The 144,179-nt window shown below is 38.5% G+C and overlaps 1 protein-coding gene and 1 long non-coding RNA gene across 4 annotated transcripts; one reads left to right on the top strand and one right to left on the bottom strand.

Annotated features, from left to right (window-relative positions):
- The first annotated feature begins 50,734 nt into the window (after positions 1–50,734).
- LOC116570294 lies at positions 50,735–64,110 on the top strand. Of its 2 annotated transcripts, XR_004277376.1 has the most exons (4): positions 50,735–50,850; positions 53,522–53,652; positions 63,424–63,587; positions 63,667–64,110. It is a non-coding gene; the product is annotated as an uncharacterized LOC116570294 (long non-coding RNA). The 2 variants fall into 2 exon arrangements; XR_004277377.1 differs by lacking the exon at positions 53,522–53,652.
- A 19,036-nt stretch (positions 64,111–83,146) lies between these two features.
- ZDHHC21 (zinc finger DHHC-type palmitoyltransferase 21) lies at positions 83,147–143,695 on the bottom strand. 2 transcript variants are annotated; one of them, XM_032307118.1, is made up of 9 exons: positions 143,378–143,695; positions 135,684–135,816; positions 129,621–129,819; positions 128,241–128,339; positions 120,770–120,881; positions 117,617–117,755; positions 95,876–95,992; positions 85,479–85,522; positions 83,147–84,930 (listed from the first exon to the last, which is right to left on the bottom strand). In XM_032307118.1, the coding sequence occupies exons 3-9, from the start codon at positions 129,772–129,774 to the stop codon at positions 84,798–84,800; spliced, it is 798 nt and encodes a 265-aa protein (XP_032163009.1). In that variant the 5' UTR covers positions 129,775–129,819; positions 135,684–135,816; positions 143,378–143,695; the 3' UTR covers positions 83,147–84,797. The 2 variants fall into 2 exon arrangements, with proteins under 2 accessions (XP_032163009.1, XP_032163010.1); XM_032307119.1 differs by lacking the exon at positions 143,378–143,695 and adding an exon at positions 138,406–138,428.
- Positions 143,696–144,179: the final 484 nt, after the last annotated feature.

Here is a 144,179-nt window from a genome sequence, read left to right as displayed (position 1 = left end):
CAAGACTCTCACTGATCAACACTCCTTGGAGCCATTACTGCATCTGGTACACTCTTAGATGGGTCCTTTGAGGATCTATTGCACACGTTACAAAATTTCTAATGACGGACTTATAGTGAGCTTTTAGAGCACAGCTCATTTGTAAGCTGTGTGTATGTGTGTTGGGGGTACCTGTATAAAAAGCAGGACTGACTTTATTTATAAATTTATAAATTGGCATATTTATTCTTATTTAATATATTATTATTATTATTTTAAATAATTTTTATTATAATTATAAGTTGTGTGCCCAAAGCACTGATGGGCTAAGAAGCGGAAACTTAAGGCAAGTTCAGTCTCATTCAACAAGACTTCTAGAATGATCCCCTTCCGTACAAGGATAATGGTGGTTGGAAGAAGAAGCTGGGAGAGGAAATACAAGGCTAAGTAAGATTCGATCTGTTTCCCAGAAAAACACCATTGAGTTCAGTAAAAAAATAGAAAAAGTGGCATTAGTAGTATGCAGAATAAATTGAACAGGAGCTCAAAATCCAGGAGATAGCACTTCGTTAGAATAAATGATAAAGTGAAGTCTTACTGGAACTCTATTGAGCTAATTGCTCAGTTAACCCTAAAGTCACTGACTTGACTACTGAGAATCATTTCCCCAACATGCAGTATCTGTTTGGTTTTTTTGAGAGGGGAGTTTTGTAACCTCATCTTTTGTTTTCCCTTATTTATAAACCTTACTAAGGTAAAACATTTTATTGTAAACCACTGTGACTACATTTTACTTACAGTTAACAGTCAATGTTAACATGGGGTCCTGCTATATACCAGGCAAAGTGCTTTGTGTATATTACCTCATTTAATCTTTGCAACAATGCTATAAAGCAGATACTGCTTCCATCCCCATATATAACAGTTGATGGAAGTGAGGCACAGAGAGATTAAGTCATTTGCCTAAGTTTATCCAGCTGGTCAACAATGTATTTGAGATTTGAACCACGGTAGTTCGGTCTTAGAAGCCTGACTCAACTATGATGTTATTCTGACTCTCAGCATCATCTGAGACACCCTTGAAAAGCTATTTTTATAGTCTACATTCTCTTCCATTTTAATTTAACTTACTTCAGTTCTCTGCCTTACTGATATTAAAAAATGCACATTGGTAAGAATGTGAAGTTTCCATATTCTAAAGAATTATAATCTTCCACTTTCTTCCATCCACACAATACTTATATAATGTGTAGTAGATATCCATAGTCCTAGGATTTCTTTCTACTAAAAATTCTGCAGCTGGGAAGCCTCTTTAGGAAAACACTTATTCTGCCCATGTGCTTTGATGTTTACCAAAAGGCCATTTATTTATGTTTTCAGTATCAACTGAACAGTAAAATCTGTACACAACATTTCTCCCCTCAAACTCTTCAGTTGCATTCTATTTCCTTACGTGCAAACTAAAGAGGTCTCCTAATAATTGCTATTTCTCTGATGAAGATAAGAAATCAACACATGTTATGAACACAGACTCAGCCCAGTAGCCGGTTCCTACTTTGCTACCTGTTCTTCTGCCAAGGTCTGACTGGACTGACTTTGTCATCCTTAGAGTAGCTCTGAGGAGAAACACCCCAGTGGACGGTTCAACAATGGGGCTACAGACCAGGACCACAGTCCCCCAAATAATCACATTCTTCCAAAACTATGAAAGTCCTTTAAAAGTTGGGGCTCCAAAAAGCAAATAATCTAGTCAAGAAATGAGCAGAAGACATGAACAGGTATTTCTCCAAAGAAGACATACAAAGAGACACATGAAACTGTGCCACTGTGCCAACAGACACATGAAAAAGTGCTCCATATCTCTTGGAATCAGGGAAATACAAATCAAAGCCACAGTGAGATACCACCTCACACCAGTCAGAATGGTTAAAATTAACTATCAGGAAACAACAGATATTGGCGAGGATGTGGAGAAAGGGAAACTCTCTTACACTGCAGGTGGGAATGCAAGTTGTTGCAGCCACTTTGGAAAACAGTGTGGGGAGGTTCCTCAAAAAATTAAAAATAGATCTACCTTATGACCTGGCAATTGCACTACTGGGTATTTACCCCAAAGATACAAATGTAGTGATCCAAAGGGGCACCTGCACCCCAATGTTCATAGCAGCAATGTCCACAAGAGCCAAACTATGGAAAGAGCCCAGATGTACACTGACAGATGAATGGATAAAGAAGATATGGTATATATACACAATGGAATATTATTCAGCCATCGGAAAGGAAGAATACTTACTGTTTATATCAGTGTGGATGGAACCAGAGGGTTTTATGCTGAGTGAAATAAGTCAAGCAGAGAAAGACAATTATCAAATGATTCCACTCATATATATAATATAAGAAACAGGGCAGAGGACCATAGGAGAAGGGAAGGAAAACTGAATGGGAAGTCATCAGATAGTGAGACAAACCATGAAAGACTCTTAACTATAGGAAACAAACTGAGGGTTGCTAAAAGGGAGGTTGGGGGATGGCGTAACTGGGTGATGGGCATGGGATGTGATGAGCACTGGGTGTTACATGAAACTAATAAATTACTGAACCCTACATCTGACACTAATGATGTACCATAAGTTGGCTAATTGAATTTAAATTTAAAAAATAATAATTTTAGGGGTGCTTGTATGGCTCAGTTCTTAAGCATCTGCCTTTGGCTCAGGTTGTGATCCCAGGGTCCTGGGATCCAGCCCCATGTCAGGCTCCTTGCTCAGTGGAGGCCAGCTTCTCCCTCTTCCACTCCCCCTGCTTGTATTTCCTCCCTCACTGTGTGTCTCTCTGTTAAATAAATAAATAAAATCTTTAAAAGAATAAAAATAAAAAATAATTTTTAAAATGTGGGGGCTCAAATAATAAAAGGCCTTTAAACACAAGAATCCAAAGCACTTCTGTGTAGATAATGAATTTGAGCTCACTGAAAACTTAACACATTTCAGTATTTTTCAAACGATGTATCATGATGCACTAGTGGATTAAGATACCAATTTAAATAAATAACACTTTTATTTAAAAAGGCAAAATAGAATGAAATAAAAACTTTTAATAGTACATTTCAGGCATGAAGGGTGAAGACTGTTCTATGAATATTCAACTTTCATTCTATATATTTATAAACGTGTGTATGCTAGGTTCTGATGGAAGGCCCCCCAAAAGTTGGAAGCCACTGCATTCATCTGCTTCTAACAATAGCTCAAAGCAGGCGGCAGGGCTCACAGGTCAAATGGCTTGCTTATGCTTGCAGACCAGTTTAGGGACATCCGTCTAGCTTTTTCAATTCTCAGTGTAACTGTCATTCCACGGTTCTCATTGATTCAGGACAAGAAAATGAAGCAAAACAGAAGAAAGCAATAACAGCCTGTTAAGACAGCAGTGGATCCTGCTGCTGAAGTTAGCAGAAACAAAGGACATAGCGAACATGACAAAGAAGGGTTCAGTGGTCCCCCTCCCCCCCTTTTGAAACTCTTGAAAGTAGATTCCAGAAAGGTATCCAAGAACTTCCAGCTATAAGATAAATAAGTTCTAGGCATCTAATGTACAGTATGGTGACTAGTCAGCAATACTATATTGTATACTTGAAATTTGTTAAGACAATGGATCTTAAATGTCCTCACCACACACACACACACACACAGAGGCAACTATGTGAGGTGATAGGGTGTTGACTAACCTTACGGTAATCATTTCACAGTATACACATATGTCAAATCATCACGTTGTACTCCTTAACCTTATATAATGGTGTCAAATATATCCCAATACAGCTGGAAAATAATAAATAAATAGTACCCAAGAACTATTTTTTAGTATATCACAAAGCCTCTTAGAAATGGTAGGTTTACCCAGAATAAGTTCTCTAACTGAAATGTCAAGTTTTTTGGTTTGGGCTAGAATTGCTTCAACTTCTCACATTGCTGAGAAGTGCTTGGATGTCTCTGGTTAATTGCAGTGGAGAGAAAAGTGCCAATGACCAGACTTTTAATCATGGCTCTGTCTGTTGTGAGCTATGTAAATGTGGACAGACCATTTAAACCCTTGACCCGCCATTTTTTCTGCTGTAAAATGGGACTTACATCTACTTTTCAGGGTTGTTGCAAGAATTAAATAAGATAGTATATATGAAGTACTTAATGGGGCACCTGGCATACAGGATGACAATTGTGGCTGAAAATGCAGTACCTCCAAGTCTGGTTAATGGAGTTTTTCAAAGTATAGGATAGGAATGGAAACATAAACAAAGAAGTACTTTTTTGAGACAACTGACAGAATGGGAGAAGATATTTGCAAACGACATATCAGATAAAGGGCTGGTATCCAAAATCTATAAAGAGCTTATCAAACTCAACACCCAAAGAACAAATAATCCAATCAAGAAATGGGCAGAGGACATGAACAGACATTTCTGCAAAGAAGACATCCAGATGGCCAACAGACACATGAAAAGAGGCTCCACATTGCTTGGCCTCAGGGAAATACAAATCAAAACCACAATGAGATACCACCTCACAGCAGTCAGAATGGCTAAAATTAACAAGTCAGGAAATGACAGATGCTGGTGAGGATGCGGAGAAAGGCGAACCCTCCTACACTGTTGGTGGGAATGCAAGCTGGTGCAACCACTCTGGAAAACAGCATGGAGGTTCCTCAAAAAGTTGAAAATAGAGCTACGCTATGACCCAGCAATTGCACTACTGGGTATTTACCCTAAAGATACAAACGTAGTGCTCGAAATGGGTACATGCACCCGAATGTTTATAGTAGCAATGTCCACAATAGCCAAACTATGGAAAGAACCTAGATGTCCATTGACAGATGAATGGATAAAGAAGATGTGGTATATATACACAGTGGAATACTATGCAGCCATCAAAAGAAATGAGATCTTGCCATTTGTGATGACGTAGATGGAACTAGAGGGTATTATGCTTAGCGAAATAAGTCAATCAGAGAAAGACAACTATCATATGATCTCCCTGACATGAGGAAGTAGAGATGCAACGTGGAGGGTTTGGGAGGTAGGAAAAGAATAAATGAAACAAGATGGGATTGGGAGGGAGACAAACCATAAGAGACTCTTAATCTCACAAAACAAACTGAGGGTTGCTGCGGGGAGGGGTGTCAGGAGAGGGGGGTGGGGTTATGGACACTGAGGAGGGTATGTACTATGATGAGTGCTGTGAAATGTGTAAACCTGGCGATTCACAGACCTGTACCCCTGGGGATAAAAATACATTATATGTTTATTAAAAAATTAAAAAAAAAAAGAAGTACTTTTTTGGCCAATGCTGGAAACTGCTACCTTCGCAATCACTTAGCCTCTAAATGCTGCCTATTTGCTGGAAGACTGGAACGTTATTTTCTTATTCCTTACCTGGGGAGGTGGCCAAAAGCATCTGAAAGCTCAATAACTATTTGTTCTACCCACTAATAACCCTATGGCCAAGAGTTTTGAGAATATTAACTAATATATCGGCAACATTTCCTTCCCCATGCTATTGTTTAGAATTCTCTCTTCAAGCTTAAGAAAAAGTTAATCTGGCACAAGTGAACGTTTTCAAAACCCCTGACAGGAACAGCACAAGTGAAAGAGGTAAAATGAAGGGAAGTATGTGAAACTGAGAAATGTGGTTGGACTGCAGGTTCTGAACTGATTGATTGATTTGTTAATTAATTTACGATGGTGCAACAATAATTACAAGCTACTGTTTGTCAGCCAAATCACTTGTGATGAAGTCAAAGGTTCACATCTGTGTGCATGTCCCAAGGATCAATGCATCAAATTAGCTCTGTTGGCTTTTTTCCCACTAAAAGCTAACACGTGTCATCAATATTCCAGCGTTTGTGTGTGTAAACTAATTGATTGAACATTCGTGCTACATAAACATGCGGTTTGTGTTATATAGGGTACCATTTATAAACATCTTCAGTGCCAAAAAAATGAAAAGCCTCACACAAGATAATTAATATCTTACTGGACAAATAAAATGGCAATTTCGTGTTATTCCTTCAACTTATGGATAAAAGCGCATTGCTGTTTCTTCTGAAGTCTTGAGCATTATCGCACTGCATAGTATCTTACAATTCTGCCTTAGAGCAACCCCAAGGAACTTTACAGAGAGTGAAAGAATTTTGCATGAGGCTGCTCATGTCTATCAATAAGAGAAAATTACCATATTATTATTATTATAATTATTATTGTCCTCCGCAATGCATGCTATGACACGTATGCTATTTTCAGTCTCCTAATCTCCCACCAATATCCACCCAAAGTTCAAGTTTGAGGAATGTAAATTTATCCCCCCGCCCCCGCATAACGTCCTGTAGATTAGCTGTCAGCATCAGCATTAACCTGGAAACTCTGTAAGAACAGCTGAAGTCTCCTGGAAGGCAAAGGGAAGACTGTCCATCCTGTAGTCGCAGACCTTCTCCGGCTCTTCAGCCAGAGGCTCTGCTCCCGAAGCAACAAGGAACGGCGATGCTAGTTGTAGCAGGGGATAGGGGTCAGGAGCAAAAGTGACAGTCCACAGTCGATTTTTCCTCTGCATCGCTCTATCATCATTTCACACTAAAATCTCTGCAAAGCAGCATGGAAGGGGGGAAGTAAACAAAACCAGTTGCAGTGTCACTAGTGTCTACCAGATGTGGAAGTGCCCTTATACGGAAGGGCAACGTCTAGCTGAGAGGGCTCCTGTATCTGCCAAGGACCTCGAGAACACTCCAGATTCATTCTATAACAGCACCAAAGAAAATAGGTCATGAGAGTAAGGACGGGTGACCTTCCAGACTCTGGAAGATTGGGCTGCGGAGCATTCAGCCCAGACATTGGGTAGCAGGGTCTTATTTCTCATCCCCACATTGACTTAAATGGCTGAAACAAGCTCTGGTCCAAAGAGGAGGTATTTTTCACTTTCTTGCTCTTTCCAAAGAGATCATTTAAAAGCAGTTACTTCTTAACACTGCTGGGGACCTTCTTTCTCTCTTTCCCAAAGACGTGTGTCCCTCCATATTGTACCCATTCCATTTTAGGTTTCTGTGAGTCTTGGCATGCTCAGGAGCCTTCACCCAAATGCTGTTAAAATGCCAGGCCCCGACCAAGGCCTTTCCCAACATTGCAATCTAGGGAAGACATGTGGAAAAATCAATGAAATCTTCGAGTGGAAAAAATAATCAGTCCTCTGAAATGAAACTGATTTCATCAAAAATAAGAAAATAGACAACAAGCTCACTTATTTCAAGATCACCTTGCTTTGGTCAATTGTCCCCCCAGTACATTATCCTTTTTCAAATTCTCTAACTTATTAGATGCCGGCAAGGTCTTAGTCACAATAATAGAGGCAGAGTTGAGAAAGCAGGAGGGATCCTTGCTGGCAAAGATGGGTTATTCATCTGCTGCTTAACACTTGGTAATGACCATGAGCCTGTCTGCTTGAAGGGAAATTTGAATTTGCTGCTTTTGCTTTGGGGCTTTCTTCCCTACCTAGCCCTCTGCCTTAAAACTTTGATGCTAATTTCATCATAATTCCTCCACACTTCTAGCACGTTTAAGTCTTATCTTGGAAAGGGCAGGTGGTAATTCATAATGGGGACCACGGATTGGGAGCCCATCATCATTGATCAATGTGCAGCCTGGGTATCCACTGAGATCACTGTCTCCATTAGTAAAATGGAAAAGCTATAGTCTTGATACAACTTGACAATTATTTATTAAGGGCCTTTTATGTGCAAAATACTGGCTAGAGCTGGTAAATAGGACCTGGTCCCCATCCTCTTGGGACTTATAATTTTGGCGGAACAACTAAATAACATAAGACAAATCTTATATTCCTTTTTTTTTTAAATTTTTTTTTTAATCTTATATTCCTAATTGCAAGTGTCATATAATAAACTAGTTTCATTTGTATTAGAACATTCATACACCTACATACAGTATAAAAAGTTATCAAAGATGCTAAGGTGTTGCAATTCAAACAGTTCCTGATGATATGGTTACCTCTAACAATCCCCAAAATTAGAAAGAAAAAATCCCCTTAATAGCATAATATGCTGCCCCTATATTATGTGATAAACTAAATCTTACCTATTATAATACATACTAAGTGCAGGTTAAAATACTAACCTCATTAAAGAATTGTTACAACAAGTCTTGTGGTACAAGAGAAAGAGCAAATTTACATCAATAAAAAAAAATGAAAGGGAGGGAGAATACCTGGGTGGCTCAGTCTGTTAAGCATCTGCCTTCAGGTCAAGTCATAATCCCAGAGTCCTGGGATCGAGTCCTGCATCGGGCTCCCTGCTCACCGGGAGTCTGCTTCTCTGCCCCTCCCCTGGCTTGTGCTCTCTCTCTCTCTTCCCTTCTCTCTTTCAAAAAAAAAAAAAAAATTTAAAATTTTAAAAATTAAAAAATAAGGGACCAATTTGCAAGATGGTACAGACGGCATTTGGGAAACATTGCTTATGTCATGCCTTCCAATTATATGTACAAAAGGGGGTGACTGCTAGCACTGCTATTGTCTAGAATGTTGGAAAACTAGTGGTGCATTGTTATGTGAAGGATTAATCCCTCTGAGTTTAGCAATAGAATTTGCAAAGAGCATCCTCCAACGTCTTAGACAGCCAGCATTTTCCATGTTGCCTGGTGGAAATTTAGCATTATCTCATGCTCCAGAACACTGGCAAAATTCTGGAAAGCTTTACTTCACCTACCCATGTTTAACACTGCTAGATAATAATACATGTACCTTCAACTGGTTTTGCGTTTTACAGATTTCAAGTCGTTTATTATGTTTGATCTCACTGAAGCCTCACAACAGCCCCATGAGGTAAACAGATATTATCAAAACCTGAAAATGGAAATGCTTTGCTTGCCAATTTATTTCCAAAAAATTTCCCCCAGATGGCTTATGCCTATAGCGAATCTAATTGTCTTGAGGAAAGATGAATGGAATCACATTTCCAAAGAATTCAGCCACCTCCAATCCTAGAGCTGTACAATCTCGGATGCAGCTTGGGAGTGAGCGAAGCAGCTCACTGAACACAGAGAGAGCAGAGTCTCCCAGAGAGGTCAGGCTCGAAGCTGGGAAGGGGGGCCAGGCAGGTGCAGAGCGGGCAGTGGCAAAACGCTTGGCCATGGCCGCAAATCATGAGTCATAGCCCAGGTCATTGGATGACAGACCTGATGGCGGGGTTGTGGAAGAGAGGCAGGCACACCTCAGATGTGGTGGCTTTTGGTGTTCTTCTGCCCCTTCCCCCCTTATTAGAGAACATACTTCAGCATATGGCTGATCCTCAGAGTCCAATGGCCTCATCTATAGAGCGAGGCTGGTAATGTCAATTGCATGGTCCCATGCTGAAGACTGATTGATGTATGTTACCTCCCAAGAACGCAGCAAACACCTGGCAAAGAGAAGGCCCTCCATAATCACTGATTTTTTTTTTTTTACCCTTAAAATCACAGCATTTAATGTTGAAAATTAAGCTAATGTGGAACATTAGCTATCGAATCTTGCTAAGTCCAAGGAGGCTCTGCTTTAAGAAATCTGCTACAGGGCACCTGGGGGTCTTAGTCAGTTAAGCATCTGCCTTCAGCTCAGGTCATGATCCTGGGGTCCTGAGATCGAGTCGTGTGTTGGGCTCCCTGCTCAGTGGGGAGTCTGCTTCTCCTTCTCTCTCTGCCAAATAAATAAATAAAGCCCTAAAGAAAGGGAAAGAAATCTGCTAAAATTTGCCTTTTTTTTTTTTTGAGATTTTAATTATTTAAGAGAGAGAGAGAGCACCAGAACAGGGGCAGAAGCAGACTCCCCACTGAGCAGGAAGCTGGCGCAGGACTTAATCCCAGAACCCTGAGATCATGACCTGAGCCAAAGGCAGAGGCTTAACTGACCGAGCCACCCAGGTGCCCAAGAAATCTGCTACAATTTGAAACAGAAAATACTGAATTTTTCAGATTCATTTAATGTACACAGTTCCCACAAATAAAGTTTGCATGAATTTAGAAAGTTGACATGATTATGAAAGCCCCATAGAAAATGTTACAATTGCATTCACTTAATAGGCCCTCCGTGTTTTTTGAGCACCTACTAAGTGCTCGGGCCCAAGACTGTAGAATAGTCATGGCTTATATAGGCCCCCGTGGGTACGTGTCATAAACTTGGTATTTACTCTGCACGCACCAGGTGCCTCACTGGCTCCATCCCATTCATCCTCACGACAGGTTGGAATGACTAGTAATGAGTATGATTATCTGCACTTTACAGCTGGCTCTACCAGCCGTGAGAGGAGCAGATTCATTTGCCAGAGGTCACCAAATCTACATTTCCCAGGATTCAGCCCTGTGCTCATAAACATATCCATTATATTATAACCCCAGAAAATGAACATAGTAGTGGGAAGTTAAAAAATAATTGCTTTCTGAATAAAGTCATTTTTTCAGAGAAGTACTGGGGTAAATTTATTTTAGAACAGTGAGAAATAAAAATTATTATTAAAGCTGCCCATGACATGATAGGCTAAGTCTGTCCCTTTTACAAAGCATGCAAAGCATAAGTTAAAAAAATAATTATCCTAACAAACACTGATTGATAACTTTCTATTTTCCTGACTCTTTGCTTAAGCATTTAAAATGCAGTAAGATTTAAAATGTTTCCCAACCAAGTAATAACCAGACTTAAAACTAGTGCAATATAGAGTACAGCCATATATATCCCTTACCTGATCTTCTGGTGAAAACACTTTCTCCCCTGAAGGTGCATTACTTTATTTTGCACATTGCTTACAACAAAGGAATGTAATTCTTTTTTGCTGGCCTCGCACATTTTCACCAGTACATTTTCCTACATCCAACTTCACCTTCTCAGCCCCTCAGAATATATATTAGAAATAATACAAATGATAGTATAGAAAATGTCAAAAAATAACAATCTTGGGGAATTTTAAAATGCTCAAAGGTAGTGATTGACATCATTCCGCTCTGTTCCAGAAATACGCTGTAGCTTCAATGACATTGTGAGCATCGGATATCTCTCTTTGTTGACTAGTCTCTACACTGGAAAATCAACACCAGCTTTCCCACAGATAGAAGAGATAATACTCCTTGAGAACATGACCCTTTGCTTCCAAAAAAGAACTGGGAAAAGAGGATGGACAGGCACTTGTGTTTTCTTACTCTCTGATTAAATTAATAGCCATCTAATGACTATTTATTAGGATAGGATCCAAAGGATATTTCCCGTATCCAAAGTTTATATGTTGCATTTGTTAGTCAAGCACACAAGTGAAAATAAATCATGGAAAATAAAATAAAAAGCACTCCCTGATAAGAAAGTATCTTGGAAGAATATTAATATATTGAACCACATCAGTCATATGGTTCATTTTTATTTAAATATGCTAGAATGATATTACAAATGAAAACGCATCACTGAAAAATATAGGTATAGAAGATGCATAATGAAAAAATGCAATCTATCTATGACAAAATTTGAAATATTAAAAACGTGGTAACATCATTTACAGATATCAAAATCATTTTTTTCACTCAGACATCATCATCATCATAGTTGTTTTTTCAGTCAGAAACTGATATGTAATAAATTATTAGTTTTTACCAATGCTACTAATTGCACAGAAATTGGCTTTGGTAATGGCAATGTTAACATTTACTCACAAGATTGAGAAACAGTGTTAACTACCATTGACAATGAGTCATGAATGAAAAGAGGTATTAACCACCTTTGACACTCAGTGACAAATCTGCAAATGTAATAGCTACGCATTCCCCAACATTATAGAGAAAATAGAAATCATTTAGAAACCTTCGTTAATGTGATGAGTATTCCCCCATCTATAACACTGGGAAATGGGTTTGATTCCAGAACAAAGATAGCATTGGTTGTCCCTATACTAAGACCACTGCCTGGCCATGGCAAGTTCTTAACAAAGATTTGTTGAGTGAGGCATAAATTTTATAGCTTCTAATTCTGGAAATATATTTAATGGATAGACATAATATCTTCAGGCAACTAGTTGATGCGGTTATTATCTGTATGGTGTCTATCAGTTTCAATTACATTTCCACATTCAATTATACCTCTAAAGGAAATAAAACAAAATTTGAAATTAAGTAAGAATTGAATTTTGATTTTCAGATATATCTTCTGATGCTTGGTAGATTACCACAGGCGTCTAAATGTGGTCATTAGGCTACACAGGGGTTTTCTCAAATATATTTTTAGCATACTAATTGGGCTGTTTAGGAACTCTTTTGTTTGTAGTAAAGTAAAATAAAATACAGACTTTTAAGATACCCCGTGTTAGCATTTGTAAGAAGATTAATTTTCAGATTTTCGGTTAAAAATAATTCATTGTAAACCTAAGTACACCTCAACTTCTCAAAGACTTTTAAAGAAACATTTGCCGTGAAAACAATCCCTTCCATTTTGTCTTATCTGTAGTGACATTTGTTGTCAAATTATTTAATTCAACTTTGTATTGAAAACAGAATTTTATCTTTAAAACAAACAAGAGATGCATTTTCACCTTATTGATATTGTCTAAAAACAAATGATGACATATGTAGAAGTACCATATTTTAATACACCAGCTTCTCAAAAAATAAATTTCCTTTCAAGAACAATAAAAAGTACATTACAACTGAGTAGATTGATTAGTGTTCAAGCAAGAGTCTGCTTTGTGTCTTTGACACTACGAGATCTAGTTTAATTTCTATGTTTATCTGCCTGTTTAACTTGATTAATATTTGTAAGACTGAGGATTTCAAATCTCATAGACCAGCATTTCATTTTTCAGATAAATTTCCTGGTTTAATATTTAAATAATCGCCCGTCACTATTAGGGCAAACTTATGAGTGTTCTGGCCTGGTTCTGATGGGATCAAAGGATTAGACTTAGAAAATTTAGGGGAAAAAAATAATGTCTGGTGACTACCCATCATCCTGAAGTTCCAAATAGCTAACGAAGAAGTTCTAAGTCTTACAGAGAGCTTCAAATAAATAGGGCAAAATAGAATGGAAAGTCCCAAAATTGCTTTTGTTGGTTATAACATTTTTCAGTGGTTCAAAAGGAAACCTATAGCCTCATCAATAACCATTAATGAAATAGTGCTATTTACCAGACGCAGCTTTCATATATTCCAAGTGGTATTTTTAAATATTGTAAAAGGTCATCAACAGAACTCTAAATATAGCCAACCGTGAGTTAAACTGCTCACATGATTTTTCTCCATGAAGGAGTTACATGCAAAATAATCTAAAGAAGTAAAACCTCTAAGATGCACCATTTAAAAAACTGTACGTATGTAGATGATATTTAACATACACACACACACACACAATGAGTTTACTCTTTTTGTGCTTGTTTATTTTTAGCTGTCTCAATAAAATGTTTTTCCTCTCCTCTGTTTTACTAAAACATGCCTATCTAGGAAGGAAAACAGATGTAGAATTGGACAACTATGTCTTGTTTGGGTTTTTTCCCTGTCAAGTAGAATTTATGATCATTGTCACACAACAAGAGAATCTAAGTGAAACAGACAATAAGTCAGGAAGCAATTGCCAGAGACTTTACACTGCAGCTTTCGCATTCAGGATTTGGTTACCTAAAACTTCATTCGATTAAGCCAAATAAGGATACAATATCCTTTCTTACACAGAAACCCCAGAATAATTGTAAAAATAAAAGGAACAGTGTCATAGTAAGAGCAGCATCACAGAAAACAAAACAAAACAAAAAAACCAATTTATAAGAACCTTAAAACACCTTTCAAAAATATTCCTGAAATCAAAAACAACAGAATAGTGGTAAGCGGACACAACACTTTTCTTCTCTTTTCCAGTATATTACTGACGGGATACAAGAATCACTTTGATTAAACTTTCCACAAAACCTCTGTCATTCCAAGTTTTCAAGGACACATGAAATATTAATCTCTTAGACATTTTTCCCAAATTAACCAAGTGTATGAAAATTGAGTTTTCCTTAAGAAGAAACATACATACCTCTCATGTAAACCTAATGAAGATTATATATGAAAATCATTTATGCAAAATTTTTTTACTTAATATTTTGCCTCTGAACCTGTGCTTACATATATTCTGCATTTTCTCAGGCAATACAGGAAGATCATCTTTCAAAATGAATAATTATCCTACACAAAACTTTAACAACAGTATTTACAACATGCTTCTCTTGGGACTCTATGGTCTTTCTGTACAGAACTTGATGAAATTTAACGGTGAAATATTTACAGGGATTATCTCTTTTTACCCACATCGATCCAGTTTTTAAGTCAAAAAAATCAGAGTAAATTTTTTTGCTTTTTTCCCAACAGAAACACTGTTTCATTTTAAATACTGATGTTTAAAACTTACTTCTAGGAACATCATAAAATGATCATTAAGGGTCAGAGTAACTATTAAAATACCACTTCCAAGTCTTGGTGCAGTCGCATCAAGCAAATAAATCTTTTATGTAAACATTTCTGCCATATCTTTCTCCAAGTATCTGCCAGTATTTTAAGACTTCATTTCACCCATGTACCCACACTGTGCTGAAGTCTAATAAGAGATGTAATCATAAACAAAAATCTGCCACTGTAGAGTTTTTAATCACTTATAAAATATACTCCAACTTGGAAGAAAGTAGTTGAGAGCCAGAGAGAAGGGAAGGGAGGCAGGCTTTTCTGTCTCTCCTTGAGGAACTGGACTCTTTTTTTTTTTTTTCTGAAACAGAGCCCTCAAAGCAGCAACAAGTAGCAACAGAAAAGTTTTCCTGCAGGCTCCCACACCTCACATTACTGAGAACGCGCACCAGAAGAACTGCAGGGTAGAGTGAAGCCTCTTTGCGCATTAGGCGCTTAGGAAGAGCCTAGAAGCAACAGCATAACTTCCACCTTTCAGGAAATTCACACATTAATCAGAAATCCTCTTGCCTAGCAGAGCCAGAAGCCAGGACTAATGAGAAGGCGCTCCCTCCTGTCTGGGCACTGGGGACGGGCTGACCACCGGGGCTGGCCATACCCCTCCCCACCCCGAATAAAGTGCCCATTGTCTCACACTGTACTAATTGTGAGAAAACAGCCCTTGTCCTAAGCATAATAATTATCAAAGAGAGCAAGCAAAAGCAGTCAAGACTTAAATGAAAGGGGCAGAGAAGAAAGAAAGAAAAGCAAAGCAGAGCAAAGAAAAGGAAGGAAGAAAAATAAATAAATGCTCAGCTGAATTAACCCAAGAATGAATTTAATATTCATACTAAGAGGCTTGTCTGCAAAAGGTTTGCCCATTCATGTCACGACTATTGCCTACAAGAGACCATTGTCCCCACAACAGAAATCAGTAGATTGAAAATTTTCACATAGCACTTTTTGATGGGAAAGGTTTTCTCTCCCAAAACTATGGCCCTCTAATCCCAGCACTCTGATGAAAGAAAGTCACAACTTCTCAGATTCTCTTGATATTATTTTGCAAGTTGAATCATAGAACTCATCAGTGTCCTGAATTTTTATGGCTTTTTTTTTTTCCTCTTCCCCAAATTTGCAGCTGGACAAATATGGGGATAAAAAAAAAACAAACAAAACAAAAAAAAAAACCAGCAACAACAAACCCACACACATTTGCCCGAGCAAAGAAAAATAATGAACTGAATATGCATATCCTTATTAACTAAATTTAATTACGCTGAGTGGCATAGTAATCAGTGGTTGCTCCCGTTACAGTATTCATTGAAAGGGAGGTGGATTCCAAATTAAGGCAAAGCGTGGGGGACAGTCGCATACTGATGAGGGAACTGCACACAACATGATACAATACACTATCTAAATCATTATTCAGAGAAGCCGAAGAAAGAAGTACATTACTCTGTTTTAAGACTAATGCAAGAACAATTAGCCAAGAAGGCTCCAGTCCCCCACTGACTGCCCCACCTCCGTACATTTCACACCAGCCAGCCTGGGGCTGACTGTACCATTTACATTTTTCTTTTCTTTTCTTCTTTTTTAAGTGAACAAAACTCACACTGCCCTTTTAAAAAAGAAAAAAGAAAAAAAAAAAAAGGCCTACGTCCCTGGCCACAATAGCAGGGAAATCCTATCTAGCACACTGGTGTGCGAAGGCACCCCAGGCTCCCACAACTTGAGCTTGAACTTTCCGCAGGCAGGGAACTTTATAACACGTGCATGGAACAATAAAGGAGGAGCTCAAAAGAAAGGAGGGGGGAGGTTTGGGGGAGGGAGGTGGGAGAAAAAGAAAATGTGAACATGCCAAACTTACCATCCACCAGGTCCTGGCTGACATGTCATAACATAGCTGCCATTTTATGGAGCTGTCCGATGCTTTCCCAGCCATTATGCTGTCAGCAATCTTCATCAGATGCCGCTCAATTGCAGATAAGACACCTAATCAAGGACACATCGGCGGTGGCTTTCTGGACTACATGTAGGCCAATCCTTATCACACTGCATCATGGGAAAAGCTTCTTTATTAGCAGGAGGAACTGCAACCTCACAGATAGAAAGACAAGGATCAGTTCTTTTGCCTTTTTTTTTTTTTTTTTTTTTGGTCTAAAGGGATTGGTGAAAGTAGCTAGCGTTCTTTGTGTATCATGTGTACAAGAGTTAAGTATCTTGCAAGTGGGCGGCTAACTGCTTTGCTGGGCTATGCAGACTAAAGTTTATTTGCATTCTTCTCTGTTGTATATTGTTTGACATGGTCCATGGTCCTTGCTGAGCAGATGAAGGGAGGGGAAGGGGGGGTGGGAGGGAGTGAGGAACGAGGGAGCTGTAATTGCTCAGAATTAATATCTCCCCCAACAAAGACATAACAGTTTCATTGACACGGTCGGAACATGGTTCAGATGTCACTGCACACGGGTGTGCGGGTGTGTGTGTGTGCGCGCGCACACACACACACACACAGAATGGAACACACAGGTAGCAGCTGCAGCTGGATTGAGCCGAGGTTGCCAAAGGCTACAAACTCCACTCCCATGCTGGACATATGGAAGCAGTTTAACTCTTTGAAATCACTGCTCAAGAAGAGCTCTGCCGTCTGCAAGGATGAATCAGCCTCGGGAACAGCTTCTCCATCAGGAGACGGCAGGCCCGGTGGGTGCTCACTCCCTGCCAAAGATGGCCTAGATGTGTTGTGGCCTTCGAGGAAGGAAGACCTGACAACAACAAGGAGGGATGGGCAGCATTGGCCCGTCATCCCGACCCGAGACTGAATTCCTCAGAGCCCCTCTCCGCCCTGCACTTGGAAGGGAATGTGTGTTCTCCTCGGCACCGATCCTTTTTTGCTTCATTCTCAGCTCTCCACCAGTTCTTGCCATCAGCACATGCAGAACACAGGAACTCCCGTTTACTAATGCAACACACGCTCTGACGGGCCTTTCGTCTTTTCTAGAGAGTAAAGATCTGAGTCCTGCCACTACAATTAGAAATCCAGGCTAGGACGAGCAGACGGATTCCTGCCCTTTCTTTTGCTGAAATACAAAAAGGCAAGGGCAGCCTCTACCCATGGCTATACCGACTCACCAGACCCCAGGGCACCCCCTCCAGGCCCTGCGACCCCTCTCAGGGCATTTGTCCTTTTTCCTGGGTGTGTGCCGCTAGGATTCTCCCAGAATGACTTAGGCTTAGAATTTACATTGGCTGCAGACAATTTAAAAGGACAAACTCCTATTCGATTCAGCCAAAGTGAAGGGAAAAAAAATTACTGTATTACCAGGCATTTCTTTTTCTCTGCGGGCAGTGTGTGTGAGGCTGCAAAGGCAACTCGCTTCAGCCTGTGAACTCCAAAGATGAAAAGCAACTGCTGGGAGGAGCTTGGTCCTGCGGGTATTTTTATATTCACTGGGGAGGCATGTGAGCCTCTGTCTCAGACAGGACGGGAGCTTAGGGTAGCCTGACTCTGGGCCGGCAGGGTAATAACCTGGCCTGGGAAGCTGGTTTCTCCTTAGGTTTGTTTGGTTTATTCTCCTGCGAGTTGGGGGGTGGGGACTGGATGCCCCACCCTGGCCTCTTCCTTTGAAGCACCCCCAGGATCCCAATGCTTCCTCTCTCCTCTTTCTCCACCCCATTCTCCAATTCTTATTTGTACTTTTTTTTTTTTTTTGAGCAACTATCAGATAATAAGTCCATTAATGGTAATCATAGTTTCCTGCTTGGATTTGCTCAGGTAACAGCAGCACAGATGAGTGCCTACTGTGTGCGGGGCAGCCCACTGCAGACATTGGGGCTGCAGAGATAGTCTGTCTCGTTCCTGTCCCAAATGCCTTCACCCAAAGCTGTGACAGGCATAAGGAAATCGGGTTTCTGTGCTGGGGTGGGAGGAAGGGATGGGCCAGCTGCCCTCTGGAGTCCAGGACCTTGTATGCATTTCCAGAACACTCTTCTGGGGTATTCTGGAGGTTTCCTCCCTCTCCCCTACAGTCAGTATCTGCCGCACCCCACCTCTCTCAGTGGCTCTAGGTGGAAGGAGGCCCCCCAACTACTTTTCTCCACTGCTGCCTTCTAGGAGCTCTTTCGGGGCGTAGTCCGACTTGGGGCCCATTTGAGACCACTGCTCAGCCCACCAACACTTTGCTGCCTGCCTCGGAATCCTTTTAAAACTCCCGGCCCACTGCACGACTAATACACAGGTGTATATGCCGAGGGTGTCCGTCGTCACTGTCACTGTGGGGACACCTCCTCTGATTAGTGGGAACTGATGAAAGAGGGCGAGGGAAGCAAGCGGAAGGAGAAGCCTGTGGGAGAGAGGCTGCAGCGCTTGTACACAAACTATGAACTGTGGGGAACAAAGAGACCGGCATAGAACCGACAAATCCGTGCGCTTCACTTGCCTGGCTGGGGAGCCCAGAGGGCTTGGGACTACCAGTCCCAGGCGGAGCCGGAAAGGAAACGGGTGCCGGATTCCTCCGAAGTGCGGAAGTTTCACGACGCATTCACGACGCATGCCCAGGGGCCGGCCTGTCCCCACTTGGGGTCCTGGGGAACGTCTTTCATTGCGAGTGAAAACTTCTGGGCAAGCAGACCTAGTTTGTAAATGGAAGAGATCAGGCAAACCGGGCTCACCAGCGGGAGCCAGTGCGACTGGATTCATGAGTGGAGTGAATCTCACCTGATACAGGTCTAAGGGCCAACTCGACGTTAAATAATATGCATTAAACTCCAAAAGCACTAATGACTCAGGAGGAAACTTTGCGGGGAGTTTGGTTAAGTGTTACATCCCACCTGACTCACGGTCCTTAAGTACCTCTAATCTCAAAGGTCCACCCCCCAGTCCCTCCTCCCCCCAATTCCTCTCTCTATAGCTGCTGCCCTTGCCCGGTGTTCTCTCCCACCCCCTAGCTGTTCCCACCCACCCCCAAAAGTTCCACGCCTCACCCTGAGAAATGAAACCTTGTCACAGCCAGCTTTTTATTAGCCCAAAGTAACCATGGATCCTCGCTCAGTTATGTTCTCCAAGTTCTTTGATTTCTCCCTTTGGCAAAACAAAACAAAACAAAACAAAAACAAAAACCAAAAACAAAAAACAAAAAAACTAGGGGTAAGCCTAGAGCTAAGCGAAAGGAGGCTGATATTTGCTGACAGGCTACCGTGTGCCCCTGGCTGCTTTCAAGGATTCACAGTCCTGCTCTCATTGACAAGCAGCACGGATGTGCTCAACGGCTGTAACTCAGAAGCCCATGTGTGGCCAGGGTTCAAATCACAGTGTTGTTGCTTACTGTTGTTACTAGAGGCAGGTAAGTTAACCTCTGAGCCTCAGCGTTCTCACCTGGAAAATGGAATTAGTGCTAATAAAGTACCTTATAATTGACATGAGGATTCCAGCAGTTACTTTAAGTAAAGTGCTTAACACAGTTCCTGATGGATAAGAGCTACGTATGTAGTTACTGCCATCATGCTTTATTTACAGATAAGGAAATTGAGGCCCATAAATTGACCCAAATCATATAGCTAATAATTAAGGGGGAATGAGAGCAGGGAAGGAAGAAATAACTAAAAAGAGAGAGAGAGAGAGAGAGAGAGAGAGAGATAAAGTAAAACATGAAAAAGAGAGCTGTAAAGATAACCAGAGAAAACAGAGTGAGAAATAGGTAAAGAGATAAGGAGAGGCAGAAAGAAAGGAAAGGACAGAATGAGAAAGCAAACATGAAGCCCCTTCTGATCTCCAGAGCCCTTGGTCAGGGCCCCCAAGCCCAGTCTGCCCACACTGACCCTCCCGGGGGCTCTCCCCAGCTTTCCATCCACCTGCCCCCCACCCCCACAACTCTGGACGTGGGGTTGTTCCACCTCCTGTTGGGATCCATGGATGGAAGTAATCCCTCTTCATAGAAACCTACAAGTTTAGATGTGATTTGGAGGATCACTTTGTGAAACTATTTTATTGTGATTTATTCAATGTTTAGCTTTTTGGCTCTGGTGTTCAATTCTACTGAACGCTGTGCTGAGCGAGTGAGTCCTGTGCTCAAGAAACCATAACAGACTGTAGTGGAGAGAAGAGCCCCACTGTGGGGTGTTACTCCCCAGTCCTTGTCTGCCACTTGTTAGCTGTATGGTCTGGAACTAGTTACTAAATTTGGTGAACGTCAGTTTTTTTTTTACCCAAAAGAGGGATTGAAAATAACCTCCCTCAACACAAAGATGAAATAAGACTGCATAAAGCTCCATCCTAAGCTGTGGTTATTATTAAAATCAGTGTAGGGCACCTGGGTGGCTCAGTCAGCTAAGCGTCAGCCTTCTCCTCGGGTCATGATCCCAGGGTTCTGGTATTGAGCCCCGCATCAGGCTCCCTGCTCAGTGGGGAACCTGCTTCTCCCTCTCCATCTTCAGCTCCCCCTGTTTGTACACTCCCCCCCCCCTTAAATGAGTAAATAAAATAAAATCAGGGTAAATTTCAGTATTGGTGTTACCTGTTCCCCCTCCATCTTTAACTTTAGGGAACTAAGGCTCCTTTCAAGGCACACAGGTGCTCAGTGAAAGCACTAGAATTCAGCCTTTGCTCTCTCCCCTCTTCATCTAGTGCTTCTTTCCTTCCTGCCACCAGCAAGAGAATGAGGATTCACGTCAGGGTTGGGGTTTTGTTTGTTTGTTGTCTTGTTCGGTTTGGCTAATGTGTTGGTGACTCCCCAGAGGATGAATGGGGCTCTGGGGAGAAAGCTTTGGAGAAACTGAGGAAGACTTTAGTTTCCTAAACCATGCCTTCTAGGAGAGAGGAGGTGACACGGACCAGGCTTGCTCATCTCCCACACGCCGAGGCCGGCCCACAAATACAGAGATCTTTGTCAAACAGATGACTGAAGTCAGGCAGTAGGGCAGAGAGTTGATAGGGAAAACAGAAGAACAGGCCTTGGGTGTATGGGCTGATGGACAGAGGACCCCCGGGGACGCCTGGTGGATCCGAAATGGAAAGCAAATGGGAGAATGCCAAGTCCACTAATATTCAGAAGAGAATATTAGCCTTAAGAACCTGTCTGCGATAGCCACGCATGCTATCCAATTATTTAGGTCATGGAAGTTCAGGTACCTAGTCACTGGACCCCTCTGCAAGCAAGAGGGCAACAGGGAGGAAAATAGGCAGCATGCAAAGTGGGACGGGGCAAAGAAGTATTAAAAGTATTAAATCAGACTGACTCTCCTCCCAAGTGAAGCCGTCCCAGCTTTCTACCATCCCTGAGAGTTCAGGGAGAGACCTGTGGCCATTTTAGGAGCCACACGCACTCATCCTCAGGCGCTGTCAGCAGACACCGCAATCCCTGTGCGCTCAGAGCCCCCTGACCTGAGCTCGGCAGAGAAGAGATGGGGCTGACGGTCCCACATGTGCACCATGAGGATTTCCTGCCTCTGGGGCCATATCTCCACTACCCGAGACCATCCAAACGGCCAGCCACCCTCCTCAGTGCTCTACCTTCACTGTCTCCCCTCAGTGATACTATCTGAAGTGGGTCTGGAGCCACTTGGTACAGAAGGAAGCCCATGCCGTGGGGGTGTGGGGGGTAGTGCGCGAACACTCGGAAAGACCTAGCTCCCCACCCCCTGCAGCAATGGCTTCTGGTTGCCTTCCACTGCAGCCCTTGTGTCCCCAACTCAACTGATCAACTGATCTCACCCATCCTGAATGGCTCCCAAAGGAACTCCCCAGCTCTGTCCAGTATGCTCAACAAAAGGCCTTTTTTTTTTTTTTTTTTTTTTTTTTGAGACAATTAGCCAACCTCCCAAACAAGGAGATTGAGCGCTTTGGAGAATGGAAACAACTGGTTATGAAAGTTGGAGTCATACCAGTAATGATTCACCTGCAGCTTTTCCCAAAGACAGGTATTTATTTCCAGAGAAGATGATTGAAACCAGGAACAGAGGCTGAGCTTCCCTTACAATATGACTTTTTTAAAATTAACTTTTCTCCAGCAAATTTCTCAAGAATGCCACGTTTTCTGAACATAAGTGTTTGAAATATTTTCTCTTTCATGTAGCTCTTTCCAAGAATGTGTGGCAGCTCTGGCCCCAGAAATGGGAAGTTTCTTGACTTAGATTCTGGGTAAAGAAAAGGGGGTTGCTGGATAGCATGATCCCATTTCTGACCAACAACTCAGCTGTGTCTGGATATTCATTTATGCATAGAAAACATGTTAGAATGATACAGACTTGATTATCAATGGGGAAGAACTTGTATTTAATAAGCTTTCAGACTCTCAGAAATTTTGTAATGCTCAGACATTGCATTCTACAAACAAACAAACATTTATAAACAAGAAGTAAGGTGAAGAATACATGGGAACCTCCCTTTACTGTTTATTTATTTATTTATTTGCAACTTCCTGTGAATATACGATTATTTCAAATGAAAAATTGAAAAGAAAAGTTAATAATTACATTCCCATCTAAATGTTTGAGCTTTTGAACAACTGAGGCCAGGGAATGATTTCTATGGAAGACTGCCTGGAAGCAGAAGCATTCCTGGCCCATGGGATCATAACAGTAGGCTCTCTTTGTGCTTTCAGAAAAGGCAGAGAATAAGATTTTAAAAAAGAAGAAGATGAAGAAAAGTGGCGGTAAAGGCAAGGTAACAATATATTGCCGTGTTGCCCCTTTCTAACAAGGCAAGCCTTGCCAAAAGATATGGGAGTTTCACAACTAAGCCTCCTAGGAAGGCTCAGGCTGGTGCAAGTTCCATGTATGAATAACACAGATAAACATGAAACCCCAAAACCTTGATGGGAAGTGGTGATAGGTAGCCTGGAGTTCCTTTTAGTGTAAAAGTTCTTGGAAAGAAACAAAGACACGTGCAGATTTCTTAAACACTGTGTCAAAGTCTCCTACTGTGGGGCTCCTTCAGGATAAGTTATCTCTCTGAGGCAGCCATTAAGAGACAAATCTCCCTGTACCCTAATACCTTCCCCCTCCACTCCCCTGCCTTATTTTTTGTCGCACATACATTGTTAAGACGAATAAAACTGAGGGGTGCCTGGGTGGCTCAGTTGGTTAAGGGTCTGCCTTTGGCTCAGGTCATGATCCCAGGGCCATGGGAACAAGCCCCAAGTTGGGCTTCCTGCTCAGCAGGCAGTCTGCTTCTCATTCTTCCTCCCTCTCTGCCCCTCCTCCCCTAATCATGTTCTCCCTCTCTATCTCAAATAAAATAAAATCTTTTAAAAAAAATGAATAAAAGTGATACTGACAAACTCAAGGAGATAACAAAGGGGAAAAGGAGGTCCCCAAAGGCAGTCTGGGGGTGAGTGGTGTGTACTTGGATTAAGGAAAAGAGGGAAGGGGAGGAGGGTGGCCAGAGTTTCATGGTTTCCCCTGCTTTTGCCAGGCCTCATTCCTCCAGCAAATATTTATTTCTCACCTGTCACGTGCCAGGCCCCATACAAGGTGCTGGTGAGCAAAAATACACACTTTTTTAATGCTGGAGTTGCTTATAGTAGGAATAGGGGATGACATTAATCACATATTCACACAGATAAATACAAAACTACATCTACGATGGATGCTCTAAAGAAGAATTACTGGGACACGTGGGTGGCTCAGTCAGTTAAGCATCTGCCTTCAGCTCAGGTCATGATCCCAGAGTCCAGAGATCGAGGCCCACATTGGGCTCCTTGCTCAGCTGGGAGCCTGCTTCTCCCTCAGCCTGCCGTTCCCCCTGCTGGTACATTCTCTCTCTCTCCGACAAATAATAAATAAAATCTTTAAAAATAATAATAATAAAGAAGAATTACTATGGCCATGTATAACTGGGAAGATAGTTGGTTTGCAAGAGTCAGGGAAGTTGGGAAAGGCTTCACAGAAGTGAGCAAAAAGAGCTGGGCAGTCTCCCTCACTGTAACATTCAAGGCAAGGATAATTCTTTTCATTTTACAAAACTGCAAGTTAGGAACCAACCATTTTGTCCCAGAGTAAGTGTTGGTGTCTAGAGACAAAATCAGGTCTATCATACTTTAAAACCAATAGCTGTTCCTATAGGTCACCTTGTTTTTGTCTCAGAAGCTGGTATTACATGTCAGGTTCTGGTCTTCCTTAGAACCAGCCAACAACCAATCCCTCTCCGGGACTGGAAGAAGAAGGGATGAAAGGACCCTCAATTCACCATGCTTTTCATTTTCTTAAAACAGTTCTAGCTTGAGAAAAAGAAGATTAGGGCAGAAAAGTTCTGCTGAGGGCCCTCCCAAACTCCTCCTTCTATAATGCACTTCGGAGGACTATAACCTGTAAAGGTAGGGCTCCTGCTACCATTTATTTATATTAATAAAAGTCTCATTGAGGTATAATTCACATATGGTACAAACCTAAGTGATGAGTTTTTTCAACTGTTTGACCTGTATAATCCCCATTCCTTTTAAGATATAGAATATTTTCAATGCCCTGAAAACCTCCCCATTGCTTTCTCCAAGGTACACCTACTTTCCCTTACGCCACACAACCACTATTCTGATTTCTATCACCATTTACTTGGGCCCTTTCTAGACATTCATATGCATAGAATCACATAACATTTATTCTTTGTTCCTTCTTTTTCACTCCACATAATGTTTTTGAGATATATCCACATTACTATTATTTTGATTGTTGAATCACATCCTATTCTATGAATATATGACAATTTGTTTAACCATTCTCCCGTTGATGGATATTTCGGTTACTCCCAGGTATTGACTGATACGAGAAAACTATGAGCATTCATGGACAAACATTTCTGTGGGCATGTTTTTATCTCTTTTGGGTAAATAAACAATGGAATTGTTTGGTCATAGATAGATGTATAATTAACTGAATAATAAACGTCCATACAGTTTTCCAGGGTTTACCATTTAATACTCCTCCAAGTAATATACAAAATTTCCAGTTGTTCCATGTTCTTGCCAACTCTTGGTGTTGTCAGATTTTTAAACTTTAGCCTTTTGGGTGAATATGTAAAGGTGTCTCAGTTGGCATAATACGCATGACTAATGACTAATGATTTTGAGCCCTTTCTCATGTGCCATTTGTATGTCCACCTTTGTGAAGTGTCTATTAAAGTCTAATGTTGATTTTTAAGTTAATTTCTCTTTTCATTATTGAGAGGTAGAAGTCCTTTGTAAATTCTGGATACAAGTTTTTTGTTAGATACCTGTACTGTGAGTATTTCTCTTAGTCTGTAGCTTCTTTATTCATTTTGATAATAATGTTTTTAATTTTGATAAAGTCCAAAATATCAGTTTTTCTCCTCACAGATATTACTTTCTATTTCCTATCTAAAAAAAACCTTTGTTGACCCAAGGGCCACACTGGTATTCTTCTGCTTTCTTCTAGAGGCATTATAATATGAATTTTTATGTTTAGATGTATAGTTTTAGATGTATAATCCATCTCAAATTAATTTTTTTTTTTATGGTGTGAGGTAAGGATCAGTGGTTTTTGGTTTTGGTTTTCATATTGATATCCTATTGTTTCAAAAACATTTGTTGAAAAGACTCTCCATTCTCCATTGCATTGTTTTTGTACCTTTGGTAAAAATTATTTGGCCTAATTCGTGTGGATCAATGTCTGGACCCTCTATTTGTCTATTTGTCTGTTCCATTGCTAGATTTGTCTGTTCTTTTACAAAATGCCGCACTGTCCTGACCATTATCACTTTTAAGAAGTACAAGTCAATTTTGGTTTTCTTTTTCAAGAGTATTTTAGCCATTGTATGTTCTTTGTATTTCTATATAAACTTTATAATTGGCTTGTCAGTTTCTGCTTTGGTTTGCATTGGGATTGCAATGAAATCAAACTGCAATTCATTCTACAGGTTACTTTGGGCAGAATTTTTAGTCCTCCTATCCATGAATATGTAATACATTTCCATTTATTTAGATTTTCCTTAATTTTTCTCAGCAGTGTTTTACATTTTTGCATATCTTTCTTTAAATTTTTCTTGAGGTATCTTATACTTTTTGATGCTGTTGTAGAAGAAATTTTGTATTTTTTTTCTAATTATTTATTGCGACTGTAGAAATACTATTGATTTTTTTAAAAGAATTTATTTATTTGACAGAGAGAGATCACAAGTAGGCAGAGAGGCAGGCAGAGAGAGAGAGAGAGGAGAAAGCAGGCTCCCCTCTGAGCAGAGAGCCTGATGCGGGACTCCATCGCAGGACCTTGAGATCTGACCTGAGCTGAAGACAGAGGCTTAACCCCCTGAGCCACCCAGGCGCCCCAGTACTATTGATTTTTATTATTTGCTTCCAGTTTCCAGCAACCTTGCTAAATTTGCTGAAAAGTTATCGTGATTGTTGAGGGTTTTTTTTTTGTTTGTTTCTGGTGTCTGGGGAGGGGTGGTTACTTTATTCACTAGTATTTTCTTTGTACACAATCATGACATCTGTGAAGAAGGGTTCTCCCTCTTCCTTTCTAAACTATCTACTTTTTCTTTTGTTACTTCAGTGGACTCCATGTATAATGTTAAATGATAGTGGTGAGAAAATATGTGCTTGCCTTGTTCCCATTCTAAAATGGAAAGGCTTCCATTTTGTTATTAAGCAGGATGTTAGTTCTGCTTAATAGTGACTTAATAAGCAGTTAGTTCTGCTTAATAGTCATAGTGACCTAGATTGAAGAAATTCTTTTCTATTCTTAGTTTACCAAGAGCTTTTTTAAAAAATCATGAATGTGAGTTGTATTTTGTCACACTTTTTCTACATCTATTGAGGTGATCATAGAATTCTTCTCCTTTAATTTCCCAATGTTGTGAATTAATAATTAATTTGGGAAGGTTGAACCGAATTACATTCTTGTGATCAACCTGGATTGGTGAGATATTCCTTTCATGCATTGCTAAGTTTGATTTGCTGATATTTTGTTAAGAACTTTTGTGTCCATATTCTTAAGGGATATTTTCTGTAGTTTTCTTGGGATTCCACCTTGTCTGTTTTAGGTATCAGTGTAATACTAGACTCATTAAGTGAGCTGAGATGTGTTCTTTTCCTCCCTATCCTTTAAAATACATTGTGTGATGATGGCATTATTCCTTCCTTAAATGTTTGATAGAACTCACCAGTGAAGCCATCTGACCCTGGAGTTTTCTTTCTGGGAAAGTTTTAAATTATGAATTCAATGTCTTTAGTAGCTATAGGCTATTCAGATATTGTATCTTATTGTGTCAGTTTTGATAAAATATGTTCTAAAGAGAAGTATCCATCTTATCTAAATTGTCAAATTGTAATAAACTATTTATATTATCCTCTTATTATTGTTTTAATGTCAGTGAGATCTGACATGATAACTCTTCTTTCGGTCCTGAAAATGGTAACTCCATTTCTTTTTTCCATTGATCAATATAACCAAGGCTTTCTTTTTTAAATCAATTTTATTAATCTTTTCAAAGAACCAATCTGAGTTTGTTGGTTTCCTTTATTACTCATATATTTTCTATTTCATTTATGCCCACTCTTATTTTAGAATTTCCTTTTTAAAAATTAATTTTGGGTTTAATTTTCTCTTCTACTCTTCATCACTTAAGGTTGACCACAGACCATCTACTTTATACGTTTTTTATTGTTTTCTGCAGTTACTCAAACCTACAAATTTCCCTCAAAACAGTGTTGTAGGGACGCCTGGGTGGCTCAGTGGGTTAAGCCTCTGCCTTCGGCTCAGGTCATGATCCCAGGGTCCTGAGATCAAGCCCCGCATCGGGCTCTCTGCTCCGCAGGGAGCCTGCTACCCCCTCCCCCTCTGCCTGCCTCTCTGCCTACTTGTGATCTCAATCTCTGTCAAATAAATAAATAAAATCTTAAAAAAAAAAGTGTTGTAGCTGCATCCAGCAAAATTTGTATATCGTCTTTTATTATCACTTATATCAAAATATTTTCTAATCTCTTATAATATTTTTAAATTCATACATTATGTACTAGTACATTTTAACTTTACAAATGCTTGGATATTTTCTAGATAACTTACTTTTGTTGATTTTTAATTTAGTACAGTGTGGTCAGAGAACACTCTGCATATAATTTCATTCCTTTAAGTTTATTGAGACTTGTTTTGTGGCCTACACTAGTATACTATTATTCCTTGCTTTTAGGTAGGAGTCTTTAAAAATCGTCACTCTGGGAGCACCTGGGTGGCTCAGTCAGTTAAGCATCTGACTCTTGGTCTCAGCTCATTCTCAGATTCATTCGCATGTTAATGTTTGAGGAGCGCTGACTTAACCTATCTAAAATGTACATAGCAAGACACCCTGAGACTATCAGATGACTACTGTGGTCTGATTTGTACTTAACATTAAAATAGCAGGACCCTCCTGACTTTAGGTCTTTTATCACCTTCCCATCTGCAGATTTCCCCTTTTGGTATTGTGGTCTTGACATCACAACATTGACACCAATTCAAAGGCTAAAGAATCCTTGGTGACTTTTTCCAAAATAAACCAAGAAGGCATGTTATCTTCTTCTGTGGAAATCCATGCTCTACTCAATGACAGGCATCACACCAGGCAGCTTATTACTTGAATGCTGGACATCTAGACAAGACAGACATCTTCACTTCAGTGCTAAAATCTATATGCCAAAGTCTGAATTTAAATTTAGAAGGTGATCATGCAAAGTTTAAAAACACACCTTGTCATTTCAAGCTCACCAGCTCTTGGGGATGTAAGAATGTAGGCTGATTATGTCCCAGTGCATGGGTTGGCATCACAACTCACTCAGCAAGTGGCTGTCTAGACTCTGCGTGAACAGATCCCTTGCCTTCCAAGCCAGCCTCCTCTCTTCTCCCATAGAACTGATGGTGCTCTATCCATTTTTATCCCTGTGGTCACTTCCACTCTTCCCTGTTCTTCCCCTTTGCTTGTATAGAAACGTAGTCTTTCCTCATACAACTGTTATTTGGATATTTGTACTTTGTTTTTGTAATATCTCCCAGTTTTCTCTTTTTCAGGGTAACTACATCTGTATAGCTCTGAGAGAAAAAAACGGAGAAAGTAGAATGCTAACACTCTTCAAATCCTTTTAAATCCTAACACCATACTTCATAAAAATGTGAACAATACAAGAGGTCCCTTATAAAACAACCATTCTGTGACTCTGAGCATCCAGTCTGCATTTCCAATAGGCAGGTCATTTTGGCGTTATTTTAAAATTTCACAAACTACAGGTCCATAATGCCACAAGCTCAGAGAACTAGCACAAAGGAGCAGAAATGCAATGGGTCTGGAGCTATGCCATTATGGTAGCCCCTACCCACACTTCAGCTGGAGTCAGGCAGACCTTGGCTTTCACTCCAATTCCACCACTTGGAAATGTTGCTTAGCTTCTCTGAGTATTGGTTTTCTCTTCCATTAAATGGGAATGATAATGGAACTCAATAATAGAACTCATCTTACATTACCTATTCTTGTGATGGACTCATATGATAATGTGTATAGAGGGTTTAGGACAGTGAATATATATTTCTTATCCAAAGCTGAGAGATCAAGTAACAGGGTTATGAGAAACACAAGGTTGGGACAGAGCATGTACCAAACCAGTGATCATCAGTATCTGGGGAGGTCATTTGGGTTGCCAGTGTCCAGCTCAGCATGGCTGGAGACCATCACCTTACATATTGAAAGATCAAGAAAGTTAAAAAAAAAAAAAAGCCCTAAAGTAATAGAGTGGAAATGCTGGAGCTTGGAGCAAAGCTGAAAATGACAAAATAGGACAATCAGTAGTGGAGTTGTGAGCCAGTGGGGCCACTATGAAAGTGGGAATGGAAGGATTGCAAGCAACTTATGTGAGCTGGAGGCCACACAGGCAAGGGGCGGAGCCCAGGGGCCAGTTTCTATTTTGAATATATAAAAACACATCTGATGGGCTCCTGCTGCCAGTGGGCCAGAGGCTAAGTGTTTTTCTCTCTCTCACTGAAGATTCTAATTTCTACTCTCATCATTCCAGGTCCCTTTGCTCAGGATAAAATGTATATGAACCAATACAGTCTTCTCCTTATCCCAACACAGTTTCCCTTGACCGACTGAGCAGGAATGAGCCCACATGTACAGAAACATGCATTATAGCAGGGCAGACCATATAGGAAAAGGAATTGGACACAGAATCAGAAGAACCTGATTGGACACAGAATCAGAAGAACCTTGAGAAGAACCTCAAGTCTAACTCTGACTCAGCTTTGTCAATCATATATATCATTTAACCTTTCTGAACCACAAAGCCCTCACCTGTGATGCTATTCCATGCCTGCTCATTGCATAGAGTATCGAGAGTTCCAGATAAGGATGCTGCTGAGTGTTGTACAAATATTAACTTCCTGGGAGGATGGTATCTGAATGAGGTCGGTGCGGCTTATCTCTGCCACGGAGGTCAGGGTGTTACCAGCTGTGGTTCAGCTCTCAGTATTCCAATGTGACTTAGGAGAGCCAATAGTCCTCCTTTCTACCCCTATCCTTACATCATCAAGAAATTCAACTCAACCACACTCCCTTCTGCTTCCTCCCAAGAGACTGACGCTCTGGACAGTTGCAAGGGTCTCTTATCAAAGAACTTCACACTCTGATCAGAGAACTCCACACAAATGGGCCAAAAGACATCCAATTTTTGATGCATTTGATGATGTAGTTGATGATTAATGCATTTTACTGTAATTTCTGCAAAGGGAGCAGCAAAATCCTTTTCTCTCCCTTTCTTTACTGTCCCCCCAGCCAAATCCGTTTGTAAGGCCCATCTGGACCCCTAGACTCTAGACAGAACCCCTCCTCCATGAACTGTTAAGGTCTGCGTTTTGGCACTGCTGCCTTTCCTCATGTCATCTTTCTTCCTCCTCCTCTAATTCTTCCACTTGATCCATCTCCGATCAAATTCACAGAGAAAAAATAGCAACCTCCTGTCCCACCAGAGAAATATCATTTTCTCAAGTACAGAGGGAACGTGGCCTTTGGTTTGTTGTCACACAGAGGGGTACAACCCGGGCCTTAAAGATGCCAGAAGAAGGCTGGCTTCTCTGTGGTGTCGGCCTCCTGGGTACCATTGTGTAATGGAAGGAGCTAGGACTGACAGTTTGAAGACTGTGCTTCTGCTCCTATGACTTCTCCTCATGGCTGTGTGAACTGGGATAATTGACTCTCCATAGGCCTGAGTCTAATGCTCGTCTACACAGTGAGGGTGGTGAGTAGTAACGATGATGCTGAGAACTATCATTTAATGAGAACGTACTATGTACCAGGAATTCTGCTAAGCTTCTTACATGTTTTCCTCACTAGTATTATTTATCACATTTCTACTGCCAAGGAAACGAAAGGTGAGTGCAGATGAGTGAACCTGCCCAAGGTCGTGGAGTGAGCTTCTCTGCAGAAATTTACATCCAGGTCTGTCTGCTCCAACACCTGGCTTGGAAACCTCTGTGTCTACAATTGTTACTCCTTCTCTGAAGACTTCTTTCATCGTCTTCGGCCAAAGTTGACCAAAGAATTGTCACGCTGCAATACAGATGTGTTTGTTGACCCATGTCTTAGGAAGAAGCATCTAGAGAACCTAGAACAGTTGTGGTTTTTTTTTTTTTTAAGTCTTTATTTAATTGAGAGAGAAAGAGAGGGAACAGACGTGAGCTGGAGGGAAAGGAAGAGAGAATACGAAGCAGATTCTTCTCTGAACACAGAGCCTGATGTGGGGATCAATCTTACGACTGTGAGATCATGACCTGAGCTGAAACCAAGAGTTGAACGCTTAACAGCTGAGTCACCCAGGTGCCCCTAGAACAGTTTTTGTTACATAACAGGTAATAAAGATCTGATGGGTAAGTAATTGGTTTCTTTATATCATACATGAAAGCATTAATTTGATTTAGTAAACTGGCACACCATTCTCTCTTTGCGTTTAAGTACTTCCAGCCCCCTGGAGTGGTTAACTCAGCCTCCAACCTTCTCTCCTGTGGAGAGGGGCTGGGACAGAGCAATAAGTGGAGTTCACCAGAGCTTCAAGACAATTTCCACGTGGCTAGCAAGAGAAAGCTTAGTTCAACTCTAGTATTTTCGTATCACTGCTATCTGATCCTTCAGTATATTGGGACTTAAAAGTGACAAACTATATTAAAAGAGCCAGCCAGGAAAATGCAGAGCCCAGTAAGATAGGAATTTCCAAGAAATGAGTTGTGCACAGATTTTAGAGGGCACATTTAAGAGAAATGTGCTTTAGTCTGATTTTTTTATAGCTTGAGGACTTTATTTCCATACTTACCTACTTACCGCATGGTATTAAAGAACTCAAAGTAGATAAATCTTTGGTTACTCCGCGTAAGTGGTTCAACTATAATTATGGATTAGCACACACCCCCCGTTCATAGTGGCTGCAGAATTATTTTCCTGTGCAACCACTCACATTGCTAATATACGAAACACTCTTTCTCCCCCCACCCCAAACCCCCCAGGCACAATGAATGCCTACCAGGACAGGCTTACCTTCCACTAAGCAGATTTCACAGCTCGAAGCCTCAGATCATTTGTAATCATTAGGGAAAACATGAGACTGAACCAATTAAAAAAATAAAAACTATCCTGAAGCTCACAAAACCACGTAATTACTCCGCATCACTTAGCATTTTGATTGAGTTTTTGGAAAACTGGATACAAAGGCTCAGAAACTTCCCTAAAAGGCCTTATAGACATGGTGGCTTTACCGATGTAAACTCACTTTAAAATATATATATATGGGGGCACCTGGGTGTCTCAGTGGGTTAAGCCTCTGCCTTCGGCTCAGGTCATGATCCCAGGGTCCTGGGATCGAGCTTCCCTCCTCTCTGCCTACCTCTCTGCCTATTTGTGATCTCTGTCTGTCAAATAATTAAAAAAAAAAAAAAATATATATATATATATATATATATATATATATATATGTATGTTTCGGGACACCTGGGTGGCTCAGTTGGTTAAGCATGAGACTCCTGATTTCAGCTCAGATCATGATCTCAGGGTCCTAGGATTGAGCCCCACATCGGGCTCTGTGTTCGGTGGGGAGTCTGCTTGAGATTCTCTGCCCCTCTCTGCTCCTCCCGCCATTTGCACTCACTGTCTCTCTCTCTCTCTCAAATAAGTAAATAAATATTTTTTAATAATAAAAATTTTAAAAATGTATTTCCTTGACAGTAGACACAATGGAGGGTGGACAAAGAGAGGCAGGTGGGTAGAAATGTAGACAAATATTATTGTTATTCCTCTGGTCCAAGCCCTTTAAGCATTACTTTTTTATTCTCTGGTGTTGTAAATGTTTAATAGAAAATTTATCATTTTACTTGTAGAAATGCAAGCAGTGCTGCCACACCATTTCTTTCCGAGTGTCTGTTTGTGGAGGCTTAAAGTCCGTAGACCACTGGTTGTGATCAGATGACGGGGTTTAACACTACATTTTCCTCTGCCCTAAGAGAGATGACTTAGCTGTTTGGGCACTCAATATTTCCATTAGTGGAAAGAGGTTGTCACCTACCTCAAGACTAGTCAGAATTTCAAAAGAATTCTGGAAAGAATATTCAGCTCCCCAGTAAAAGCCATAATATACATACTTAGCAGGTATCTGGAAGAGTGAGCAAGGCAGTGAGTTCTCGCTGTGTTCTTTTTTGACACTGAACCTGAAAGCCTTCCCCCCACTACCCCGCCACTGACACTGCAACTTTCACCTTCAGTACCAGCGCCCTCCTTGTGCACTTGGTAGCGCTCATTCTGTCCCCCAGGTTCTCACATTACTTTGCTTACTGAGAAGACAAAAGTGTGTCTGTAGCCAAGTGCTCTCGGGTTTCATCCACGAGCACAGATCCTGCATGGGAACCCGAGTAGACAGAGAAAGGCGCTGTAACAGAAGCAAAGAATAAAATTATAATGAATGTTTCATGGAGGCCACTGGCAGGAAAGCAGGAAAGGGGTGAGACAGGAAGGGGAGCCCAAGAGTGGGGACCTGTGGGGCGGTTCGTGAAGCTGTGTTGAGGAGAAAGGGTCAGAGCCCAGAGTTGGGACCAAGGCATATACACAGACAGTGGTTTTTCAAAAAGTTGGCTAATTCAACTATTACCTATAGAAATCAGACTGCATTCAGTACCTCTTCCATAACTGTCCCCCAGACCCTCATTAGTATTTCTTTTCATCTAAGCAGACAAACGAAACAATACAGATATGCAAAGAATTGATTTTAAAAATCAGAAATAACCACTGTTAGCATTAGAGGATAATCAGCCATGTGTGTGTGTTGTCTTTTTTTACAAGATTATCATATTCCACATGCTGTTTTATAATTTTCTTTTTTCACTTGATACATCAAGAATAGCTTCCCATGTCATTTACTATACAACCACATCATTCTTTTTTTTTTTTTTAGATTTTATTTATTTATTTGACAGACAGAGATCACAAGTAGGCAGAGAAGCAGGCAGAGAGAGAGGAGGAAGCAGGCTCCCTGCTGAGCAGAGAGCCCAATGCGGGGCTCGATCCCAGAACCCTCGGATCATGACCTGAGCCGAAGGCAGAGGCTTAACCCACTGGGCCACTCAGGCACCCCCAACCACATCATTCTTAATGGCAGTCTCATATTTCATTGTAGGAGTCAATGAGCTTTCATTTAACTCGTCTCTTGTCGGACAAACAAGTAGATTGTTTTTTAGCAATGACAAAGAATGCCTTATCAACTGATTTCCACTATGTAACAAGCCACCCCAAAACATCACAACTTTAACAACCTTTTTTTTTTCTTTTTTTTAAGAGTGAGTGGGGTGAGGGCAGAGAGAGATTGCAGCAGGGAGGAGCAGATAAAGAGAGAGAGTCTTAAGCAGGCTCCATGCCCAGTGTGGAGCCCAGCATGGGGATCGATTTCATGACCCCTGAGATCATGACTTGAGGCGAAATCAAGAGTCAGATGCTTAACAAACTGAGACACTCAGGTGCCCCCAAAACCCTTTGTCTTAAGCTCACAATGCTTTGAGGAACCTGGGAGAACCGGAACAGCTGAAATGGAGGGCCACTCTCCACACGGTCTCTCATCCTCTAGTGGGCTGGTCTCAGCATCTCCATACAGTGCCCTCAATGTCTCAGAGTGCGGACCCCGAAGTGTGCAAGTGCTTTTCAAGCCTCTGCTTCTGACACATTCACTAAAATCCTGCCGGCTATTCCAAGTCACACATCCAACCCAGATTCAAGGGATGTAGAAATAACGTCCTTGGCTTGGTGGGAGAAGACGCGAAGCCACGTGACAGGTGATGCACATATAAGGATGGAGGAGTTTTTGCCATTTTACCCTCTTCTGCAAATGCTCACGACATATCCTTTTAATGCCTTCTGTGCACACATACCTGATTACTGATATGGGATAAATTTCTAGAGGGGAACCCTTTCAGTAAAGCAACATTTCAAGCTGTGGACTCCTACTGCCACAACTGCGGTGTTTCTCATCAACTAGACTTTTAATAAGAGCTTTGTATCATGGTATTCTATTGCACATTAAACATGAATTAAATAATGGAATGAATGAATGGACTAATAAAACTAAATAACTAAGTCAACAAAAAGATGAGTCTATCAACAGCCTGATAATACTGAAATTACCATTCTTATTCTAAAGCCCTTCCACTCCACTCTTACAAAAAAATGTTTCCCAAATTTTCTTTCAGTACCTTATTCTTACTAACTTGTTTGAGAGAGAGAGAGAGAGAGCGCACATGAGCAGGCTCCACAGTGAGTAGAGAGAGCCCAACACAGGGCTCAATCCCTAGACTCTGGGATCATGACCTGAACCGAAGGCAGAGGCTTACCCAACTGAGCCACCCAGGTGCCCCCATACTAACTTGTTTGAATTGTTGGGCTCTCAGGAACTTATTTTGCATGACAAACAAGGTAGTATTTTTTTTTTCCAAAGGGCTAGCCAATGTCCAATCTCATATAATAATATTAATATTAATATAATAAATAGAACCATTCCTTCCAACAGTTTGGACTATATTTTTATTAGAAACGTATGCATGCATTTGGCTTTATTATTGAATTTTATTTTGTTCCATTCTTCTGTCTGTCTATTCCAATCATACCAACCTTCCAAAATTAGTTTTTTTTTTTTTTAAAGATTTTATTTATTTATTTGAGAGAGAGACAGTGAGAGAGAGCATGAGCGAGGAGAAGGTCAGAGAGTGAAGCAGACTCCCCATGGAGCTGGGAGCCCGATGTGGGACTCGATCCCGGGACTCCGGGATCATGACCTGAGCCGAAGGCAGCCGTCCAACCAACTGAGCCACCCAGGCGTCCCCAAAATTAGTTTTTAGAGTACATTTTAATATCCAGAGGTCCCAATCCATTTTTACTACTTTTTTTTTCCTTTTCTCTTTATAAAGACCTTCTGGAGTATTCTGACATAGATTTCTTTGATATGCAATTTGGAATCAATTTGTCTTTCACAAAAGAAGTACATTAGATTTATAGAAATTTTTAAAAAGATTTTATTTATTTATTTATTTATTTATTTGAGAGAGAGAGAGAGAATGAGCAGGGAGGAGGGGCAGGGAAGGAACAAGCAGACTCCCCACTGAGTGGAGAGCCCATTTCAGGGCTCAATCCAGGAACCCTGGGATCAGATCATGATCCGAGCCGAAGGCAGCTGCTTAACCAGCCAAGCCACCCAGGTGACCCGGATTTATATATTTTTAATACAGTCAGCAGTTTTACACTTATATCTTCCTACTTAGAACTAGTCACATCTCTCCAATTGTTCAAACTAATTTTACATTCTTTGTAAAATTTTAAGCTTCCCTTTACTTAGATTCCAAGTTCCAAGTTAATTTCCTTTTAAGCATTTTATTTTTTAAGAATATTATCAATATATAGGAGAGAAACAGACTTCTCTGTGTTTGAATAGTAAGTACATTATTTCTCATTTGTGGTAAAAAAAAAAAATAACACAAAATTCACGGTCTTAATCATTTTTGAGTATACAATTCAGTGACATTAAGGGCATTCTCATGTCTATGCTACCATCATCACTATCCATCCACAACAGTCTCTTGTGTTGTAAAACTGTACCCATTAAACAGCAACTCTCCATTGCCCTTTCCCCTCCCCTTTCTTCTTTCTCTCAGTGAAGCAAAGGACTCTGGGTACCTCGTGTAAGTGGAATCATACAGGATCTGTTCTTTTGTAACTAGCTAATATTTAGTGTCTTAGTGGAACACAGGAACCTTGGAAATAAATTCTACAGATAAAATTAACACTGTTTTTTACTTTTTAAAATATATTTTAAAGTGTTCCTTGTTTCAGAAATCAAAGTCATGGGTACCTGGGTGGCTCAGTCGGTCCTGGGGATCTAGTCTTACTTCAGGCTCCCTGCTCAGCAGTGTGTGCTTCTCCCTCTCCCTTACCCCTTCCCCCTGCTCTTGTGCGCTCTCTTCCTTGCTCTTGTTCCCTCAAATGACTAAATAAAATCTTTAAAAAAAAAAAAAATCAAAGTCAAGTCGGTTATACATAACAAAAATAACCACTCTATTATACCTCTCCTAGTTAAATTTTTATGTATATATCATTCCAACTTCAATTATTTTATAGTTTATTTACATCTGATAGACCTTTTCACATTTGTGTACAATACATAGTTGCTCCTAATGTAATATTTTTGAACTGGAAAGTAAATTAGTGATAATCTTGTCTAACCCTCTTTTTCTTTTCTAGATGATAATACCGACTCCCAAAGAAGGCAGGACAAACATGATGAAGAAGAAGGGGAAGCCCAAAGAATGAGCCCAGCCCTAACAAATATTTCAAGGATATGGAAGGAGGTAGAGAGTATGAAATTCAGAATCACCATCAGCCTTTTTTTTTTTTCCCATCTTTTTGAGAAATCATGGAGAATAGTAGAGGTTCTAGAACGCTGGGCAAAACACATGCCCTCCCCTGGCATTTTTTTTTTTTGTAAGGGAAAAGAAAGGTAACTAAGGGTGACTCTGTGGTAAGTTTGAGGCTGATAACATTCATCTTCTTGTGAGGACTGAGAAAAAGTTGTGAAAACTTGGAGCCATCACATGTTCACAAAAAACGTCATGTTGACTAAATCCAGTTACTGGGTTTTTTTTCTTTTTTTTTTTTAGAGGGAGGAAGGGGCAGAGGGAGAGAAAATATTAAGCAGGTTCCATGCCCAGAGCCCGACGTGGGACTCAATCTCACAACCCTGAGATCATGACCTGAGATGAAATCAAGAGTAAGACACTTACCCGAGCCATGCAGGCACCCTAAAATCCAGTGACTTTTATTTGTTAATATTAATTATTCTCAAGTTCAATGGAAAAAATGTAATAAACACTGAACTCAATATAATTTATTAATAATGCATAATAATATAATTGTCTTCTCAAATTCTTTTAGAATGTATGCATATATTTCACATGGCTATAATCAGCATATATATACAATTTTATTTCCTGCTCCTTCAACTCAGTATCATTTTTACAACACATTTTCACTTATCTACATGCATCAGGTATCTTATGCTGGGGTCAGGGCTACTCAGAAGGCTGATCTACTGAACTGGCAGAAGAGGGGGTAATAGAAGTCATATTAATTACATAAGTAAATTCAAGCAAAATCACCAGTCCCCTGGGCCCAGCGGAGAAAGAATCTGAGCAGGGAGAAAAAGCCAGGTGAGCAGAATAATGCTTGACATCTCACTTGACCTAAGAAGTGAGGTCCGGAGAACACAGTGGGAACTTAGTGTAGTAGAGTTTAAGTCAAAATGGGCAGGAACTGCATTTGGCTTGCTTCTGGTTTCCTAGGTGTGACAACTGATGGATAATGACAAAAAATGCATGCAGTTGAGAAAACAGTGTCAACAGTAGAGCCCCACCAGGTGGAGGTCTGAGGAGGAGTCTGGAATGGCTGTGCCAATTGTCTGCCCCAGGCACTAAGATCCTAAGCTACCAGATCAGGGTCTGGTTCCCAGCAGGCTCGTGGTAAATATCTGTTCCATGAACAACTAACAGGGTCACTAGCCCCATAGGTGAGGAGGTGGCCCAAACCATCATTTGTCTTGATTTCGATAAACAGTAGATGATTCTGTGATTCTGTCCTGCGGATAAGGTCATTGGCCAGGGTGGGGGTAATAGTTATTACACGTATTTTTGCTTGATGAACCAAATATACCCCAACTGTGGATTAATAGTTCAAGGAATATGTTATAGGACTCCATCCTTGGTTTTATCTGGTTTAATAATTTCAATAACAATTTGAACTTGTATTTCTTCAATGTAATTCCTTTAAAAAAAATTGACAGACCCTCAAGGTTGAACTTAAATTATTTTTATTATAACATTACTTAAATATAGACACAAACAAGACTAAATATTGCACATGGCTTTTATATCACTATAAGGCAAACCCCATGAAAATCAAATTAACATTATTAATGGGACACAAAATCACTGGTCTACCAATAGTCTATGTCACATGGTCCTGACAGCAATGGACATGTGCTTAGAGTGTGGACTGGCAATACCAGGAAGGGTCTTGTGATATGTGTGTAGTCATTACTCCACAGCCTGATCCAGTGTTGTTGACCTTAGCTCAGCACACGCACATCATTTACACATCCAGTTGCCTGGTTTTCTTTTCTCAGTAGCCTAGATCATTTGTTTCCAGCACTATGTTAAACACTAATGCAAACACAGGCATTGAAACACCATGTCGGTCTCAAGAAAACTAGTATTTTTTAACCAATCATAATGCTCATGGAAAGGGAAACAGAACTCACTCATTCAACCAATAATGACAGAGCTCTCACTAGACCCTGGGTGGCTGCTAGATGCTAGGGATGAACTAGAGAGAGCATGTTCCTGACTGCGGAAGAACTGAAGAATTACTCCTCAGATTTATAATGACACTGGACTGGGCAGAGAAGCAACATGTGAAAACAGGGCCTGGATTATAAAAAAAGAAAATAAAAACAAAAAAGCAAACAACAACAACCAAAAACATATATACATTTTTCCCATTATAATATTTTGAAATTCCCAAATCACCACTTGCCTATTGTTAAAAAGAAATTGCAAGTGATACAGAAGTCCATAAACTAATAACTGAAAGCTACCCCTCACCCAATACCCTGTAGTCCCACTCCCTGCTGGTCATAACCATATTAGTTTGAACCTTCCAGAAATTTCCATGTTTTGAAAAACTAATTCTGGAAAACTTCATTCTGTGAGCACAGTATTTTACCCCAGGTCTTTTTCTCTACTTGGTGGCATTTTCTAAAGCGTGTCCTTTTGACGTAGGAGAATCCTAGATTGAAGTTCAAAGGGATCCTAGAGACTGGACTGGGAAAAATCCTTCAATTTTGCAGAATCGCAACTTTGTTTTAAGTTTTAGGAAAAGGATTAACGATGCACTATGCAAAATGCCTGGCACGTAGTAGGCACTCACAAAATAGTAATTCCGAGTCTTCCATTAAAATCATGGTTGTTCTTGAACTGATACTGGCTTTTCCAGGTGTGGTATACGATGTCTTGACTATGAAGTGACGGCAGTTCTTTTTTCAACAATCTTGGAAAAAAAAAAAACCGAACCACGTTTTTTAATGTGGCTGCTCTTGGGCGATTATAGCTTTTCATATCTTTGGAACACCACTGCTCAGTCACCCTTCCATTTAATATAATAGCCCCCTTGTCTTCATACAGGACATGTCAGAAGGGAGGTGGAGGTTTGGTCATTTGAATGGAGACAGGGTGTTAGCGTCAGGACCATATTTCTTTCCAAGTCTAAAATCTAATTTCCTCAGAACTGTGTTTAACAGTCGTGCATTTACGGCTTGAGTTCCTGGCGGCCCATCCACTCGCCTATACAACATCACTTAGGTAATGCTTGGAAAGTACTTTGAAGGAAATGGGCCCAGAAGTGCTAAGTGGAATTACATGATATGAGTCGACAGTGGGGAGCCACGTGAATAGATAAAATCTCCTGTCTGCTCTACATTTCATTTTCTCCAGTAAATTTTATGGAACCCTCATGCGTTACACTGGAAAGAAAGCAGGAAGTCACATTTTTATGAGTAATATGTATGTTGAACATTGAAAAATAACAAAGTCGTGGAGTGGAATATTTGCACTCAGTTGGGTATAATAAAAATAGTCAGTTAGAAATTAAGGGTTAGCCACTTTCCATTTTACAGTATTTTAAATAAATAACAAAAAAATGAAGATAGGATAAAGCAAAATATGGAAGGAAGAGTTCTGGAAAATTTCTTATCCAGGAAAAGTGGCTCTGGAGAATTTGAGAGAGAGAATTTACATCAGAATATTTACCTGTTCAACATTTGTATATTCATTCGATGAGCTTTTACTAAATGCCATCAGAAAGCCAAGCACTGTGTTAAATACTGGTATAGAGAGCTTGAGGACAAGCTATGTTGGGGGCAAGGTAAATTGCATCCTTGTAAAACATGGAGAAAGAATTCCCTGCAAAAGCCATGGAAGGTGTCCCTCAAGGAGGTGATATTTAAACTATCCTAAGAGTGAATAGGTGTTTGCTAGGGAAAAATGGGGAGAGAGGGGCTTCGTGGCAATGGAACAATGTTAACAAAGCACACAGATGTGAAAGACATGGGGGGTAAGGGAATGACAAGGTTTAATAACCAGGAACACATCATGCTAAGTCTAAAGGTGAGACCAAGCAAAAAGCTAGCTCTGATTTTGCAGAACATTGTAGGTATTGCTAAAAACATGTGTTCTTTCTTTCTTTTTCATAGAGAGAACATATGTTGTCATATTTGTGGAAATTATGTGTTCTATTCAATGAAATTCAGCAAATATACCCAGGGCAATCCTGAGGACATCAAGATGAACATAAAAAGATCCCAGTAGTCCAAATCTCACAGTGTAGTTGGCACACTGTTCTTCCACATACCTTTGGTATTCACTTCAAATATTTGTCACTCCATTGGTTGGTACCACCCCACCCCCACCCCCCGCCATACATACATACATACATACTATAAGATGGAGAGCAGTGAGGCACAGATGCAGGAGTAGGGCTGTAGTGTCAGACTTGGGCTCAACTCCCAAGTCCCACAAATACTAGTTGCTTGACTTTGGGCAGCATCCACTCCTCTGTCAAATGGGAGTCCTAACCATTCAAACTCATAGGGATGCTGTGTGTACTAAGTGAGAAAATGCAGGCACAGCACCTGGCAAACTGTAAACACTGGAGAAATGTAGGCTGTTCCAATAGACACTTTATATGTGCATCTGTGTTCCTGTGAAGAGCTATGTGACTCCTCTGAGAATCATCTGTAGCTCCATTGGGAAGAAACCACCACTGCTGATTGTTCCTGTTCTGTGACTGCTCTCTTTCCTTTGCAAGATGAAACAGAGATCATTTGGAGATGTTTGGTCACCATCTTCTGTAGAAACACTGTCATCATCACTAACATTGTTACCATCCCATCATATATTGGTGGAGGAGGCTGCATGTAAGTAAACCAGAGAGCAAACCTCAACACAAACAGCCCAAGGGGACATGCAATACTGTGACATAGGAAATAAACTGATGATTTTTTTAAAACTAAAGTAAATGGGGATTACATTTGCTGAAAAGTGTTTTCTCTCCCTTCCAAATGCCAGAGTGATGTATATATTTTATTTCTCAGTGTTTTCCCCTAACCCCATTTCTATTCCCCCAAATTGAAAAATCAGATAAGGAGACAGAGGGGCTCCGGAAGATTAAGTCCAAAAATATAAATAAATAGATTATTGACGTGTGTGACTATATTGAGAATATTTTTAACTTCTAACAATGAGCTTAGGTGTGATCACTGATTGGTATATAGAAAAGTAAACAATTTAAAAAGCATGGCAATTACTAACTCCAGGGAAAATAGAAAGTTGTTCAAAAAGTAAACGTAGGGATGCCTGTGTGGCTCAGTTGGTTGGGCGGCTGCCTTCTGCTCAGGTCATGATCCCAGGGTCCTGGGATTGAGTCCCACATCCGGCTCCTTGCTCCGCGGGGAGCCTGCTTCTCTCTCTGCCTCTGCCTGCTCGTGTGTGAGCTCTCTCTCACTCTCTCTCTCTCTGACAAATAAATAAAATCTTAAAAAAAAAAAAAGTAAATGTAGTTACAATATATAACATATCTCAGCTGTGAGAAATAGTCACATAGTTATGTTAATGTAAAGTCTATATATGTATCTATCAAGAGTATGATATAACTGTAGTGGGAGGATGTGGAAGGGAAAGTGTGTATGTGTGAGTTGGGGAGGCAGGAGAGGGCAGAAATAAATGTAAGAATATTAAATCTGGAAAATCAAAACAGACAATCATGTTATTTAGAAATATGGAGGCCACTCAAAAGAAACAGAAGAAGATCTGAAAATGGCTGCTCTGGGAAGAAGTACAGGCAGAGGTTACAGTTTTTCACAATAAATCTTGTAAAGCAGGACTTTTTCACTATCAAAACTATGCACATATATAAATTTAATATAAATAAACATTAAATATATTTAAAGGTAGGAAGACAATGTTGTTCAGTTTGAAGTTTTTGAATCAAGGGCTGCAAAGTGGGATGAATTTTAGTTGAGCCCATTGTGCAGGGTTTCAGAAAGCAAGAAAAAGGTGCAAGTTTTTAAGCAAAGGAGTAGCAGGTTCAAGTCATATTCTGGAAAAACTAATTATAAATATATAATAAGATTTACATATTATATAGGTTATACATATTATGATTAAATATATATTAACTATATAATTAAATTATGTACATTTTTATTTATACACACACATAATAAAAGGTAACCCCATAAGGAGTAGGAAAAGTTTAAAAACAGGGAGGCCGATTTGCAAGCTCTTGCAATAGTCCTAACAAGCAATGAAGACTTTCAGAACCAAACAAGAGAACATGGGCATTGAGAGAAAATGGATGTACGAGGCAGACCTCTCTTGCCTCTATGGGAAATGAAGAGGGCGAAGTGAAGACTGGGGATGGTTGTACCATTAACTAAAATGGATCTTCGAAAGGAGAGGCAAGTCTCTAGAGGGAAGGCCAGGCAGGGAAAAAAAAAAAAAAAATGGTGCATCTGTTTCTGTACACATCTGAAATGTCAAAGGGACATCTAGAGGAAGAACTTGTAAATGCCAATCAGGAGGTCAGGATGGAGAAAGAAACAGAAGATAGAGATTTGGGAGTTCCTGGTTTATATGGGGTAAGCAGAGAAGAAAATGCCTCAAGAAAAGCCAACTGGAGCCCCTCTCTGGGGATTATTAAACAGGAACTACACTGGTTGTTTCTCAATGTTGAAAACAGAAACTCCCGGGGGATATCCTGAGCCATGTTTCCCACTTGGTGGAGAAATATAGTCTGAGTGATTGAAGCCATGTAGACAAAAAGCTGAGATAAGCAACAGAGACATAAGGAGTCCTACAGAACAACCCTGGGAATCCTCAAGTTCTAGACCTCCAGGCACCCAAGCTGCCTGTCCCTGAAGCCTGGTTGCTCAGCCCTTTTGGCTTTCCCTTCAGTTCTCTGAGCCACCCCGGGGTCCTTCAGTCAACCCTCTGTTTGCTTAAATTCAGGTGGCTTTGTCATTTTCTACCAAAAACCAAAGTTCTAATAGAGAGTGGTAACTTGAAGGAAAGACAGGCTGGAGAGATGATTGACAGATGATAGATCGAGCACAGAGAGGTGGATGGAGGACAGGTAGACAGAGAGGTAGACGATAGATTCATTCAGGGCAGCAAGCATTGTTTGAAAGCATAGGGGGTGAATTGGGAAATAGGAAGACTAAGCATATAAGGAGAGAGGACACCCGATGGACCTTCCAGAGAAAGTAGGATGGAGAGAGACTGTGAGCCCAGGTGGAGAGAGTAGTCCCTCTGAGACAGAAACCAAGGACAGGAACAGTTTAATTTGGTAGGGAATGAGCTTGAAGAACCCCAACCCTCTGCTGCATTATTCCTCCTCTTGTGAAGTAGGGGGCGAGGTCATTTCTGAAAAGTGAGTGAAGGTTTTAAGGTAAGGGTATGTGAGGAGAGTTAAAAAGCTTCAAGCCACTGCCAAGGCCTATAAGACTAGGAGTTGCTGAGGAACAAAAATCTCAGTCTTATTTTCCTCTTTAATGCTTATGTGACCCCACATATTGAAAGTCCTCATCTGTGGGATTCTTTGTGAGCTGTGATGGGCACCGTCTATTCACTTGCAGCAACGTGAAGGACACCTACATAGTCAATTGTCAATTCTCTAAAGCTGGGGTTGGCAACGTTGTTCTGTAAAGAACCAGAGAGTAAATATTTTAGACTTTGTGAGCCATATGGTCCCTGTGGTGGTAGCTCAGAAAACAGCCACAGACAAAATGCAAATGAAGGGGCGAGTTCCAATAAAGCTTCATTTCCAAAACCAGGCTACTGGCACAACTTGATTAAAAAATGGGCAAGGGACTTGAATAGAAACTACTACCAAAAAAAAAAAAAAAAAAGATATACAAATGGCCAATAAGCACATGAATATTCAGTATCACTAATCATTAGGGAAATGAAAACCAAGACCACAATGAGATACCACCTCACTCTCAACAGGACGGCTTCCATCAAAAATACAGAAAATATGTTGTTGGCAAAAATGTGGAGAAACCGTAGCCTCACCATTAGTGCGGTTGTAAAAGGTATAGCCGGTTGGAAAACAGTATGGCAGTTCCTCAGAAAATTACACATAGAATTAACATATGATCTGGCAATCCCACTTCTGGGACTATACCTGAAAGAACAGAACACAGAGTCTTAAAGAAATACTTGAACACCCATATTCAGAGCATGTTACAACATGGTTGCACCTTTGAGGACATTATGCTAAGTGAAATAGGCTAGTCACAAAAAGACAAATGCTGTATGATTCCACTTATATTAGGTACCCAGAGTAAGGGCGCCTGGGTGGCTCGGTGGGTTAAGCCTCTGCCTTCGGCTCAGGTCATGATCTCAGGGTCCTGGGATGGAGCCTCGTATCGGGCTCCCTGCTCTTCGGGAAGCGTGCTTCATCTCCCTCTCTCTCTGCCTGCCTCTTTGCCTCCTTGTGATCTCTCTCTCTGTGTCAAATAAATACACAAAACCTTTAAAAGAGAAAGAAAGAAAGTAGCATGGTGGTTGCCAGGAACCAGGGGGAGGGAAATGGGGAGTTGTTCAGGAGGCAGAGAGCGTCAGTTCTACAAGATAAAAGGGTTTCTGGAGACAGGTTGCACAACACTGAGAAGGTACTTAACATTGCTGAACTGTACACTTAGAAATGGGCAAGATGGGGGTGCTGGGTGGCTCAGTCAATTAAGCATCCAACTCGATTTCAGCTCAGGTAGTGATCTCAGGGTTGTGAGACCGAGCCCACATTGGGCTCCCTGCTGGGTGTGGAACCTGTTTATGATTCTCTCTCTCTCTTTCTTATTCTCTCTCTCTCCTCTCTCTCTCACTCTATCACTCTTTCTCAAAAGAAAAGAAAACAAAGAAATGGATGAGATGGTAGATTTTATGTTGAGTATATTTAGCCACAATCTTATTAAAAACCAAACAGATAAATGGCCACACTTATCCATCAGGCCATGGGTTGCCAGCCCCTGATCTAGAGATTCTGAGGGCAATGACGATTACAGAGTGCAAATAAAAGTTTCCCCTTCGGTGCTGGTTGGTGCTATAAGGGTAGAGCCTCTCCTGGGCCTCTCGGCCTCTCTCCTACTTAGTCCTACGGGTGACAAGACACAGCCGCTCAGTCCATTGTCACAGAATGGAACCGCAGTTTCTCTGTGGCCAAGTCCTAGAGAGGGCTGAGTCTGGAGTCAATCAAATGGAAAGGGGGAGAAGAAAAGGAGTAAAAAACACGATTTCCTCCAAAGGAAAAGTGGTTTCAATAACACCAAGGCTCTCTCCCAAAAGTAAAAGTTCCAGGTGCCTACATTAAAAGTATCCTGTGTCCAGAGATCCTGTACGAGGCCTCTGAATGGCCCAGCGGGGTCCATGCTCTCCACAGGGCTGCCTTGTCCTCAGTGTTGTTGTTTTGTGAGGTGTACCTAGGACAATGTCAGACGATTGTTGGAGGCGGTTTCCAGCTGGCCTGCTGTGCAACAGATGCAGGGTTTCTGGATTTAAAATAAGAAAACAAGTTACCGATGGTGATGACCCGAGAGCCCATATTCTCCGCCTCTTCTAGGGAGCAGGTTCCGGGCAGGGGATTTGGTGGCAGCACTTTCTAGTGCACAGACCTTGGCAACTCTCATCCTCAAGGATGGCATTTATGTCTCTCGCCTTACGCCCCAGCTTCCTGATTTTTCCTTGAATTACACAACTGCACAGTGTTATCAAAACCTGTTTCTTTAAAGGACACTGCCGCCCTGAGGTTGGGAAAAGATTTTAGTAAGAAATAAAGGATAACAGAGGGTCCCCAAATGATCACGAGGCATCAGAAATGGATTTCTGGAGCTTTCAGAACCGATTCCTGGCTCCTAGCTAGTTCTCCTCTCAGAAAGCCAAACCCGGGGCAGGGAGCTGGGGAGCTCTCAGACCCTCTGCCAAAGTCGAAACCTGCTCGTATTTTGCAAGGTTAAATGGCGAAAGTGAAGGTTTGATTGTTGGTTCTGTAAAAATGGGAAAGGAAGAAAAGAGACAAAAATGTGGCTTTTCAGGGTAAGGCTTTTATCCAAAGCAGGTACATTGCAGAGCTCCAAGCCGAGAGACAAAGGGAGCCTTGTGCCGCTCCCTCCGCCGGGCAATGTGGTACTTCCACGGGGGTAAGAGGAGGCAGGGAAATGGTTTCTGTGTGCTGTGGAAAAGAAAGAGCAATTCATGAGGGCTGCAAATGGGGGCTTGCTTTGGGGGGCACCTGCTGGCCAGGCTCAGGGAGTGGTCATGTTTCACCATAAGGAAAGGAGGCCTGCTGGGGGCTGGACCCCGAGGGGGGCCGCGGGCTCCCTGCGGCTGATCAACGGGCAGCAGGCGGGATGGTGCAGCTTCCCTCCAGAGCATCATCAGAGCAGGAGTCCAGGACTCCTCCCAACAGAGAGGGACAGGTGGTGAGAGCCCCTCTCTGCGGCCTTACGAGTCTGTTCTCTGAGGCAGACCCAGTGGAGCACACTGTCCAACACGGCGGCCAGCAGCCCAAGGTGCCCACTGAGGACTGGAAAAGTGACCAGTCCGAGGTCTGCTGGGAAAAGTTAAAAGATACCCCCTATTTCACAGAAAAGAATGTAAAATGTCTCAATAAGCTTTATATTGACTGCATACGGAAAGGATAACATTTTGGATATACTGGTTTAAATAAAACGTATCATTGATTTTACCTGCCTCTTTTCCTCTTTTTACTTTTTTTAAATATGCGACTACTGGAAAATTTTAAGTCATACATGTGGCTCGCATTTTATTTCCCTTGGACCATGCTGCCTTGGAGAACACATTCAGAGGAACAGCGCCATCCTGAGCTAATTTTCTTTTGGTATTGGATAAAGGAGAAACTAAGATGGAAGAGAAAATCCAGTGAAGAATGCATTTATGGTCCTAAAGGCTGAACTCCTAACTTGAGGTGACTCATTCACATGGCACAGATCCATCCTACTACTGCCCTTGGCCCCAAACCCCTCATGCCTGGGTCACAGTATGTTCCCAGCACCCAGCCTGGCACAGAGAGACCCCTGTGTTTGTCTGAGAAAGGTGTATTGCTGGATCCCTTCATTTTGCTGGGATTTTAGTTATGGTGTAATGGGCCTTGGTGAAAAGTGCAAAGCCCGATTTCGAAGCCAATTTCACCACCACTAGTCACGTGACTTGGGATGGGTGACTTAGAGCAGCGAGACCTGATTTTTTTTTCTGTCAAACAAAAATGCTAACCAATGTCCTTGTAGGGTGAGGCTCAGATGAGAAAAATGAACTCCAAAGCTCCTGCTGGCATTTGGAGTAGGAACGATGAATGTTATTCAATGTGAGATTCTTTTGAGTCAGAAACAAAGGGTCTCAATGTTCCCCTCTGAAGTCAAGAAATGGTACCCGGGACTGATCAGAGGGGAAGGGAACCCGACACCAACCCCAACGCCATCAGTCAGTCCGGAACCCTGAATGGTTACTCAGAGTCTACTCTCCTCGCCAGCTACTGCAGACTGAAATCGTGATCACAAATGTTTTCACGGTGTCAGCGCTGAAAGAGCTCTAGGGACAATTTGTGCTGCACCTTTCTATAGAATAAGGAACCAGAGAAGCAGGGAGGTAAGAATCGTCTTGGATCACTCAGCCCAGTCCCTGCCCAGAGCCATGTAGAACTCAGTTTTCCCAACATGGGGAAGCACTCATGCGGTTCAACACGTGAACCCTGAGACCCATGGACCCTACCACCACTGAGCTTGTGATAGGATGAGAGACACGGAATCTGGACGCTATCCCAAGATGAATGTAAAAGACCACGAAAGGGACCATCCTATCCTAAACAAGGCTGGCTCGTCCTCAGAGTGCTCACAAAGATCTATCCAAAGATTCGTGAGTGAGACGGAACCTCAACTCATGGGCCAAACAATGAAGAAACGGAGTTGTTTAGTTTAAAGTATGAAAAAAAGCCAAGTTTATGGCTACAACATTGTATTTCAAAGAAATGAATTAACAAGTTATGTGTTTTAGCTCTGCTGGCTGAGTACACGGTGAGTGGCTGTAAGCCCTTGAGTGCACATCGAATTATTGAATAAATCGCCTTAGTATCCCAACAAAAAGAGTTCAATTAACACTATCGACTCCCACTAGTTTTTAAATCCTAAACAGGATGTGGAACCTATCTGCAAATTGTTCAGCTTTGCTAATCATTGTACCCTAGAGGAGCTGACTCCTGGTGCAGAGGGGAATCTAGAAATAAGGGAGCATATAGGACCAAATGAGGTCAGACTGTAGGGGCACCCAGGATGACAAAGGGTGTCTCTTCTCCCTGAACTCCCAGGAGGCCTGCCTCTTGCAAACCCCACCCGCTGTCCTAAGGCTGGGAACAACTCTGGTTTTGCCATCTGCCTTACAGCTTTTGTCTGATGTCCTGAGATCATTTATTTTATTTTATTTTTTTCTGGGATGGGAGCGGAGTACACAATACGGATGTCGTTTATGGAGAGTCTTCCTTCTCCTCTCCCCTCCCCCAGCCGTACATGCAAAATGTGATTCGAGAATAAATGACAGGAAGGCTTAGACCAAGGCTTGTTACTCGATTTGAGAGCTAGAACCACTGGTATCCATGGTAAACGGTTACCCAGGAGACACCCTAGTTTGGGAGACGTGGGCCTGTGGGAAGAGCATTCCAGATGGGAAACAAGTGATGTCAAGGGGCAGGAGATTGAGGTCTTTTTAATACATGGATTCACAGAGCCTAAGACAACAGCTGATGGAACAAGGTATGACATGGCGTGAGCCACCAGTCCCTGAAAACTGGAAACCAGTCAAAGAACACTAGAAATCTGTCATTGTCTATCAGAGAATCCAAAGGGCTGTGGAACCAGTGATTTGAAGGGCCTGAGAATGCTGAATGGGTTCCCCTTTTAAGACTAAGGGATAAAGGGGCGCTTGGGTGGCTCTGTGGGTTAAGCCTCTGCCTTTGGCTCAGGTCGTGATCCCAGTGTTCCAGGATCGAGCCCCACATCGGGCTCTCTGCTCCGTGGGGAGCCCGCTTCCTCTTCTCTCTCTGCCTGCCTCTCTGCCTACTTGTGATCTCTGCCTGTCAAATAACTAAATAAAATCTTTAAAAAAAAAAAAAAAAAAGACTAAGGGATAAAGACAGCCCCGGTAGAATGACCGTTTTCTTGAAAAATAGAGTTCTTGGGGAGCTCTGAACTGGATGGCTGCTGAGGGGGTGAGACAGGGAGCTGTAAACAGCCGCCTGAGGCAATGCAAGTTGAGTGGGCTGGAGGGAGGGCGCACAGACGGAGAGCCCCCACCCCATGGGTGGAAGGAACGTACACAGCTTGGTGGAGAAGCATCTAAAGCCACAGCAAAGCCCACTGAAGGGAGGGAAGCTCACGCATTTTGAGCCTGGAGGACATCCTGACGATCACATGGTACAGTGGTGTGTGAGTTGTCTGCTGGCCTGGCTGCCTCCGAATCACCAGGGAACTGAATACAATTAGAGTTTTTTTCCACCTTACAAGATTGGGGACAAAATGACTATTTTTTAAAAAAGATTTTATTTATTTATTTGACACAGAGAGAGATCTCAAGTAGGCAGAGAGGCAGGCAGAGACGGGGGTGGGAAGCAGGCTCCCCGCTGAGCAGAGAGCCTGGTGCGGGGCTCGATCCCAGGACCCGAGATCATGACCTGAGCCGAAGGCAGAGGCTTAACCCACTGAGCCACCCAGGCACCCCACAAAATGTCTATTTTTGACAAGCTCCTGGGGGGCTTACTTTGCAAAGAAGCTTGACAACCACTTCTGTGGTCTTCCTTCTAGTGTCTTTAATTAGATGGTGGGGTTAAGGTGAAGTGACTGGCCCAAGGATGCAGAGCTAGTTAGTAGCACAGGAAGAACTAGAATCTGATCCTGTAATTCTAACCAGTAGTTTCTCCTTGGCCTCATGATGCCTCTTCAAATTTCTGCTTGGGCATATCAGTTAGCTCTAGTTGAGTCACAAACCAACCCAAAACATCATCACTGAAAACAACCGTATCTCCCTCAGAATTCTGAACAACTAAGTTGTTGGACCCTTAGACATGTCTCAGTAGGGTGCTCTTTCTGGTCTCAGCTGGGCTCCCTTGTCCATGCACTTTGTTGGAAGTCAGTTGGGCGGCTGCTTTGGGGGCTGGCTGGGGTGAAGTGAGGTGGGTGACATGACTCTCATCCTCCTACAGTATAACTGAATTCGTCCTCAGAGCACCTGGGCACATTCCAGGATGGTGAGTGGAAGACAGAAGGTCCCTTTTGGCCTAGGGTGAACTATACATCATCACTGCTGCCACATTCTGTTGACCAAAGTCTCCATAAGGCCTACCCAGATTCTGGGGTTGGGGCCTAGACTTTCCCCTTTAATGGAAGAAGCTGCAAGGTCACATTGCAAGGACTGTGCATTGAGGGAGAAAAATAATTTGGGCCATTTTTGCAACCAGTCTACCATAGGGACCTCGTTTACCTGCCTTGAGCACCGCCATCCAGTTCACCCTACGCTCCAGCCAACTGGGATCCCCATTTCCCAAATAGGATGCCATACCCTTTCAGAATCCATGTTTCTGGCCTTGCTTTCCTTGACCTAAAAGGCCTTTTTCATTCCCCTGTGTCTTCACCCCTAAATCGTCCTTTAAAGTGTAACTTTTGTCTCCAAGTTAAAAGGGACCAATTGAAGATGCAATCTTCCTACTCCCTCATGATAACTTAGTAAAAGGATATAAAAAGGATTTTTTTAATATGGGGCGCCTGGGTGGCTCAGTCGACTAAGTGTCTGACTCTTGATTTTAGCTCAGGTCATGACCTCGGGATCATGAGATTGAGCCCCATATAGGGCTCCATGCTCAGTGGGGAGTCTGCTTGAGATTCTCTCTCTCCCTCTCCCTCTACCCCCACTAAAATAACTAAATCTTTTTTTTTTTTTAAGATTTTATTTATTTGACAGACAGAGATCACAAGTAGGCAGAGAGGCAGGTAGAAAGAGAGAGAGGAGGAAGCAGGCTCTCCGCGGAGCAGACAGCCCGATGCGGGGCTCGATCCCAGGACCCTGGGACCATGACCTGAGCTGACAGCAGAGGCTTTAACCCACTGAGCCACCCAGGCGCCCCACTAAATCTTTTTATAAAAAGAATTTTTAAAATAAAGATGCATAAACGTGGACATAAAGATGTCCACAAGGACAAAGAATAGAGACATTGACAGGTGATACCACCCTGAACGCGCCCGATCTCGTCTGATCTCGGAAGCTAAGCAGGGTCGGGCCTGGTTAGTACTTGGATGGGAGACAGGTGATAAAGTATTTCAACAAAACTCTGGAATGTAGAAAGCAAATATGCAGTGCCCAACTTAGTAGACCAGAAATGGTTGAGTGTCTGCAGGGTGGGGGAGCCAAGCAACACAATGTATCTCATTGCAGAACCCAGAGGACGCAGGAAACAGGGGGTTGGATGTCATGGAAGGCAGGGTGGAAGAGGCTAAAAACAGTATTCATCAAATGTACAAGAAGTTGCTGACCCCTGGATCTACTTACCCTCCCCACACAGCCAGGTAAATACTCTCTCCAGCCAGAAGGCCTGAGCTTAAATTCTAGAGAGGCTGAGCCTAAGGAACTCTGGGGTTAGAAAGACCAAGCAGATTATGACCAGGGTGCCAAGGGTTAAGGGAAAGTCTACACACTAGAAGGTGAGACTCCCAAGCTAGAAGGAGGGACTCCCCACAGCTTGCCCAACTTGGCTTTGAGAAAGCTGGCAACCAGATTTATGCATCCCATGCAAGAGACTGGAGGACGGCTCTTTAGGGAAATCAGCCAACGCAAAAGAGACATCATAAAAATACTGACATTTGTGAGCTGCCCAGAAGATGACAAGATACCTGCCTGATTTCCCCAAAGGGAAGCCTCCAGCCACAGCCCTGCCCGTCCATACAGATTGTTCCAGGCAACTTTATACAGGAACCATCTGCCATGGCCCAGAGACCTCTGAACAAAGTCTCTACTATGACAGACAGCAACAAAACTGGCATCCAACCAATGAGATGGGAGGCGGACCGTGGAGGTCACGTGATAAGAAAGCCAATTCCATGTTTCCATAGACCTAAGTCAGCACACAGCACTTACCTTGGACAAAATTAAGAAATATCATCATCAGTGTATTATTTAGAAATATATTGATAGCAGAACTAAAACTGAAGAGTGCTAGAAATCATTGTCTCTTAGGAGTGGGACTCAGGGCTCGTCTGATTTCATGAAAAACTTTGTAAAACTACCAGACATATATTTTTGTTTTGTTTTATAGAATCTTTCTTTCTTTTTTTTTAAATTAAATTTATTTATTTTTTAAATAAACATATAACGTATTTTTATCCCCAGGGGTACAGGTCTGTGAATCGCCAGGTTTACACATTTCACAGCACTCATCATAGCACATACCCTCCCCAATGTCCATATCCTCACCCCTCTCTCCCGTCACCCCTCCTCCCAGCAACCCTCAGTCTGTTTTTTGAGAATGAGTCTTTTATGGTTTATCTCCCTCCCAATCCCATCTTCCTTCATTTTTTCTTTTCCTACTCCCAAACCCCCACATTGCATCTCCACTTCTTCATACCAGGGAGATCATATGATAGTTGTACCAGACATATTTTTAAAAGATTTTTATTTATTTATTCACAAGAGACAGAGAAAGGCAGAGGGAGAAGCAGGCTCCCTGTTGAGCATGGAGCCTAATATGGGACTTGATCCCGGGACCACCCTGGGTTCATGACCCGAGCTGAAGGCAGACCCTTAACTGACTGAGCCATCCAGGCACCCTACTAGACATATATATATATATATATATATATATATATATATATATATATATATATATATATATATATTTGTAGCGAGAGGGAGAGAGGTCATACACGGTGAGGAGGGGCAGAGAGAGAGAGAGAGAGAGAGAGAGAGAGTCTTAAGCAGAATTTGTACTGAGCACAGAGTCCAACAGGGGCCTCGATCTGATGACTCTGAGATCACTACCTGAGCTAAAGCCAAGAGTCAGAAGCTCAACAGATTGCGCCCCCCAGGCGCCCCACAACTACTAGACATATTAAACTGTATGCATGCACTGTGTTGTTAGAATAAAAACTTACTATTTTTTAAGTAAACAAAACCCACTTAAACGTCCTCTCTTCTTTACAACTTCCCTCTCGCAAGCAAGTCATGGCTCTGCTTTACATAGTTTCACACGATTGTGTTTATAGGACTAGTTTATTGAAATATTCATGGATAAACACAGTGATGAGAACACATTCATGCCTTTAACCACATTTAACAGTATCCTGTTTAATGAAAAGTTTACTTTAGGTTTAGGGTTTAGGTTTTAGGTTTCTCTTAGGCACTGAGAGGATGGTCCCACGCGTGAGGGGTGGGGAGTGGACAGGAAATGACAGCCAACTCAGAAGGCAAACTTTTCTTCTTTTACTTACCATTTTATTTATTTTTTCAATTTTTCAATTTTTACCAATTTATAATTAGCCTCCTTCCTAAAAACGATGTAGCTTGACCTGTAAAAACATACCCAGTTGTAAAAGAATTAAGTGTAGAAATCAGGACAAATGGAAGCCCGCATTTGAGAAGTCACCAACACATTATTTAGCACGTGAGAGAAGCAAGGGGGGGTTGGGAGAGAAAGGAAGGAAGGAAGGGAATCTAAACAGCGAAACAACACTTCTTTCAGCCTTCTCTTTTCTTCCAGTTGTCATTCTTAGGCATACCCATTTAAATGTCATTTAACCATAGCACAATAAAAATTTATTTTTCTATCACTTATTCTGTGATATTTTAAGCCACAAATTATTTTATCTGATGAGAGTAGTAAGCTGGTGAATTGTGATCTTCGTAATTATTTGTAGGGGGGTTATACTTTCATCCTGTCAATACGCCATTATTTAAAGCTCATTCTCGTTATTGGATATGTTGGTTTTCCAATCAATGCTACGATGGTATCACGTACATATAGTGTGTATTTTTCATTTTGAAAAATGGTTTCCTACAGATAGGCAATCTATTTGCCATAGACGGTCACACAGGCACAAACTACAGGGTCTAGAACTGCCCAGTGGCTTCTAACTCCCTCAAATGTTCAGGCTGTTCAGAGCAGTCCAACGGGGTGCTGGTCAGAAGCATCAGTAGAGATCAGAATTTTTTTCTCATTTAACTTTATTAACCTTTAAAAACATTTTAACCTTAAAATTCCTATTTTTATCTAATGTCAGTTCTGGGTTCTCATACCCTCTATTCATTTATCTATCGTATCCTTGGTGTTTTTCTCATTAATGTATGTAAGTGATTTTTTTTTTTTTAAGATTTTATTTATTTATTTGACAGAGAGAGAGATCACAAATAGGCAGAGAGACAGACAGAGAGAGAGATGAGGAGAAGCAGGCTCCCTGCTGAGCAGAGAGCCCAATGCGGGACTCGATCCCAGGCCCCTGGGATCATGACCTGAGCCGAAGGCAGAGGCTTAACCCACTGAGCCACCCAGGCGCCCCTGTAAGTGATTTATATAACATAGATAGCATGTTTATTTTATAGAACATAGATACTAGTCCTTTGTCAATGTAGTTATAAATATTTTTCCCATTGGCTTTCGGTTTCACTTTTGGCTTTGAAATTTTTAGTATAATTCAAAGTTTTCATTTTTAAAAACTGACTGACAGGTGATGGGTAGTGATGAGGGCATGTGTGGGGACGAGCACTGGGTGTTGTACGTAACTAATGAATCACTGAACGCTCCATCAGAAACTTATGATGTACTATATAGCGGCTAACTGAACATAATAAAAAAACAAATAACTGAAAAAATGAAAAAAGAAAAAAACAGAGTTGAATCTGTAGATTTTCCCTCATGATTTCTTTGGCGCATCCATTCATTGCATTGAGCCCCTGGAGAGTTCAACACAAGCATCATTCACTTTGTTTATAACTGAGTTTAATGGCAGTTGTATTCACTTTATCATTCAAATAAACAGCCTTCTGAAACTAGGAAAGCCAGTTTATCAGACCACACCCAGAAGCTTCTCTGAAGCCAATTCCAAAGTTCTGAGTTAGACATTACTCTAATTGAGGCTATGACAAAATTTCATAATGAGCATGGGTGATGCTGGGGCAATGAAAAAGTGACATGTTACAAAGTTTTTGTTTTTGTTTTTGTTTTTTTTTAAGTTCATTTACCTTTTAAAAAAAATTCCATTCCCTTTCCAGGTCTTAGGTTCAGGAAATTAAAATGTGAGACTGACCCCTGAGTCCTTTAACTCTGGAATTGGAATTGAACAAATTCTAATGCATCAGTTCCATTTCTACATAAAATCCTACTTGCTTTGTAAGCTCTGGAATGTTGAGTAAGAATTCAAAATGTTCTCGGACCAAAGCCAAGAAGAAGGAAAATGGAGCAGTTCCCCCATCACGCCTTCCCCCTCTCTCTTTTTGTCCCTTGGTCCCAAGAAAAGTCGTCATTCCAGGTTTGGAAGGCGATGAGGAGAATGCACAGCCTGAAGGAGAAAATCATATCTGAGAGAAAGAAAGAGACCCAGAGACAGGGCTGGAGGGAGTTTGCAAGCAGAGCCCCCACAGGCCAGGGGTAAGGAAGAGTCACTTGGGTCCACTTGAGAGGCCCAGAGAATTTGCCCAGTGCTTCCATGTCACCAGCCCCCAACCCCGCCCTGTGATCCAGTAGCCTTGTGGTCCTGTCCTTGCTTAGGCTGTGCTCCCCACCGCCCAGGCCCCTCCCAGCTGGTGGCTGATGCCTACTTAGACCCGAAGCCACTCGAAGTGTGGTCTAGGGATCTGTGCCAGGCTCTGAACTGTTTCATTGTTTTAACCAGTGCAGTGAGGGAAGGCTGGAAATTAAGAGTAAGCATTTAGAAACTTTTATAGTAAATATGCTAGAGTAATTATCTATCAGTGTACTCTAATAACAAAATGCTGCTTGTACTTTTTAATTTTACTGGTCTAGTCATCCATTTTTATTGTATTTGCCTAGCAAATTGGAAATTAAAAAGAGAAAAAGAAATGAGCCCTTTTCTATGGATAGTTTGAGAAGCTGCCGTAAGACGCTTCTCTGATACCCTCTTCCCCAGGAACCCTCAGCATTTCCTCCTAGATGGGGTGCATGCTTTTCCTCCAGACTTTCAAACACAAAAGCAAATCTCTACTCTTGGGCACTTGTTTTAATTACCTGTTTATATGTCTGTTACCTCCAATCGGCCATGAGCTTCTTGAGGGCAAGTACTGTGTCTTAGCTATCTTCGCATGTCCAGCATCTGGACATATAACGCATGGCCCATAGGAGACACTCAATAAATATTTGCTGAATATTACTGAATGGTCCTGCTTGGAAGGGTACAGCCTATATGTGGCTCAGTGACACCCACGGAGCTAAGCTTCCATTATTAATCAAATCCGCTTCTGATGGGCAATCTTTCTTTAAAATATGCTTCATCACTAGATATGGTTACCAGCAAACAACCATCTTGCTCTCCTGGGAGCCAGTCTGACAAGTTTCTTCAGCAGAAAATTTCAAGTTCCTTCCTTGCCTTTCATTTTGTGTTGCTTCCACAGCCTCACCCTCTGAGGTAATTTAATTTCCCTGATTACCGATTTCCGGGGAACATCTCACTTTTGCCTCCCTGTTCTGCCCACATAAGAAAATGGTGTCTGTTTCCTAGTGGCTATATTCCCTAGTGGGGAATAGATCGTATGGTGGAGGCAGAGTCTGTGGCATATAGTAGGCTTTGAATGACTCTTTTCTCTGAAGGGATGGCAAACACCGGGTGTGGGTTCTTTAACTTCTTCCCCACCCTCTGAGGCAGCCATTGCTAAATAATCATGGCGCTTTTCTACTCCCCCAAAAGTGAAAGAACCGTCACATTGTTAAAGGAGAGGCAAGTAGGTCTTCTGGACGGTGATGTGGTCTCTTTGTTTTTAGGGAATTAAAAGAAATGCAAACAGCATACAGCCAGATTAAGGTCTAACCGACTAGTGTTTCTTTCTCAAGAGAGCTGAGTTGGTAAATACCAATCTCCTGGTAGCTTTACTTGACAAGGTAGGACATCTTTATGTTAGTCCCTTCGATGGAGCAAGGGCATAGTTGCTTCAGATGTAAAATTACACAAAGAAAATGCAAAACTGCATTGTAGTAAAATTATGTAATAAATATGCATAGCAAAAAAGACTGCTGGACATACATCAAAATAAAGATTGTGGTCTTAGAATACAGACCCCCCTTTCTTTTGGGGGGTCTTCTATAATGCAGTTTTATTAAAAATAACACTAAAATTAATGAAGTGACAGTTTCAATTCTAAAATTTTCTAAATAGAAGGAACATTTAAGAATAGGGCAAATGGGTTCTCATGACTTGTAAGGGTCTGAAGGAGAGGGGAAGTAAGCAATGAGTTTTTATTGGTTTCCTGCTTCTTAGTTATGTACAGAAAGAGAGACAAACCCATCTAAAGGCAGCCATGTGCCAAAATTATTTTTAAAACAAGACTTCCATTTCCCCCAAGAAGAGTAGGTCTTGGTACCTTAATTAGAAAACTGGGAATGATTCATTAGTTGTACTATTTCAGCTTGTGTGTGTGTACGTGCGTCTGTCTGTCTGTCCTTCGAGGTTAGAGGTAAGCATGGACAATCTGGAATCATAGTCTCTTCTCTGTGTAACCTGGTTTTATTTCAGAGTGTAATAGTTATTACATCCATACAGCTTATGAACTGGAAGTCTGTGTATCCACTTCAAATACTCCAATATTGACTGTTTTTAAAAGGGCCCATTTTAATCTGACCATCGCTGTAACATGCAGAGAAGAACTTGCAAAAAAACAATAAGGGAAAACAAAAGAATGTTGTCCTTTTGTTGTAATCTGCTGGGAGACATGAGATGCATGCTTTGAAATGGAGCATTTACTAAGAGAACGCTGCATTCCGTGTCTCTCTGAGGAAGCTGACTTGTTTATCTACAAGATAAGGAACATGTGTAGCCAGGTGCATTACTAGTTGTTTTCAGAAACTCAGTGTCTGGGTTTGGAAATGATTTGAAAAAATTTTTTTTTCTCCCGGAGGCTGTAGTTTTCTCTCTAATTATTAGTGGAATGTTGTGTAAAAGCCAAAGTTGTGATCTCTTCTTAAGTTGCAAGTTCATTTCCACGCTGTGATACCAGATTTTTTTTTTTTACCCATCCTCTTTAGAATAACTGCCTTGGAAGTGTCTCTCATGTTGGTTCCCAACACTTAAAAATTTGTCTACAAATACCCTAAAAATGTGGATTCATATATAAAAAGTCATTACCCACCACCCCTCCTTGACTTGTGTGCATTATACCACGTGACATTCTAAAATAGGAGTGAGTGGAACTTGTCTCTTGACTTTCGTGGGTAAACTTCTTGGGGGAGTTAGCGGCCATGCATTCTGCCTGATGCAGAACACTCAGTTCTTAACCCCTCCTAACTCACCACACTCTGGAATCAAACTTGCTCTTAGGATCTTTTCTCTGATTTCAGCTTCCTTGATTGTCCCATTTCCCTACTGTTAGTCATTTCTTCTTTTCTAGACACCTTCTTTGATTTCCATGTCTTGGTACTTTCTTGGTTCTCCCTCTGCCTTTCTGCTTACTTCCTTACTTCCTTTAAGAGCTGCTCAGCACCCGTCTGCCTTCTAAATGTAGGAATTTCCAAAGGTTATGCCTTGATTCTCCTTTTGTGCCTGCTCCCTCCATGACCTAACCTGCGATCACCTTCAACTAAGTATTAGGTTTCATCACTTTCCACACAAGTTGGATGTATTTCAACTTTAATAACCTGCCTGGACTTCAAAGTTGCCCTATTTCCAACTGAGATCATTTTCTCCCCCCCCCCCCCCACAATTAGCTCTTCTTTCTTAATTCCCTGTTTTCAAGTATGGCAACACAATTCTTTTATGGACCTAGACGCCAACATGGATCTGTATTTGCTGCCTTCCTCTCTGTGGCCCCAGCATTTGGATGGTCAAGAGGTTCTGCCAACTCTCCATGGTGATGTTTTCTTGAATTCTCCCTTCCCACACTTCTGGTACTGGGTCAGATCCTCCTTCTATACTAAGAACTATTATAATGGCCTCTTCCTGGTCTCAGTATTCTCCAACACAACACTCTTCCCATTGTGCTTTGATCATGACACATTCCATGCTCCAGAACATTCAATGGCTCCCCATTCTCCAACAATGTAAGAGCACACCCTTCTTGCATTCAAGCACACATAGCTTTCTAACCCAGTCTTCCAGCAGCCTTTACATGTACCCCATCCTGGGCTGAATTTACACCAGCATATCTGTTGTTTCCTGGATGTTCCATGTTTCATAATTTTACGCATTTTCTTGCTTTCATCTCAGATATCCTTCCTGGTTATTTCTGTTCTAGAAATCTTATTCATCTTATTAGACTCCATCCACTTCCTTCACAAGCCTCTCCTTACCCCACCAGACTACATACCTGTCATTATCCTATTTCCTTTTGTATTCTCCCTCATAGTATAGTTGTTTGTATACCGTTTAGTCCTCTTTACTAATCAGAAACATGTCATCAGAAGAGAGAGGCTTGATTCTCAGTCTAGCTGTTATATACCTCTTTTGAGCCTTGCTATCCTCATTCATAAAATGCATATGAGAGAGTGTAACAATGATTAAGACCTTGGGCTTCGGAGGCAGGCTGACCTGAATGGTAAGTTCCCACTATATACTGTCCATCATTATGATTGCTATAAATTCCCTCATGGGGTTGTTGCAACAATCCTGTGAGGTAAGACAAAAGCACCCCTTAGCATCAAGTGCCCCAAACACAGGACATTCTCAGCTCTGTGAAAGTAACAAGGAATACATGAGAGCTGGCAGCTCCAGGATCTAAGTCCCTGTGAACAATGGAGGTGGGCGTGTCATTATAAACAATAACTTGCTGTAGAAATAAGGTATGACCCACCTTCATCTTTGAACCTTCTGGGGTGGTTTGGCAAAGGAGTAAATGGTAGAGCCTTGGATTTTCTCAAATCCTAAGACAATGAATTCTGTGAAGTCTCCGTTTCCTTAGCTATAAAATATGGCTAACTGTAGCAACCACAGATAGCAGATAAGGCGATTATAAAGTTCTTAGTACAGTTTTTGGCATAAAGCAGCTGCTTCATAAATGTCAGATTCCTTTCTCCTATTTCCTCCTTTTCACAAAAGTGCCTCACACCCAGTATAAACTTACCAAATATTTGTTGAAGTTAACTGAACTTAAAAATACTGAGTATGTGGGGTACCTGGGTGGCTTGCTCAGTCGGTGAGGCATCTGACTTAGGCTCAGGTCATGATCTTGGGGGCCTGGGATCAAGCCCCATGTGGAGTTCCATGCTCAGCAGGGAGTCAGCATCTCCCTTAGCCTCCGCCCCTCCCCCCCACTCATGCTCGCTCACTCTGTGTTCTCAAATAAATAAATAAAAATCTTTAAAACTTACCAAAAAAAATACCGAGTATGTGCCCAGAATATGTGTATCTTTCACAGGGGATTAGTACCTTATCTGGCTAACAGACTGACTCCTGAAGCAGCCAGAAGTAAATCCCTTCAGAGATTTAAAATATATAATTAACTCTTTATTAAAACTGGATTCTCCGAAAAAGTTTTCAAGAGAGACAAAAATTATAGCAAGAACTAAAAGGAAAATCTGGCACCGCAAAGTAGCCCTACAGCGCCGTGGCTCTCTCTGTGCTCAGATACTGTAATGGTTAGGCAGCTGTAGAACAAAGCAATTTCCTGTTTTCCTACTAGACTCAAACAAAACAAGCCTCAAAGCAAATATACCGCCATTTTTTTCCCTTCTAAATAAGTTCACGCATACAACAACTTATTGAGGGACTGTATTCTAAGGGTTTTGCCTGTGCTAATTTATCTGATCCTCAAGCCACCACATGTGGTGAGTACAATTATCATTCCCATGTCAGAGATTATGAAAATAAGGCACAGAAAGGGTAGCTGTGCAACATCACACAGCTAACCAGTGCCAGAGCTAGGATTAAGGATCTTGGCTCTAGAGAATTTACTTGTAACTGTACATACAAATGATGTATTTAGTGCCCCAGTTGAGAAAGCACTAAGGTAAGGATTCTCAACCCTAGCTATATATCTGAGTCACCTAGGAAGTGATACATGGAAGCAGATGCTCGGGTCCAGATCAAGACAGACTTAATCAAACTCTCCAAGTGAGGTCCAGCTGTATGTAGTTTGGGAGGCATCTCTGGGAACAGAGATGGAGCTAAGGCTTGGCACGCTGACTCCAGGGCAAGAAGAGTCTGTGGCTACAAGGCATCATGGAAGAAGGCTCTGGAGAGGCTCATTTCCTACCATGCACCTCACCCAAGACCAGCACTACATCTGAAACCCACACCCATGACCGCACACCCGTGTCCTCGAAGGTGCTACTGTTGAAGCTTCTACAGCCTGGGTAAGAGCCTGAATCACTGCACACAGAATGAAAGGCCATGCCTAGCATTCTAACTGCACCCACGTATGCATCCCATTAGAGCTGATGGCAGCCATAATGCGATGCCAGATCCCTGGGACACTGGCTAACTGCAGATGCAGTGAGATGGGCTGCTGGGGAGAGCTGCTGCCATGTGAGCCTTCTTTTCCTTGACTGTCTTTTCAGCTTGTGAGTTGCAATGCGAGTGTCTTTTTGGTGGTTGGGTTTATTTATTTCAGGGGGTGGGGAGTGGGATGGGAAAGGGTACTCATTTCTGTATCACTGCCTCTGGCGTAAGAGGCAAAGTTGAGGTTAACTGCCAACAGCTTCCCCTTTCTCTTCTTTTTGTTCACTCAATCTGTCTGGACCAATGCACAAGGAAAAAAGACAGACAGAATGGCCCTCCAAAGTTGCACTCTGTTTTAAAGCTGATAAAGGATGTGTTTCCCACAGCTTAGGAGAAAAATATATTATCAAGTGCCTAAGCAATTAAACAAATGGTATTTGCAAACATCTGCTGTCCAGAACCGTTGCCTGTGTTCAAACAAAGCCTCACACTGTCTTTGGCAAACCAGGGTGAGAAAAGCTGGGTGCCATTTGCTAAATGAACTCTTCCAGATTACAGTTCTGTGGCCTGAGGGAATTAATTCAAATCCACATGGGGAAATTCATTCCCAAAGAGGTAGTTATTCCCTAAGAGAATCAAAGAAACGAGGACCTAGAGTAAAGTTGGCAGTAAGTCAATGAGTGTTTATTACCCTCTACTAAACCATATTTATTATTTATGTCTAAATCACAGAATCCTAAAGTTAAAAAGACTCTAAAGGGAGAATGAGACTTTGGTTGAAAAGGACTTCTAACAGCACAACTGCTTCCCAGTCACTGGTACCTAGGAAGATACAACCCAAGAAGGAAACTTGCAAGGGCATCACTGACACTGACGGCCAAATGCCCAATCTGGGGGACAATAGCACTCGTGGTTAGGAAATGCAGACTCTAGATCTTAATTATGGCCCCACCATTTAATAGTTGAGTGAGATTCATGTTCTCATCTGTGAAGATGAGATCATGGGCCACTTTCATAGGCTTGTTCTAAGGATTAGAGAAGTTAATGCCCATAAAGCTCTCAACAACCATATGTGGCACCAAGTAAGTATCCCATAATTGCTAGCTACGAGTAGCAGAGTTTCGTGACTATTATTGCTGTCATTGTAAAACAGAATTTTCCCCATTGTCCTGAAATTGTAATGAAAGAAGACAATCATGGCCTAAAATGTCCTAGGTCTACTGAGGTGTTTGTTTCTGTCTTCCCCACCTCAGACCCTAGTCCCCCAGTTGATATAAAGGCAGAACTGGCAGGGAAGTGTGGACTTCAGGTGAATATTCAGAGAAAGAGGCTACACCCGCTGCCCTCCCTTCCCTCTGGAGGAGGGTAACTGACATCTGTTCTCCTTGAAACTAAGGAAGGGAAATCCTAAAAGAAATTCTAGCTAAGTTTGGGGACTTCCAAAACCCCCTGTTTTTCATTAACCAAGAGATTAATAATTTTTCCTCTAAAGGTTGGCAAGGCACCAGGCAAGCTGAGCATCTGTGTTCTGTGGGCTCTAAGAAGTGAGTGGGAAAAGATGGTGCAGTTGGGCCTTGAAAGGATCAAAGTGGTCAGCAAGTAATTTAACTGCCCCTCACGGCAAAGTCTGACATTCTTAAAGACAGGCAACAATATCTACCACTCAAAAGTGTCAAATTCAGAAGGTCCAGTATCTCACCAAACATTACTAGACACGTGCAAAGGAAGAGCATGTAACTCATAATGAGGAGAAAGACAGTCAATAAAAACAGATGCAAAAATGTCAGAAATGATGGAATTAACAGACAAGTCTAAACACAGACTGTTTAAAACACAGCTGTTACAATCATGTTTAAATATTTAAAGGAAAACATGTACCTCATAAAAAGATAAACGGAGGATACAAAGATCTAAATACAAATTCTAGAAATAAAAAATAAATCTAAAATGGGAAATTCACTATAGGGAATTAATAGTAGCTTAGAGACTACAGAAGAAAAGTGCAGGAACTTGAGACATCCGAATTGAAACTTTCTGAACAGAAGGACAGATAGAACACTCAAATGAACAAACAAAGAGCCTCAATAACCTGAGAAACAAAACCCAGTGGTATAGCATCTATTTAAAAGTGATGCAGTAGAAAAATATTCAAAAATATAATAGCCAAAGTTTTAAAGTATTTATGAAAAGAAGAAATTCATAAATTTAAGGTGTTCCATAAACCCACAGAGGATAGCCACAAAGAAAACCACACCAACCACACATCATAATTAAAATGCTGAACACCACAGATAAAAGGACCTTTAAACAAGACAGAGCAAGAGAAAAAAAAATGGTACATTGAGTACAGGGGGAAAAATAAAGAACTGTAACACGTCTCACCAGAAAATATGCGTGTCAGAAAACGATGGAATACAGGAAGCCAAAAGTGGGGTAAGAAACCCCTCTACTTTAGAATTCTACAGTCAACAAAAATGTCCTTCAAAAATGAAGGTGAAATAAAACTTTTCCAGACAAACAAAAGTTGAATGAATTCATTACCAGCAGGCCTGAATCACAAGAAATGTAAAAGGAAATTCTCAGACAGAAGGAAAAAGATATACATAAAACCAAGATCTAAAAAAAGGATTGAAAAGCACCAGAAATGGTAAGCAGATGGGCAAATTTTAAAAATATTTTTCCTACTTTTAAATTTCTTTAAAAGATAATTGCCTGGTGAGCAAAAAGTAATAACAGTGTTATTATGAGCTTTGTAACACATGTACCAGTAAATATATGACATCAACATTCAAAAGGAAAGAGGGAAATGGAAACAAAATGTTGTATGATTTTTGCATAATACATGAAATGGAATAATAATATCTGAAAATAGACTGGAAAGTTTAAAAGCCATATTGTAGTTTTGAGAGAAACCACTGAAAGATTAAAAGAGGTACAGTTAATAAACCAATAGTGGAAATAAAATGGAGTATTAAAGAAACACTAAATTAACCCAAAAAAGGCAGGAAAACAGAAAAAGAATAGATAGGACAAATAATTTTTTAGAAATAGCTAGATGTGGGGCACCTGGGTGGCTCAGTGGGTTAAGCCTCTGCCTTTGGCTCAGGTCATGATCTCAGGGTCATGGGATCCAGCCCCGCATCAGGCTCTCTGCTCAGCAGGGAGCCTGCTTCCCACCCCCCCAACTTAGCCTTCTGCTCTGCCTACTTGTGATCTCTGTCAAATAAATAAACAAAATCTTTAAAAAAACAAACAACTAGATGTTAGATTTCAACACTAACAGCATGATAATTATGATAAGTATAAATGGTCTAAATCAACAGTTCTAAATCCATGGCTTATGGCCCTTTAGCAGAAATCAAGGCAGAACATCACACTGTATTAGTAATCATTGTATCATTCATCCTCATTAAATCTGCAGGGAAAAAAAAGTCAGTTCCACTTAAGAAAACCTTCATGAAGCAGTAAAAATCACTGATATTATTAAATCATGACCCTTCAATACACCTCTTTTATAAACATCCCTCTTTTTCTCTGGTACCATTTCTTGGTATAAAATCTCTTTTGTCCACTATCATTACAGCTATTCTAGCTCTCTATGATTACTGGTTGCATGGTCTATCTTTTATAATCCTTTATTTTCAGTCTACTTATGTCTTTTATCTCTTGCAGACAGTGTATAGTTGGATCTTGCTTTTTTTATCCAGTCTGACCATCTGTACATTTTGATTGGAGTTTTTATTCTATTTACATTTAAGTGATTATTGATGTAATTGGATTTATATATACCATTTTACTACTTGTTTTCTATATCTTATATCTTCTTTCCCTTCTATTCCTCTCCTACTGCCTTCTTCTGTCTTAAATATAATTTTTAGTGCATCATTTTAATTCCTCTACTGATTTTAAATTATATTTTATTGGATTATTTTCTTAGTGGTTACTTCAGTGATTAGAATCCCCACTGTAACTCACTACTATCTACTATAAATTAACACTAACCTAATTCCAGCAAGATACAGAAACTTTGTTCCAATATAAGTCCATTTCCTCTCTTCCTTTGTGCTACTGTGTATATGTATAAATCCATATCCATACATATATAAAATCTATATATATTACATATAAAATGTATGTTATAAGCCAAAGAGTATGATATACAACCAGAAAGCTCTAGCAATTATAAATCTATACCCATCTGACAACAGAGTTGAAAAATATATGAAACAAAAACTTAAAAAATTAAAAGAACAAATATACAATTCAACAACATTTAGAGACTGAAATACTCTAATCTCTATAAATAAGAAAAGAACCAGAGAGAAAGCCACTACAGATATAGAAGACCTGAAAAAAACATATTAACCAACTTGCCATAACTGACAGTTATAGAACACTACCTCAAACCAGCAGAAGGATCCACATTCTTTTCAAACACACTTGTAACGTTCTTCAAGAGACCTTACAGGCTAGGACAAAAATATATCTCAACAAATTAGAATAACTGAGAAACTTTTTATTCAGTGATAGTGGAATTAAAGTAGAAACCTACAGTAGAAATAAATTTGAGAAATTTCTGAACTCTTGCATAGAGAAAATTGGTAAAAAAGTACATCACTTGAAAACATAACAATATTGAGTAACCTTAAAGTAGACTAACAAAACAAAAAAGGAAGACACATAAGCAAAATTAGGAATGAAAAAGGGAATATCACTATTGACACTACAAAAATTAAAATGCTTCTAAGAGAATACTATGAACAAGTCTGTGCCAACAAATCAAACAACTGGGGTGGAGTAGACAAATTCCTAGAAAGACATAAATTCCCCAAACTAAGAAGAAATGGAAGAACCTGAATAGACCTACAAGGTAACAAACTTGAATGAGTTAATTAATTAAAAATCTTCCATCAAAGAAAAGCCCAGGCCCATTTATCCTCACTGGTGAAATTTATCAAATATATGTTTTTTAAAATTTCATTTATTTATTTGAGAGAGAGAGAACATGAGGCAAGGGAAGGGAGGGAGAGGGTGCAGCAGACCCCACTAAGCATGGGTCTCTATCCCACGACCCCAAGATCATCATCTGAGCTGACGGTAGACACTTAACCAATTGAGCCAGCCAGGTGTTCCTTGTCAAATATTTAAGGAACTATTACCAATCCTTTATAACTGGTTCAGGAAGTGGAATAGATAACACATTGAGGATTATTCATACAAAAGAATAACACTCAGCAACAACAGCAAAAAACAAACGGATATAACATAAAAACAAACTGATATACAACATAAAAACATTATGCTGGGCAGAAGCTCGTTTTTTAAAAAAGAGGATATACCGTGTATGTATAATTCCATTTATGTGAAGTTCTAGAAAACAAAAATGTGAGAAGTTTTTGTTTCAGATGGGTGGGGGTATTCCTTACATGAAGTTTACAACTAGAAAAATATTGGTAATGCTTTTGAAGTTTTTAACAGTAATTAATTAGAAGAATTAAATGCATATAATATATCCCCAAGGACATCAGTGACCTTAAAAATTAGATATGAAAAAATAAGGTATGCAAAAAAAATTTTTGTTGGTGACAAATTTTAAACTTAGTCTTCCACTACACATTTATTACAAAAATAAAAGGTTATAGAAGTATATAAAATATTTTGAAGTTTACAAAAATTAAAGTTAATTGGAGTTTATATTCATAAACTCTAATTAGCAGCATAAAAAGGCCATACAAAAGAGCAACATTATCAAAGTTTTTTTGAAAAATAAAAAGAAATAAATAACCTTCATTTAAGAAAGGCTTTTTAAAACCCAGAGGTCTTAAGGTCTTTATATGATTATTTCAAGATCATTTACTTCTTCCCTAAGACAATGATTGTGGCAAAATTTGTTTTCCGCAGACGTCCTCAACAGTATCACCCAACTGACATGCTTTTCCTGTGAAATGTAACTTTGATACTCTTCCTAATAGCTAGAGGCTACATTCTCTTTCACTGATTCTGAGCAGGTTTTATGACCCCTGAGGCTAGGTCACAAGAAGTAATATAGCTTCTGCCTGTTTCTGTTGGGTCACTCTCTTGTGAAACCCATCTACCAGGCTGTGAGGAAGCTCAATGAAACATCTGGAAAGGTCCATGGAGGTATTCTTGATGACTGCCTCAGCTAAGCTCCAGTTGATAGCCAGTATCTACCATCGGACACAAGAGTAAATGAGGCTTTAGCTAATTACAGTCTCCAGTGATAGACTCCTTTGGAGTGTTAAAGTCTTTCTAACTGAAGCCCAGACACCACAAAACAGAGAAAAATTGCTGTGTCCTTTGTGAATCCTTGACCCACAGAATCTGTGACCACAAAGAAATGACTGGTTCTTTTATGTCACTAAGTTTGGGGTTATCAGCTACACAGCAATAGTTATAGGAAAAATCACTATAAAGAAAAACGAGACTGAACTGAAATCTAGAAACACACTGAATAAATTTTCAAAAATTCAGAAAATATAGAGAATAACTAACATTCAACAAGGAGAAGTGAACAATCCACTCAGACGTCATAAGCAAGGAAAGTAGAGGAGAGAGAAAAAAAATGAACACACACCTCTAGATTGATACAAACTTTAAAGATTAATACTATCGAGTGAGGTTGTGTATAAATTAAAGAATTTTGGAAGGTAATTTGATATTTCCTATCAAAATTAAAAATAAGCACATTGTTTGTCAATTTCACTTCTAGAAATCAACCTAGAGAAATAATAGTAAAGGGGCATGAAGATGTTGTACACATGTTTACTGTAGCATTGTTACCAATAGCAAACAATAAAAATAAAAAAGGAATCTATTTGATGTTCATTATAGAGGCATAGTTAAATAAATTAGGGGCAACTGCTATGGTGAAATCTATAGAAAAGTTTAAAAAAATGCAATTGACTATTGTGTCTTGGTATGGATGATCACAAGATCTATTATTAAGTTAGAAATTCAAATCATGCAAGTTAATAGACTCTCCCTTGAAAACCAAACCAACCATGCAGATGATAAATATATGTATATATTTCTGTGAAGGAAGGTCTAAGGAAGGATCGACACCGAAGTATTATCAGTAGCCACCTTTGGGAGGAGAGTGAGAGTGGGGATTTTTCACATTTTGTCCCCTGAAAGACAGGGATTACTGTGAGGTTTATGTGAATTTTAGAAATTGATCAAACAATAAAATATTGTTCATGTTTCCACACATAAAAGTATAAAAACATGAATAGAATAATAGATTACAGATGTGTAATAGTGTTTACCTCCAGTAAGGAGAAAGGAGATTCTACAAGGACTGAAATACCAGGATATGGGGTTGACTGGATGCCCTCTTAGATCTTCCTTACCACAGTGATTGTCCAAATTATTGAAATTATTTTTCAAAAATTAAAAAATGCACATGGAAAAGGAATGGCAAAAATTAGAGCACTTTGGATTGGTATTTCCCCCATTTGTGGGTACTTTTCCATATTGAGAATATTTGAAATGCTTTCAAAGAATCAAGAACTCTCTAAATCAGAAATCAAGTTATACGAAGTATAGACCACCCCCCAAAATTTGGTATCTGTTACTTCTAGTTGCTATTAAAATATGCTCAAAGGAATGAGGCTATCTGGCCTACAGTTACAAAGCTTATACCATCTATAGAACAAATTTCATTAACGTGAGTCATTACTTACTCAGCAAGGATTAGTCATCCATAGTTTTGATGTGGAACTATAAAAGCTCCACATCATATCAGATGCTTAGTCAGTTTTTGCTATGGATCATAAGAAGAGGGAACCCTTTCAGTAATAAAAATAGTAAATTTCAAGGTCTCCTGGGTGGCTCTGACTCCTGGTTTCGGCTCAGGTCACAATCGCAGGGTCATGAGATTGACCCGTGTCGGGCTCCACACTCGGTGCAGAGTCTGTTTGAGATTCTTTCCCTCCCCCTTCCTCTCTGCTCCTCTGCCTGCTTGTGCTCTCTCTCTCTCTCTCAAATAAACAAATAAAATCTTTTTTAAAATAGTAAATTTCAGTATTGAGGATAGATATAACTCAGACCATGCCACAATTGTGTGTGCATATGTATCGTAGCATCTGAATGTTTGGATTTGTATATTCCAAGTTCTCTATTTCCTGAATTATTCTGGCATTTTTTGCATGCAAAAGACATGGCTATTTGGGCATTTGATCTAAGCAGAGGCATTTTTTCGTCTGGAGAAGAGAGCTAATTTGAAAACTACTAAGCAACCAGAGTACATGTAAAGAATATGCTGCAACTGATACAAATATTTTTTAAGTTAGCTTAGATGTATTTTTTTTTCCTTCAAACACATCCTTTATCCTTCTTCAGTCCTGTTTGCTCAGCTGGATGTCCACGGGGTCCAATTTTCCCTCCAATTGCCCTTGCACGCTAATATAATTGCCGCTCATATGGGTAATCGGTCAGCCTAGAGCAGCATTTCTATGGATTAGTTCATCTACAGTATCTGGCAGCTTCTCAGATGCTTTTGCAATATTATACTGTCATGCATTTTGAGTTTTTGTCTTTTTAAAACGGGACTAAATAGATGTAAATCTTTAAGGATGCTATATTTTAGGTGTTTCAAGAGCAGGGATATACCAATGCAAATTCTGTTTAAGCAGCCCCTGTTCCTTTTCACTTATCAAATATAAAGTGAACTTGGTCTCAAACGCATAATGCTCTGCTCTTTCTTCCTCCCTTGCTATCTTCCCTAAACAAAGCCAAATTAAGTAGATTCAGATAAACTTTGCTTAGAAAGGAGAATAAGGGAGCTTCACTTAAAGTTGCCCTTGATGGATCAGTAAAAATGATTCATTTTATTAAATCTTGGAGTACATTTCTAATATTCCATTTGACAAGATGGGAAGTACACATAAAGCATTTAACCTGCATTTCAAAGTATGATTGTTACTCTTAAGGAAAAGTGCCAGTGCACCTGTTTGAATTGCAAGCTGAACTAGCCATGTTTTGCATGGAATGCTATTTTTTAATTTTAAAAGAGCAGCTATGCTTTTTCAGATGCAGGTATTTCACAAACTTTTTTCTTTTTTTTTCCAAAACTAAGTGAAGTGATCCCATCATTTCAAGGGAAACTACTACAAATAATAAAAGTCAAGTTTTCAGATAAAATATCAGAATTTTGCAAAATGGAATGTATGAGTTTAAAGCTTTCCAATATTTACTTTTCTAACAAGGCCAGTGGTATCATTAAGTTTTGTAAATTTTAATTTAGTTTTATAGGATGAAACGTGTCAACACTTGTAAGATCTGCATGATTCCAGTATTTTCCAAATGATCAATGAATGTGGTCACAAAATCATGTAGAAGTTAAGAGAACTTTCCAAAGGGCAAAGAGAGACCAGTGGATTTTAATGTGACAAAATATGAAAAGTTTCTTGGGCAGAGTCTGGAAGATGGTGGTGAAGTAGAACTCCAGGTGTGCTTCAACCCATGAATACAACTAGATCACTATCAAATGATTCTAAATATCCCAGAAAATCAACATGAAGACTGACAGAAGAAACTCCACAACCAAAGATAGAGAAGAGCCCACATTGAAGATGGTAGGAAATGCACAGACTCGGTTTGGGAAACAGATCATGGCCACCAGGGTGGGGAGGGAGCTACACTTGCAGAGAAGGGCAAAGGACAGACGGACACACAGGGGAGCACAAAGAGAAAATGAGTCCATCTAGCAATTCCTTTAGAAAGCGAGAAGGGCTGAATTTTGCTGAGTTCTTGGGGCTTAAAACCTGGAGTTTTGAAGGTCAAGCAGCTTGGCTCGGATAGAGCCAATGAGCATGGGGGCAGTTCTTGGACAGAAGGCAGGGCAAACAGCCCGCAGACACACAGCGTGGCAAGAGCCATCTGAAGAGTGTCTTGGGCACACACTGGGAAGGTGATTTTTTAATCTTTGAGTGCATCCCAGAGAGGCAGCCTTCACAGAGAGACTAGGAACAAAGGAGCTGGCAGGGGCCTCTTCCTTCTCCTGCTCCTCAGCATAAGCACAGAAACACCTGGGGGAATCAGTTTAGCGCGGACACTCGTTATGCAACTTGTTTACACCAAGCACAGATCCCACCCCCTGGCTCTGGAAGAATCGCCCTTCCCAGTCACACTTGCCTCAGTCCCAGCATGGCAGGCCCCCTCCCACAGAAGACCAGCCCAAACCCCCATTGACACCCCATCTCCTGGACCCTACACCCATGCCTCCCGAGCTTTGCAGAGCCTCGGGTCCAGCAGCGGCGAGTGACAACAGTTCTCATTTCATAAGCAGACCAAAGCACACCTAGTAAAACGTGCCATGTTCAGGCCAGGGACCAAACACTGCCCTGTATAACAGGGAAAAAGAGCTCCTGCAGAATTCGGGCATGAAGGATAAAACAGCCAGCAGACATCAAAACGCAAAAAGACTCAGATAAATAAAAAGACAAACGAGCAGGGAAGTAACAAACAGCACAGAAGTACAAGCAACTATAAGAGAATATTATGAAAAAATTACACGCTAAAAATCGGGCAACCTAGAAGAAATGGATAAATTCCTAGAACATAGAAACTACCAAAACTGAAACAGGAAGAAATGGAAAATTTGGACATGCTGACAGCCAGCAAATACATTGATTCCGTAATCAAAAAACTCCCAAGAAAGTCCAAGACCCGATGGCTTCACAGGCAGATTCTACCAAACATTTAAAGAAGAATTAATACCAATTCTTCTTAAACTATTCCCAGAAATAGAAAAGGAAGGAAAACTTTCAAATTCATTCTATGAAGCCAGCATTACCTTGATTGCAAAACCTAAAGATACCATTAAAAAAGAGTACAGGCCAATATCTCTGATGGACATAGATATAAAAATTCCTCTACAAGATACTAGCAAACTGAATTTAACAACACATTTTTAAAAATCATTCATCATGATCAAGTAGGATTTATTCCTGGGTTGCAAAGGTGATTCAATATATATAAATCAATCAATGTGATACATCATATCAATAAAAGAAAGGATAAGAACTATATGATCATTTCAAAAGATGCAGAAAAAGTGTCTGACAAAGTACAACATCCATTTACAATTAAAAAAAATACCCTCAACAAAGTAGGTTTAGAGAAAAATATCTCAACATAATAAAGGTCCTATATGAAAAACCCACCACCACCATCATCCTTAATTGGGAAAAAACTGAGAGCTTTTCACCTAAGGTCAGGAACAAGACGAGGAAGTCTACTCTCACCACTTCTATTCAACATAGCCCTGGAAGTCCCAGCCACAGCAATCAGACAACAAAAAGAAATAAAAAGCATCCAAATCATTAAGGAAGAAGTGAAACTTTCAGTATTTGCGGATGACATGATACTACATATAGAAAACCCGAAGGACTCCACCAAAAACCTGCTAGAACTGTTAAAGGAATTCAGTAAGGTCACAGGATACAAAATCAATGTACAAAATCTGTTGCATTGCTATGCACCAATAATGAAGCAGCAGAAAGAGAAATTAAGAAAACAATCCAATTATAACTGCACCAGAAATATTAAGATGTGTAGGGACAAATCTAAGCAAAGAGGTGAAAGACCTGTACTCTGAAAACTATAAAACACTGATGAAAGAAACTGAAGATGACACAAAGAAATGGAAAGACATTCCATGCTCACGGATTGACAGAACAAATATTGTTAAAGTATCTGTATCACCCAATCCACACATTCATATACAATCCCTATCAAACTACCAATACCATTTTTCATAGAACTAGACCAAACAATCCTAAAATTGTACAGAACCACAAAAGACCCTGAAGAGCCAAAGCCATCTTGAAAATGAAAGACAAAGCTGGAGGCACCACAACTCTATAGACTTCCAGTTATATTACAAAGCTTTAGTAATCAAAACAGCATGAGAGAGACACATAAATCAAAAGAACAGAATAGAAAACTCAGAAATAAACCCATAATTATATGGTCAATAAATCTTTGACAAATTAGGAAAGAATATTCTATGGGAAAAAGATAGTCTTTTAACAAATGGCGTTGGGAAAAGTGGACAGCGACATGCAAAAGAATGAAACCAGACCCCTTTCCTACACCACATGCAAAAATAAATTCAAAATGGATTAAAGACCTAAAATGAGCCCTGAAACCATTAAAACCCTAGGAAAGAACACAGGCAGTAACTTCTCTGACCTTGGCCACAGCAACATTTTTCTAGATAGGTCTCCTGAGTAAGGGAACACAAGCAAAAAAAAATCATCAGGACTACATCAAAATAAAAAGCTTCCTGCACAGCAAAGGAAACAATCAACAAAACTAAAAGGCAACCTATGGGATGGGAGAAGATGTATGCAAATGACATATCTGATAAAGGGTTAGTATCCAAAATATATAAAGAACTTATAAAACTCAACACTCAAGAAACAAGTAATCCAGTTAAGAAATGGGCATTGGACATGAACAGACATTTCTCCAAAGAAGACATCCAGATGGCCAACAGACACAAGAAAAAGATGCTCGTCATCACTTATCATCAGAGAAATGCAAATCAAAACTACTTCACACCTGTCAGAAGGGCTAAACTCAACAACACAAGAAACAACAGATGTGGCAAGGATGTGGAGAAAAAGGAACTCTCTTGCACTGCAGGTGGGAATGCAAGCTGGTGTAGGAACTGTGGAAAACAGTATTGAGTTTCCTAAAAGTTAAAAAAAACAGAACTGGAGACAAAGGCTTTAAGTAATCCAATACCCTTAGCTCTAAAATGCCTAAATGTATACTTATACTTTCTGCATTTTATGCAGAATTATTCCTCGAGGGAAAAAAAAAATTCTATAAAATGGTGTCCACTGGCACAATAAATGGAAAATAAATTGGGTGACTGAATCTAGCCACCCAATCTAGGTCATCTCTAAGACAAAAATGTCTGACTGCAAATACTGTGTGTGTCAATTTCAATCCTGGTATGTATACCTAGTTCTTGATGTGTAATGAATTTTGAGATTATGGTAGAACAATATCCCCAAAAGGCTACTAATTAAGAATAACCACTCAAATTGCATAAAAGTAAAAGAAGTGGCCTATCACACACTCTTGGTGCTAGAATCTAGAATTTGGGTTGATTTTAATAAATAAAGAGGTGGGGGAGAAAAACAGTCCTATGTTTTTAAAAAATATTTATTTAAAAATAAGATTTCTAAAAATACAGTACATAATACATTTCAAGAGAAGTAAAAATTCCACAATTTAAATTAAAAACAATCTGCAAAGGAAAACAGAAATATTACATGAATAAAAACAAAATCACTAAAACATATTTTTTTAAAAAGACATTGTTCTTATGGTAGATACACGGTTTTTCATTTTAAGAACCAGTGTAGAATTTTCATTTAAACAAGTTTATCTCAGATACATGGCTCCTGCTAGTCATCTTCCTCCCTCTTTTCAATCTAGGCCCGTGTCTCTCAACCATTATTTTCCTTTTTACCATGAGCATTAGAAATGTTACTGAAGATTTTCTTTAAACGCTCTTGAGGGACCAGAAAAGGTAAAACAGACAATGCAGCAGAACAGCCCTCAGATCTAAACATATGCACTGAATGAAAAAAAAAAAACCTGACATATTTAAAACTGGGATCTTTATATGGCACTTGGAACACAGCACTATTAAAAGCCTTATATCTTAGGGATAGAACATTAGACACAATTAGAGGTTGACACAAGTCCCCAGATATCACAGATTTTGCCCATTCATTAAACTTGCCAGTCAGATTTTTTAAAAGCCTATTCTGGGGACACACAGCCCATATAAGCATGGTCAACTGTGTTCAAGCCTCCCAAAGCCCCTGCCTCCCAACCCATCCCACCATGTTAGACTTGCAACTCACTTGTCTGAGTATTTCTAATTGTGCAGGAAATTCTCCCTATCATATCATCTCAGCTGTTTCATTCTACCTATGCTGAAGTAGAACTTCTTTTCATATTCATCTCTGGAGGACAACAGATAGTGGTGAACTACCCACTACCACTAACTTGAACACATAACTACACTCAGCCACACTAATTTAAATAATACATAAACAAGCCAAAAAACTCAGAATCAATATTGTAGCAACAGAATCTAGAATTGTACATTGTTGACAATTAGAGACATACTGTTGCTTCTTTCCATTTTGCTTACATATTTTCCCTTTATATCTAGTGGCATGTCCATATATATTTCTATATTTAATTCAAATGATCCTAAGTAATTTCATTTAATGAATTTTTTTTTCCATTCAGAAATCACTGCAAAACCATATATTGTATCTACATTCAAGGAGAGATTGATTTTCAGTTGATTGAAAATAATGCAAAACATTCTCAAATGTGATTGTCTACTTTTCCAATACATGAACAAGTTACCTTCTTGCCAGAAATTTTAACCATTACAGTTGCAGTTTCAAAGACACTAAAGTAGTGTCTTGAAAATTTGTGGAAAAAAAAAAAAGGAACCAGACTAGTGTACATAGCAGTATAGCATTGGGACAATTACAAGTATTTCGTATTTTCTGCCCCCCCCCCTTTTTTTTGTAAAATGAACCACCAAGCAGAATTAGCTTTTAAAATAATTTTACTCTAACTTTTTATGTAAAGTGACTAACAACAACCAGACTTCTTTTGTGTGCGTGTTTTGTGAAGTTCAATTTTCTATTAGTAGTTTTGCTTAAATGAACGTACATTTGCATTTCTTCTTGGGAAAGTGTGTGCGTGTATGTGTGTGTGTGTGCGTGTATATGCATATATATTTTTTAAGGTCTTCTTTAATTTTATCTTTATTTGCAAAAAAGACAAATGGCAACATCATTCTTCAGTGCCACCAAGGGTTACACACCCCCCGACCCTCAAACATACACAGATGCAGGATTCTTCACTAATAATCAGAGAGGGCCCTTAAGTTTTCATTTTAGGATTTTGTTTCAGCCTTCATTAAAAGGGCTCAGTGAGCTATGTGGCTCATTTATAGAAATCAAAGGAGAGTTCTTATTATATTTCACTTACTTCTGCAGAAAGAAAAACAAAATAAAAAAATCTTGTGAAAAGTGTTCAATTATCTTTTGGAACCTCAACCTATTAAACTACCTCTTAAAGCAGCCAATCTATATTAAAATATAGAGGAACTCTATTTTAATACAGCATGAAAAACCATACCAATATGCCTAACTATATATATATATATATAAAAAATCCAAATGGGAGACATTTAAAACCAATTAAACGGAGGCAGCAGTGTGCAAAAACGAAGATGTGTTCATCAAAATTGTTCTTAGGAACACTGTTCACAAGGATGAGAGAAGAAAAGTCTTAGGCAACCAAGAATTAAAAAAAAAAAAAAAATTAACTCTTTGGTACAGGAATTAAAAATGTCACTCACTCAACGCTAAAGCGAGTAGCACCAGGATGTTTCAGTTGCTGAGGTTGTAAAACACTAACTTCAGGCACCGATAGGTTAAAGTATCACCCGACGCACACTGGCAAGAGCGCAGAGCTCCAACATGCAGACAAGCTTCCCCTTTAGTTACCAGACTACACGAATAAACCCCACACTTTGTCCAACAGGCAGGCAAAACCACAAAATTAAACACATCTTTTGTTGTTGCTGTTTTGTCCACATCTCTGTTTATATATAAAGCGATCAATACCAAAAAAGCTCCAAGTGGTGATCAGTTGTGGTCAGTACCACATTACCTGACAGGTATTTATGATGATACTGATGGGTTAGGTGACCTCCTGGGGGATCAAGAACTCCAAAAAAGCCCACATTTTAAAGTGAAAATCATCCTTTATAAACAAATCGCTGATTTTATTGACTAGAAAACTCAGTATGCTTTCTCTGCAATAGGAAGCTTGTAAAAAAGGACCTGGACTTTTCAAACTTTCAGCAACCTGTCCATTTTCCCTCCGCACATTATTTGTAACACTTCAGGTGAGCATATGCTACAGAAGTACGAAATTTAAAATAGAAAATCATTTCTCAAAGGCATCTGGCCAACTGATGAGAATCAGCAATAGAAATAAAATGGCTCTAACCAAATGCTTACACGCAGTAGCCACTCTCACAGTAAAATGATATCAACAAGAAAGAAGGCTTAGATGAATCACATGACTGCAGCCCGGGGGCTTCCCTGATGTCACAGAAACAGCACCCCGTCAGCCCTGTGGCTGAGATGCTGCTTACCCACGTCCTGTCCAGCCTTCTCTCCATCGCTGTAAACTCCCCTATTCTCTCTATCCAATTTTGGCTACTCGCTACTCATTTGTACCTGCCCTCTACAGTGGACAATGGGAAAAGCGCATATAATATTAAAATATAAATAAAATGATAATGAAAAATACTGGCAATATCAACTGAAGAACTGTAAATACCACTGTTACTTCTGTTTCAAATTAGCACGAGCAGAACTAGACAAAAATTTTGTTGTTAAAAATTGCACAATGAAAATGAAAGGAGACATCAGAGAAAACACTCTCCTGAAATTAAACTATCATCATCCCAAAGGCAGCAGAAATGCTAAATACTGGCTGATTTATAAAATAACAACATGGGTTCAGACTACTTCAAGCAAGTTGCTTCGATTACTTTCTCACATTTCTACTGTAGAATATTCTAGAATTCAACTGAGGACGGCTAAATTCAGAACATAATGAAATTTTTGATTTATAGATAAACAGAGGATGATTCTTAGAGTAGAAGGTAACAAATGCAGACATTAAATAATACATTCATTGAACTGTTAATTATATGGTTAATAACATTAGCAAGTAGAATATACTAAATGTACACGACTAACTACATCTTCCAATACTTAAATTTTTTAAAGCAAGAGTAGGTCAGGTAAAAAAATCTAATACTTGTCTCTATTAGTAAATTGTTTGATGTTTATATGTATAAGCTTCCCCAAATAAATTCAAGTATATCTACATATATTAGAGGTGATTTCAAAATTTTATTTACTGAAGCAGCAATAGTTTAGTAAACTTGAGCTAGATAATCTATAAATACATGAAGCACAAGGGACTAGTTAGAGACTAGAAAAAAGCCCAGGGAGAGACTAGCTGCTCTGTTAACATTACTGCCATTGTAAACTAGGGCTGGATACATTGATTTTAGAGCAACACATGTGAGAACACTGAAACTGCCCTCTGATCTAACACATAGAAAACTGTGTGGCCATAATCTAAACTACTTCACATTTCCTAGTTGGAAGTGTTATTCTAACCTAAGTCTTCACGATTAGCGTTCAGAAATAATATATCCTTTTGGGTGAAATACACCTTCAAGTAATTACTTTTATGGAAGTGACCTGAAAAAGCCTGGTGATGAATGGTTTTAATTAGCCAGCATCCTTAGAGAAAAATACCTCTAAGCATCAGCAAAAATTCACTGATGTTCAGTCTGACAGAAGTTTTAACTTAGTTGTTATACTGAATGTTAGGTATGTGAATGTTCTCTAATTCCATTACTATTAAAAGTAAACTATGCCTTCTTCTGTTAAAAGAGATTAATACATCAACTAAAATGTTAAATACAGCTATCTCTTATGTTAATCACAAATATTTTTAATACAACTCTTAAGCAAAATAGTATTTTTCTTGTAATGCAGTACCTTCACATATTTTAAAAACTCTTTAGGTCTTGGTTATAAAGTACCAAAAGCTCTTTAACCGAATACCTACAGTTTGGGGGACTCTGAACTCAGTCAATTTTTCCCCATAATCTAGGGCCCATAAACATGTTTGTTTACAGAAGAGAACAACAACAAATATAATTGTTCAAGAGGTGTAACCTAGAGCATCTAGCTAAAAATCTTTCATTTCCAGACCCCCGCCACAAACATGATTGATATAAAGCATCCTTTAACACATATTTTGCCTAAAATGAAATGCAATGTTTTTAAGGAAATACTACTTCTAACAAACAGATCACATCAGTAATCCCACTGCTTGTAACTATTTACTAACTCAGCATCATTTCTTATTTTCATGGTTATCCAAAATACCTAACACAATGACTACTAAAGTTACAGCTGTAACTCTGGATAGGAGAGCTAAAAAAAAAAAAAAAAAAAAAAAAAAATGTATAGAAAGAATTATTAATCTCTTGTTTTTTTAATGCAGTAGAATCAGGTAAAAAAAAAAGTCATTCCAAAATTGAGATTAAAAAATAATTAAACATATTTTTTTTAATACCCATCAAAACACATTAGGTACTTGCTTGCTGATGTAACTACAGTAAATTTCTGTGTTTTGTAATAAATTGGGCATTTTAAGTAACGGTTTTCCTAATTCTAAGGGCTTAATTTGCCAAGGTAAGGTTTAAAATAAAATTCATGAAATGGTTTACATTTGTTTATCCTGATCTAATAGAAATTTCTAATTGAGAGTAAAAAAATATAAGAATATACATAAATGAAGCCAAGTACTTATCACACTTATACGAACTAGACGTCGTCATTATAAAGTGGAACACACTGATTTTCATAAACCCATACATTTTTGTACATACACTGCCCCTAAATTCTGGCATGTTCAGGATTAGGCTGTACAGTTAATTGTGGCACTGTGGATCTCTAGAGCCAGTATAATTACACTGATTAGCCAAAAGAGGGCGCAGACAGAACACAACTAGACTTCTTGCACTCCCTAGCAAACTGCCAGTTGGTTTTTTTCAAGTCCTGGCACAAGAATTATAAACCCAGTTAGGTGTGCTAACTTGGGAATACTGAAAGTTACAGCATAAGTATATATAGCTATGCTTTAATATAGATTCTTATATAAATAGATTGATATATAGCATTTCTGCCATTCAAACAAAATAAATATATGCCTTGCCTAGTGTATCAATTTATATCCCCGTAACTTAGAGGACTCAAGTAGTGGGATCAGGAGCAGGGAGGGTAAAGAGAAAGGAGGGAAGGAAGTGTACCTAGAAGTGGTGTATCTAAGAAAACAAAAACCACCTTTGGAGTGAGAAACGGACCACCTCCAGCTCTTCTTGCCGAGGCAGAGGTTGGGACTGAGGACCTCCCAGGTGTGTACCTACTGCTACTATATGATGTATAAATATGTCCAAAAAGCTCCCTGGGGGGGATCTACAGTAGGCTTTGCTTTTTCTCAAGGTTCTCATCTGACAGGAATGTATACAGCATAAGGCATTTGACTGAGACCTATTTATATATCTACACGTTACTTCCCTATAACGGTTCTGTCACCAGACCAAAATTTGGTCAACACATTAGCTTGCATGAAACTCAAACCCAGTTGCCTGACATGAACATACTAATTTTGTGGTTCATTAGGCTCTATAAATATACTTCTCATATTAAATTTACTATGCATCTTATCAGCACCAATAAATATTTTCATCTGCCAATTCTACATTTTTAAATAATAAAGCACTGCAGTCAGAACATAAAAGACATGGTATTTATATCTCTGAGAACAGCTTATTTGATTATTTCAGAAGATATTTACAATTCCTGGAAGAACTAACTACAGTATAGTTAATTGGCTGACAACGGAAATCTTCGGTTTCATGATTTCTCAGGTGTGACTCCTTACTCTCAAAACTAACTAAAAGGAAAATATTGATATGCTCCAAGAACAGCAGACCCCTTCAATCTTCTCTTCAAAGACTGTGAGGACATACATTTTCTAAAAAGATATATGGATTTTGCAGTATTCTAATGGAAAAAAATGTAAAGGCTGAATTTTTTTCAAAGTCTGCTAAATGTCTTTTCACACAGATCTTCTCTGCTTTCCAAGAGACCATCACCATTAGCCATTTAAATTTGTATAAGCTAATGGTAAATATAGATCTTTATGTTTTCTAAGGTCATTTCTTAACATTAGCTACTAACAAATGGTCTTTCAATCCAAATTTATAGTTGGCCGATTAAAATTTCATTTTGATTTGGCTGATTATAGGTACACAAAGGTTACTTACTAATCTTTACTAGCAACTTCCTACAAATAAAATTTTATTATTTAGTTGGTCAATATCTATTACATATAAACCTTCAATGTGTAATTTTAGATGTACTAGTAGGTAAATAAAAGTAAAAAGTGTATATATATATATATATATGTTTTTTAAAAGCACAATATTCTTCTTTACACTGTACATTATATATTATCTAGTACACTAGCATTTTAAAAACATATTCATTCTAATATAACTGTACGAGAAAAGGTACCTGTGGAATTATTGCAAATTCTCTACCCTTTTTGCTCATCAAAATCTTAGCGTAAAATAGAATTCATGCCCATGTGGTCAAAAATTCTGACTTGGAGCAATTATTTTAACAACAACCAATAATTATATCAGTGCAGGGAAAAGAAGTGAGAAAGTTAATATGGAAAAAAAATTCATCTTTCCTTTAAAATAAGGTAGGTAGTTGGTATTTTATTTTAGTGGCGTTTTTATTTTGTTTTTGGTGAAGAGAAAAACAGAAAACATTAGAGAGCTACTTCTAAGAAAACACTGCCCTTTTTCTGTTGGTTTTTTTTTGGTTTTTCATTGCTGTTCAATCTATGCTGCATTAAAAAAAAAATCCTGCAGCACATATAAAAGGCAGTATTGCTATTTAAATTATGATGTATTTGAAAAAGAAAACTTACATATAATATAAGGTGTATCAACTTTTGTAAACCCAAAGAATGAAATTCAGATTTGGTTAGTACTGCTTAAGAGTGAAAAATTTAAATAAACATCTGAAATTTCCCATAAATTAAAATCTGTAACATTGTCAGTACTAAAAAAAATTATGTACAATTATTTCATCTCAATCACTGCCTTTGGGGTCTAATCACAAAAGCATTTAAAGAAATCCCTGTGGAAAGCTAATTTGAAAGTAAACATGCTTTAAAACTTAAATATAGATCTCGTATTAGTCCCACAACAGGATCAAGATCACTATTAAAATAAAGCCTGGGGCACATTATGATGCCTAAGATTGGTGGGTGGATTTTAATTGACTTGAAGACTGTCATAGTTCTATTATCAGAAAACCTGTAACGCATTTCCAGCGTGGAGGACCCATCTGTGCCCACCATCCATCTGTTTAGACGTGATTGGCAAAGTGGTAGGGAACTCGCAGTGGTTGCCTCTGCCTGAAAGGAATAAACCACAGGATCTTCCAACGAGTGCCAAAAACTTCTGAGAAGGTCTGCTGCCATGGCTTTCGGGGCCTCGATCTACAGAAGACAGCATTATTAGTGAAAGACAGCACTCCCATGGTGTACTTCAGTCAGCTAAAACAATACAGGTTGGCTGGGGATCCATTACTGGACTCTGATGAATTGTGTCCCAGCATCACAAATACAGCTTTCCTTTCATTATGGCATGCAGCTGAGTTTTAACTCTGGAGAGCAGATATTGTATCTGTGTCGTCAATCAACCTAGGGCAACTTTTGAAGCAGAGGAGAATCTCGGGATTAACAGAATGTGTGTCAACAACACAGTAGCAAATCTCTTTTGATGTAGTTTCTGGGACAAATAATTTAACTTACTTTACTTAGACAAGGAACAAGAAGGATCAGTACTTATTTTGTTTTAAAACTAGCATGGCTTGAAGACCCCTACTGGAAGACTGGATTATGCCCGTCTAGCTCAGGCCTTAGACAGGGCCCCGAGAAAAAGCCAGCATTATGCTATCTTGCCACTACACACACACGTTTTTCAAATGTGGCCAGCTGTTTCCGTTTTTAAAGAAGAACACTACGGACTTCCCGTTTATACTTACATTTCTTCACAACAGTTAGACATCTTTTCAATAGATGTTGTATCCTATCAAAAATCAAAGAAAAATTATACTCAGATGGAACAAAGTTATCAAGGCTTTATTCTACATCTACTTTATGAGGCTTTTCATCGTATTTAGAGAATATTCTAAAGATTTAAACAGTTTACATATGGGTACTAAGAATTTTAAATTAACTGCATACATTGCTGAAATCCCCTTGACAAAAACAGAATGAACATTACATCGTGCCAAAAAAAAAAAAAATTATTCAATTACAAAACCTCACAAAAATTGTAGGAGTCTCACTTTATTAAACTATAACCTTTTATTACAGTTGCTTTCTTTGATAATTCTTCTAAAAGTCTGGGATTTATTTTTTAATTCAACTATCAGTGAACATGCATGAGAAAATAAATACGAAAATGATGAATTCAAGGCACTCATGAACAGAAAACTGCAAACAGCCCAAGAAGGCTACTGGTTCTAGACTTCTATAAACAAACACAATCCAACAAGGCAATCTACGTATTTGCCATATTACAGCACCTATCACTCTGAAAAGGAAATTGGAACTATTTCTTTAACAGAAAAAGCAGTATCTTCATAATACAATTTCTTCTTATGTGTTTTCTATAAAGCTCTAACACAAATAGGTAAGTGAAACAATTCAACAAAGAGAAGAAAGTTTCTAGATATGCTGGTTTCATTTACAATAAGAGAAAAATCCATCGCTAGGCTGAGAAACTGTGCTGGTAAGTAATAGCCAGATAACCAAAACACAAATGACACAATCTTATTTTAGACACTTATTTACATTTTAAAGAGACTTCAAAGTACTACAAAAGAAAATATGTTCTTTCTAATATATGAAAAACAGTCAGAGAAGTTTTCCTCCTCTTATCCTCTACTTCAAGAGCTCGCTCACATATGACAGGTGGACCGCGCTGTCACCAAACATGCAAGCGTCGTGGGTGGCCATGGCCAATCCCAAGAACTTCTCTGGCTGTGGACCTCTCTTCCAATGATACTAACAAAAAACATTTGACTTTAAAAATCTCTTTATAGCATTTACATCAACAGCTCACAATATTAAGTTCTCAATGTATGAACAGTTGAATAACTATAGTTAGCCCACATATGAGAAAATAAATCTATTTTTTTAGACGACAAAGTCACCAATAGCAGTGTTTCATTTCCCTCTTCCCTGGGAATTTGTGACAAGATTGTAGATTAGCCACATATTCCATATTCATTAGTTTTCCTATCATGCTTTGAAATTCATGGTATCCAATGACAAGTCTATTTATAATTAACTTTCCTCAGTTCTGTTGCATAATTTCCTCAAAATAACATTTTACTTTGTGACAACACAGTCTGCAAATACATAAGAACGTTGATTATGGGCTTAGTGGAAAGCGGGCCCTCTGCTTCCACATCTGCACGGAAAGTGAATGAAGTAATTTGAACAGGTTCTTAGCACTGATGGGCGACACGTTGCCCCAGAACAATCTAGGCAGCTTGTGCAACCAGGCAAAGGAAAAGACAGGACAGAGGTCTGTAAGTGTTCTTAGGACAGGTAAGTAAATGGCCTCAAATCACAGTTGTGGATAATACTTATAAACTGTTTGGGGATAAGGAAGGCGACTACAGAGTCAGACTACTACACCTAGTATTATAGTAAATTTTTACTATGTGTAAGTTTACAATTTGATTAAAACTCTGAGGTACTTATATGTGGCTTAAATAAAAGAATCAACTTCAAAGACTTTGGATTTAGATTTCATGTGGGAAAAGCTTTTATTTCCAAGTGCTTTTGACATCTTTCCGGAATCTGGTTCAAGAAATAAGTAGAATAGTACCTGTTAAGTCATCATAAACAGATGGTTATTCTATCAAAGAATGTGATGTTTACCATGACTTTGTGAACAGGATTTTCGAGGCTAGCCAAAAACAGGCTTGCTTTTTTTTTTTTTTTCCCCTCTAGAAATAGCAAATGCTTCTCTCTCTGGAACTCAGCTATCAAGAATACTGTTATAAGAAAAGAAAATGCAATTTGTATTCGAATAGCCAAACATGGCATAAACATGTCCCTTGCACTTATAGAATGTGCTCAGAACAACACAAGTCAACACGCTATCACATTCATAAACACAATAGGATCTGTAAACCAGAGGAGGAGAGAGGGTTACTAATGGCAGAACACTGACAACCACAAGTTAATGCCAAAAGTGCCAAATGAGGTTAAATATACTGTGTGTGTGTGTGTGTGTGTGTGTGTGTGTGTGTATGTGTTGCAAAGCAGAGAAATGTGGACTATTTTAGAAAAAACAAACTACAATTAATTAAAATGGATTTTGGTGCAGTAATTTCATTCAGCATAAGAGTCAATACCTTTAGTGACCATCAGGAAAGGACCAATAAGATACTTGCCATCTTTGAGGAGTATAAACATAATTTATAAATACTTAGTTATACATAAAACTCAACTATCCAGAAAAAATGCATTTGTCAAAGAATAAGAAACAAGTTTTTATAGTATGTTGTCTACAATCAGGATATCTTACCTCCAGAAAAATATTTACACCATGATGATGGGTTTAATGACTCAAATATCTAAGACTTCTATCAATCTGCATAACTAAGAGATACATGAAAATCTTTTCCTATTTTGTTTTGGGAGAGAGCAAGCGAGCAAGCACATGCAAGTGGGGGGGGGGCAGAAGAAGAGGGAGTGGACTGTAAGCAGGCTCCACACCCATGGCAGAGCCAAATGCAGAGCTTGGCCTCAGAGCCCTGAGATCATAACCTGAGCGGTTCAAGAGTTGGACACTTAACCAACTGAGCCACCCAGGCAGCCCTGCTTTCTTATTTTAAAAATAAGTTTATTTTCTAAAAAAGAATAAAGTGGAAACAGCAAGACCTATATGGGCCTTTCCTAGTTTATCAACCAATACTTTATCTTCTCCTGGGGCTGATCTTACCCTAAGAAATGATCTTTCAGGTTCAGTCTAAGAAGGTAAGTTAAAGAGAGACTATTTTCTGTTAATCATAGCTCACTCTCCTCCTTTGAAGTCAGAACTCACTGTAGTCCTCATTTGAAATAATCTGTTCTTTAAGCACTAATCTCCAAAAGAGAACGAGCTATATCTTTTATCAGAGATCTGGAGTTCACACGAACATTTAATCACTCATGGAACCAAAGTGAGAAGGCCGTAGATCTTACATATATAGTCACTGAAAATCTCTTTCCAAAATAATCACTGTCTTTCTCTTCATCAAGTCACTTCCCAGCTGTATAAAACCTTACTAAAAGTCTGTATCTCAATTTTCAAATAATCATTCCTTACTCATAGATTTTTGTAGGCATTAAATGAGTTAATATATGTTAGAACCCTTAATAATGCCTCAGTAAATGGCAGTCTTACTTTTTCCTGATATTGCCTACTATACTTTTCATTGATATTGCTTCCTACTATATATACCCCTCTTTTGAGGGCTTAGAGATAACAGTATCTCAATTATATCAGAATATAACTTCTACAAGGTGGATTTTATAACGAAAGATAGAAATGCAGAGACTACAGGAGACTACACAGATAAAATCCAATATTCACAAGGGGCATATACTCGAGTTGAAAAAATAAGTACTGGGTATATAAACCAAGATCATATACTCATTTATCCACCTATCAAAAATTTACTAAGGATCTATTGCTATTACTAAGGACACAGTCCTTAGCATCAAGGAGCTTACAGTCTAGTGAAAGCAGTCAAGTACACAAGATAACTGTACGGAAATACACAGAGAATGCCAGAGAGAATGGTTACATATAATAACATATTGTACAAGTAAGCCTTAAGCTAAATATTTGAAACGGCTGGAAAGCATGTTCCCAATCAACACTCCAGGTCAACTACTCTTATATTTTTTATACAAACTTATACTTTCAATAAGATTTTTGGTTACCAGTACTGGTAAGATGGTCTAATGTGCTTCTCTGGCTGAGACTTAGGGAGTAACTAATGTATTGACAAAATGTGACAGAGAAGCTTACGAATCATTGTGGGAAAGATTCATAAATTAACTATAAATACAGGATTTAGTGTTTTTGCCAATCCTACAGTAATGTTTTAAAGTCAGATCAAAAATTCATGTAGATTCAGAACATGAGAAAATAAAATGGATGTTTGCGTAAAAATGTTAAGTAAAATGAAAACTCATAAATGTTTAGCTTCTTTACCGAAAAAAGCATCCATTTAATCACTCGGGCAATTAGTAATGCTTTGAGAAAATTAAAATGCAGTATTCTTAAGGAAGAACTTCTCACAATAGATTTAAATAGTTTGTAATTACTTGTAATTTTATCAGAAATACAAGGAGGTTATGACCCTGGCCAGAGAGATGACATAACATAAATTTATTTTTCACAAACGAACACGTTTATGCTGAAGAGCAATCCAATCCCACACAAAATAATTTTGATGCTAGCAGGCATTTTTTAAAAGAATGCTGTTTTATTACCATGCGACCTAACTTAGTATGTATTTAAACTAATTCTTTGGAAAGGGAGATCCTAGGTTCTATAAAGTTCTCTACATATTTCAAAGTTCAAAGAAATATCCGTGTATAATATTAAAAGCATGTAAGAAATGGCACTTAAATCTTAATGATTTTTCTAGATTTTTAAAAGCCACTAGAAATATTATATTTCATCCAATATTACAACTAGGAGTACTCTATTAGAAATACATTTTGTTTTTCTTAAACAAAACATATAATTCAGAAAAGAAAACGCCATACAGAGCGTCCTTTATAAAAATGTTAAGTGAGCTGGGCTCAGCATAATTAGCAATGATTTCCATATTTGCAATGCTGATTTGGAGTTGAGTAAACCACACATAATTTGTACAGAGGCTATACTGAAAGATGCTAATTCACACTGATTCGGTGGGATACTTGGCAAAATTTAATTATAAGGATTAATAATCTCAGGACTACATTTCTGGGTACATAGTAAAAGGCAGGTAAGCCCACTAATTGTCAGACTAATGAGAATGCTATTTAATAGACAATCTCATTTAAACTAATTGAACACATTTTGAACAGAAGATACTTTTCATTGCCTAAGATAACCAGGTGAAAATTAAGTCACCCTGCCTTTGTGATTCTTTTTGTATTTATTTAAGTAATCATGAGTCAGTATGTTGGGGGGGAGGGGAGACATTTCTCTCTTTTTAATTTGAAAAGCTTTACTTTAAGCCATCTTTATGATTCAAGTAGAGTTCAACAATAGTACCTGTGAGAGCAAAGGCAAAAGTTCTTTTTTTGAGAATTTAAAACACAAAACCACAGCTAAATATGCCGCACCCTACCCTCAACCTCACCACAACTGAGAAAAGCTCTCTATGCTCCAGAGACGCCATCAAAAGCTTAAGCTATTATATCAACTCCACGGTGCCCAGAAAACAAAAATGCTTGTATACAAAACTGAGATAAACTGTCAGAGCAGTGTTATGGTACACAATGGCTCCCTGTCAGAACCCCACCAGAAGGCACTGGACCAGCTGTTACAGCGCTTCCTGACGAACTCTCCCCAAGTCCAGGGACTGCAAACATGACGAATACCATCACCCAGCACTATCAGTATCAGTGCGCATCAGATCGGACATCATTCTTGGCTGTGTGTGGACTACTGCTCAATAAGAGAGTATGACAACATCAATTACGTGAATAACAACATCACTATCCATTTCATTTGGAAACAGAAAAAGGCTAAACAGGCAAAGTAAGGAGTAATTAGAATAATCTGTTCCCTAAATAGAGAATGCGTCAAAGCAGATTGCTTTGAAAACATTTTAACTTCAATACTGAGTTTAGTAAAAAGGCACAAACATATATTTAAGCCTACGTCTAAAATGAAACTAAAAATAATCAAAGGTAATCCTTTAAATCTGGGTTGAAGATTAGCCTATTCCACAGAAGCATCTGGTTGTGTTGCAATCTTTAAACCTTGGAAACGAGATTCGAAATCCACTGGTTTTAAACTTAACTTCTAGTTACTTTATCTGGGTCACAGATAATCTGCTCTTGCTAACTCTCAAACGAATCAGATAATCATTACTGTGAATATCCTGTTACCTTCTACTATCAATAAGAGGGCAGAATCTTCCCTCTTGCGTGGAGAGAAATAACTTATTTATTCTAAGAACAAATAATGAGGAAAAATTACTGAAAACGGATGTGCTGCTTCCTCAAAGCCTCAATTTAAACCTAAAAAAGCTTTCGTTTTGCCTGTTTGTTGTCTAATAGGACTATATTCAACTTACGTAATGACATAGTTTATATAATGAAATAATACTCCTACTGGTGTTTTCCCAAAATGCCTCCTGGTCTTTGGAAGCAGGAATAGGGGAGGAGGAAAACTCCAGTGGAAGGACTAAATTTACTGTGATTGCTTTTCCTCTCTGTCTTTCTTATGCTACCTAACATATTCATCACTTCTTCTACATTGTGAGAGATGCATGGATTCAAATTATGACAGAAACATGTCCAGGTGTGAAATTTCCTGTGGACAGTCTTAATTTTTGTCATAAAATGAAAACAGCAAGCATACTGTATTTAAAAAAAAAAAAAGTAAGCACAGTCTCTATATTTTTAACTTTAATTAAATATTAAATTTTATTTTATTTAACTGCTAGTAATTCATTAGATTTAAAATTAATACTGAGGTTTAAAACCTTAAATAATTAAGCTTTAAAGAGCCTTAAGTCAATGTGAGGAGGAGTGCATGCTGGAAACCTTAAAAGAATTTTTCTTAATCCAAAAAGAGGGATGCTAGAAGGTCACTATGAAAACCCAGGTAAATGGAATTGAAGTTAACTACAATTGTTCAAAATACCTGGATTCAAGAGGAAGTAGGGTGAGTAGAGACTGGGCTAAAAATGTCTACTTTAACACTGCATTCTTTTTTGAATGTTTCACAAATGTATAATTTCTACAGACATCAGAACTGTCTAGTACAGAGTATTCTGAGAGGGTACTATATGTATACAGAAAGAAATGAAACTTTTGAAGAAAGCATTATATAACAAATGTGGTTTCTACTTAGTTTTAGAAATACCAAAACATCAGAACCAACCTCCTCATCTTAAGATAATGAAATACTGTTCAGTATTATAGCAAAAGAAAAAAATAAGGCAATTTGAAAAATACTAACACTTCGGTAATATGGAATAGAGTCAGAACAGAATCCAATATTACACATCCTTCCAAACCAAGAAATTTAATAAATAACTTTAGTTATTCATAAGATAGTCAGTGAAAGAAATCTGAGAATTATCATTCTGGGGTATACTGGGTATATATATATATATCTAATATACCCCATATATATATAGATAGATCTAATCTGAGAATTAGAAAGAATTTAAGATAGCGAAAGAAATCTGAGAATTATCATTCTGGGGTATATAAATAGATACCAATGATTTTGGTAAATCCAAAAGTGAAAATTCGTAAAATCTGGTAATTCTGACATAACTTACAGACAGATTATAAAGTAATTGTGAATTAGTGTAAAAGTAGAGAAAAGATTTTAGGCAAAGACCTACTCTCCTCTTCACCACTGTTCTTAATATCATGTTATCATCATTAGAGAAGTCACGAGATACTAGAAAATATTTCAAGCTGAGTAACAATAAAAATAATTTGAACAAACATTATGCAATCATGAACAGCCAATAAGAACATGAAGGAAAAAAATAGAAATAAGCATTAAGCTCTATTAATTATCTGCATGGTGAACAATTTGATGCCTGCAATTTATTTTGATACATATCAAAACATATAACAGATCGACAGACAGTCCGACATGAGATAAAACAAATATTCTAATGTTAACTGTGGTTGGGTATTCACTATAAAATTCTTTATAATTTCCTGTGTGTTTAGTGTTTTTCCTATAAAACCTAGGGAGGAAAGGTTATGATGAGTACCGTAGAAAGTACGCAAACACAGGTTTGTACAAGAGATACGTTTCCCTGACTGCACTCTTCCAGTTTTATCCCAAGGCTAGTTACCACTACCTGCAGCTAGCTCCCCGCCCCCAGGCAAACACTAACCTCCTTTCTGTTTCTACAGACTTGCCTATTCTGGACGTTTCATATAAATGGAACCCCACAAATACAGGGCCTTTTGTGACTTGTTCAAGGTTCTTCCGTGTTCCCAGCATGTACCAGTACTTCACTTCTTTCTATGGCAGAATAAGATCCACTGTACGGATATCCCACACTCTGTATATCCGTTTGTCAGCTAACAGATACCTGGACTGTTCTCAGTTTGGGGCTATTATGTATGAATAATGTTGCTATAAATATTCATGTACAAATGTTTGCACGGACATATGTTTCATTTCTCTTGGGTATCCACCTAGGAGAGGCACTGCTGAATGAAATGATAATTCCATGTGTAACTTTTTAAAGAACTGCCAGACTGTTATCTATCTGAGCTGTTTTCTGTCCGCACGAGCAGTGTGTGAGGGTTCTGATTCTCTAAGTCTGGACCAATCTTTGTTATTACCTTTTTTTTTTTTTTAATTACAGTTATCCCCGTGTGTGTGAAGTGGCACCTCATCCTGGTTTTGATTTTCATTGCCCTGATAACCAGTGATGTTGAGCATCTTTTCATGTATTTGTTGTCCATTGGTATAACCTCTTTGAACAAATATGCATTCAGATCCTCTGGCCATGTTTTATTTAGGCTGGTTTTTAGTATTGCGTTATAGGAGTTCTCTATCCTAGATTTTAAAAAGCTCCTTATCAGACATAGGATTTACAAATATTCTTTCCCATTACATGAGCTGTCTTTTCACTTTTTGATTGTGTACTTTGAAGCACAAAAGTTTATAGTTTTATTTATCCATTTTTTTCTTGGTTGTAATTTTCTTGTCGTATCTAAGACACTATATCCTACTCCAAATTTTACTCCTATGTTTTCTTCCAAGAGTTCTATAATTTAGATCCTACATTTAGGTCCACGATCCAATTTTAGTTAATTTATGTATATGGTGTGAGGTAAGGGCCCAACTTTACTCTTTTGCATGTGCATATCTCGTTATCCCAGCAGCATTTATTATTATTTTTTTAAAGATTTTATTTATTTATTTGACAGAGAGAAATCACAAGTAGACGGAGAGGCAGGCAGAGAGAGAGAGAGGGAACAGGCTCCCTGCTGAGCAGAGAGCCCGATGCGGGACTCGATCCCAGGACCCTGAGATCATGACCTGAGCCGAAGGCAGTGACTTAACCCACTGAGCCACCCAGGCGCCCCCCAGCAGCATTTATTGAAAAGACTTTTCTTTTCCCTTGTCAACAGTTTTGGCTCTCCTGTTGAAAATCAATTGACTATTTTTACAATACATCTCTGGACTTTCAATTCTAGGTCATTTATCTATATATGTATCCTTGTGTCAGTAGCATACTTTCTTGATTACTGTTACTTCACAGTAAGTTTTAATAACCTTTTTTTCTTACTATACATTGTTTTCACTGAACATATTCTGGTAAACACTTATGTTTACATACACAATACATATGCTATACAGAATATAACAGTGGGGATCTTTTTTTAACATACATGCTTATTTATACACGTCAACAAATAGTTTCTATAAAACAAATGTGTAGAGGTTGACAAAAATGACTGAGTTTTAAGGTCTGATACACACTGACAATTCACCTTTCAAAAAGATTATGCCAATTTATCCCCATCAACTATGTAGGAGAAAACCTTAACCTACATCTTCTACAATGCAGCATATTACCAAACTTGCACATCCTGACTCAATGTAATTTTTTTCACTTTTTGAATCTCTCTGTTGTGATAAATCCTACTTTGCTAATAAATGCATGCAAAATAAATAAATAAATAAATAACAATAAGACCCAATTACTAATAAAATGTTTCTACCAGCAACTCCATTTTTCGGAATTTATCTTAAATAGTCTTAAATAGTTTCAAGAGGAAAAAGAGATGTTCAAAGTAGTCTTATTCGTAATATAGAAAAAAAAGATTACAAACTAGATGCTGATCAACAGGAAAACTATTAATTAAAATATGGTATAGTCACTAAACAGTATATCCAACTATTAAAAACTATAAACATGAGTCTGTAGCCATATAGAATATGCAAATTTTTAAAAGCAGGAAACAAAAGAGTATATATACTCTGTACATTGATTATCACTACTTTAAAATTACACAGGCACATGGGAATAAAAATATATAAATGACTATGTGGTAATTTTCTCCTTTAATATCTGAACTTTTGTCACTTAGGATTAGGTTCATAATTAGGAAATGTGTTCATAAATACAGTACATTAAAAAAATATACTTACTGTGATGATGCCAATTAGTTGAGTATAAAAAAGTCCTGTTATCCCAACTAACATAGTAATGCCCATAAAGGCAGCTAGTCTCATTATGGCCAATTCATGTCTAAAAACAAAGAGGTCCTATAAGAAGAAGAAAAAAGAAAGACTTAAAAACAAATTGAAAAGTTATTTATAATTTCAGTAACACTCAAGAATTAACCCATAACACTGTTCCTTATATCTTAAAAAATATTCTCCCCCTTTTGAGTTTACTCCACTTAACCACTATATAAATATTTGAAAATTTCAAAAATAATTGCTTTTAATTTATAGTAGCATACCAAAAAATGGGATTTTTACTGCTCTCGTGTCAAAAAACCTCAATCTTACAGTTGCAAATTAGCCACACTTACGTACTGTTTGTAGCAAAAACCAAAAGAAAATAAAAACCTCCAAAAAACACAAACAAAACATACAGTGTGCAATCTTTGGTTACACAAAAGGAAATTTTATTATTATACTTCTAAAGAATGAATGCACAAGCCTGATTCACAGTATTGAAGTTCAGGTGACCAAGATAGCCGAGATTATGTCACTTAGTCAAAAAGAGGGGCAAATATTAATGATGGGATCTTGTGGACAAGTTCTCTTTAAGCCTACTTCATCCATCCATCCATCCACTCGACTACCACTGCCAAGCGCGGCGCTAAGTAACAGAAAAAAGTAAAAACGAGAAAGATATGGTCCATGCCCTGAAAAAGTTGCAGCTTATTTAGAGAGAGAAGCCAACTTCATGAAACTCCAAAACAGTGTGATCTATGCTCTAACAGGGATGCATGCAGAAGACTGTGGAAACACCAAGCAGTGCCTAGACAGGAAGGAGAAATGTAAATGCTGTGAGCGAACGCTGATTTCCTGGCTCGCGGCATAAAAATGAGTGTCTCAAAAGTGAACCCAAGAAAGTGGTGGAAAGACAGGAAAACAAGAAGCACTTCATTTTCTCTGTAACCAAGCAGACAGACCAGAGCAGTGAGATGGAGCTCTGGAAATCTCCTGCTCCTAAGTTGTGTAGTAATACTTCCACAATGGACAGAAGCAACAGATGAACGGAAGGACCCCCCACAAAACATAAACATCCACCTGTCTTTTCAACACTGAATCAGGTTCAGGCTTAAGGGTATCCTGGTAGCAACATCAAAAATAGGGAGGTCACCGAACATAAGGAGCTTGCTTGAAACAAAAAAAACTGATGCTTTTCGGTGTAGCACAATGACCACCCACCAGACTCAAGCAGAAATCGGAGTCTATACCCAAACCACTCAGTTCATACAGCAGTCAGAAATCAGGCAGTCATTTCAAATGCCCAGTGAGAAGAGCCTGACACAGAGTCCTTACAAATCATGGACCATGAAAAGATGGAGCTATGCACGATACAAGAAATTACGTGCAGGAAGTTCTGCTCTACCGCTGTTTGAAAACACAAATTTGTTCCAACGTGGTCAGTACATGAAACGACAACTTGAGCACAGCGAGAATTCTGTGTTGCTTGTGTGTGACTTCATCCACGAGAAACCCTAAATGAACATGGAAGACTGCACCCAGCTAAACGAAGGCCTGCGGGAATACACAAAACGCATGCAGACTCCCGAACACCTAGTGACCACCGCAACTGACCGTCTCCCGCACTCACCCACATCTGCTATTGCAACTTTTCCTCAGGTTTCAGATGACCCTCCTTCCATCACTTACTGCAACCCATCTGATGCCCGCTGCCACACCAACACAGCAGGTCTCTCTTCTAAGGTGAAGTGTCAAGTTCAGTATCGTATTTGTGTATTTCTTAACTATTTAACAGGTGTGAAACCATGCTGCTGATTTTATTAGGTTCTGACCCTTCTGAGTGTCACTGACAAAGTTTCTGAGTGTTGTGCCTCCCTCTTCCCATAAGCTCTGTGGTTTTCACTGCATAATTTTGCATAGTAGGGTGAATTTCAGAAATGCACATATGGTGTTACAGTAGAGCTTGGTGTAATAAAAATACCATATATGACCAAATAAAAAGCATCTTCTCTTCTCCCAGTGAAAAGCTTTTAAACAAATTTTGCCAGCTAGAATTTATAAATGTTGGGGATGATGAGATTAAAAGATCTAACGCTAATATTACATTTATTCACAGGTTGCACATTTGGATTTAAGAGTATTCGTGTAAAACAGTAAAATACTTGGAGAAATTTCTTTTTATCACTCTTAACATTTTCAAAACACAACTGCATTCCAAGATTGCACACACATAATTAACATGTTCAGTACTAAATCCAAATCTTGGTCATTTAGCAAAGTTCTTCAGAGCATAACATCTTCACTTTATTTTAGATTTTTTTTTTTTTTAATGTAGCACTTTTGGGATCTAAAAATTCGCTTGGAAAACTTTATCCAAATCACAAGAACCCGTGTGCTATTCGAGATGTTTCCTACATATTCAGTGTTATGACTGAATGTATCTTCCCCTAAATCCTTATGTTGAAGTCCTAATTCCTAGTACCTCAGAATGTGACCGTCTTTGGAGACAGGGCCTTTAAGGAGGAGAATAAGTTAAAACAAGTTCTTTAGAGTGGCACTAATCCAATCTGACTGGTGTCCCTATAAGAGGAAACCAAGAAACACGGACACCAGGATGCTCACGCACAGAGGAAAGACCATGTGAGGACACAGCGATAAGGTGGCCCAGATGCAAGCCAAGGACAGAGGCATCTTAAGAAACCCAACCTGCTGACTGCAGGCTCTTCCATATCCAGCCCAGAACTACGAGAAACGGAGTTTCTGTTGTGTAAGCCTTCCAGTCTGCAGCATTTTGTTATGGCAGCCTTAGCAAACGGATATTCTAACTGTATTCCTTTATCATTTTCATTTTCCCCATTTTTCGTTAAGCGATGTGCTTATATCCAGGAAATGCATAAGATGTAAGTTGAGTTTCGAGAAAAGTCACACCATCCTCTCAAGAATGAGAACATGTGACAGCACACAGAGCTTTCATCTGTGCATTCCCTACCCATCACATTCTCTCCCTCATCCCTACCCTGAAGGTAAAGGTTACTGACTCACTGTTCCTGCCATTTGGATACAACCAAGTTTTAGTTGTATGTTGCAGATGCTTTCACTGTCTTTATGGCATATTTTGATAACGCCAAGGGTTTCAATTTAATGTAGACCAATGTATCAATCTTTTCCTTCAGTGCTTTTCATTTCTTGTTTAAGAAGCCTTTCCAATCCTGAGGTACTAATGGTACTCTCCTACATTATTACCCAAAGCCTTTAAAAGCTCTGTAGCTTTGCCTTTCACATTTAGGTCACTAATCCATCTGGAACTGCTGTTTATTCTTTTTCTGCACAGTGTAATACAGGGGTCTGAATTTACTTTTATTATATGGATATCCATCTGTATTTTCAGAAAAAATTTCTTTAGTCTTTCAAGTTACACACACAATCAGAAACACACACACTCGCTCTCTCTCTCTCCCCCTCTCTCTGTCTCTCTCTCTCTCTTAAGCTTCATATTTTTCCCACAGAGGTCTTGTACTTTTTTGGCCATATTTAATTCAGGAACTTCCTGTTTCTATTATAAATGGTTTTGCTATTAATTTTATTGTCTAAATAGTTGTCTGCATACATATGATTTTTTTCTAATCTGTTAATGTGATAAAAATACTGATTTTCTAATGTAAAAACTGCCTTTCATGTCTAAGATAAACACAACTGGATAAGGCTGGTTATGTATATATCCAGATTCAGTTTGCTAATATTTTATGTAGAGGCTGTTTATCTATGTTCATAATCAGACTAGCCTATAATTTTTTCTTTCTTCATTATCTTTGATAAGTTATGTATTTAACATATGCTAAACACCTAAAACAAGTTGGGGAGAGTTCCCTCTTTTTCTTTTCTTTCTAAAAGAGTTTTTATAAGACTAGAATTATTGTTTCCTTTCATATTTGACAGAGGTAGAACTCACTGATAAATCTGTGAATATTTCTTGCACAAGTTTTAACCACTCACTCATGGTTACAGAACTCCTCCTGTTTCCAATTTCCTCCTGAAGCAATTTTCTTCTTAGAGCTATGCTATGCTTACGATCAGGAAGCTCAGTACTGTTAAAGATGTCAACTCTCCAAACTGATGTATAAAATTAATACAAGTCCAATAAAAATCCCCACTGGCAGAGCATATAATCTACTAATGGTAGACTATATGGGGTTTGGTTTTTTTTAATTTAATAAAAGGTTGTTTTTTTTTTTAAACTCTAGGTTACTTTTCTTTGTACAAATTGCTAAGTAAGCTGTATCTAAATTTCATGGGAACAAACAAAACACAACAAATACCATACCACTCCTATATAAAAAGAAAATGGTGGGAGGGTTTGGTTTATTGCATGCATTCTCAATATAAGTAATATGGCCCCCAAAGGAGGGAGAAAACTGGTGCTTCCAGGGGAAAAAAAAATCACCTACTTCAATAGTTTTGTGGCCATACACAAATCAATCCTACCTGACAAAATCTTATTCCTTAGTATTTAATTTCATAGAGGGAAGAGGAGAAAAGGCCTAAAAAGGCTCCTGAGGGAGCAAAAATAATGAAAAAGAGGAGTCTCCACTGGATAAGAAGATTTGCTATAAAACTATGGTTATGACAGCATGCTGCAACCACAAGAACAGACAAATAGACCAACGAACTAGAAAGAACCAGAAACAGATACACACATAGACGGCTGCGTTTCTGACAAAGATGGCACTGCAGAGTGGAAAGAATTATCTTTTTTAATAAATGGTGCTAAATCAATTGGCTATCCATCTGAGAAGGAAAATGAAACCCGACTCATACCTCATGGGAAACACAAAAATCAATTCCAGGTGGAAATGTAAAAAGAATATAATACTTGGAAGACAACGTAAGAGAATTATATTGATGATTTGGGGATAGAAAAAGCCTTCTTAAATTGAACCCAAAAAGCACGAACTGAAAAAGAAAAGACTGATAAGTTGAAGTACATGAAAATTAAAAACTCCTGTTCATCAAAAAATACCATCAACAGAGAAAGGGTAAGCTAGAGAGCAGACAATACTTATTACACATACTCAAAACAGAGCTCAAATCTAAAATGCTCTACAGTTAGATAAAAACAAAAAACAAAAAAAGTCAAATAGCTGCTCCCCCCACACCACTACCATAGGCAAAATACTTACACAGGTACACTGCATGAAATAGGCTATTCATATGTTCAGTAAGCATATGAAAGGGGGGCTCAACACCATTAGTCATTGGAGAAACACAAATGAGAACACAATCAAGTACTGCTCATCTCCAGCAAAATGGTTAACTTTAAGAAGACCTGAACCAGGGATGCCTGGGTAGCTCAGTTGGCTAAGCATCTGCCTCCAGCTCGGGTCATGATCCCAGAGTCCCGGGATGGAGCCCCACATCAGGCTCTCTGCTCAGCAGGGAGCCTGCTTCTCTCCTTTCTTCCGGCTCATGCTCTATCTGTCTCTCTCAAATAAATAGAATATTAAAAAAAAAAAGAAGAAGACCTGGACAAGTATTAGTGGGGCTGTGAAGCACTCTGAACTTATATTCTCTATTAGTGGAGGTTTAAATTCATTGGACCATTTTGGAAAACTGGGTAACAGTGTCTAAAGGAACACAGATATATCCTTTGAACACTATCCACTTCTAGCTGTAAGTCCAAGGGAAATACCTGCACACATACAGGAGAGACAAGGCTACTTCCTGGCCATTATCCGTAAGAGCCCCAAACTGGAAACAAGGCAAGTGTCCATCAACAGAATGGATAAATAAATAGTCTTAAGTTAAATGAAATACAGTTGACCCCTGAACATCAGTCTGACCTGCACCAGTCTACTTATATCCAGATTTTTTCCTATATTATATGTATATTTTCTTTTCCTTACACTTTTACTAATAACATTTTCTTTTCTCTAGCTTACTTCATTGTAAGCATACAGTATATGATACCGATATAAAATATGTGTTAACCGACTGTTTATCTTATTGTTAAGACTGCCAATCGACAGTAAGATTATTAGCAGTGAAGTTTTGGGGGAGTCAAAGTTATACATGAATTTTCAACCGCACAGGGGTTGGGTCCCCTAACCCCTGTGCTGTTCAAGAGTCAACTGCACCCATGAATAAATTTACAGTAATACAGCAATGAAAAGGAACTATCTAATAACAAAAAGAATAAATCTTATAAGGACTCCTCAAGGAGAATTTGTGATAATTCACTGAACTGTTTGTTTTTATTTTTGTATACTCTTCTGTAGGTGTGTTTTACAATATAGAAGGTACAAAAAAAGAAATTACACTGAGAAGAAAGCTGTGACCTTGAAATGTACACTAGAAAAATACTTCAATTTCATAAATAGAAACAAAACTCTTTTAAAATACATATAAGCAACATGCAAAAGAAAATTAGGTTACATATGGTCTGTGAAAGGAGAGACAAAAATGTCCAGTAAGTTATAAGAAAGGATATGAGACAGAAGGAAAAAAGGAGAGAGGGGAAGTCCCACTGCTCCATGAGCCCATCTTCCACATTCTTCCCGGGCCAGTCGGAAGGCAGAGTCTCCTCCCCCAACACGTGGAGGTGCAGAGCAGCGCCCACAGAGACTGCTGCACACAGCGATAGCAGAGATAAACAGAGAAGAAGAAACATACAGGCGACATGTACACACGCATGCCGCACAAACCGACAGAGGAAGAGAGGGGCGCTTACATGGAATAAACAGCGACATTCCCATCTGGCCATCTTCTGTAATGCTGTCATTGAAACTTTCAAAATGTTACAAAACTAGTGAGCAGTGGGGCGCTTCCTGACGCAAGCTAGATGAAATAAATAAGCCACGAGCTTGATTTGGCCACTCACGATCTAGCAAATAAGTCTTCTGATAACTTGGGTCTGTGAATTCCTTGAACTCACCTCTTTCAACAATTTTATCTTCTATCCTAATCTAGTATTGATCCAAATTCTATGATTAAACCCTGTATCATATTGCTTCCTATAACTGTACCCACACCATAAATGCAAGCTCAAGCACAGCACACTCTGAATACCAACCTCCTACCTCTGGAGCCTAACTCCCTGTAGGCCAATGATGCTAACAAACTGTCAGCATCAGTGGGACCTCCAATCTGTTGACCCAGCCACCATTCTACTACTTATTACTGTCTTCCCCCAACACTTCCACTGACTCCCTGCTTGTTTACACTCCACAGTATACTGCCATAGCTTTCCTCAGTACATCATCCACTTTCTTGACCCTTTCCTTTACCACTGTTCTCCTCCTGGCTCACTGGCTGCACTTTCTTCATCACCTTTCTGATTCATCCTCATCTTTCTGTCTTCTAAACTTTAAGAGTGCCCTGGGCTTGGTCTTCAGACCTCTTTTCTTCTCAATGTGTACTTACTCCCTAGAAAATCTCCTATGAGATCCCATGACTTTAAATACCATCTTTATGCTGAAAGCTCATAGATTTATAGCTCACATCACTCCACTGAAACTGCTCCCTCCATCTGTCTAGTCAACATCTCTTCTTAGATACAGAAGAGGGACCTCAAAGTAAACACATAAAACCAAAATCTTTAACTTACTCCTAAAACCAACTCTTCCTCCAGGCTTCTCCATCTCAGGAGGTGATATGTCTATTCTTCCCATTGTTCAGGCCTGAAACCTTGTGATCATCTTTGACCTAGCACATTCTATTTCATACTCTACATCCAAATCATCACCAAATCATTTAGCTCTTCAAACTGTAATAGCTCACTCTCAACACTTCCACTACTCCCACAGTCATTTCATGTTTGGACTACATTTTAATAGTCTCACAACTAGTCTTAAGTGTTGTCATCCTTGTTCTCCCTCAATTTATTTCCCAGCCATCAGTTTTCTTTCTAAAATGTAAATGAGTTTGTGTAGCTGTGCTCAAAACCCTCTAATAGTTTCCAGAGTCCCAACCACCAAACATCCTAAAAAAACCATCTCCAACCTCCAGTTCTATCCCTCACTGCTCTCAATTCAGCTCCTCCTACCTTCTCCCAGCTTGTTCCACTCAAGGCAGACTGGTCTTCTTACCGCTCCTTGAAAATATCAAGTATGCTCCCACCCCAGGGGGACTTGGCCCAGGTCCTTTCCTCTCCATGGAATGCTCTTCGTCCCAATATCAATGACTTGCTTGGGTTCCAGGTCGCTCCTCAAGTGTCACTATTGAGAAAGGCCTTCTCTGGCTGCATTATCAACCATTAATCTCTCTCCCTTACCCAACTGTATTACGCTTAATAGTACTTTTTTGCATGTTATGTATTTGTTTATTGCCTGTCTCCTCTAACTAGAATATAAGCTCCTTAATGCAAGAACTGGGTTTTATTCACTGCTGCATCCTCAGAGCCTAGATCTGGGATCAATGCACATAGTAGACACTCAACAAATATTTGTTAAATGACTAAATGAGTAGTTTTTGTAATTTCTTAAAGTAAACATGTTTCACAAATAAAATTTTACATTATTATAAACTATAAGTTTTTATAGTGCCAGTAGGAAGCAATCTTTGTTTATAAGCCATTTTTAAGTAATTTTCTGTGTTTTTTATGAAATGAATCTGAAAATTAACAAGATTTGACACATTTAGGATCTTCCTGTTACTAAAAAGTTTTTTAGCCTCAGCATGATGGGTACTTTGGGCTGAATCACTCTCTGCTGGGGAGACTACCCTAACCTTCTAGAATATTTAGCGGCATCCCTGGCCTCTACCCACTAAGATGCCTGAAGCATTCCCCAGATCTGTGACAACCAAAAAATGTCTCCTGATGTGACCAATGTCCTCTGGGGGAATAGGGGACAAAATCTCCCTCTTCCCCCCACTGCACTACTGTAAGGGATCTGATTTTCCTTATTTTTAAAAAATAAAAATAGGTTGTATCACAACCTGATTTGAATTTTCAAAATGGCTTCAAAACCAATATCACATGCTGAAATTAGAGCCCTGTGGCAATTACTCTTACAGAAAGTAAGATCCTATTATATCTGTATGGTTATCAGCACTTTTGGGCATAAGCCTTAAGTTTGATCATAATATCCCAGAGAAGTTACAGGACTGTTCTGTACATCCCTCTTTCACATCCAGCCCCCAAGTAAAATGTCCTTTTTCAGTTTTATTAAATTCTAATGAAAATTAATATCTAAATGAGAAAAAAATCATTATTCACACCTAACTAATGGCTATCATTGAGGGTTCAGGTTGACATGTTAAGTTCTGATACAGATATAATTGTAGTTTTCTTAGAGAGCAAACTGCACTGGCACCTGACAGCCAGTTTCATGGCGGAGGCTAAAATATTTTAGAAAAACCATTTTGTCTGCCTTCCCATACTTTAGTAGTAAAAACTCTAGAAAAATTGACACAATAATAAAGAAAAAGATACTATATTTTCTTGCTACATTTACCATTTAACATATGATGTTCGGTCAAAGATGAGTGAGATGGGCACCTGAGTGGCTCAGTTGGTTAAGTGTCTTGAACTCAGCTCAGATCTTGATCTCAGGGTCGTGAGATCGAGCCCCGTGTACGAAGACTACTTGAGACACTCTCTCACGCTCTGCCCCTCCCCAGCCCCCCACATTCTTTCTTTCTCTAAAATAAATAAATCTTAAAAAGAAGAAGAAGAAAAGATGAGTGAGACAATAAATTTGCTGCTGGGCTGTAACCATTTAAACTCAAAGTGATGACACCATTGTCAGAGAGAAATAAATACTGCTAAGTCCTCTACGCTAAATGCTGTAATATTTATAAGTAACTAGCTATATGAACAAATTTAACAAAGACATATATTCAGTAGACCTGATACTGCACAGCAAGGTCAAGATTTCTTATGAGGATTCCACGTTCTACGTATAACTAAAAGCTCAGAGATATGCTGACACATTCAAATGACAACTGTTAGAGTAACAGGGTACTCTTTTGGGGTTTTTTTGAGCTCAGGACTCTGAGATGGAGATCTGAGCTGAAATCAAGAGTCGGGACACTGAACCAATTCAGCTACCCAGGTACCCCAATAATAATATTCTTAAGCTGTTTTTCTTTTCCCATAAATATAAACTAATTATATTATATCTGAAACTATTACTTTCAAGCAAAAGAAAAAACAAACTACCAAGTGATGATATCTCCACCACCATTTCAGGATGCATCCACAGACATGCCAAATTACCATCATATTAGCATTAAAAATAATTTACATTTCATTTTTTTCTTAATTTTTTCTTAATTTCACACTGTTTTTGCCTATTCTCAACTATTTTTCCCCAAATCCAAAAACTTAAATAAATACACCAGTAATTTTTATCCATTCTAAAGTGACCATGATAAATAAATGATTTAATAGATATCAAAAAACAAAGGTTATTGAATAAAGTCGAAAATACTGCTTAAAGAGCAATAAATAATGGAAGTACTCAGGACACTTTAAGATTGATTATATAGAAGGATAATATTTACCAACATTCAAAGCTACCTGCAATCAAATCTTCTGGCTATTTCTATTCTTTGTTAGCCAACTAATTCTGTGGCACTGTTATATCTGACATCAAGTCCTTAGCAACATTATTGGAATGAGCTAATTGGAATAATAATGATGTATCTTCCTAGCTGAAGAGTTTGCCAGACTGCTAAACATTATTTATTTTCCTCTTCTGAATATTGGCAGCCTGTGCCTTTTGAAATTCTCTTTCTTTCCCCCTTCTGTTACTCTCCCCATAGCCTTAAATATAGTTAATATATTAGTTTTGGGCCTTCACAAAAGAAAAAAAAAAAAACAGGTATAAAAGAATCAATTACAAATTATCTGAATCCGCTTCATCTAAAAACAATTTAAAACATGTCACTTTAGGACTAATGTGGTAAGACACAAATGGTTAGCTACAAAATCTCTACACTACTAGCTACGAATTATTTATTTCAAAAAGAAAACAACCTCAGATTTTCTCACCTAGAGAGACAGTTTTGTCTACAATATGAGATTGCCAGCAGGTACCTATTTTTAAAAATATTTAAACTACTATAATGCCTTTATAAGGTCTATTTTGACAATCCTCATATTAGATAAGCTACTAAAAATGGGTTGCCTCAGTGAAAAATGAAAACAGCAAAGTATAAAATTCACCAATCAGGAGATTCAATGAGCTTTCTCTGAAGAATAGATTTTTGTGACATTTCAGCATTTTTTAAACCTGCATTTTTTTAAATTAACAATGTGACAATGTTGTAAAAAAAAAAAAAAAAAAATCACTCCAGAGAAAAATACAGAAAGTACAATAGAATCTGGTACTATCGAAAGAACACTGACTTAGGGATGGACAGAAATGAGCCAAAACCACCCCTCTGCTAAGTGGTAACTCTTGGACTAACAAGTTTTGGATCTCTCTGACTCTTAGTCACCTTCTCTGTACAAATGGGAACCATACCACTTATCCTCTCAGAGATATTTTAAACGAGTTGGCATTTTCCACTAATCAAATGCTTACAGATCCAGCATAACAGAATGTAAAATTCATGAAAAATATGACTAATGATATATTCATGACTCCATGAATAATAAATTTTTGAAAGTATACTAAGTAAAGTGATACTTTCCTTCATATTTAATTACAAAACTACAATTTTCTAATATTGCTTTTGTAAGCTAGCATACAATAAAATGAAATACATTATTATACTTTAATAATATACCAAATGACTAAACATTTGCTTATAAATACTTAAAACAACTATGTGGAAAATAGTCAAATGTGGACCTTGGTCAAAGAAAATTTTCTTTAATATCCATTTATTTTATTCATTTTTAAAATGCCAAATCATTGCCAATCTATAGGTCTTAAAATCTTTAAAATAATTTTATCCTAGTAACTACTTAAAATAAGACATTTGTTTCAAGAGGGGTTTTAAAAAATAAAATTTAACATTATACTGGCATGATAAATACAAATGATGGTCAAACAAATTCAACATCTAACATTTGAAAAACTTACCCAAATATCTCAAAGCCTATGATCTTTACTGATTTTGGCTTCTGTGACTCTAACTAAAAATGCTTACATTATCCCTATTTATTTAGAAAGATATTTATTACTTAAGTTTTTGCTGTTTTTCCATTTATGTATTTTTGTTTTAATACTGAGAATTTTTAAAAAAGATTTTATTAATTTATTTGACAGAGAGATCACAAGTAGGCAGACAGGCAGGCAGAGAGTGAGAGGGAAACAGGCTCCCCGCTGAGCAGAAAGCCCGATGTGATGCTGGGCTAGATCCCAGAACCCAGAGATCATGACCTGAGCCAAAGGTAGAGGCTTTAACCCACTGAGCCACCCAGGCACCCCTAATACAGAGAATTTTGAAATTAGTAACTGCTGACAAAGAAGATGATATAAGTATTATTCATTTTAGGTTTGTAGGCCTTCTTTAGTATAAAACTTAGAACATGTATCAATAGTTAATGATGAGGGAGCAGGAGGCTGGCTGAGGACAAAGCAAAAGCTGGCGCCTTGCACCCCCTCTTCACCCGCTCCCTTCCATATGTGTAGTATTCCTCAGGCACCCCTGATCGCCATAAAACGATAAATAGTTAACTTGCAGGGATCGCAATCCTGCAGAACAGGAATCTCCCTTGCTCTACAAGATGTCCTAGAGACCTAAACAGGGAGGTTACCTTATCAATAGCACAAATTTCCAGAGGCAAATAACTCTTGGTTCCTGAAGCCCTAATGTCCCCCTCCCACCATAAACTGGAGGAGACTGAGGTAGAAGGGAATGTAAATGATAGCCAGATCATAATGCCCCACCAAGAATCTCCCAATTATCTTGATGTTAATGCCTGACCTAAAGACGACATTGATCAGGCCATAAGGGCAAAGACTCCCCCCGCCCCACGGCACCTTGTAGGCCCTCCCTAACATGTGAAAACTCTGTTGAAATCTCCCGTTCCTTCACCACCTCCCCCCAACCGTGGGGTATATAACATGCCCACCTTCACAACCCGGGGCAGCAGCTCTTCCTGCCCACGGGTCCTGTCCCCGTGCTTTAATAAACCACCATTATGCACCAACGACGTCTTAAGAATTCTTTCTTTAGTCGTCGGCTCCGAACCTCCTCACCCCACCGAACCTGACTTGGTTCTGGGACTTCATCAGTTACAGCTTAAAAATAAATCCGTATTTTGGGTATTCATGCCTAATGAATAAATTCTTTATCTCCTATACCTCTTACTACCCTTTTCTCTCATTAAAGGATATTTGAAATATTTCCTCAAAACCTCATATAGTAAAAACATATAAATCCTTGGAAGTTCATGATAGGTGGGTATTTTAAAAGAATAAGAAGAAATGTTAGAAGTATTAAAGCAATGGAGCATCTGCAAATCGGTTAAAACAATTCAGACCAGAAAGACCTCCTCTGACAAGAGGAAGCTAAGAGAAGAGAAATGGAAGAAAATCAGGATCCCAAAGCCCTTCACTTCCAGAGTTTGTGAACAGCTTGCTTTTTCTCTCTCAACTCTCTTTTCCTTGAGCTTAACCAAAACATACCAGTTTTCTACTGAATACAGGCTGACTGCCATTACAACAAAGCTTAAATGGCAATCCATTTCTTCTTTTGTTTAATGAAAAAATACTCTTACCTAACAAACAAACAAACAAAAGAAACAAAAACCGGAGGAAGAGTTGTTAACACTTTCTTTTCCCACCCAGAGAGCAAGCTCTGGGCCTTAGAATTTGGCTAGAAAAGAGACTATGCTGCCATCTACCAACCTGAGAGGGTATAAGAAGAACAGAGAGTAAAGATCTCACATCCTTTGACTGACAGAAGAACACAGGGTCAAAGTCCACGGCATTCCTTAATTGTGCTAATATCGCCAGGAGAAAGAGGCACAGTAGTCATTAATACAATCTCCTAAGATAATTAGGGGCATCTGGGGATCTTTAGTTCATACCCCAAATAACTGAAAGGGAAACAATGTGAATTAACATGTTTCTGATACTATCTGGCCAGCTTTCCACACAAAGGGAAGAGATGGTTATGCTTTTGTTTGTTCTACAGAAGAATAAAAAAGACACAGGCAAAAACTTAGAAAAAAAATTGATGGGGCAGGGCTGTTTAAAGACTATACCACTACAAAATATTTTTTTAAAGATTTTTTTTTTTTATGACAGACAGAAATCATAAGTAGGCAGAGAAGCAGGCACCGAGAAAGGGGGAGGCAGGCACCCTGCTGAGCAGAGCACCCAATGCGATGCGGGGCTCCATCCCAGGACCCTGGGATCATGACCTGAGCCGAAGGTAGAGGCTTTAACCCACTGAGCCACCCAGGTGCCCCCCAAATATTTTTTTTTAATGTCAATGATCATAATGGTGACTTCTGTACTGAAATTACTTGTAGTATTTTTCTACCTTATCATAAAAAAATACAATAAATGTCATCATTAAGAGAACTAATACAGTAAGAACAAGGTTCTATTATTTCACCTGAGAAATATTTACTACACAGTATATTAGTATTTTAGAACAGATTTGACCTTAAAAGCAATTATTTCAATTATTGCCTCTGGCCTTTAGTTCTACTCTTTGCCAACAGTGACTTCCTTCATCTCCTTATCTGGTTAATCTCTACTGTACTAAAAGAGCACCCCAAGCCTCATTCCCTATAGCACAACAGTTCTCAAATCCTGTGGCTAGAGCTCACTTTCCACACAACTCCATAGGATACCTTTTACATAGACTATGACATGACTGTTTCCCCTGGAGTTGCACAGTTAAGCAACATGGATTAGAATCACTTAGGAACTGGGGCATCTGCGTGGCTCAGTCAGTTAAAATTCAGACTTATCAGACTTCTGGTTTCAACTCAGGTCTCATGGCTTCTGAGATGGAGCCCAGAATGGAGCCTGAGCTCAGCAGAAGTCTGCTTGGATATTCTCTCCCTCTACCCCTTCTCCTGTGTGCTCTCTTTCAAAGAAGTAAATCTTTAAAAAAAAAAAGAGAGAGAGAGAGAAAGAAAGAAAGAAAAGAAAAGAAAAGAAAAGAAAAGAAAAGAAGAAAAGAAAAGAATCTCTTGGGAAATAATTTTTTAAACAAAATGCTACTGCCAACATCATCTGTGAGGGAAAAAGTTTTATGAGACTCACCTCAATAAGAACACTATGAAAAGCCATATAAAACCCAATTAATTAATAAATAAACAACTGACTGAAGACACTGGGAAGTAGCCAAACTAGCCAAGGCTTACAGGGCCAAGATCCAAGGGTACAGAAACACACTAGGGTGAGTCCTACATTCTGCACTGCTTTTTACCATAAGGGACTTACCAATTCATCCGCAGTATGAAAGGTCAAGCATAAGCAGAGGCTCGGAGCGGTCTGTAACCTCACAGAGTTGGGAAAAGAACAAGGAAAAGGCATGATCCACAGTAAGCACCTAAATTGTTCAGTTGAGTCTCATGAAGGGTTATGTCATAAGAGAGAAGGAAAACTGAAAGTAGTCCTTCACCAAGACAAAGCCCTGTCATCATAAATTGTTAGAAAACTTCAATAAATGTAATAAATGTCATTTCAAAGGAACTGCTGTATTAAGACCAATGTTCTGTTATGTAACCTCAGAAATATTTGTCATATAAAACCCTCAGTTGGATCAAGATGAGCTTTCTCTTTATTGCCTATCCAAAAAAAAGGAGTAAATCATATCTTGAAAAAAAAAAAAAAAAAGCTCTTCTACAGTTTGTCATTTAAACAAACATTTTGTTTGGTATCCAACAAAACCTATCATACATATCAGAAGAAAGGACTGAATATCTGGAAACTAAGATAAAAAAAAAAAGCTAACAGAAACAGACCCATAAGTAGATCTCAATACTGAAACTGACACAGACATTAAAATAACTTTAATTAAAATGTTCAAAAGTATAGATGACAAATGGAAAATTTCACTAAAGGAGTTATCTATGAAAAAGTTATCAATGAAAATTTTGAATGTGAAAAATAAACTGATTTAATAACTCAGTAGAACGGTTTGACAGATTAGACAGAGCAGAAAAGCTGATCAATAAACCAGAATAACGGTCAGTAGAAAGTGCCCACTCTGAAGGAGAAAAAAAAAGAAAATACAGAAAAGACTGAAAGGTATGCAGTACAGTGAGATCGCACGTACATAAATTCAGAATATCAGAAATGCAAAAGAAAAGTTTGGCAGAAGCAGTATTTGAAGTAACAGGCCAAGATATGTTTGGAACTTAAGGATGTTATCAAGCCAGAGATTCAAGAAATTATATAAACTCTTTCACAGAAGAAAAATTGCGGAGAAGACAATGAAGCACATCACAGAATAACTGCTAAACTATAAAGACCAAAAAAAAAAAAAAAAGAAAGAAAGAAAAGGAATTTCAGTCCAAGGTGGTGACATACAAGCTCCTGAACTGAACTCTTTTCATGGACACACTGAATCTACTGCTACATATGGAACAATTCTCTTTGAAAGAAATCCAGAAACTAGATGAGCAATTCCTACACAACACAACTATAAAAATATCATCAAATCACAAAGGAAGAGAGCAAGAGAAGAACAAAAAATTATAAAATAGCTAGAAAACAATTAACAAAAGAGCAATATTAAGTGCATGCCTATCAATAATTACTTTAAATGTAAATGGACTAAATTCTCCAATCAAAAACAAAGAATGGCTGAATGGATTAAAGAAAAAACCCTCAACAATATGGTGCCTATGAGAGATTCACTTTGGCTTTAAGGACACACAGACTGCAAGTGAGTGAAAGATGGAAACAGATATTCCATGTAAATGGAAACCAAAAGCAATCAGAAGCAGCTATACTTTTATATCAATCAAAACGGACTAAAGTCAAAGACTATAATAAGAGACAAGGAAGGTCAACATAATGATAAAGGGATTGGTCCAATAAGAGGATTAATATTCATAAATATTTATGCAAACAATATAGGGCCACCTAAATACATAAAGCAAATATTAACAGACCTTAAGGGAGAAATAGAGAGCAAAACAATAATGGCAGAGGCTTTAATACTTGAGTTTCAACAATGGATAGATCATCTAGATAGAAAATTAACAAGGAAACATTGGATTTAAACTACACATTTGATGAGATTTATAGACCCTCCCATACAACAGCAGGAGAATACACACTCTTCTCAAACATACATAAAATACTCTCCAGGAGAGATCATATGTTTAGGCCACAAAACAAGTCTTATTAATAAATTTAAGATGACTGAAATTGTATCAAACATCTTTAATAAGGGGGCGCCTGGGTGGCTCAGTGGGTTAAGCCGCTGCCTTCGGCTCAGGTCATGATCTCAGGGTCCTGGGATCGAGTCCCGAATCGGGCTCTCTGCTCGGCAGGGAGCCTGCTTCCCTCTCTCTCTCTCTCTGCCTGCCTCTCCATCTACTTGTGATTTCTCTCTGTCAAATAAATAAATAAAATCTTTAAAAAAAAATTATTAAAAAAAAATCTTTAATAAGAATGGTAGGAAACTAGAAATCAATTATAAGAAAAAACTGGAAAATTCAAAATTCACAAATATGTGAAGATTAAACAACATATTACTGAACAACAAATGGGTCGGAGAAGAAATCAAAACAGAAATCAAAAAATATCTTGAGGCAAATCAAAGTAGAAACTAAACACACAACAATTTAGGAGATGCACCAAAAGCAATTCTAAGAGAGGTTCACAGCAGCAAATGCCTACCTGAGGGAAAAAGAGAGGTCTCAAAGTACCTAACTTTATACCTCAAGGAACTAGGGTGGACACACACACACACAAAGAACCAAGCCAAAAGTTAGTAGAAGGAAAGAAATAACAAAGATAAGAACAAAAATAAATGAAATAGGGACTAAAAAGAAAACAGAAAAGATTAAGGAAACTAAAAGCACATTCTTTGAAAGGATAAACAAAATAGACAAAACTTTAGCAAATTAATATAAATAATTCTCAAACTATTAAAAAAATTGAAGGAAGAATCCTTTCAAAATCATTTTACAAGACCTGCATTAAACTGTTATCAAAATCAGACAACATTTGAAGAAAAGAAAATCACATGACAAAATCCCTGATGAACAGAGATGTAAAAATCCTCCACAAAATATTAGTAAACTGAATTCAATAAAATGTTAAAAAAAAAATGATACACGTGACCTTAGGATTTATTCCAGGGATACAAGAATGGTTCAACATCTGCAAAACAACCAACATGATACACATTAATGAAATGGGGGAAAAAAAGAATCAAAATCATCTCAATAGATGCAGAAAAAGCATGCTACAAAATTCAATATCTACTCATGATAAAAAGTCTTAAATTAGGTGAAGAAGGAATATATCTCAACATAATAAAGGCCATATATGACAAGCCCAAAGAAACATCATACTCAACAACAAAAAGTTGAAAGCTTTTCCTGCAGGACCAGGAACAAGACAAGAATGGCCATTTTCACCACTTTTATTCAACTTAGTATTGCTAGTCATAGCAATAAGGCAAGAAAAAAAATAGAAGGTATCCAAATTAGAAAAGAATTAAAACTGCCCTTCTTTGCAGATAAAACGATATATACAGAAAACCTAAAGACTCCACCAAAATCTGTTAGAACTAGTGAATTAATTCAGTAAAGCTGCAGGATAATAAATCAATATAAAAATATTAGTTGTGTATCTATTATTTCAGGACCCCTGAAATCATGACCTGAGACAAAGGCAGAAACTTAACCAACTATGCTATCCAGGCAAAAAACAGTAATTCTTCCTCTAACTGGTAAAATTTTTTCAGAGTTTCTACCTTTCATTTGGAAAGGGAAATCAGTTTATAAATTCATATGTGCTAATCCTTCAGAAAATAGTACCATTATATTTTGGGTACTGAAATTTCTTTAGTCTGTTATCAGTCTCCCAACAATACTATCAAACAGTCTGTAAAATTTTCATAAAAATTAATAGGCCAGGGGCTCTTTGGTGATTCATTTGGTTGGGCACCTGACTCTCTTGGTTTCGGCTCAAGTCATGACGGGGTCCTGAGACTGAGCCCCATGTCGGGCTTTGCATTCAGCAGGGAGTCTGCTACTCCCCCCTTCACTCTCTTTCTCAAATAAATAAATAAATCTTTTAAAAAATCAATAGGCCAGGGGCACCTGGGTGGTTCAGTGGGTTAAAGACTCTGCCTTCAGCTCAGGTCATGATCCCAGGGTCCTGGGATCGAGCCCCGCATCGGGCTCTCTGCTCAGCAGGGAGCCTGCTTCCTCCTTTCTCTGCCTGCCTCTCTGCCTACTTGTGATCTCTCTCTGTCAAATAAATAAATAAAATCTTTAAAAAAAAAAATCAATAGGCCAAAGGAAAACTGTTTCCTCCTTCTGAGAGCTTTTATAAACGTCAAACATAACATAAACTGAATATCTATTATATATCAGGTACTTTTACATGTTACCTCATTTAATCTCTTATTAGTCACCTTTTCCAAAAGAAAACATTGTAATTCAGAATGGTTAAACATGGTGTCAAAGATTATACGTATAATAACAAAAGCCAGGCTTTGATCCTAGGTGTGTCTGTTTAACAAAGCCAAGATCATTCTACCACCAGGGTTGGCAAACTCAAAAACAGCCAGAGAGTTAATATTTTAGGTTTTTTGGACCATATGACCCTGTCACAGCTACTTAACTGTGCTGTTGTCGTCCAAAAGCAACTATAAACAATATGGAAACAAAAGTAGCTGTGTTTCAGTAAAACTTGATTAATAAAAACACAGAGAGTCAAATTGTCAATCCCTCCTCTATACTACAATGCATCTCCTCCTAGAGAACCTCTATTAAGTTTTTATTAACATCACCAAATTTTATTGTATCTCTCTCTTCTTAAAAAATTATGACTTTCATCTTACTGGGCAATTTTATTTTAATACTTTTCTTATTAGGCTCCATTATTTGAAACAGGTTACTCTTGGAGGAATACATTTAGTCTTTTACAAATTCTAACTATAATGTCAATTATATCAGAAATTAATCTATAAATAAGATGAAACACTTCTAAAACTACATTACTTGCATGCACTAACTTATCAGTATGAAAATGTCAAACATCTGTATTTAAAGTTCTCCCTTTGAATTTTTTTCAGTTATCAGTATCTAATTTTAATTGCTCAATCTATATTTAATAAGCATAATCACCACAAGGCTTCACTAATATACACAGCCAAGCAACAAGAACAAATATCCTCTTTCAATTAAACAAAATGATCATAGATGGAGTGCCTTGAAGAGCAGTCAGTTAAGCATCTGGCTCTTAGTTTCAGTTCAGGTCATGATCTCCAGGTTGTGAGATCAAGCCTTGCATCAGGCTCTGTACTCAGCAAGGCATCTGCTTGGGACTCTCTCACCCTCTCTCTCTGCCCCTCCCCCTCACATATTCCTTATCTCTCTAAAATATATAAATAATTTTTTTTTTAATGATCATATATACAAAAGTGACCTAACGACACAGAACTCAAAGACCTTATTTTTTAGAAAGGCCCTTCACTCCCTTATTCCAAAATTTAATCTTATGTGCCATCACTGAGATTGTTATTTTTAAGATTTAAATGGTAGAAAATTGATTAATAGGAAAGAAATATTCCCCTTGTCCACCCTACCTTCCTTCCTTACACACACTTGCGCACCCTTGTGCATGCTGGCTCTCTGGTTCTGCCTGTCTGCCTTTCTCTGACTTACACACACACACACATACACACATAGGCAGTGTATCTCAAAAACACAATCCAAGTCCAAATAATACACAAGATCAGGCTGAAAACAACTGCACACACAAAACACAGAAGATTCAAAAACATATGAGCAAATTCAAATCCCAGCTCTACCACTAAAACCAGTTGAATAATTACTTACTAGCTTTGTACCTTCAGTGACTACCTACTGAACCTCTATTAATCTGTTTGCTCATCAATAAAAATGGGGGAAAAGCATACCCCACCTCACATGGTTGTTGTGGGCATTAAAGTGAATGGAAGCGGCAAGCCTACAGCATGGTGTTGATACGTACGTACGTAGTCAAGTACTTAACACTTGCTGCTGCTCTTACTCCCATCACCACCTCCAACATCACCAATCTGGGACAAGCCTTATTAAGACCTGTTGTTATTCCTGTACAACATGGGAAGAGCACTGTTTCCTATGGTATATATAACAATAAATTTTTAAAGGATCTTGTAAATTCTTCTTTTTTGTTTTTATTAAAAGTCAGAGGGGAAAAGTCCTTTTTTCTCAAAAATTTAACATTCCTTTGAGTGCCTTTGAAAAATTAAAGTCTATCTTTATACCTGAAAGGAAACAAGAAATTAACATTTTTCACGTACTCTCTCATTGTTATAGGTATTTTTAAACCCAAACATATATACTGAAAGATCTAATATGTTGCTTTTTCAAGAAAGTCACTCAACCCTAATAAATAATCATAAATGGATCTGGTTAAAAGGGAATGGCAGATTAGGGCCTACTTTCTCAATCCCAATATATTTTAAAATTCACCAAGTTTGGAGTTTATTTTTGTTGCTTTTTGTTTTCAATCTTCTGCACTTAAAGGAACCCCATGTTAATAATTGTATGCCACAGTCGTTCTAACATTAGTGGATATAAACGTTTCTTACCAAGTTACGCTTTTTTACGGGAAGAAAGTAATAATAGTGGCAGAAAGAAAACATCAGAGCGTAGGAAGTAAGAAGTTCCGTGTAGAAACACAACTGCAGAAAAAGCCAATGATTATCTTCACCAACACAATTGTTAATCCTGAAGAAAAAAGGAAAACAGAAATAATATTTTAAACTTTAATAAGATGTTCACCTCAGGACCGGTAAAAACTGAAAATAAACACAAACAACTTTATATAGGCTTGACTTTATGGAGATCTGCTAATGCCATTGAAACCTACAAGCAAACAGTACACAGCAACAGACTCTAAATATGCCACCTCGCATTTGCAAAGCACTCTCTACTTTACAAAGGAAGTCCATGGATACGGCTGCCTTCAACTCACAACCACCCGGTGTGGCAGGAAGAGCAGATGGCAGTCTCCTCGTTTCATTGGTATGGAAACAGGAACAAAAGAGTGAAGACACTTGCCAGAGGAAGCGAAAGTAGCCAAGAGAACAAGAACCTTCTTCTGTATATTGCTCTCCCATTACAGCATCCCAGCTGCGGAGAGCAATTTGAATGATTCAAAGTAAGGGGACTGAAACCTACCACTCTGACCTTCCTGCTAAGCACTCCCAGTTCTTCTTACTTTTCAATTCTGCCCTTCGTGGCTAAAAATACATGTATATACCCACAAGTATTTACAAATTCTTAGAGCTACACTTCCACCATGACAACAGGGAATCACAGCTAGGAAAAATAATTAATGTGATAATCCTAAAATTTTCAAGCCCAATGCAGGTTGAAAATCTCACCATTCCAAATTTTCAGAATATTTTACAATTCCCACAGAAAACCCTAGTTCAAAACAATAACTTACCTTGCTCAAATGTTTTCATTTCTTTATAGCATTATACTGCTATTGTTGGGGGGGGGGGGGAGATATAACTGGTTCACTGCTAACAAACTGCTATTTCAAAAGTGTATCATTAAACTATTTTTTTTAACTCAGATATAGAACTAAATCCAAAAGCCAAAGAGGCATTTCCTAAACTTAAGAGCTCATGCTTTGTAAACCGTGAAAGCTCCTGTGTATGGTGACTTGCAAGGGGGGTCTTCACAGAAGAGTGCTCATGTGTGCCCTCAAACATACTCTCCAACAGCTGTGGCTTCAAACACTTCTCCTTGTCCCATCCTCCTTGAACCCACCTGCTTTAATGATGGCATTCTTAACCAGAGAGCTCTAAGAACCATGAAGATACTCAGTCTAGACGTAAGAGTTCTCTTGGTACCAAACTACTCAAGGGGCCAGAAAGAGAGAAAAGCTCCAGGTGATCTGAGAACTGACCTTCAAATCTAAAGCTGTTAGACAGTAAAGAAATGCAATTTCTGAAAATATAAAAAAATTTTCCCTGCTTTCATTTCACACTGTCCATTTTCCTCAGCCTGTGACTACCTTGGCAATGCCCTATTAAGGAATTCAATCACCGAAGTCCCTCGGATCTATTCAAGGCCTCTGATCTACCCTCCTTCCCTACCTCCAACTCCTTCTACTTCCACTTTTCTTCCCACAAGTACTCTGAGAAGTTGAAAACCCATGGAACAGGCGGACAAACAGCTCACCCGAATCTTAGAATTTAGATTAACAGCACATTTTTCTGTCACCAAGTTAAGCTCGAGTCCTTAAAAATAAAGAAAGGATGTCGCTAATCTCTACAGGACCAAAACATCTCCTGGTTGATTATTTTTTAAGCTTAAACTCTAGCATTTTTTTAAAAGGAAGTATCAGTATCCAACCATAACATGAACATGAACATTTATTATATTCTTAGTTAATCAGAAACATTACTCTAAAAAAGGTTACACAATTGAGTTTTTCAGTGTGGTTACTACTTGCCTAATAATACATGTTTTACCTAGCCTTTTGTTTTTTAATGTATTACTGTTGTAATTGTAAACAGATCACTGAGGTTTAGGAAATCACTTGAGAATTTGTTTAAATTCAAGGCACATTTCTTAAACATGAGCTATATATTATATACACTATACTATCCCATTGACGGACTTAAACAATTTGAAACTTCTTTTATATAATAACAAAGTGCTTTTATCTAAAATGCTTTTATTTTTCCTAATCCCCGGAAATTACCTTCTGTTTAAATAATCAGTTTATGGTAAAAATCAAATTTTCCCCGAAAAGCTTGCAAACATTAACTTGTGCTAGCAGAGTGAAGTCATCAAAAACATGGGAAACTCTAAATTGGTCAGTATCATCTGGGAAAGCTAAACTCCATCAAGGAGTCAACTATAGATAAATGCAGTGATAAATTTAAGAAGCCCATTGTGCAGTTAACTTTGTATATGTGCCTGTATGTGTGTACAAACATAAATATATATGTATTTAGATATATTTACAAAGTGCTACACTATACTAGTTTAAATATTTATACAGAGATCCCATGCTAGGAAAACAGAATTAAATACAATATCTTGTTCACAGATTTTTGTGACAGCTTTGAAATGAGATACAATGCAGAATTCTCACAGCATTTGTTTTCAACATTCTTTTTCTCAACTGAACTGTTTTTAAAAATATTACAAGAGAGCCCCCTATTGACCAAAAATGTTGATTCAGTGGTATCAGCTAACTACCACGGACACAGATCCAGCTCACATGTAACTTTAATACCTACGTCCAATACACAATATTGAAAAAAGCTTACAGGGGGTAAAGATGAGGTTATCAGAGTATCTGAGATGTGTTATTCTTTAATTAAACAACTGGAAAGGGAAATACAAACCATGCAATGTATGTGGTTTATTACAGTTAGAGACAATAACAGCTATTATTTGCTTTTTATGTGTCAGATACTCACTACAATGGTTTACATACATTGCCTCATTGAATACAACCATCTTAGGTCTCTTGTACACATGGGTGCATCTGAATGTCAGTTTTCTGCTCCAATGCCTTTTTGTTAGAAAAGACAGGATCTCTGTGCAAAAATGACTTTTGGCAGTTGATAGAACCTGATAGAATAAAGCTATCCTTACTGAAAGATTTTTTTTTAAACTGCATGATTTTAACATAACTTTTATTTAAATCTGCTAAGTACTAAGATTTCTTTTTTACTATTTCTTTTTCTAAAAGTAAATCACAGATTTCTTACCATGGACAGTGATGATCCATTCTCCTAACACAGTGGCCACAGCGGCTACAGTGATGGGAACGCTTTGGTCTCATCAAATTACATTTGTTACATAATTCCCAGAACTCCCGTTCTAGAGAAGGAAATTAAAATCCATTTAATAAAGGCAAATGAGTAATGTTGAAATTTAGCAACAACAGTTTAGATTTTTACAGGAAGTCTTCGATATATGTGTTCAAGAGATTTTTCTTCTACATCTTCACTATAGAAGAGTTTGCCATAAATATTGCTTCTCTATTCTATGCATGTCTTACTTTATACATTCCTAATTTTAAACACTATAATAGTTAAGACACCATTAATGTTAAACTGAGGGATAGAAAATAATGTATTTGGGTTATGGACATAATTGCCATAAGTAAAATTTAATAACAAAACCCAAAAGTACAACCATATTATTATATTAAAATAGAATTTTATGTAAACAAATTAATTTCTCAAAATTTTATTAAAGACTCTAAAGAAGAAATAATACTGAATCCTAGTTTCACTAACTAAGAAGTCAAAATCAATCCTATGAGACAACTGCGTGGCTCAGTCAGTTGAGCATCTGCCTTGGGCTCAGATCATGATCTCAGGGTCCCAAGATCAAGCCCTGCATTGGGCTCCCTGCTCAGCAGGGAATCTAGCTTCTCCCCCTCTCTCTGCCTCTCTCCCAGCTTGTGCTCACTTTCTCTCATTCTCTCTCTCTCTCTCTTGCTTACTTGCTCAAATAAATGAATAAAAGCTTTAAAAAAAAAATCAATCCCATAAACTCATTAGAAAAACAAAGATAGCATTCCCATCCCCTAACCATTTTATGTTTTTAATATCAGTGAATTCATCTGGGAGTGTTTATGGGGGAGGGTTGGAAAAGGGTTTCAGACGGGTTTAGGAGGAATTAGAATGATTTCAGAAGTAAAGAAGATTACAAGAAAGTTATTATTTAATGGAAATAAGGAAGTTCTTTACCAAACTCTTTCTTACCACCAAGGAGCAATTTCTTTTACCTTGTAATTAAAGAGCACACATTTAAGCTTTGTGCTAAAAGCATTAAGTTTACAGACATAAAAAGTCATTTATTTCCATTATAAACCTTTCTAATCAGATCTATAAGAACTATATGAAAGTCATCTACCAAGACAACTGCTTTATTATACAGAATGTATCTATTTCATATTTGTTGAAATGGAACTTTATTTTTACAAAATTCTTAAACCTTCCATCACTTATATTTAAACTACACTCTAGTCTTGCTAAAAGCATGGGTATAGTAATATCAACCTAATTTCCATTTTGAGTGAATATTCATATATGCAAGTATGATCCTAGCACATAGTAGGTGGTCATTAAATGCTTGCTAAAGTAAGAATTTTTAAAAATGAAAGATTCTAAATATAAGTTAAAAAAGATAATAGTAGGTAGTATTCAATTTTCTAAAAGATACCTTATTTTAATTCCATTATTTTAGTTTAATGACCAGGAGTAAAATCAATATACTGGAATTTTATAGAGTGAAGTATTAGGAAAACATTCTGCATAGAAGAAATCAATAATAATGATAATAATAACAATAATATCAAATTAATTGTTCCAATACTATTAAAGTTGAGAAATTAACTTTTGCATTTAAAATTTCTTTTTTTTAATTATTTAAATTCAATTTCCTTAACATATATCATATTATTAGTTTCAGGGGTAGAATTTAGTGATTCGTCAGTTGCGAATCACACCCAATGCTCAACACATCATGTGCCCTCCCTTAAGGCCCATCAGCCAGTTACCCCATCTGCTCACACACCACCCCCTCCAGCAACCCTCAATTTGTTTCCTAAAGATCCTCTTTCATTTCTTACTTACATTCTTATTTTAATAAAAACTTCCATGAGAAAGTAACATTAAAGTTTAATTTAGATAGTTAAACTAGTATTATTTAACTGTAACTGAAATGAAAACTCATTTCATATGTAGCACAATACAGTGTCATAAGCAGATGCTTTTCCCACTTAGCTAGATGCTCCCAAACATCCCAGTGTTAAAACTCTGAATTCACATATTGCAAGGAATATAGTCAGGAAGCAGACTTCCTCTGATTAGCCAATTTTCATTAAAAGACAACAGAAAAACTTTAGTTTTTAAACTAGTGCCTTAAAATATAAATATGGCATATTCATTACTGGTCATTTCAGCATATGATGTTCTAGAGAGTAAAATTCTTTATTTCATACTTGACGTGTTGTGTCCTTGGAAAAGAAGACAGCATTTGGTTATAGTGAGAGAAATCCTGTAATTGTGTAGTCTAGACCACGGGGTGGCAAACTATAGTCCACAGGCAAATCCAGGCCACCACCTGTTTTCATGGGCTAAGAATGGTTTTTATAATTTTCAACAACTGAAAATAAGAATGTGTGATATGTAAAAATCTTGAAATTCAAATTTCAGTGTCCACACATAAAGTTTTATCTGAACACAGTTCAAATGAACACCCATTCATTTACATTTTCCCTATGGCTGCTTTTGGGCTGCAACAGCAGAGCTAAGAGGCTCTGACAGAGACTGCACGCTCTGTAAAGCGAAAATACTTACTATCTGGATGCGTACAGTGAGGAAGAGTTTGCCAATATATGGTCTGAATCATAAGTTTGTTTAAAGAAAGAGCTTGAGCCATTCCACTGGCTAAACTTAAGATACTATACAAGCACCTAAAACGGCTTTGAAAACTCACCATTTTCTCACTCCAATTGTTTAGAGAACAAAGAAAAGAATCACTTTTTTAAATATCTAGAAAGTTAACTAAAGTATCATCTATGTTTTTGCCTTATATAGCAAGAAAAAAAAAATCCATCCATTTTAACCTACCCCACATACCTGGGAACCATTTCTTGCTCTTTTCCCTTTCCTTCTTTAGGTTTATTCATTCCAAATGTGACCTTGGTGACTCATATATTCTGATGTCTGAAAAATTTTGTACTAGCCATCTAATATAAAATAAAAGCCTATAGGGGAAAAAATCAGAAGGCAAAATGCCATCTGTACGTGATGAGAATAAAAATTTTAAATTAAAAAAAAAAAAAAAAGCCCATGGGGGAGAGAATTCAATTGCTAATTTATGGTAGCTACAGAAAAACTGACAACTGACTTTTTTTTTAAAGGAAAGAAAAACTGAAAAGTGACTTTTTTTTAGAGGATAAAAAAATCAAAACATAAGACAAATCAAAGACAAACCCCATAAATGCCTGGGTAAACCTAAGTAAGTAACCTAAGTAAACAGTATTTCACTCTGTAGCAAGGATGCTCTTAATGCTGTAAATGCATGAATAAATACAAAGCAAAATTTGGTTTTGTTTAGCTATCCCTCAGAAAGAAAGGAATCACCTTCTATTTAAGACTTTTAAAAGCCTTACGTATTAGGCTCTCTCAATTACTGTATTTGAAACCACAAAGTAATGTTTTAGTAAGAAAATGGAACCTGAAACAATGAAAATCAATACAATGCTTGGCTCTTCACAGAGGTTCCCTGACAGAATCACTTGCCAATACAGAAAATAAACGGCAGTAAGTCTCTAAAACAGATCTCCTTTAAAAAGCAATAAAAGAAATAGGGAGGGGAGCAAAACTACAGGAGGAAACATGACCCTGAGCATTAAAGCACAAATGTCCCTACCATTGGGGCAAAATTTCAATGGACATGAACACACAAATTTTAAACATGCTACATTTTTTTTCAAACTTGGAAGATTTTGCTCTGTAACAGGGTGACTCTACTCAAAGTGGCTCTAATAATGACAAAAACACTGAAGTCAAACATGTGAGTTAAGAGCTTGGTGATGAAGATGTTCTAGGGGCACCTGGCTCAGTTGGTTAAACCTCTGCCTTCAGCTCAGGTCATGATCTCAGGGTCCTGGGATGGAGCCCCATGTCCGGCTCCCTGCTCAGCAGGGAGTCTGCTTCTCCCTCTCCTTCTGCCCCATCTCACTGCTTGTGCTCTCTCACTCTAATAAATAAATAAAATCTTGAAAAAAAAAAAGTTCTAAAATTGACTGTGGTAGGACCCCCGGTTAACTCAGTAAATAGAGCACACAACTCTTATCTCTGGGTTATGAGTTCAAGCCCCGCCTTGGATGTAGAGTTTCCATACATACATAATTATATAACACTGATTGTGGTAATGGTTGCACAACTCTGTGAACATAAAAAAATCACTAAACTGTCTATCTAAAATGGGTAAATCATATGATGTATGAATTATACTCAATAAAGCTGTTTTATTAAGGTTAAGAGATTGAATAAAATCATTTCATAAAACTTGAAAATGACATAAAGTAATATTTCTATATTTCAAACATGCATGGGATTAATTGAATATAAATAAACACTTAATTACTTCATTTGACTATTTCATCTACATCCCAAGAACTTTATAAAAATCAAATTCTGGGGATCTTTGTGTGGGACAGAGGAACATCCTCTTATATTCAAACTACCTCACATATTTGTCAGGTCACATAGATACTAAATTTATTTAAAATCTATTTTTTTAAAAAAAGAAAGTCATGTAAACTATGTCAGAGTAATTCAACTAACACATGGTTAAAATCAAAAGTATTAGGGCTTACGTTTCCTTTCCTAAAGAATTCAATTATATGAAACTGCTCAACCTTAAAACAATGATGATAAATGTCACTTTTTATAGACCCTACTCTCTAGTCGTGCGATGTTATTTTTTCACTGTTCAAATTTTGTATTTTTTACTAAGTTAAAACCGTATTTACAAAATAATCAGGAAATCAGCATCACAAGGCACATGATGACTTCAATTTTTCCCAGAATCAAAGCAAAGGTGAATAAAGGGCTAAAATTAGTAATCTCAATATAGACACGTAGTAAAAAAGAGGATGGAGACAAGTATTTGAGTGTCACAGCAGCTCTACAACAACTAGCTCTGTGACCCAGAGAGGACAAATCTACACTTGATTATTCAGTCAAATACCTCCTGCAATTACCATGAGAATCAAATGACAGGAACTAGTAAAAGAGACATTAAAATACAATAAATGAATGTATTTTTTTCTTCAACTGGGCAAAAGTTAAGTCTTTGGGACTCAGTGGAAAAAACTATGCCAAATGTCAACTGAGATCAGAGAGAATGCCAACAGCAGCAAGGTAACATGAAGTCTTCTATCACCAGGGTCTATAAGCTAAAGGTAATAGGGTGGTTTCCTGTAGATTCGTTTAGGCATACAGACATCATTTGTTTGGTATTCATCTAAAACCAATGTTTGTAAAATTTTTAATTAGTTGTTAGTTTTTTTTAAATTATAAAAGTTCTCTCAAAAACTGCAATTCTGGGGCGTCTGGGTGGCTCAGTTGGTTGGGTGATTGCCTTCAGCTCAGGTCATGATCCCAGAGTCCTGGGATCGAGTCCCACATCAGGCTCCCAGCTCCCTGGGGAGTCTGCTTCTCCCTCTGACCTCCCCTCTCATGCTGTCTCACTCTGTCTCTCTATCTTTCTTAAATAAATAAATAAAATCTTTAAAAACAAAAACAAACCAGAAAACCCTCCAATTCTCTGTTTTCTCTTTAAAAATTATAAGATCTATGAATACCGGGCCTACGAGACAATTTCCCTGTAGCTGCTGCCTTTGGATATGAGATTTTCAATATGAAATGGTTCTTTCTTGGCCCCTCTCACTGATGAGCAGTATCTGATCCATGTAGGCATCTGAGTGTTTGACCACTACACACTGAAGATTTCGTCAGAAATGGGTCCTTTTTTCTTTAATGTTCAATTGGCCACCATATTACACATCATTAGTTTCTGATGTAGTGTTCAATGATTCATGAGTTGCGTATAATACCCAGTGCTCATCACAAAACGGTCCTGAGTTAGAAAAGGCTTGCTTCTCTAATTTCTGGAAACACTGGGCTCTAGAGTTGAAGGAGGCAATACATTCACCTACGTGTTAGAGAGCCTTTCTTTGGGTTAGGCTAGTTGAGAAAAGAGATTCAGTACAAGTTGCAGACTGCCATTGTCCGCACCCAAACACACACAAAAAATAACTGCCAGTGATAAGGCTTCTATAAGTGAATAGAAACGAAATACTCCAACAGTTCTCAGAAACTTCTATAGTCATGTAAACATTAGTGTCTATCATTCCCATTTAATCATTAAACTTGCAAGGCCACGTAAGTCCCTAAATGATGGGTTTCAAAAAACAACATTCAGGAACTCAAGGGAGGCTCCCTTCGTGATTTGCCACTAATCTAATTTCAGAAGGAATTAATAGGCTCCCCAATTTTTTACACACTGGAATTATCTGAAATCTTTGAAAAATGCTGGTATCTAGCTCCTAGCTCCATATGTTATGATTTAATTAATACGGGATTGGGATCAGGACACTGAGATTTTTAAAAGCTCCCCCGCAACTCTAATGTCTCATGTCAGCAAGGTTGGAAAGCACTGAAACACTATAGGAAGTATTCTGATTCTCTAATGTCCAACAAAATCATAGAAATGTCTTCTTAGAAGAAAGTACAGACAGCTCTCAAAGCTGGTAGACCAAATGATCAAAAAGTGAAACTGAGGAAAGAGGGCTCCTGAGGTTTACTATACCTGGCACATAATAAAACAAGCGATACATTTCAATTCATTTTCGCGGTTCAAATGGTTATTTTGCAACAAGGTGACCCAAAACCAACTTCAATTGACACTAGAATAAAAAGCTTTCAACTTTTCACTGAATTGTCAGAACCCAGAAAAATACAGGCAACGTTATCATTATACTACAAATATTTATGCTAAGCAATATTCTATTTATAATATCACCAAGAGAGGGGAACCACCAAAAAGATTCGTTTATTAAATAAAAATGTATCAGGTATTTATGTATCATTCAACACGCATTTACCAAGCAAGCATCTACTAAGTGACAGAGATGGGCACTAAGGACAGAGCACTGAACAAACGAAGAAAACAAAACAAAAAATCGATATCCTCACAGAGGCTGTACAGATCTAGGGTGTGAGAAGAGAAAACCAAGTAAACTACAAATAAGAGGTAGGGAGTGGGGGATACCGGGGGTCAGCGGGGCTTTGTAATTTTAAATAAAGAAGTCTAGGGGAGACTGGGTGGCTCAGTGGGTTAAGCCTCTGCCTTCGCCTCACGTCATGATCCCAGGGTCCTGGGATGGAGCCCCACATCAGGCTCTCGGCTCAGCAGGGATCCTACTTCCCCCTGTCTCTCTGCCTGCCTTTCTGACTACTTGTGATGTTGGTCAAATAAATAAAATCTTTTAAAAAAAAGAAAAGAAGTCTAGAATGGAAACATCAAGAAGAGACTTGCGAGTGGTGTTAGAGAACATATATAATGAATACGTGCTGAAGGCCATAAAGTACATTCACAAAGGTAATAATGCCGAGAGAGCAAAAGTGACCAATCTGAAGAGTGCCATACCTCCATGTGGAATCTTAGGGTTCTCAGGGAGTCTTCCAGGATCAGTAAATGAGGCCCTCACTAAAGCAACCAGACAAAATATGGCAATGCCATAGAATACTTGGAAATAAATAAGAAAGTTAAGTAAATGAAATTGGTTATTCATTCTTTAAAACATTTTATCAAGAAGCATATTCAAAGTTTGCATGCATGTTTTAATTAATGCCATCAGAATAATTTTCAAAATGAAAATGGAAAAATTAAATGATTAAATAAAATAATTAAACATTCATTTCATTTATCAAATAATACTGCCAACAGGACTATCTCATACATATTAACTTTAAATATTATTTTGCATAATAACTGATAAACTTGTTATAAATCAGATTTTTTATTAACAGAGATTCCTTGTCCATAATGGCATAAATGAATGGGCTCCCTTTTAATTACTACATGTACAAATATATATTTGACAGAATCAAAGCAGCATTTTAAAACCCATCCTACAATTAAACTTTTTCATTATCTCTAATTGGTTATCTTCTAAATTATTTTGAGTTAGAGACATTCAATTGCTCCTTTCATAGAGCCTATGATATTAATGTAATGTGAAAATAAAGATTCTGGGAATTTTGAGTTTTTAAAAGAAGAACTAGAAAAATAACAGTGAGGAAAAATAGACTCATTCATTATAATTCAACCTTTTAAATGAAGAAAAAAATGGGCATTTGGCAGAGGAAGGGGAAGACCCCACACCAGTAGTAGGAAATACAGTTTGAGGGCTAACTCCAGGACTGACTACATGGTACTGGTCAGTTTTATCACTTGTATAACAGAGATTATATTTCCCATAGCATTTGTTGAGGCCAAAAGGACATAATGTACAAGGAAACTGCCAATGCCATGTACATGTAAAATATATCATTTCAATCTTATTCTTTTAATCATAAGCAAACCATCACCAAATGAAACTACAGCAGAAAATAATTATCCAGAAGTTCAAAGTATTATCATAATCAACAATTTTTGTAACATGAAATTCCCATTTCTCAGTAACATATATCATCTGCATTCTTAAAATTCCTTCCACATTTGAAATAAGTACACAATAGAAACATTAAAAATACACACGACACACACAAAATAGCACTATTGTGCCAGTTTCAATTTAAACAAGTCAACCTTTATATATTTCACAGTTAGATATGGAGATGCCACATTTATCCAACACTGCAAAATCTATAAAAGCCAGTTTTCTTTAAAATTTCCATAATTTGGTAAGTAACATAATATTAATATCACTAATAATATTAAAAGGTTATCATACTGATACTATACTCTAAAAATATTCACAATGAGAAAACTAATTATATAAAGAAATAAATATCAGAAACTTACTTATTATTAATATGCCTGGGATATGTCCTTCTTCATAGTGAGGAAAGAGGACAATTTTCGGAATTAAAACAATATTGTATAACCAGACAAAGACAATCAAACCCATGCAGCACCAACCATGTGGGTCAACAACAAAGTGAATCCGGAGACCCATTTTGCAGTCCTACAACTGCGTGCCAACCCACAAGGAAAGACGATCCTGAGGAGAGGTGACAAAGAAAAAAGTTACTTATATAGAAAAAAATCATTTGACTAAAACAAAACTACATTACTGGCAACTATAAAATGACAGAGTTTTGTTTGTATATTTTTGACAAAATGAAACACATTGACAACAAAGAGAAGTTTCAGAGTATTCAAATTTCATCAAAATCTTCAAATAAATTAATTCCAACTTTTACCATGAACTGCTACCATAGAGGATAAATTGGAAATAGCTTCTGGAGCTAAACACAAGACTGTCCTCAACCCAGCAATTCCATGTGTCAACCCAAGAGAAGTGAGACACGTATCAAAAGATAGATCGTTAGATCTATCTAATGATTATTAGACAAGATCTAATGATTATTGGTCCTAATCATTAGACTAACTGATGGTCATCCAAAGTAGTGGTCCTCCTGTGATGGGAGGGGTGTTTATTAATTGCAAAAGGACATAAGGGAAACTTTGAAGGTCTAGAGTTGTTCTATATCTTGACCTGGGTGGTGCTTCATAGGTATTCACATATGTAAAAATTCACTGTGCTGTACACTAAAGATTTGTGCAATTTATTTTAAACCACAAAACAATGCCTAATCATTTTTGAAAAATCATAATAAAAAGCAGAAACTAATCACAAATCGCCAAAAATATTCAAATTCACAGAATGAAGCCCAACTAATCTTGCTATTACCAATTCAAGAAGAAATGGGCTTTTTCCATACGAGTGTTAACAAAATGCTCATCGACCTCCCAGTGAGACACTTAAAGTTGATAGTTCTATGTTTACGGTATCAGAACAAGTGATTTAAAATACATGTCTACCTTAGTAGATATAATTTATAAGGGTTGAACAGGAAATTACTTTATAAGGTCAAGAGAGCACCTTTTACATAAAATACAATGGAATAATACAATAATAAACTAGGACAGTGTTTCTCAAACCTGTAAGCAAACCAGAATCAACTGAGGAGCTTTTTAAAAATACTTATTCCCAGGCCCTGTTCCAGATCTACTGAATCATAACTGTTTATGGAATAAAAGCTAAAAAACCAATAAAATGTCTTAAAATGTTCCCCAGATGTCTCTGATAAAGCAGACTGGTGTCTAGAAGCTACTGATCCAAAAGCTTCCCTCAGACGTCAATGCTAGGGCAAGGAGTTGAACTCAGTTCAACAAATCTATTCACGGAGCCACCACAACATATCAGTTACTATAGATATGATAAGTGAGATGTGGTCTTTGCCCAAAGTAACTAACAGTCTACTGGGGAAAAGAGTCATAAAAATGGGTTTAATACAATACGCGACATTTCCGAGATGTGGACAAGATGTCACTACAGGCCTGGAGGATGGGGACTAGTTAAGTTAGGGCAAGACTTCCTGCAGGTGGTAAAATCTGAGTTCAGTTTTTAAAGATGGGTAAAAGTTATCCAAGCAAAGAAAAGTGGCAACAGTATGGCGAACAGAAGGAAGAACAGGAGGTATACAAGAGTAAACGTTGGAGGAGGTATTACAAATTGCCTTCCTACGTCATAAAGCTCACAGTGGAGAGCGAGGGGTGAGAAATAAGGGGCTACGTCATGAAGGACACAAAGATGCCACGTTAGAATGCTAAGACTTCATTCGTAGGCACTGGAAAGTTCCTGATGCAGGAAGTTAACATGAGATTTATAACTTTAAATGAAGTATTGAAACTCTAGTGTCAAGGATAAAATTAAAGATCGGTTAGGCTAAGGAAAGACAAAAGCCAAAAGTAGGTTTGGAGAAGAGATCAACTGAGGAAATAGTTACAATCAAACCAGTACTTTTTACTAATTGACTGGATATTAGGGGTTACAGAGGAAATGACTTCCAGAATGACTTCCAGATTGTCATCTTCTATCCTTCACTATCATCAGTTGGAGAGCCTCAGGGTCCTAGCCCTTAGAGGTCATGCCAATGTTCTTTAAAGCTACAAAGCTACAGGGACAAAGAGAAGAAGAAAGATTTAGGATTAGCTAATTTTAAAGTAATACCCTGATCCTATCATCTTTAGAACATGCAAATATAGGAGCAGCAGGGAAAAAAAAAAATACCTCAAATGCAACACTATTCAACTGTTTAAATCAGGTATGGTCTAAATTAGTCCTTATGAACGAATTTTAAAATAGGAATAGCACCGAGGCCTTTAAAACAAGTAAAAGTTGACCTTCATTACCTTTTAATTAGAAAATTAAAAGAACTATTAGTTATCCTTAAAGTGAGGAAAGTCACAGAGGATAAATTATACTGTTTAATTTACTGGGTATCTTGGTTTTAAAAAACTAAAGGAGCTCAAATACAAATGATAAGCCGTCTGCATAGCTAAAATGAGAAACATTAAAAAGAATGTTTATTTTTACAGTCTTGCCAACCATCAAGTGCCAAAAGAAATGACAGAAGGCTCTGTCTCTCAACATGTTCAATATTATTAACTTCATGTACCTTCTTCCTTGTAATATTTCTGTTCCAGTCAGGACTGAGAAACAGACCATGAGTTCCAAGCATCACAAAGAAGAGAGAACTTCACTACTTATTTCTAAATTTATTAATATTACAAGCAGAAAAGCATACAAGCCAGCAAAACAAGCAGCAGAATTCTCACTCATTCATATTTTTGAACTCTATTTGTACTCTCCTCTACCAGAGAATAACGAGTTTTTCTTAGGAGATTCCTCACAACTGAAAATACTAGACACTGAAAAGTAGAGTAAAGGGTTTCTGATTTTCCTAAGTGTGAGCGTATATAGACAACAAGTTCTAAGAGAACAAGCATCCCCAAGGAAAAGCAAGCAGAGAAAAGAAAAACAGAACAATGAATAACTAAGATGTTGAATTGTTTTTTAAATACCTGATGAGTGAAAATTAGTGTCACATAAGCTTTACAGCTAGACTGTAGAGAAGCAAACAGTAGTCTTCCAAGAGCTCCAAATCAGATTACAACCAGAAACACGTACCTGGAAGAACTGTAGGATCACTTCTCTCAGCTAATATCTACCAGGCGTGGCTTAGGGCTGAACAGAAACTATTACACATCCTGAGCCATGACCAGACCGAACACAGAGCGCTGCTATCCGATCTGAAGGGTGGTATTTGTAAAATACTTTCCTTAGCTAGAGATCCTGACATGCTAATCTATTAAAAGGTGAGTTCATAACTCAAACTTTGATGTAACCAGTGGACATACTGGTACTTCCACATTTTTTAAGATTGCTATCTGGTAACTCTACCTGAGTGCTGTGACTAACTTCATTAATGATGTAAATTACTACAGCACCAACTTTTTTTTTAAAGATATAATTCAACTCTAATAAACTAGACTACATAAATATTTACAATGCCCAAACTATTCTAGGAGGAAACGACCTTTCCTTTTTTGCCTTTTTTGGCCGCTAAATTTTACTATGTATTTTCTTCAGGAAGAAGACTCGAATCACTATGAAAAGAAAGGGATAGAAAACTATTATAGGACAGAAAACTACAACATGAAAATGCAGATTTTAGAAAATGATAAAAAGTAGCCAAGATAATTTACAAGAAATCTAGCCAAATGTTCTCTCAAAACTTAAGAGTTTTGTATGACTCTCCACCTCAGTCAATGGTCTTATAAATGTTCCATGAATATGAAAAAAAAAAAAATTCCCTCTCTCATTCCTCCTATCTGAAATGTCCCTATCATCTTGTTTACTCTACTTAAATTCAATTCATACTTCAAGGTCACTTTGACAGAGAGAAATCACAAGTAGATGGAGAGGCAGAGAGAGAGAGAGGGAAGCAGGCTCCCTGCTGAGCAGAGAGCCCGATGCGGGACTCGATCCCAGGACCCTGAGATCATGACCTGAGCCGAAGGCAGCGGCTTAACCCACTGAGCCACCCAGGCGCCTTCAAGGTCACTTTGAATCTCACTCTCCAGATGAAATTTTTCCTGCTACCTCAGCTCACAGTGATTCTCCTCTTCTAAATTCCAGAACATAAGGCAAAACTGGTACAAGAAAATAGCAAGTGGTTTTGTAATCTCGAAATGAGGAAGAACCTCTTAAGAGACCACATAAAGATTAAAATTTCTGAAGCCTACAACAAACCAAAAACAAAGTCAAAAGACAAAGTATCCCTTTAAAAAAAAAAAAAAAAGACAACATATGACTGGTGAGAGTCATACAAAATAAATACACAGAGAAGCAATTCACAAAAGAAAATAAAATTTAATGGCTAACCATTACTGATTAGAAAAATGTGAAATAACTTTTTCATCCTTTGTATGCACAAAATTTTGGGAAGACAGATGATTATTCAATGACGAGAGAGCACAGAGAAAAGGACATTCTCATCCATTACGGCTATGCATATAAACGGATACAATCATCTTTAGAGGGCAGTGCAGCAGTATCTATTAAAAAGTCAAACTCTTTGACCCACAGTTGTATCTCAAGTAAGTGCTACCAAAGTACTCATTAGAGTGAGGAGGTACAGATACATTCAAGGTGCTCCACACACTGCTTATTGTAATCATAAAAACTGGGCACAACATCAATGTTCATGAAGAGGGAGGGGACTGATCAAATAAATTATAAGACATCCAAGGTGTAGCATTATTTCCAAGCTACTGCAACTAAAAAAAATGAAAGAAAAGAAAAAAGGAGATAGACTTAGATCTGCATATGGGTACACACACGTAGTGTTGAATGAAAGAAAGGAGGTTATGAGAGAAAAGCTTAACAGTGGTTTCCTGGAGGAGAGGAGGATAATGAGAGACTAGGAAGAGGTATAAGGGAACACTCTGGTTCCCTCATAAAGATCTCTATCTTGGTATGAATTTGAGATACACAGGTTGCGAATTTGTCGAAAGTCAACAAATTTACACTTAAGAATGGTGCATTTCATGGTATGTAAATTTATCTTTAAAAAACCCTATAAACCAACACTGAACTCTAGCTAATGATAGTAGGCTTAAGTATCAGGGAGGGGGCGGAAGGAGGAAATGTACTGATGTCTGCAATTTACTATGAAATGGATCCAAAAAAAATAAAGTGGATTGACAGATAGACAGAGAGATGGTTGAGCATGTGATGAAGTTTAATAAAATATTAGTGGAAGAACTAGGAGGTAGGTATTCAGGTGTTATACCATAAAATTTTTTCAACTCTTCTGTTTAAAATTTTTCACAATTAAATGTTGGCGGGGAAAGAAAATTACAGAGAAGTTTGTATAACATGATTTTTTTGTTGTTGTTAAAAAACATGTATTAGTAATTTCTATATATGGATAGAGAAAAAGAAGTATAGAAGAAAACATGTCCATCAAACTATTAACACTAATGGTTATCATTGGGCTATCTAAAGGACAGAGCAGTGAAAAGCTTTCACATTTCATGTATGGTTTATGTGTTCTTCTAAGTTTATTAATAAACATATGCACTTCTAAATTCTTTTCAACCAGCTGAAAAATAAAGATTGCCTAGGGGTTCTGATGAGACAATACAACCTTGTACATAAGATGTTTAATTTAAGCTCTCTTCATCATTATATTTATTACCCTAATATTGTTTTTAAAATTAATCTTTTTTTAAAATGCAGTGAAGAAGCATCAGCTATAAAGCCATTTCAAATTTGTTTCTGAAATTTATATTACTTACAGTTTACTTTTCTCTATGAAAAAAGAAATTTCTTATTCAAGGAAATGCCTAGTTAAAATTTAATATGAAAAATTTTAAATAAACATAATGTAACTACAATTATCTTTTTTTGCAAATGAATAGTCGTTTAATGCATCTAAAAATAAGACTTTAAGGATACTATGCCACATAATACAGAAACATATTCCCATGTAAAATTAAATGTGGACTTACCAACTTGCAAATTCACCAAGATGTGTTGTAATTTTTCTGGTGCTTGCATTTAGAGGTTTTATCTTGATTCATTCCTTTTTTAATTACATCCCAACAAATGGATCTCTCTTCAGTAACAGTTCTCCATGAGAATCTATTAATGGTTTAACAAATAATGATCTCTTACAAAGATAAAAATTGCAAGTTGCTAAATATTCTGTGAAAATGTCAATTACAGAAGTTTTAAATTCAAAAATAAGATGACTCAACTCCACCTGATTTTGTGTTTCCATATCCTACCCCATCCCCCCACAATCTGCATTTGATTATACCATTATACAGGAAAGTTCTCTCTTTTGAAACCACCCAGTTCCCATAAAATCAAATTAGCATTGTGTGTCCAACATTTGGGCTTCATCAAACTTCCTGACCACAAATCACAAAATGACAACAGATTCTGAGATCACTGAGGAGACAAAATGCATTGTAATGTCTATCAAGATGTGAGGCTGGAACTATCCAATCACAATTGATAAACATAAAGAGTTTAAAATAGAAGCAAGTTTAAGTTTAAAATGTTTTAAGGGAAAAAGCTATCCTCCTGTAATGAACCATCAAGAGAATCAACCATAAAAGTTAGTTTCTACAGTTTAAGTTTAAACAATAATACTGTAAAGAGTTCTAGGTAACATACACACACAGATTCAGTATCTTATTAATTCAATTAGCATCTATTGACTATATATTATGCTTTTGCACAGGATACAGATAAAAAAGAGATGGGCCCCATCCTCAGACAGACTAGGTATCAGACCAGATCAATTGCTTCTAAGACAAGGTGAGCTAGAGGGCAAGATGGCAGGAATGCAGCTCATATAGGAAGGGTACTGGTTCATGGAACTTTTTTCAGGTATGGGAATATTTATGTGCATACTAGGTAGTAGTACAAAAGGTATTTCTTATGGTGAGGTGCCATCAGGAAAAGGTTTCTGGAGAAAGTAAAACCTGTGAGTTAGTTAGTCAAAGAATGGAGGCTCTTCTGAACAAGAGAGCAAAATAAAAAATAGGAAGCAGGCAGAGAAAACCTAAGTAAACCGAAATGACTAGAGTCACTGCATATGGAAGAATGGGGTAAAACATGTTTAACCTTTTGAGTACATTCACCTCTAAGAAATATATTTCATAATATTACCAGTACACACAGAAATATATATGAGAATGTTTTATACTCATTAAATAAAACATAATTGAAAAGGTTTAATAAAATATTTGCTCTTACTACACTGTTACTCTATTTTACCCTAGTTCACTTCAATAAAAATATATAACGTTGGTCACAGTCCACTAAAGGGATTTCATGACCCACAAGAAAAGAATGGTCTAAGAGCAAAAAACACTGTCAAACCATGCTAATGAGTTTGGACTTTACACCAAACACAGTGGGAAACCACTGCAGGATTTTAGGGGGAAGAATGCCGTGGTGAAGTTCACATTTTGGAAGAACAGCAACACTAGGAAGGATGGACTTGGGTGGATGGATAAGGATCCAAAACTGACTACATGAAATAAGCTCTGCTTCCTGGTCACCCACGTGAGAAAGGAGGGGCAGGGGGAAGACCGAAACAGTAGTGACTTATACGGGGAGTGTGGAACAACTGGGGTAAAGAACATATACTCAACTTAGGACAGGAGACACGCTGGAAATGGGCAGATTAAGAATTTAATAAGTAAAATCAACAGAACTTGGTGATCAATTAAAAGCAAAGGGTAGGGGCGCCTGGGTGGCTCAGTTGGTTAAGCAACTGCCTTTAGCTCAGGTCATGATCCTGGAGTCCCAGGACGGAGTCCCACACTGGGCTCCCAGCTCCATGGGGAGTCTGCTTCTCCCTCTGACCTTCTCCCCTTTCCCCTCTAATATTCTCTCTCTCACTCTCTCTCTCTCTCTCTCAAATAAATAAATAAAATCTTAAAAAAAAAAAAAAAAGCAAAGGGCAGATTGTAGGTTTTTGGTGTAGGGACTACATAAAGGGTAGCACCGTTTCCAAGACAGGAAATGAAGGACAAGTTCAGGGTGTCTGAAGTATACTGCTTACGATAGCAAAAGGAAAGTATTACATTCTGAGTATGTGAGAAATATACCTAAATCATTAGCATTATCATTCCCCTTATAGACTTTAACTCTATTTTCTCCCAGCATCAATTTTTCTATGGTCATAATTGTTAGATTGTCAAATGCAATTTGTTTTTACGCTAACTTTCTATGGGCCCAGCACGCTTCTCTACGCTAACTTTCTAAACTAGTGTAGAGTGCTTTCCTTGCCTGCACCTGTGATTTTTTTTTTTTTTGAGACAAAATATGTAATGACAAAGTAGAGGAGCTGCTACACTAACAGCAAATTAATGAGCTGATCTTCTTCTAGAAAAATATCACAAGCAGAATTAAATACAGTACTACAAAATGTCTGAGACAGGGCCAAAGTCAATAACGCTGCTATGGCTATGACTCTAGGGTGGCTTCCTAAAGTTTCAGCAAAACAGTACTTCCTGTCAGAATTATTAGGTAACAGCCCAAGTCAAACATCTATGAGTCAAACTCCAGTCACTCACTGGCTTACACTCAAGGAAAACTCCTAATTTACATTTTCAGTTATTAGAGCTACACTGCACCACAGCATTTCCAATGGGATGACCATTTTATCTAATTCAGCAGCAGCATCACCAACATCATGGAATCAAATCTCACCTATGAGGTACAAAAACAATGCTAGGTTTAAAATTCCATGTAATTTGGAGATAACGAATAATATCCCAGTTTCATAACTATAAAAGATCATAAAGTCATTAGATATTTTTAACATCATGATGTCTAAAAGAATACAATCAACAATTCACAGGACAAACAAAACAAATCCCACAGAAAGTTCCCAAAAGAAAAGTTAATATACAAATATATAAAATTTAAACTTAAAACTGCACCTTAAAATGAAGTTACAACTATATACTTTTAAACATATTTATATAGATATTTAACTTCTGATGTTGTCTACTCTGAAAATTGGCCAGGATAAATAATTCTACCTAAACTATCAAGCTACAGAGGCCCCTGGGGGCTGAGTCGGTTAGCAGCGGACTCTTGATTTCAGTTCAGGTAATGATTTCAGGGTCCTGGGACAGGCCCCGAATCAGGCTCCACACTCTCTCTGCCCCACCTCTTGCTCCTGCTCTCTCTTTCTCTCTCTAAAATAAATAAATCATTAAAAATATATTTTTTTAATTAAAAAACATATCAGGCTCTGTTTCTAATAATTAGCCAAGGGGTTAATTCAATTTTTTAAATATCATATAGGTATTCAGTTTATTTCAAGAGTAGGAAATTAATCTTGTGGGGATATGAAAAAGAGAGCCACATTCAAATTATGACACAGCCTCCAAGCTGCCGTTTCTTTTCAAGCTTCCGTTTAGCCATCTGTAAAATGGTGATAAAAATAACTCATGGAATTGTTGTCATGCTTAAATGAGAAACTGCCTGACAAATGAAAAGCAACTCCCAAAACAGTAACTTTAAAGGGGAGTGGGAGACAGGAGAGGAAGAGAGACAAATTAAGTTTTACTTCTAGTCTTGCCAACTCCAGAATCAAACAATGTTTCTGGGTCTCTATCTTTAAAGTCATGATACAATTTAACCATACTCCAGCTCTACTTCCTCTAACACTAAAGACTGAGAACACTTGTCAGGAATAAGAAGCCTCCCACAGCCCAGTCTTTCAGCTGTTATCATACTAGGAGCATAGAGGAAGTTTTATTTCCACATGTTGGCATGGGGTCTCTTCAAGCAGAAAACTGAAAATAGAGATTTGATCTAAAATGGAGTGAACTAAAACCTTCAAACCAAAGTCTTTCAAGGAAAAGCAGAAAAGCAGAAGGGCTGGTAATTTAAGGACTAAAACACAGGAGCAAATCAGGACCAGCTTTCAGAAACTAATGAAGAATGCACAATTTTGACTCAATGCTGAGTTCTCCAGGAATTCTTTGTGAAAATGTGGGTAGGCAAAGTGTCAAAGCAGAACATACTTGCACCATCAATGGTTTCAAGAACCCACTTCTAGAACAAGTCCTTTAATCACTACATTCTAGCAAAACTGAACATAAGCCATTGCTCCTCTGTGTGCCTGTTTCATGAGTGAAAAATAAATGTAAATTAATACATCCATTAAAAATACTGCACTGCAGTGATACACTTCATCAGAATTCCCTAACAGAAAGTAAAAGTTGCTTCGAAGGTGTGGGATAATATGAATTAAAGATACCAAATACTGCTTGAGTCAGTATAAAATGTCACGTGAGAATCTTCACTTAGAAGATAGAGATGTGGGAGAGGGTCAGGAAAGGCAAGAAGAACTAAGGCTGAATGTAGAGTAGGACAGAAGGCTACAGATAACCTTTGCTTCAAACACAGCACAAGGAAAAACCTTCAGATAAAGTAAAAGCCAGAAATGAAGAGGCTCTGGTGTTTCCTGGACATGAACCTGATACGTTCTTCCAAGGGGGAAGGGAAACTGGCTACCTACCTCTAGTACCCACTCCACCAAGACAAACTGAAAAACAACAACAAATCAGATTTCCTTCTCAACAGACTTTACCAAAGCAGGAACAGTTCAAGAACAATACTACCAAAAGAAATCATCACTCTTTACTTGCTTGAAGCTGAAAATCCTACAGGAGATTATTTGTTCCATAATTATGGATAAAAGGCTTAAAATCAGAAACCTGGCTGAGATCACACAAGAGCATGTTAAAGTTAGAAAGAACTAACATAAAACTCATCAGCGAATGGCAAAATACTAATTTTTAACCTAACCTGCCCTTTTGTGGAAGCAGCAACAGTTAGATGAAGGGAGCAGATACCTAGTCGGCCTCTTAAATGGGATGAAGTTAATTTATCTACGAGGTAAAGCATAGGGCAAGAGGAGGCCTAAATGGCAGAAGACAAACTTGGAAAATGTTAAGTCTTTGCCCTAGGGTACATCAAAAGAGGAAATAAGTAAATAACCTACCATCATCCTAAGATATTTCTGTCAAGGTAGCTACCAATAAGAACAGTGCTACATCTGTGAATAACTAGGTTTATTCAATTTACCAATGAATCACTATGCTGACAATAAAAAAGGGGTTTTTTCCCCATGTATTCTTGTCTCTTACCTGTGTTTTTCACTGATAACAAAAGAGTTCAAACATTTTCAGCTTAAAGCGCTTACTAAATAAGAGCTATAAGTGCACTGATTATTCTACTCGATGTTAAAATGCCATTTATACTTAGTGCACTTGAAAAATTGACTCTAAGCCCTAATGTTTCACTGAAGCAATATAAAACTCCTTCATGCCTTAATACAAAAGTAAAACTGAGCTTAGGGAAAACTCCCTGGGAATAAAAATAGCTTTTCCTCTGTCTTCCCTGTTATACCTATTAATATGGATACTACCAGTATGTAGCCTTCTATGCTGAAAAAGATTGTATTGACTCACACTCAATTACAATCCCAGAAAAAAAGCTCCATGGAGACAATACTAGACTTCTCAATTAGTTTCTTCACTAATACATCGCATTATTTTATTCATGCACTTTTCCACAGGTTCTGAATCAGGCCCTATGAATTAAAGAAATCAGGCAGTCGGCAAATAAGTAGTAAAAATTTTATGATTCATACTGATGATCACTTCTTGAATCTGTTAAGCTGATGGTTACATGTGTGCATTTAAAATACCTACATTTCTTGTATTAAATAAAACACCCCAGAGATAGGCAGTGTGACACGGTTACCATCATTTTATTGACAATATGCTCTATTTGGAACACCTGAGTGGCTCAGTGGGTTAGGTGGCTGCCTTCGGCTCAGGTCATGATCCCAAAGTCCTGGGATCGAGCCCCAAGTCAGGCTCCCTGCTTAGTGGGGAAGCCTCCTTTTCCCTCTCCCTCTGTCTGCCGTTCCCCCTGCTTGTGCTCTCTATCAAATAAATTAATAAAATCTTTAAAATATGTTCTATTTCACTGATTCCAACTACAGCTTCTAAAGTATTTTACATTTAACAGAAATCACCACAGTTTGAAGGGACCTAATATGATCCTGTTGGTTTACATCCAAAATGAGGAATTCAACACCAAATACTATTCCAAAAGTATAGAAATATATATACTTTTAGTTATATTTTGATATAATTTTCCCAATATTTCTGCAGGTGTATGTTTAAAATGTGCTCTTAACATGCTAAAGGGTTTTAAATTAATTACAAATGTAACATATAAAGCTCAAATGAGCCTTGAAGACTTTAGCCTAACTCCTTAGTTGTATAGATGAGAAAACAGGGTGAGTCACTCACCTATCCGTGACCCTACAGCTAGACTGTGACAGCAATGGGACTAGAATTGAGTTTTTCTTTCCACTACACTCAATCTCATTTGGTTCTTCCTTCCAATTGATTTCTCTCCTCATCACTTCCTCAAAAATGTTTTTGCCATTAAGAGGTCGAACAACTAAAGCAACATAAAACACTGCTCTAGATTTTATCTGTAAAATAAGTAAAATCTAAAGAAATGGAAAGATTTAACAAGCCATTGCGCAAAAAGCCAAGGAAGGCACATACCAAGCAATCATCAAATGATAACTATTCTTATTCGTTATTATTATTTTTACCACAAGGAAGGTAGTGAATTTTTTTTAAGGATACATACATATTACCATCCTAGGCTGAGGATCCACTGACACATCATCTTTTTCAACTTGCGATTAATTATCCTCAGTTGTCTTTTTAGGCTGTAACTTAACATTATGATTTATGACCCACCCACAATGACCTTGATTTTTTTTTTCCTCTTGTACTTTTATGGGACTGCCATAACTGCAATATTTTCGAGTAATAACCGGTCAGGTTCTCTCAGCCCTAGAGATACAGACATCCTCCACTGACTCACAAGGGATTTTAAAATGTGACCCAAATATAGCTTGAGAAACCACAACTTTAAATGGACTCTACACTTAAAATCCAGCGACCTATTTATTATCGTGAATGGTAACAAGTGCAAACTGCTGCCATCCATAAGCCATTTTCTCAAAATCATTCTCAGATCTAGAGAGAGGGAGGCAGAAGGTCAATAAAGGAGCAAACTATTTCTGCTCCCGCCTAGTCCTTCGCAGCCTCACACCAGCGATCTGGAAATGAATGAAAGGCTGCGACAACACCGATAAATCCGGGATCCCTGCGCAGATCTCCGGGCAGGGGTGCAGAGAGGGAAACTGGAGTTCACAGGCGAGAAACTCTGGGCACAGATTTAATAAATTAAAAAGCAAAAGCGGGGGAAAAAAAAACCCAACCCTAAATCACCTCGGCTAGAGCAGGAACCCACCCCCCACCCCCACCCCCAGTTCTGGGAGGGGGAGCTGGCGGGCGGCTGCGGCTCCCGCTACAGCTGCTCTGAGACCCGCGGGGCCCGGGCGAGCAGGGTTTGGAGCCGGAGCCCGGGCGAGGGGGCAGGTGCCGGGGGCAGGTGCCGAGAGGGGCAGGTGCGGGGAGGGGCAGGGCGCGGGGCGGGAGCGCGGCCAGGTGAGGACGGCGGGCGCCGGGCAGCAACGGCGGCGGCGGGGGCCCGGCGGGGCGGGGGCTGGGGGGAGTGGAGGGGGGACGGGGGCGGCCGCGTCGGCCCCGCGCCTGCACACACTCACCGGCGCCGGCGGGCTCGCCTCTCGCCGCCGCTGCTCTCGCGGCCGCCAGCCGCTCTTCCCCCTCCTCCTCCGCCGGCGCCGCCGCCGTCGCCCAGGCCGGGCCGCGCTCCCCTTCCGCTTCCGGGAGCCGGAGCGCCGGGGCTGGCGGGGTGGGTGTGCGCCCGCCCGCGCGCTGGGGCTACCGGCCGCCGCTGCCGCCGTCTGCGCTCCGCTGCGGGAGCCGCGATGGGAGCCGCCGAGGGCCCAAAGAGCAGAAATCGCGCCGCCGGCGCGGGGAGATGCGCCGCGGCTCCGGGCCGCGTGCGGCGGTCCCCGCGCCGTCACCGGAACACTTGTACCTGACGCACCTCGGCGCCTCCGCCCTCCTCTGCTGCCACCTTCCCAGCTGTGCCCGGGCCGTCCTTCTCTTTGTCCCCACACCCCTCACTGTCCCCCTCTAAGGGGGACCGCAGAGGGGCCTTCGTGTAAGGATTGCCCAGTAGCCCTCTTCTTTCAAGGACAATGGCCTACAGGCCTCTGTCTTGCGCTAAGGCGTTCTGGATGTCCCCTGGTACCTTGTTTCAAAGTGCGCCCGCAGCATCTGCATCCTCTGGGAACCTGTTAGAAATGCACCACCTTAGATCTGCTGAATCAGTATCTGCATTTTAACAAGATCTCCAGGTGATCCCTAAATGTGCACCTTAAGTACTGAAAGGCACCGGATTCTAGTGCCCGCCCTTGCCCTCTTCAGACCCTCTAACGCAGCAGGAGCCAGGGTTGCCCCAGCTATTTAAGATGTTGTCGGTTCCCGTGGGCCACCTCA

This window comes from Mustela erminea, chromosome 12, assembly GCF_009829155.1.
Source record: "Mustela erminea isolate mMusErm1 chromosome 12, mMusErm1.Pri, whole genome shotgun sequence".
NCBI classification, from domain to species: Eukaryota; Metazoa; Chordata; class Mammalia; order Carnivora; family Mustelidae; genus Mustela; species Mustela erminea.
Note: the sequence above shows the minus strand (reverse complement) of the source record. Positions and strands in the feature narration are given on the sequence as shown.

Bases quoted from the DNA above. Each gene is read 5' to 3' on its own strand.
- ZDHHC21 (XM_032307118.1), bottom strand. From the start codon at position 129,774: ATGGGTCTCCGGATTCACTTTGTTGTTGACCCACATGGTTGGTGCTGC. The intron at 95,993-117,616 runs GTAAGAAACGTT...TTCTTCTTATAG, and splicing joins CCGTAAAAAAGCGTAACTTG to GACCTCTTTGTTTTTAGACA. The intron at 84,931-85,478 runs GTAAGTATAAAC...TGTCTTCTGTAG, and splicing joins TCTAACTGTTGTGAAGAAAT to ATCGAGGCCCCGAAAGCCAT.